At 41.2% G+C, this 105,447-nt stretch overlaps 4 protein-coding genes across 7 annotated transcripts; 2 read left to right on the top strand and 2 right to left on the bottom strand.

Moving 5' to 3' along the window:
* Nucleotides 1-777: 777 nt before the first annotated feature.
* On the top strand, nucleotides 778-24,576 carry HAL (histidine ammonia-lyase). Of its 2 annotated transcripts, XM_061416966.1 has the most exons (20): nucleotides 779-1,478; nucleotides 2,326-2,386; nucleotides 2,494-2,521; nucleotides 3,138-3,212; nucleotides 3,303-3,375; nucleotides 3,468-3,534; nucleotides 3,837-3,874; nucleotides 4,703-4,828; nucleotides 7,482-7,621; nucleotides 9,884-9,931; nucleotides 10,820-10,967; nucleotides 11,729-11,824; nucleotides 11,919-11,977; nucleotides 12,870-12,950; nucleotides 14,254-14,319; nucleotides 14,637-14,802; nucleotides 17,457-17,591; nucleotides 19,287-19,395; nucleotides 19,495-19,564; nucleotides 22,906-24,576. In XM_061416966.1, exons 1-20 carry the CDS (start codon nucleotides 1,232-1,234, stop codon nucleotides 23,044-23,046), a joined length of 1,974 nt encoding a protein of 657 aa, XP_061272950.1. In that variant the 5' UTR covers nucleotides 779-1,231; the 3' UTR covers nucleotides 23,047-24,576. The 2 variants fall into 2 exon arrangements, with proteins under 2 accessions (XP_061272949.1, XP_061272950.1); XM_061416965.1 differs by having other exon boundaries at nucleotides 778-1,478; nucleotides 19,495-24,576.
* Nucleotides 24,577-30,134: 5,558 nt separating this feature from the next.
* AMDHD1 (amidohydrolase domain containing 1) lies at nucleotides 30,135-69,136 on the bottom strand. Of its 2 annotated transcripts, none has more exons than XM_061416963.1 (9): nucleotides 68,448-69,136; nucleotides 42,829-42,935; nucleotides 41,186-41,250; nucleotides 38,970-39,247; nucleotides 36,448-36,673; nucleotides 34,502-34,626; nucleotides 32,798-32,891; nucleotides 31,847-32,007; nucleotides 30,135-30,727 (listed from the first exon to the last, which is right to left on the bottom strand). In XM_061416963.1, exons 1-9 carry the CDS (start codon nucleotides 68,477-68,479, stop codon nucleotides 30,640-30,642), a joined length of 1,176 nt encoding a protein of 391 aa, XP_061272947.1. In that variant the 5' UTR covers nucleotides 68,480-69,136; the 3' UTR covers nucleotides 30,135-30,639. The 2 variants fall into 2 exon arrangements, with proteins under 2 accessions (XP_061272947.1, XP_061272946.1); XM_061416962.1 differs by lacking the exon at nucleotides 68,448-69,136 and adding an exon at nucleotides 44,695-45,431.
* CCDC38 (coiled-coil domain containing 38) lies at nucleotides 45,540-88,463 on the top strand. Of its 2 annotated transcripts, none has more exons than XM_061416961.1 (16): nucleotides 45,540-45,627; nucleotides 50,083-50,139; nucleotides 52,558-52,658; nucleotides 53,765-53,930; nucleotides 54,408-54,472; nucleotides 56,910-57,073; nucleotides 57,204-57,284; nucleotides 59,689-59,846; nucleotides 61,760-61,846; nucleotides 63,607-63,664; nucleotides 67,371-67,440; nucleotides 69,130-69,281; nucleotides 70,484-70,619; nucleotides 73,602-73,807; nucleotides 84,428-84,524; nucleotides 86,529-88,463. In XM_061416961.1, exons 2-16 carry the CDS (start codon nucleotides 50,097-50,099, stop codon nucleotides 86,637-86,639), a joined length of 1,695 nt encoding a protein of 564 aa, XP_061272945.1. In that variant the 5' UTR covers nucleotides 45,540-45,627; nucleotides 50,083-50,096; the 3' UTR covers nucleotides 86,640-88,463. The 2 variants fall into 2 exon arrangements, with proteins under 2 accessions (XP_061272945.1, XP_061272944.1); XM_061416960.1 differs by having other exon boundaries at nucleotides 86,526-87,562.
* Nucleotides 87,661-95,087, bottom strand: SNRPF (small nuclear ribonucleoprotein polypeptide F). The gene is made up of 4 exons (XM_061416964.1): nucleotides 94,945-95,087; nucleotides 92,940-93,065; nucleotides 88,358-88,422; nucleotides 87,661-87,794 (listed from the first exon to the last, which is right to left on the bottom strand). The coding sequence occupies exons 1-4, from the start codon at nucleotides 94,945-94,947 to the stop codon at nucleotides 87,728-87,730; spliced, it is 261 nt and encodes an 86-aa protein (XP_061272948.1). The 5' UTR covers nucleotides 94,948-95,087; the 3' UTR covers nucleotides 87,661-87,727.
* Nucleotides 95,088-105,447: the final 10,360 nt, after the last annotated feature.

Here is a 105,447-nt window from a genome sequence, read left to right as displayed (position 1 = left end):
TCTATATATTCATTAATGTGTGTAAGGGCAGGGGATGTGGAGTCTTAGCAGCAAACATTGGCTCAACAAATGAAAAACCCTTCACCAATACAATTTCTAATCAGCCCACTATACTTATACTGATGGTTTTCTAACTTTTCTAAGGAACCTGTTTTTAGAAGGTTTAAAGCATCTCGTGCCTCTCACAGTTGGGAGGCTGTGAGCAATCACATGTGGCCGGACAAGCCTGTCAGGCAGGCCAGAGAACCTTCAGAGGAGTTTGTAGGTTAAAACACTCTTGTCACGCCCAGGAGTTTTTATTAACTGGAGCTCTAAATTAACTCCTTCTCCGAAAGAGGTGGTGGGGGACAGCCCCCCGTAAAGTCAGAGGTGTAGATGAGCACAAAGTAGTAAAGTAGGCAGGGTCTGGTTATGGGGGTAGATGCTCGAGGATTTCCAGGGGGACTCCTGAGGCTCGATCCCGCCTTTGTGTATGTCGAGTCTCCTTCCTCATGACCTTTGTCACGGGTGGAGTACCTCACTCTGGCCCCCAACAAGTCCCTTTGCTTTTGGATGAGGAAACACAGGCTGGTCAATAACTTACTGCTCCAGGATGATAAGTGGTGGAGCCGCACCCCACCTATGGCTGTCTGAGCTGTTCACCTCCAGTCCACAGCGGCTTGTCACCCAGATGGTGACCTTGAGTTGTGAAGATGATCTCTAGAGGGACAGCTTCAGAAAACCTTAGTTGTGGTAAGGGCAAAGTTGCTCAACAGGTATTTGGGGAATAAACAAATGGATGAGGATTGCCACACTTCCTGGTGTGGAGAGCATTTTACAGTTGAGTAATTCCAGATAAACACAGGAACATGGTGTTTATAAGCGGCCGGCAATGAAGGGACACAGACAGAAACCAGGGGAGGGAGGAATCAGAGCCCCTGCAGAGAGAGGTCAGCAGCAGGGCCCACAGGTGCCAGGACCCCCAGGCTGGAGACCGCAGGCCTGTCTGGTAGCAGACGTGGAGGGCAGGTAGCCGGCAGCGGCAACCCTCACTCTTGCTCCTCGCTCAGTGGCAAAAACTCAAATGGACACCGTGGGGCCCTCAATAAATATTTATCCCCTGTGGGAATGAGTCAGAGAAAGGAGGGGGGCGTGTTTGAAAGTCCATCCTAGGTCTGTGGACCACACCTCGGCAGTGACTCCCAATAAAGCTCTCCCCGCCCGCACGGTGACTGTCACAGGCAGAGGAGCCATGCCCAGGTACACGGTGCACGTTCGCGGAGAGTGGCTGGCCGTGCCCTGCCAGGACGCGCAGCTCACGGTGGGCTGGCTGGGCCGGGAGGCTGTGCGGCGGTACATCAAGAACAAGCCCGACAATGGTGGCTTCGCCTCGGTGGACGACGCCCGCTTCCTCGTGCGCCGCTGCAAAGGCCTGGGCCTGCTGGACAATGAGGACCCACTGGACGTGGCCCTGGAGGACAATGAGTTCGTGGAAGTGGGTGAGTGGCTGGAGGGGAGGGGACGCAAAGCATGCAGCCGGGCATCGTCGGGAGAGACGGTCCCTGTCCTTCCTGTGTATAGGCGGTGTGTGCTCAGTCACTCAGTCGTGTCTGACTCTTTGCAACCCCATGGACTGTAGCCCGCCAGTTTCCTCTGTCCATAGGATTCTCCAGACACGAATACTGGAGTGGGTTGCCATGCCCTCTTCCAGAGGATCTACTCTGGTGAAAATGCATGCTGCCTGAGCATCTTGAATTCTCAAACACCCTTGTGAGGAAGGCAGTATTCTTATCTACCTTTTACAATGAGGTAGCAGACTCAGAAAGGAGGAGAGTTACTTACTAATAGCAAAAACTAGATCTGAACTCGACTGCAGGGCTAAAGACCTTTGCTTACTGGATCATTTTCAAAGTCCCTTTGCTCTTCAAAAGAACCTACCAGACAGGAGGCCAGTAGCATCATTTTAAAACCAAGTTAAATCAATTTTGTTTAACAAAACTGTCAAACACTAAGATAAATAGGTTTAAATATTAAATCTATTAAATGCATTGCAAATACTAAATATTAAAAGTATTATATATTGAAACAATAGATTTAAAACAAAATAAACAAAAGATTTAAAACAAAATGGAAGTGGAGACTGAATCTTGAACTTTCACTTAAACCTTTTCATGCATGTTTACATCTCTGACTTTTTGCTGTCTGAAAGCATCTGAAGTTGTTTTAAAGCGGTCATTTCTATAGAACTTGAAGGTAATTGAAGAGCTCTTTTCTTAGTTTACCGGTAATGCCAAATGTGATTCTGGGTTGTGATTCATAAGAGTATCTCTTGCACTCTTGTTTCAGTTATAGAAGGAGATGCTATGTCTCCCGACTTCATTCCCTCGCAGCCAGAAGGAGTTTACTTGTATCCTTTCCTGCAGGCTCCTTGGTCTGCTCTGGGGGCCCCTCCCACCAGTGATGGGGCTGGGGGCTTTTCCATATTCCCCAGTATTATCCTTTACCTGACTTCAGATACAGCAAATACCGGGAGCCTGAGAAGGTAAGTTTCAAACCACTTCCTTTCTGTTAAGAAAATTAAGTCCCTCCCTCTCCTCATTTAAGTGGGGGAGGGCTAGCAAAATTCATGAGCAAAACATAACCCATGAGGACAGGGCATTATCCAGCTTTGTGTAACAGGGAAAGACATTTTGCTTTTCCATTTATTATTTTTAACCTATTTATTTTTGGCTGTGCTGGATCTTCATTGCTGCACAGGGCTTTGTCTAGTTGCAGTGAGCAGGGTCTTCTCATTGTGGTGGCTTCTCTTGCTGCAGAGCATGGCTCTAGGCACGCGGGCTTTAGTAGTTGTGGCAGGTGGATTTAGTCGACCTATGGGAGTGGAATCTTCCCAGACCAGGGATTGAACCTTTGTCCCCTGCATTAGCAGGTGGATTCCTAACCTCTGGAAAACCATGGAAGTCCTGCTTTTCCATTTCTAATTTTTCTTCCTTAACCTCCTCTTCAGCAAGCTGTCTTTTCAACTACCATATTCATGTTTCATAGTAGTGATAAAACCTCTGAAGTGCCACAGCTTGATTCTCCTCGATGCTTCCCTGCTCTTTTGTTTGAGCAATTAAGCTGTTCATGCTCACAGAGATCCCCTTCTTTTTGTGCAGTACATCGCCTTAGATGGGGACAGTCTGACCACAGAGGACCTGGTCAGCTTGGGCAAGGGACACTACAAAATCAAGGTATACTGAATAGAGGGGGATGATGTCCTAACCTTTCTTGCTGCCCATGTAAGTCTTCAACATGTTCAGCTCTGCCCAATGTCTTCCTAGCTTACCCCCACTGCTGAAAAGAGGGTGCAAAAATCCAGGGAAGTCATAGACAGAATCGTGGAAGAAAAAACTGGTATCTTTTTCTCTTTGTGTTACATATTTCTTTTTACAGACTTAAAAAATGCAGCCTGCGTCCAATTGTATGATGTCTGTTTTTTATTCTAGTTGTTTACGGCATTACTACGGGTTTTGGGAAATTTGCCAGAACTGTAATTCCCGTCAGTAAACTCGAGTAAGTTTGATTCACTCCCCACCAAAGACACACACATTCACATAAATTCGATTCACTCCCCACCAAACACACACAAACTCTCATCTTAGAGACTCCTTTCAACAATGGAAATAATTAATACTTGCTCCAATTTACAGACAAGGAGGGTGAGGCTCAGGTTAACACACACGAGTTGATGTAGAGAATACAGACTTGCTGGTTTCTTCCATTGCTCTATCATGCCTTAATCTGTCCCTCCAAAGATTTGACTATTTTCCCTTCATTTTCCCAGCTGAGAGGGGTTTCTTCACTTTCTCTTCTAGGGAGCTCCAGTTCAACCTAGTACGTTCACATTCTTCAGGTAACTCATTCCAAACGTCCAGTGCCGCCCAGGTTTTGTTTGATTTGATGAATGAAATGCAGTCAGCCCTCAGTATCTCTAGGTTCCTACATTTGCAAGTTGGATGATTCAACTAGTCTCAGTTGTCGGTTGAATTCACAGATAAGGAATCTACAGGTGCTAAGGGCAGACTGTACTATGTCGCTTTACATAAGGGGGCAGGGGGTGGGAGGAGCTGAGGGGAGGGGCGGGGCTGGAACCCTGCAGGGATACCTGGGGGTGACCATGCAGCACAGTATCAGACATCCTGTATCAGCCACCAGCAGCTAGCACCTTCCAAAGAGTAGGTGCTATTTCTGCTGCCAAGGAGGGAAGAAGAGCATCAGACATGATATCCTTTCAACTGAATCCCAGAAAAAGGAATGGGCTAGACGGAAGGATAGAATTGGGATGAGGAGCATGAATACAGTCATGCCAAAGAGTGGTGCAGTCAGGGGACAAAATTACAGCTGGAACTCAGGGATGAGTGGATCTGGATGTGGTGAGAAGGGAAACTGTCAAGAATTGCCTCCCATCAGACTGCAAGAGACGTTGTATGAGAAGACTGGACACCATTCCAAAGGTGTTGGGGAGGGCTCAGGCTCACTGAAGCTTCCAAGGAAGAGAACTGGGGAGGCAAAACTGGAGTCTCACATTTGACTGGAAGATGAGACTTGAAGAAGTGGGACAATCAGAAGGGAAGGCAGGGCAACTACCTGAACCAAGACCTGGAGAGCAATTTGAGGTGGAGGTGGCTGGGAGGAGGAGGATTTTGTTTATCTTAGAGATAACATCAGTTCTGTTTTGTAGGCGTTGGAAAACCACTAAGCCCTGAGAGATGCCGGATGCTCTTGGCTTTAAGGATCAATGTCTTAGCCAAAGGATACAGTGGCATTTCCCTGGAGACCCTCAAACAAGTTATCGAAGTATTTAATGGTAATGCAATGGATCCCCAAATGACCCTCCATGCAGGCTGGGTGGGTACCACAGGCAGACTTGATTGACAGGGTGGTGAGATATTGGTGAGATAAGACATAAACTAATGAAGATGAGTGGGAAGTGGGCTTGGCAAGAAGGAAGATAGCTATATGGGGCAGAAGGTGGGGGGCGGGCAGGGGCAGAGACTTTTACTCCTGTCAACTTTCATCCTTCTCTATCAGAACAAACCGCTTAAGTCTGGCCTTAAATTCAGAGCTGGAGAGAACCCTTGATTCAGTGATGCTCAAATGTGGTTAGAGAAGTTATTCAGATCATCTGGGAAACACGATGATTCCTGGATGTCCATCCCAAAGACCAATTCAGTACTTCTGGTTGGTGCCTGGGAATCTGAACTCTTCATGCTCCCCAAGTGGTGGGATCACCAGACTTAAAAATAACTGAAATTCAGCCTCTTCCAAAGGTATAACAGAAATATAGAGATGAAAGGCTCGCTTGTGATCATGTAGTGGTCTAGTGATAAGAGAAAAATCAATTCGACTTTTCGGGGCTTGTTCTTGGGAAAATTCCAATGTGGAGACAAGATGTGACATGCTTGGGAGGCCAAGCCTGTTCCTTCCCACAGATAAGGATAAGCATTCTAGGTCAGTGGAGGCTCAGGGACCTGTAGGGTGAAGGAGTGGGCGCAGAAGCAGGGCAGGGCAGTCACATAGCACAAAGGGCGTGAGAGATTTCCCATGCTATAGGCACAAGTGACCTATAAATGCCAACAGTGAACAGTAATTTGAATGAACAATCTATAGCATATAAGGCTGTGCTGAAGAGACCAGCAGTGATTTCAACACCTATTTCTACTCCCGACTCTAAGCCTAAAATCCCAGATAGTCCAGCTTCAGCCGTGAACCCACCTATGCTTTATGGGTGAGTCTAAGGCACCTCTGGGTCCTAGAATTCTGAGAATTCCCCAGGGTGAACTATGGCCTGGAAGCTGACCTACGGATGGCACGGCTTCATCCCACTGACATCACTTAGCAGTTGTAAAAACAATTGCTATCAGTAGTCTGAACTTACCTTGGAAATATAGCCTTTTTGTTTGTTTGTCTTAGTAAATTAATGGGAATTTCCCTTTTAATGGGGGTTCCCTCATAGCTCAGTCGGTAAAGAATCTGCCTGCAATGCAGGAGACCAGGGTTCGATCCTGGGTCGGGAAGATCCCCTGGAGAAGGAAATGGCAATCCACTCCAATATTCTTGCCTGGAAAATCCCATGGACAGAGGAGCCTGGTGGGCTACAGTCCATGGGGTGACAAGAGACAGACACGACTTAGCGACTAAACCACCACCAATGGGAATTTCATCTAAAACAATACATGTGCATTTAGAAGTGGTGGTAAGCTGGTTGACTAGGTGACCAGGAATCAGGCAGAAAAGCAGAGATTAAGTTGCCCATGACTTTACCTTCCCCAAAGAACCCCTGTTAATACCCTGGTACACTTTATCAACAATTTGTAAAACAATTTTAAAATTTTATTTATTTTTGGTGGCATTGGGACTTGGTTGCTTTCAGTGGGCTTTTTCTAGTTGCAGGGAGTGGGGGCTACTCTCCAGTTACAGTGCACGGGCTTTCCCCTGTTGAAGACGTGGTGGCTTCTCTTGTTGCAGAGCACAGGCTCTAGGCACACTGGCTTCAGTAGTTGCAGCACGTGGGCTCAGAAGTTGGGGCTCATGGGCTTAATTGCTCTGTTGCATGTGGAATCTTCCTGGACCAGAGACCAATCCTATGTCCCCTGCATTGGCAGGCAAATTCTTAACCACTGGACCACCAGGGAAATTCTGTATTACTTTTTTAATGTAATAAACATTTCAGTTCAGCTCAGTTGCTCAGTCATGTCTGACTCTTTGCGACCCCATGGACTGCAGCACACCAGGCTTTCCTGTCCATCACCAATTCAAGAAGCTTGCTCAAACTCATGTCCATAAACATTTACTTGATTTCAAATAGTCTCCAATAGGTTTTAATGGCTACACACACCATTTGGTTCAATGGAATTCTCTTAGCTTCCTCTATAGCACATTTTTTACTTTTTGCTCCTAGAAATAAGGTGGCAATGAACAACAGCTAGTTCCTGATCACATCTTTAAGATACATTGTTAAATATTCCAGAAATTTCTAGGTCAGATTAGAAGATGTACAGTAACAGTAAACAAAGGGGCAGAGGACCCAGGGGCAGAGAAGGAAGAAGGGAAGAGATGGTCATTGTGGGATACATATTTCAAATCACCTTTCTTCTAGGCATTCTGATCTTAATTCCTTATGTATAGCGTTCTCCTGACCTCTTCATACAGCACATCTGAGCATGTCCTGGCCAAAACCTGTCATCCTTCCCATTGTCCTTAGAATAGAGTCTAAACTTAAAGTGGCTTATGGAGAAGGCTTTGCTCCCAGGAGGGTCTGCTTTCCCATCTTCTTTCTCTCTCTCACCTCTTTCTTTCTACAGCAGCTCAGCCAGGTCCCTTAAGTATTACCTGTCTTTCCCTGGGTGTCTATGCCATTTGTGATACTAGATCTTTTGGGATAGGTTGGTCTCAGTGTCAAAGCGAGGCTGGCTAGAATGAAGTACTCTTGAAGTAACCAGTGTCTCCTTTTCTCCCAGCCTCCTGCCTGCCATATGTTCCAGAGAAAGGAACTGTTGGTGCCAGTGGAGACCTTGCCCCACTCTCTCATCTTGCTCTTGGGCTGATTGGAGAAGGGAAGATGTGGTCTCCAAAGAGCGGCTGGGCCGATGCTAAATACGTAAGACTAATAATAGCTTCCGTGGCAGTCATTTCCCCAGGATGGACATCAGGTAGACTTCCGTGTTTTCTAGCACTTCATCTTTTCAGCAGCCTGATGACAAAGCATTCCCACTCTATGGTTGTGATAACTGAAGCTTAGAAGTATAGACTGAGTCAGGAGCCCAGCCTTAGTGCAGTGCGTGTGTGCGTGCTTAGTCATTCAGTTGTGTCTGACTCTTTGTGACTCCATGGCCTGTAACCCGCCAGGCTCCTCTGTCCATGGGGGTTCTCCAGACAAGAATACTGGAGTGGGTGCCATGCCCTCCTCTAGGGGATCTTCCCAACCCAAGGATTGAACCCCGGTCTCCCGCACCGCAGGTAGATTCTTTACCACCTGAGCCATGAGGGAAGCCCCTTAGTGCACTACAGGCGTCCAACTAAGCTATACTCTTAGCTTCTCTACACAACCGTCAGCCTCCTGGCCTTGGTGATCACCTTGGTAAAAAGGCAAAGCTGCTAGTGTTCACTGCAGGAACTTCTTCTGCACCTAATGCACTCCCAGTGCCTATCCAGGAGGTCACACATTGTTGGAGGTTTAGCTAGTTGCTGGTCTAATGTGTACAGAGCTGTGGATCATGGCCCTGATATAAGGCCCCTGGAAAGGAGACTCCATATCCCCCCACACCCAAGCTGTCATCCTGGTGGTCAGTCAGAAGGGCCTGGGTTTGACAAAGCTTTAAAATTTTCTTTATTCATCTACACATTCATTGAGGCTTTCCTGCTAGCTCAGATGGTAAAGAAATTGCCAGCAATGTGGGAGATGTGGGTTTGGTCCCTAGGTTGTCAGAGCAGCCCAAATAATTGTTTGACGTGTCATCTCTGACCTTTTGCTGGGAGGTCCTCTAACACTGAGTCCAGGGACAGAAGCCCAAGGAGGAAGAAGTCAAGAGAACAGGTGGTCCTTCTAAGAGTTTGAGTTCCAGATCACCTTCCTTCTTTACAGACTAATCTTGATTATTTCTCTATGTCCAGTATCCCCCTCAACCACCTTCACATAGCAATTCTGACCATGTCCTGGCCCAAACTTGTCATTTTTCTCATTGTCCTTAGGATAACGCTTAAAATGAAAGTGGCCTACAAGAGTCTTGACATATTATTGCCATATTGCCACACCCCCAGCCACCCGAATCCTTCCCCACCAACACTGCACATCACAGAAGCTAGAGGTGCCCTGCAGCTGGAGCGTGCTGTGTCTGAGGTGGAGGGGCCAGTCATGTCCACCCTTCTTTTCCTGTTTCTGCTAAGCCCTCTGAGAAACTTCCTTCTCTGCTGTTCTGCTTCTTTTCCCTACACCCCACCACTGCCAAGTTCCTTTTGCCCCTCCTTTGTGCTCCCCCAGCATCTTATGTGACTATTTTCCACTGGACCTTACCCACTTCCTACCTCCTGGAGCACTTAACCTATGTGCTATGACTGTATTTGCCTAAGACTGTATTTAACCTATGACTGTGTTTGCCCTTGAACTTGTCTGTCTCCATTTTTCCTACCCTCAGACCCACATCCAGGACAGAATTAGACATGTGACTGGTATTTTAATAAGCTGTGAAAATGATTGTGCTACCTCTGTCTTCCTTCTTTCCTGCTGCTCCTTCCCCAGAAGAATCTTAACCTAGTGACTGCTTTCACTTCTTTTATTTCAGAGGAAGATAATTCTGCCCATTTCCTCTGAGGATTTTGTGTCTATCTCTTAGGCCATACACTCCGCTCTTCACTGGTGGTCACACATATGCCATACAAGTGAGAAGCCCTGCTCTGATAGCGTGAGGTTCTGCTGGTGTTAAGATAAGTAGGATGAGGGTGGAGGACTTTAGGCCAAGCTCTAGAGGCCAGGGAATGTGGGCAGAGTTAGCAGCCCAGCCTTGGAGCATCTGCATCTGGATGTGCACATGTGCTCAGAAGCAGCAGTTAAAAAAAAAAAAAAGTGAATCACTAAAGTGCAAACTGAATGCAAAGGGCCTAGAACCCAATATTCAGGATTGATTTTGTATACACTAGCCTCTGACAATTTTAGGTACAAAAGTTATTCGAAAGCTAAGTCTGCTTGCAGACTAAAGAAAAGAACTAGAGAATAGATCAGCGAAGATGAACAGAGCGAATTTACGTAGGTCTAATCTTTTAGAAGACAGACCTTTGAGCTTACTTTTATTAGATTCTACATGAAATTAGAAATATGCTGGTATTTCATTTGATACCCATTTTCACTGTTTAAATCATTCTACAGGTCCTCGCAGCTCATGGATTGAAGCCAATTGTTTTGAAACCAAAAGAGGTAAGAGACTCAAGGAAAAGTTGTTCCTTTTAACAAATCATTATGCACTACTTTTAGTCTCAATATCAGCCTCCCTGGTTTCTTAAACATAGCATCCATGTTTGCTTAAGTTCGGAGAAGGCAATGGCATCCCACTCCAGTACTCTTGCCTGGAAAATCCCATGGATGGAGGAGCCTGGTAGGCTGCACTCCATGGAGTCGCTAAGAGTCAGACATGACTGAGCGACTTCAGTTTCACTTATCACTTTCATGCATTGGAGAAGGAAATGGCAACCCACTCCAGTGTTCTTGCCTGGAGAATCCCAGGGACAGGGGAGCCTGGTGGGCTGCCGTCTATGGGGTGGCACAGATTCGGACACAACTGAAGTGACTTAGCAGCAGCAGCAGTTGCTTAAGTTGGTCACTGAAGAAAGGGCTCTCCCTTATTTACTGAAAAGCCTCTCCAGTGCAGAGATGCTCAGGGATTCTTTTACAGGAGAACTTAAACTTCTAATCAGGATCTCTAAGGATCCCTGAATGATACTGTAAACCAACATCACTTAGGATGCTCTAAGTTAAGAGCCTCAGATCAGAAATTTTTCAAGGTGTCTTATCTGTAATGATGAGAACTTGAAATATAGCATAATGAAGAGCTAAAGGTTTTATATGCCGTCTACATTGGAACTTCTCTGCTGCTTCATGACAGGGAAACTATTCAAAGCTATTCCATTTGCCAAATTTTATATGATGACACTCATCCTTGAGTAGTTAAACAAGCATCACTGCCCTGCACTTTAGAAACCATGAATCAACATCATTCAGCTGAAGGCAAATTTTCATCATAGGAAAGCGAAAGCAGTGCTTATTACAACAAAAAGCATTAGGAAATGTCTCTTGCATCACCTGAAGGGTCTGGCACTCATCAATGGGACACAGATGATCACCTCCCTCGGCTGTGAGGCTGTGGAGAGAGCCAGTGCCATCGCTCGGCAAGCTGACATAGTGGCGGCCTTGACCCTCGAGGTTCTCAAGGGCACCACCAAAGCCTTCGATACTGGTCAGCATGGTTCTGCTGTTTGTTTGCTATTCATTCAGCCAGAGCTGGGTGGGGGGTGGGATGGGATGGTCAAGGTCTTTGGACATGGGGGTGGCGGGGGTAGATGGTGGGGAAGAAGAAAATCCAAGTGCCTGTGGATTTGCAGGACTGCTGCAGTTTCATCTCAGTTATGCCACACTTGATCCTTGAAACAACCACGTTTCACAGACAAATGTTGACCCAGAGAGTTACGTGACCTGCCCCAGACCACCAGCTCTGATTCCCATCAAACTACTTGTTGTCTTAAGGATCTGTTGGCAGGATTTGAGAATTGGCGTGGAATTACAGCTAGTGCCCATTAGAAAATTGGGAGAGAAAAATTGTACAAGTGATAGCTTTTCTAGACTTTGAAGGACTCTCCACTCTTATATGTAGAAGGACCAAAAAAAAAAAAAAAAAACCTGCCTAAAAATGACTTAATTAAACTAGGCCACTGAGCTCCCTTCTGTTATGAGCCTAAATCTTTTCAGGGTAGGGCCAGTGTCTTGAGTTGAGTTCCCTATGGGCTCAACTCATAGTTTGCATTCAGATTTTTAAAGTAGAAAGAATAAAGTCAATATAGAAAATCTTGCTTTTGGAGTTAAGTTTCTAATTCTGAGCAATGGTTAAGGAGCCCTGGGGCTTTTCAGGACCAGGTCAGCACAGTGGACGGTCCTGTGCCAGTGATGGTAGTTCACTCAATGTAAGAACTGCTCAGACTTTTCCTCCTTCATCAATTCTAGACATTCACGCTGTTCGCCCTCATCGTGGGCAAGTTGAAGTTGCTTTTCGGTTTCGGTCCCTCTTGGACTCGGATCACCACCCATCTGAAATAGCAGGTCTGGGCATGCCTACTTGAACTTATTTGCTTTTGAAAATAATTGCAAAGAATTGCTAACATGCCCCTTGCCATCCCCTCTACCTTTTCCATAGAAAGTCACAGGTTCTGCGATCGTGTTCAAGATGCATACACCTTGCGCTGCTGTCCACAGGTAGACAAAAACCCGACAAGTCTCTCTTCTTTCTCCCAATTTGAGATAGCGATAGAAAGAGAGGAAGGTGTCAGGAAGTTGTGTAATGTTAATGGTAATCCAGATTTCTTTACGGCCTCTATTAAAAATGATGTATATCATATATACCCCCATTTGTCCAATTATTATGAAGTTTCTGTTCTCTATGGTAAGTTGCTTGTTTCCCTTTGAATTGCTTTGCTCAACCCCCCTGTAGAGAAGTTCAACAGACAGCTTGTTGTTTAGGTTTAGTGCCCTAAGTTTAAAAAATTCTAAAAAATTCTTATTAATAATATCATCCTAACCAGTCAATGGAGTTTTACTGGTTCTCCCTATTAGAACTGCCAGGGATATATCGGAAAATCCAACCACAATTCGAGGGCATATCCATGATTAGATCTATCTGCACTTAACAGGCAGACATAAACCATTGTAAATGAACCTGTGAGTCTTAACTTTAAACTGTAGTGAGGCAATGTGTATTGCAGATGTTATAATTCATTTGCAAATAGAAATTACTAGGATAAGGAGCTAACCTCATCTCAAGAGTGAGACAGTATTTCAGGCTGTACCAAGTTCCAAGCCATAGTGTACTAAAGAATCCTCCATAGAATAAATTAAATGAACATGATTTAATGAAACTTAATTTTTTATTTTCATTTCATTTTATGCTCTTTTCCTTCTTCTCAGCAAGTTCGGTTCTAGCTCAGCTAGACTGAAAAATGTCTGTGGGGAATGATTGACATATGAGCTCTACAGTAAGAATAAATTCCAGTTTAAATGTTCTTACTGTTCTAATAAGAATATCAGACTATGTGACAGGCACCAGACTCAGTGTCTTCCATGAATTAACTCATCTGATATTGTCTTTTAGGTCCATGGTGTGGTGAATGACACAATAGCATTTGTGAAGAACATCATAACCACGGAAATTAACAGTGCAACAGATAACCCTGTATCTTTTAACTGCTTACTAAGCTGTAATTACAGAATTTCAGATGGTAATTTTAAAATCTGACGAAGATCTTAAAATTGTATAACCACTCTGGTTCTCCATTTCATAGACTAAATGCCTGGGCCCTGAGGTTAAATGCCTCTATCAGCTGTAGATCTGAGCTGATAAGTGGCAGAAACAGGTCTGTGAATCTTGCCTCAGGTTTGGAGTCTAACAGGCTGTGCTTCCAAAACTGATGGATGAAAGATTAAAGGGGATATTTCCAGCATCAGCTGAAGGGTTTCACGAAGGCATTTGCCCTAAAATCCATTGCTGAGGTTGTTGGTAGAAGGATGAAGACCTATATCACAAGTGTGATTGTGGCAACCCTGAGTACCATGGCATTTATAGAAGCCTTTCTGGGGTTCAGTGATACTTTGGTGTACTACACAGAAGCCTTTTAACATTTACCTAAGTATTGATCAGAGTTATGACTTTCCCCATCCTGAGTTTATTTCTGATGTGGTGAGTGAGTGCTAAGTCACTTCAGTTGTGTCTGACTCTTTGCGACCCAATGGATTATAGCCCACGAGGCTGTCCATGGGATTCTCCAGGCAAGAATACCGGAGAGGGTTGCCATGCCCTCCTCCAGGGGATCTTCCTGACCCACGAAGAAGCCACATGTCTTATGTCTCCTGCATTGGAAGGCCGGTTCTTTACCACTAGTGCTACTTTACTCAAATCAGTGTTCCCATGTTTGTACAGAGAAGAGGAAGGATGCCTCCATCTCTTAAGGATGGAGCGCTCCTTTCCTTCACAGTATGGGTTTCTCACCGCCACCTTGTTTTTGCTACAAAATGTTCTGTGTTGACTTAGTTCCTTATAATTTGATGTGAGCAGTCAGGAGTCATACTGGCAAAGTCATCACAGAATCAGTACTGCCTTTAAAGACCATCCAACCCCTTAGGAATCTATTTCGTCTCCCTCACGTCTGCCTCAGTTCTTAACATTGGAGAAAGTACTGATGAGCAGCCCTGAGAGCCGTGCACAGCCCGGGCTAGCAGACAGCAGTTGTGTGAGGCTTCTCACTAGACCTGTTCAGTGTGGCTTCTCCGACATGCTTACTTCAGGCTGGGTTCTGTTTTGTTTCGTGTACCTTTGTATCCCTGTATGTCAACACCTACTTGTGCAAAGACTCTCCTTCTCTCCACCCTGCCTTTTTACAAGGGCTGCCACCTCAATGTTAAAAATGAGCGATTAGGGAGAGACTTATGCTCCAAGTTTTCAGCAAGTGTTATGCAGAAGCCTTAACCGATTTTGAAAGATGGTCTTTGCCAGCAGGGGAGAGACTATTTCTGGAGGAAACTTCCATGGTGAATATCCAGCCAAAGTAAGCTTTTTAGAATTGCTCCTGACCTGACCCTGAAAGCATATCCCATCATGCGTGAAAGCATTAGTCACTCCCTCAGTCACGTCCAACTCTTTGCGACCCCATGGACTGTACCCTGCCAGGCTCCTCTGTCCATGGAATTCTCCAGCCAAGAATACTGGGTGGGTTGCCATTTCCTTCATCTGGGGATCTTCCCGACCAGGAATCAAACCTGCATCTCTTATGTCTCCTGTATTGGCAGCAGCTTCTTTACCACTAGCGCCACCTGGGAAGCCCCTATCCCAGTATAGGCCAACCTAATTGAGACACTCTTTCAGGCCCTGGACTATTTGGCCATTGGTGTCCATGAACTTGCCTCAATTAGTGAAAGAAGAATTGAAAGGCTCTGCAACCCCTCCCTCAGCGAGCTGCCTGCCTTCCTGGTGGCTGAAGGTGGTCTGAATTCTGGATTCATGATAGCCCACTGCACTGCTGCAGCCCTGGGTAAGGACCCTGCCTTTTGACCAGAATTCAAGTCCATCCATTTATGGGTCTTTCCATTTTACCTAAAAGTATCACATTCTGTCTTTGAATGAGATCTAACTTTTCCACCACCTCTATGTGCATCCTACCTCTCTCAATACAAAAGCATGTTTCAAGAAAAAATATAAAATAAAACCTAAGCAACATTATACTGAAGTGTAATAATACACTAATGAGGTTGTAAATAGGGAGGTTTTCATGATTTCTCTGTAGGAAGCAATGTGACATCACATGTGAACTTCCTTTTTGTGGCTTTTCCCCTAATCTCAAGTTGAAGAATATCAGAAGGAAAAAGACAAAGATGATTATAGCTACTGGTGAATCTTTCACTAAAAACATAAGGATGTGATTAAACACACAAAAATGCTTATAAGAAACAAGATGCCCTCTATGAAAACTGAGCTGGAAAATAGCAGACTTCTGATTCAAGACTGTAAGGGACAGAGAAATAACATCAGAACAGGACCTGGCACAAAGGGCTTTACTTATATTTACTCCCTTAATTGTCAAACAATACCAAGAGGCAGGTACTATTATTTCCTCTTTCACAGATGGATATTTGAAGATCCAAGAAGGTAAAGAACGTACCCAATATTGCACAGCTACTAAGAAATAAGGCAGAGTTCAAACCCACGAATTTTGGCTCCCAAATCTATGCTCAGACTTCAATTAATGAGGATTTCATTTTGATCAATACTTAATCCTATAATATCGTTGCCAAATTTAACAAACAGAAATGCAGGATGCACTAATATAAATTTATTGAAGTTAAATTTGAATTATTCAGCACATTATTTGTTAATAAAAATTATTTTTTTATCTGAAATTCAAATTTAACTAAGCATCTGCAATTTTTTTGGCAAGCCTACCCAACGGGGCTACCCAGCATGGCAGTTCAGTAAGAGCATAGCCTCTGGGTCTGAATCCTGTCTCCACCCATTTATCAGCAATTTGATATGGAGCAAGTCTCTTAATCCTGTTGACCCTTAGTTTACTCCTGTGTAAAATGGGGGTGAAAAACCTACCTAATAGGGCTGTTCTGAGGAGTAAATGAATTAATGCATAGAAAGCCTTGGAACTATATCTGGCATACCGTAAGCACTAAATATTAGTAGTTACTATTATTCCTCACCACTTTTTCAGTTAAGTCTCACACTTAGACTCAACACAGCTAACAAAGAGCCACTGAATTCATCTTCTGTCCAGTATCTTCTATCCGCTCACTTACTTCCTTACTAAAAAAATCCCTTTAAAAGGCAGTGACCTTTCATATTAACACGCATGCATGCTAAGTCGCTTCGGCCATGGCCAACTCTTTGAGACCCTATGGACTGCAGCCTGCCAGGCTTTTCTGTCCATGGGATTCTCCAGGCAAGTACACTGGGGTGGGTTGCTATGCCATTCTCTAGGGAATCTTCCTGATCTGGGGATTGAACCTTCATCTCTTATGTATCCTGCATTGGCAGGCAGGTTCTTTACCACTAGTGCCACCTGGGAAGCCCCACATTAGCATGGTGGGGTGGTCATTGATTTTTAGAGAATGTTGTGAAGTTGGGGCGTCTCCTTTGAATGTGTTTCGCTGCCTTAGCTGTTTGAAGTTGCTTGGCTTGCTCTCATTATAATTAAACTAGTGGTTTTCTTTTTTTTTTTTTTTTCTGGCCACTTGTAAGTTACCTTTCTAAACAAGCGCCACCAAACCAGGTGATTCATATTGCAGTGCTGAAACCTGAAAGTTCTGGGCAAAATAGGATGAGTGAATCACCGTAGTTTGTACTGGATTATCCCTGGATACCCCATAGCATAGAAAAGAACACAAAGCTGCTCTCATAGGTCAAAAAGAAAAGTGGGGGAAAAACTCTTGACTTGGACATTTCCTGGCTTCTGAAGTTGGGGAGAAGGAACTCTGTATTCTAGGTCCTTGGTGCTTAAGTTATAGTCCCCTGGCCAAAAATACAGCCATCACCTGGGAATTTGTTAGAACAGCAGATTCAGGCCCCACCTGAAACGCAACATTCGCACTTTAACAAGGCTGAGTGACTCACACGCAATAAAGTTTGAAAGACAGCAACCTAGGCCCAACTCTAGACGTCCCCCCACATCTCCAAGACATCCCCAGCTGTCATCGAGCCCTTGCTTAAACTGAGTACATCCACTATGTCATCATTGGACAGTTTCAATTTTAAATCTTCTTGCTCAAGGTCTGTGGGTCCAGCCTCAACCTGCAAATGCCATCCCACCTCATCTGCTGTCATAACCAGATTCTCCTCCAAGTCCTGGAAATGACCATCACTTCCTTTTCCCCTTAGTCTCCCTGGCATGCCAAATGCTTGCAGTGTTTTCAGCTTTGCTTTGTAATATGAGGGTTCCCTTCCCAGTCCCATCTCAGAACTCCCTACAATTTTAAGAGTCCTTCTTACTTTGGGGCGGGGGTGGGAAACCCACATGACTTCCTTTTCCCAAAGTAACTTTGGAACATCTAGTTCTTTGATAATGACCATGAACTCCTGGAGAGGGTATCCCGCACTGAGGAGCACTTTGGGGAGCCATGTGTCATTGGCACATTTTTCTATTAGGAACAAAAATACGTTCCTAACTTAGTTTCTGGCCTCTTGCAGTTTCTGAGAACAAGGCTCTGTGCCACCCCTCGTCTGTGGATTCTCTCTCCACCAGCGCTGCCACGGAGGATCACGTCTCCATGGGAGGATGGGCAGCAAGGAAGGCCCTCAGGGTCATTGAGCATGTGGAGCAAGGTAACCCCAGCCAGCTGGAATGCAGGCCTCACCGATGACCTCTATGCCACTGGTCCTCAGAATGGAATCCCCATCAGGACATCAGTATCACCTGGGAACCCAGGGCCTGCCCCAGACTTGCTGCATCAGAAACTCTGAGAACAGAACAATCTGGACTTAACAAGCCCTATAGGTGATTTTGATGCTGGCTGAAGATTAAGAATCCATACTTTCTGGCTAAGCCAGTTCATCAGTTGGCTTTTTAAAAAAAATGAAATAATTTTAAAACATTCAGAAGTGGAGAGATAGTACCATAAACCTTCATATACACCTCACTCTAATTCAACAGTTAATACATTATACTTCATTTCTTAAAAAAATTTCTCAATCATTTTCAAGCAGATCCCTGTCATCACGTTTTCTTCCTGCACACTTTCTCTCTCAAGTACAAACGTTTGCTTTCTTACCCACTGCCATTATCACATCCAACAAAAATCAACAATAAGTCTTGGTATCATCGAGTACGTATTCAAATTTTCCCAATTATTTCAGTGTCTTTCCAGTGTTTGTTCAAACCAAGATTCAAGACCCACTCTTTAAATTTAGTGGTCAAGGTTTTAAGCTTCTTTTCATTTACTCCCCCTTTTTAAAAAAAAATTCATGTCATTGACTAGTTTGAAAACCAGCTTAGTTTTCTGAGAGACTGACATTCTTGATTTACCTGTGAGCGTGCTTGTGGTGGTATGTTTGGTCTGTCCTGTTTCTTGTGGGTTGCAGTTGGTCCTAAAGACTTGACAAGATTTAGCTCCAGCATTTTTTGGCAAAGATAGTTCACAGGTGGGGCAATGTTGGGTCAAAGTATTCCAGCCTTCTTAATCACTGCTTGTTTGTTTCTTAAAGAGAAACTGCCTTCCTTTAGGCATTGTTCTCTAAATTCCTCAATCTTTGCAACTGTACTGGAAGCAATTGGCTGACAAAATAGCATTATCTTAAGATAAATGTAAGAGAGTTGAGTATCCTTTTTGGGGGGGCAGGCAACAGTTCTATTGAGGTATAATTCATATACTATACAATTCACACATCTAACTTGTACAATTCAGTGGGTTTTATTTATTTATTTTTTTTCCAGTGGGTTTTAGTAGAGTTGTGAATATACTCAGAGTTGTGAGTCGACACCACAGTCAACATTATAACATTTTCATCATTCCAGAAAGAAACCTTGCACCCTTTATCCATCACTCTCTCATCCTCTCTATGTGGTCTTGTTGGGAGCCTTTGAAATTGAAGGTTTAAAATAGACATTAGAGAAACAGTTCCGTGGCAACCAAAGACTTATCTGCTCATTCACTGACTCCTTCAGTCTTTTGATGATGGTGTATGTGCCAGGTATTTCAGGCCATAGGGAACAGCAAGACTGAAGACAAATGGAAATTTACACAAGGGTGGAAATAGGAAACAGAGGTTATCCATCTTGATCAGCTGAAGGGAGAAGGAGAAAGCTGATTTACCTGGGTAGTCCTCCGCTTCTCAGCATTAAAGATGCAGCCGAGGGGTTAGAAAAGTAGATTTAAAATGGTATACAAATACCAAGGCAGCGTCATTCTACCGATAGACTGAAAACCAACTATCCTTTAGTTGGCTGGCAGCTTGCGTGGGGTTTATACCCCTCAAGCTTGGAGTCACAGTCTAACCAGCCATCCCCTGTCCTTGTTTCAGTGTTGGCCATCGAGCTTCTTGCAGCCTGCCAGGGCATAGAGTTCCTCCGCCCCTTGAAAACCACCACTCCACTGGAGAAGGTCTATGACCTGGTGCGCTCTGTTGTGAGGTAAAACCAAACAGATCCCTGGAAAGTGACACCACTTCAGAACTGTGGACCCTGGCAGTGGTTAACGTTGGCTGACGGTGTGACGTGCTTTCTCTGCAGGCCCTGGATAAAAGATCGCTTCATGGCCCCAGACATCGAGGCAGCGCACAGGCTGCTCGTAGAGCAGAAGGTAAGTGGGCTGCCTGCCTTGTTTTTTAGTTTGGGGTCTTTAAGAGGGAGCAGGGCTTCCCTGGTGGCTCAGTTGGTAAAGAATCCACCTGCAATACAGGAGACCCATGTTCAGTCCCTGGGTTGGGAAGATTCTCCTGGAGAAGGAAATGGCCACCCATGCCAGTATTCTTGCCTGGAAATCCCGTGGACAGAGGAGCCTGGTGGGCTACAGTCCATGGGGTTACAAGAGTCAGAGATGACTTTGTGACTAAATCACCCCACCACAAGGGGAAGCAGGGTGGGGGTGGGGAGTAGAGAAACATTCTCTTATTCTTCTGTTTCCTGGCTGTTTCTTGGAAGTGAACCAAAAGGTACTCGTGCAACTTTTAAGGCCACTAAGAAGCTATTTGACAAACTCACAAGTGCCCCATGTTGCATCCAAACATTGACTGTCTAAGGATTAGGAGCTGAAATGAATTTTAAATAGAATTTTGGGACAAGTATTCATGGGGAGAAAATAAGATAAAAGTTCATAGATTCCTCCTCACCAAGAAGGTTCTCTTTTATTCAAAAGCACACTCTTTTTCTGTAATGCTGCCCCCACCTGGTCCAGCAACTGCACAGACCTGAAGGGAAAACAAACTTCCCGAGTTTTTATTCAAAGGGCTCTGGGTCTACCTCCTGCGCTGGTGTGTCCTCCCCATCAGGCTGGGTGAGATACGGGTTCTCTTTACTGCTTCTTCCCTCTGGTTCCATTGACTACAGACTTGTCTAATTGAGACAGATGCCTAGAATGCAGACTTATTTTTAAAATATATTTTTAAAAGTTCTTTAAACCTTCTGCAGTAATTTGTAGCTATCATGTCCCTTAGAGTTGCTTGACTTCCTTTGGAACTATTGCCCTGCTCTTGAGAACAATTTTTTCATTTGACCTTCACTCCTGTCATTTGTAAGTGTTCCCCATACCCTTTGAGGGGGAATTCCCTTGCTTGGCTGCCAGCTTTGGTGCTAGAAGAGAGGTAGGCGAGAGCTCAGCCTTTTTTCAATTGAAATATGCTTGACATATGTCATTATATTAGTGTACAACATGTTTTGATCTCTCTATACATTGCAAAATGGTTATTACAGTTAGTTAACCTCCATTCAGTTCAGTTCAGTTCAGTCCCTCAGTCGTGTCTGACTCTTTGCGACCCCATGAATTGCAGCATGCCAGGCCTCCCTGTCTCGGAAAGGCGATGGCACCGCACTCTAGTACTCTTGCCTGGAAAATCCCATGGACAGAGGAGCCTGGTGGGCTGCAGTTCATGGGGTCGCTAAGAGTCGGAAACGACTGAGCGACTTCACTTTCACTTTTCACTTTCATGCATTGGAGAAGGAACTGGCAACTCACTCCAGTGTTCTTGCCTGGAGAATCCCAGGGACGGGGGAGCCTGATGGGCTGCCATCTATGGTGTCGCACAGGGTCGGACACGACTGAAGCAACTTAGCAGCAGCAGTAGCAGCAGGCCTCCCTGTCTATCACCAACTCCTAGAGTTCACTCAGACTCATGTCCATCAAGTCGGTGATGCCATCCAGCCATCTCATCTTCTGTCATCCCCTTCTCCTCCTGCCCCCAATCCCTCCCAACATCAGAGTCTTTTCCAATGAGTCAACTCTTCACATGAGGTGGCCAAAGTACTGGAGTTTCAGCTTTAGCATCATTCCTTCCAAAGAAATCCCAGGACTGATCTCCTTTAGGATGGACTGGTTGGATCTCCTTGCAGTCCAAGGGACTCCTAAGAGTCTTCTCCAACACCACAGTTCAAAAGCATCAATTCTTCTGCACTCAGCTTTCTTCACGGTCCAACTCTCACATCCATACATGACCACTGGAAAAACCATAGCCTTGACTAGATGGACCTTTGTTGGTAAAGTAATGTCTCTGCTTTTCAATATGCTATCTAGGTTGGTCATAACTTTTCTTCCAAGTAGTAAGCGTCTTTTAATATTACCACACAGTTATTTTTTTCTTGTGATAGGAACTTTTTAAGATCTGTTCTTTTAGCAAATTCCAAATATACAATACAGTATTATTAACTATAGTCACCAAGCTGTACATTGCATCTCCAGGATTTATTGATTTTATAAGCAGAAGTTTGTACCTTCTGACTACTGTCAAATCATTTCCTTACCCACTCCTCCACCCTCTGCTTCTGGCAATCACCAACCTCTTCTCTGTATCTATGAGCTATTTTATTTTATTTTAGATTCCAAATACAAGTGAGATCATATATTTGTCTGACATTTCACTTATGATGACCTCAAGGTCCATCTGTGTTGTTGCAAATGGCAACAGCTCCTTACTTCTTATGGCTGAATAATATTCCCCTGTGTGTGTGTGTGTGTGTGTGTGTGTATCACAGTTTTTTATCCATTCATTTGATGGTGAACACTTAGGTTGCTTCCTTGCCTTGGCTATTGTAAATAACACGTGAGTGAACTTGGAAGTGCAGATATCTTTTCAAGGAGGTTAGCTTTTGAAACTGGAGAAGGAAATGGCATCTCATTCCAGTATTCTTGCCTGGAAATTCCATGGACAGAGGAGCCTGGAGGGCTACAGTCCCTAGGGTTGCTTTCGAAGGAATACATTTTCTAAGGTAATACAGACAAATAGGAAATGCTCCTTTCCTATCAGGGGCAACCGAATAAAAAGCAGCTATAATATAAACTAAAAACTGGATCTTCATTTGAGAAGGTGTTATGCTTGAAAGGGAATAGGTTGGCCGGTGGGGGTAAACCCTGAACAAGGCTATGAAGCTGTGCTTCTTGAACTGTAAAGAGCACGTGGTTTTCCCAGGGACCTTGTTAAGATGCAGATTCAGATTCAGCAGGTCTGCAGTAGGGCTGACATTCTGACTCGTCCCAGGTGATGCTGCTGGTGCAGGGGCCATGCTCTGAGGAACAAGGGTCCAAAGAACAGAGTGCACTGGTGCAGAACTGGGGCAAAGAGGAGATCCACTGCCTTTTATCATTGAAGGCTTGCCTCAGAAAACACAGTTCCACCCTTGGGTAACTTTCCTTAATTCCACCCATACTGAATCCTCTAGGTTTTGTTTGTTCACTGGCTTGTTTTGCTTTAGAAGAGCAAACAGCTGAAAACCTTAATGTCACTTTAGAAACATTCTGAACTTTGTATTTTAAAAGCTGTTAAAGCAACCAAAAACGAATTGACAGGTCAAGTGTCAAATGGCTTATGATAAAAGCGAGCAAACAGTTGCTATGTATCTAGTCAGGTAGAGATAATGCTTTGACTTCAGATGAAGTTGTTTATGCATGTGAAAACAATGTTGTCAATACTTTGCTCTGTCCTTGCATCTCAGGTTTGGGAAGTAGCTGCACCATACATTGAAAAATACAGAATGGAGCATATTCCGGAATCAAGACCTGTTTCTCCAACAGCATTTTCACTGGAATTTCTGCACAAGAAATCTACCAAGATCCCAGAGTCTGAGGATCTTTAATGCTTTTTGTCATGAATTAGAAGATTAGATAGTACTTAATTTTATAGCAAATAGTACTATGCTGAAGGAGAGACCTGAGAACTTTCTCAGGCGGATCAATCTATTATATAGTTTGGGTCTTATAATACCTGTTCTGGTTAGGCTGGTGATAATATTACATTTACTAAATTTAGTGTGTTCTTGTTGACCTGAGTTAGAGATGTAAACAGTGTTTCCAGGTTATAGCACTTTAATTATTTCTTACAATATCTACAGGTCACTCATTCCTAAGGGTGAGAAGAGTAACCACAATTGTGTGGATGTTTGACTCTGGACATTAGATGAACTCAAATCTTGAAACAGATTGATGGCATTCTTTTCCAAAAACATTAGACTTCTGTGAATCTTTCTTTTGTTTTGGTTTTTGGTTTTTGGTTGTTTTGTTTTTGCTTTGACAAGTTCTAGTTAACTCTGGTGGATTATACTAAGCCATGATATGATAAATGTTCCTTAATATGTCTTTGTAAACAATACTTTTTAAGTCATAATTTGTTCTCAAGCTGCTTTTTGTTTTATTAGTTGAATTGTAGTAAAGAATAGTCAATTGGTCAACAAGAGATTCTGCATCAAGGAGTTAAGGAATGAATAGAAAGATTGCTATTAGAGTGGTTCTCAATTAACTGTTTCATATTTATCAGATGTCACTATGCATATCAAAGAAAGGATTCAGATGCTTAAACTGTAGTAGGAGGTTAGTGTTATTGCTGCCTTATTACGTGTTAGTACTTTGTTCATGTTCTTGTAATAACCTAGCTTAAGAAGCCTCCTCATTTCACAGGTAAGGAATCTGATGTTTAGAAGTTAATGAACCCCCTCTCTGTGATGGTAATCATTAAAACAAGGCCCTGTTGACAGAGATCAGATGGGCCTCAGGATGTTACTCAGTCTGTTCCCTCCCCACTGAAGAAGATAAAGGACCTCTTGGGAAGGCTTAAGTCTAATTGTCCAAATGAAGGATGAATCCAAAGACTTCTTGACTCCCTGAGGCTATGACTCTGCACCCTTCCGTGCAAACAGGAGCAAAGCACTTTCCAAGTGCAGTGAAACCATGGCTCTAACCACTGCAGTTGGTCAAGGAAAGGGCAGACATGCTTGCCCGCTTTCCTACCTGATGACAGCCTAAAATGTGTCCAACATGTATTTCACAGCAGTTTTTCCTAATTGCAACCTGTCCACAGGAAAGGTGGAGAGAGAGGTACAAACCAAAATGTGCTGAGGAACCTGTAGACCTGTAGAAAGGTGGTTCTTGATGCTGTTCTTTGCTGAAATGTGGACACAGGAATGAAGTTTATTCATTCTTATCCACAAGTTGCAGTGGAGCAAGTGAACCCAGTGTTTTGATGGCTGTTTGTCACTTTGCTGTGGGGTGTGCTGGTTGCCAGGGCTGGTCCTCTGGGACCCTTCGTTATTGAGTTTTCTATACAGATCTGTAACTGTGCCCTCAAGGGAATTTCAAGGTAAATGTGGAATAAACTAAGTCTTACTGTCTTATGTCATTGCTGTATTCTTAGATTTTTATAACAATGTATGTCACCTCACCAGGGAAAGGTTATTCAAATTGCAGTTAATTACATTTGTGTAAGATTTTTGTCACTGAATGTTCACACAGTACAGAGTGTCTTTAGACAATGTGATTGATTTGGTAGACATTCTTTCTCTCTCTTTCCCACTGAGGAGCCCGGAAGAGCTGGAGGCATCATGATTTTCATGCAGGTGAGCTCACCTGGGCTTCTTTACCTGATCTCTTAGGGCAGCCAGAGAAAAAAACCGAAAGCACAAGGGCTTTTCAAGCTCCTTTTGTGCCACATTTGCTAATGTCCAGTTGGCCAAAGCAAGTCATGTGTCAAGCCCACATCGGTTTGGGAGAGTAACACATGAGGGCATGTGATTTGGGGCTGTTGCTATAACAACCTACCACATACATGAAACTCCATGCATAACCTGAAAAATTCCAAAGAAGCTACTTTTCATTATTACTTAAAGCTGTGTCTCATTTCTGAACCTGGTCATTGAGTTATTTTTTATTAAAGCTTCTAATTATCTCATGAATAGCATGATCATTTTACACTTGGGAGTTTACTTTGGTTGAAGGTACTCATTTATTAAATGTAAACATTTAATGTTAACATTAACATTATACCAAAAAAAAAAAGTTGGAGGAAACTCATTTCAGCTCAGGGCACAGGCCTGGTTTGTCTCAAGATGGTCCCGTTCCCTCTACTGGGTGATTAGTTCAAGAGATATTAGGGGGGTACAGCTTGGACCAATGAAACAGAAGAATTTTACTGGAGGTGAGACAGGCCTGGGTCCTGGGACCCTTTGTGGCAGTGCTGCAATGCTTATACCTGGACACACCTTTTCTTGAACAACAAAATACAAAGAAACTATATGGGACTAAAATGAACCATGTGCATAGTCAGTTGGGACAAATTCTGGACAAAAGCTGCAAAAAGATTTAAAAAAACCCAACTGCAACTTTTAAAGAGCCTGGAGCAAAAGAAGGAGGTTGCGAGCCAAAGCAGGGTACTGGGCATGTCCCCTGCACCCACCACCACCTAAGCCACTCCTCTGGCCAACCTCTGGACACACCCCTACCCTCACTCCATATAAGGAACAAATTCCCCCCACCCCTCAGGGAGCCAGTGAACAAGGGACCCTGCTGATTGTTCTCGCCCTCCCCCTCCCCGCAGCCCCTGCTGCAACAGGAGCCCTAGTAAAACCCTGCCTGAATTTCTTGTCTGGCCTCTGGTCAATTTCCATCGGCTAAGGAGGCCAAGAACTCTGGTCAGTAACAGAGGCTTCTAGAAAACTCTTTCTCTCCTGAGAGCAGGCTTTCTCCCTGTCCTGCTTGACCTGAATGAGGAGGTACAGCCCCTCTGACTGTTGCTAGACTGCCACCCCGGGGGGACCTAGACTTGGGGTGTCCCCAACACTGTAGGACAGAGCAGGAGCGGGGGAAGGACTCTGGGTCTTCAGGGGTCCTGAACTGCTGGATAAGCAGTCCTGAAGCCTGTCCTTCTTATGAGTTTCCAAGGGGAGCTAATAAGCTTCCTTGTTTTTCAAGCCATGGTCAGGTAGGGGGTGTTCATATTTCACTGTGCCATTTCGAGAGCTTTCATCCAGACTTCTAGCACCTGATACCTCCTACTCTTTCCACCAAAGGACTTGGTTAAGGTGTCTTTCCAGAGTCCACTCACACAGCACATATCTGACTGTGTTGACTAAAACCAGATTCTTCTTTCTACAACAAAAACTTGTCCTGGTCCTAACCTGTTCAAAAACTTGCAGTGGCCTCCCATGACTTTAAGAATGAAGTTCCAATGAGTGAGCCTGACATGCCAAGTCTCGTGAAACCTGAGTCAACATTAGAGTCCCAGTATCCCCACTCTAGGAGGACTCAGACCTGCCCCCCTCCTGAACACCCTCATGATCCCCCAACTTGGAGCCTTTCCTTCATATCAAAATCCTTCCAAGCTCCCAAGGATGGCAACGCCCCTTTCCACCCAATCATGACACTGTTTCTTGTTACGTTTTATCTTTACTTCCCCATAAGCATCATCTTTTAACATCACATCCAGTCAGTTCAGTTGCTCAGTCGTGTCCAACTCTTTGCGACCCCATGAACCACAGCACGCCAGGCCTCCCTGTCCATCACCAACTCCCAGAGTCAACCCAAACCCATGTCCATTGTGTTGGTGATGCCATCCAACCATCACATCCTCTGTCGTCCCCTTCTCCTCCCGCCCTCAATCTTTCCCAGCAACTGGGTCTTTTCAAATGAGTCAGCTCTCTGCATCAGGTGGACAAAGTACTGGAGTTTCAGCTTCAACATCAGTCCTTCCAATGAACCCCCAGGACTGATCTCCTTTAGGATGGACTGGTTGGATCTCCTTGCAGTCCAAGGGACTCTCGAGTCTTCTCCAACACCGCAGTTCAAAAGCATCAATTCTTCTGCACTCAGCTTTCTTTATAGTTCAACTCTCACATCCATACATGACCACTGAAAAAACCATAGCCTTGACTAGACGGACCCTTGTTGGCAAAGTAATGTCTCTGCTTTTTAATATGCTGTCTAGTTTGGTCATAACTTTGCTTCCAAGGAATAAGCATCTTTTAATTTCATGGCTGTAATGACCATCTGCAGTGATGACATTACATTACAGAAATGACATTACATTAAGGAATTCATATGCTCTTTCCAATATGTGGAACAAGTACTTTCTTTAATACTTCATTCCTGGGTTGGCCTGCTGAGTGTATTTTAATAAGTACTTTCCACTATGACCATCTGTATGCTTGTGCAGCCATTCATTACTTCATTCATTGATCACCTCCTATAAACCAGTCACTGTACTAGATCAGGGGAACATGACCAGGCCCTTTCCTCTCCTAACACACAGTTTAAAGAGAAAGACAATTCAGCTGCAATGCTCTAGAGGCACTCACAGAGGAATGGGAGCACGGTGGGCATGGGGAGGGACTAGCTCCGATTTCCCACATTAAGAAGGGAAAGCACTCTAGGTACAGGAAAAGGTGCTGCGAGGTCTGCAACAGCAAAAGCAAATGGAGGTTTTGAGGCACCATGTGTGGTTAGGGTCTAGACCGCAGCCCTTCTCAGACTCAAGGGGGCAGACAAATCACCTGTGGATTTGTTAAGACCAGATTCTGATTCAGCAGATGTGGAGTGGGGCTGAGGTTCTGCGTTCCTAGCCAGTTTCCATGAGTTGCAAGGGGCTTGTAGGACACTGGTCTGGGAGGAATGTGGCAGTTTCAGGTGGACATCCTCTTCTGGTTTCTTTCAAAAAAGGCAAGAATACTACTTATTTAGAGTTAATGTTTCCTAGAAGGAAAATGGGCTTCCCTAGTGGCTCAGATGGTAAAGAATTTGCCTGCAATATGGGAGACCTGGGCTCGATCCCTGGGTTGGGAAGATCCCCTGGAGAAGGGCATGGCAACCCACTCCAGTATTCTTGCCTGGAGAATCCCCATGGACAGAGGAGTCTGGCGGGCTGCAGTCCATGGGGTCACAAAGAGTTGGACATGACTGAGCAACTAAGCACACACAGAAGGAAAATAAGAAGAGCTTAACTTGCTTATTCCTAAGTGTAAGGATATACTTCTGCATGGCTTGGATTCTGCTGCTGCTGCTGCTGCTAAGTCACATCAGTCGTGTCCGACTCTGCGCGACCCCAAAGACGGCAGCCCACCAGGTTCCCCTGTCCCTGGAATTATCCAGGCAAGAATACTGGAGTGGGTTGCCATTTCCTTCTCCAGGCTTGGATTCTAGGACAGACCTAATCTTTAGTGTTGGCCTTTCTAGCTATCTCCTGCACCCCAGACTCCCACTGTTAACTAGGAGACCAGTCACAGGCGAGGTATCACCCACAGCAACCATGCGCTTCCCACACCCCCTTTCAGCTTCTTCACCAAGCAGGTGAGGAGCTGAGCTGCAGAGACTCTGCGCTACTAGCCAGTGATAGCGACGGGCACTGTTACCTTTAGCCTTCTGACAAGGGATCTCTTGATTTGATCTATACTGAATACAGTAAAGACTCATTGATTCAGGCTCTATGCACTTGAAATGGGTGATAACAGCCTTCAACAATACGTGAACTGTGAACTTCCAGATGTTCAAGCTGGTTTTAGAAAAGGCAGAGGAACCAGAGATCAAATTGCCAACATCCGCTGGATCATTGAAAAAGCAAGAGAGTTCCAGAAAAACATCTATTTCTGCTTTATTGACCATGTCAAAGCCTTTGACCGTGTGGATCACAATAAACTGGAAAATTCTGACCTGACACCTGACCTGCCTCCTGAGAAATCTGTATGCAGGTCAGGAAGCAACAGTTAGAACTGGACATGGAACAACAGACTGGTTCCAAATAGGAAAAGGAATATGTCAAGGCTGTATATTGTCACCCTGCTTATTTAACGTATATGCAGAGTACTTTATGAGAAACGCTGGGCTGGAGGAAGCACAGCTGGAATCAAGAGTGCTGGGAGAAATAGCAATAACCTCAGATATGCAGATGACACCAACCTTATGGCAGAAAGTGAAGAGGAACTAAACAGCCTCTTGATGAGAGTGAAAGAGGAGAGTGAAAAAGTTGGCTTAAAGCTCAACATTCAGAAAACGAAGATCTTGGCATCCGGTCCCATCACTTCATGGGAAATAGATGGGGAAACAGTGGAAACAGTAGCTGACTTTGTTTTTCTGGACTCCAAAATCACTGCAGATGGTGACTGCAGCCATGAAATTAAAAGATGCTTATTCCTTGGAAGCAAAGTTATGACCAACCTAGACAGCATATTAAAAAGCAGAGACATTACTTTGCCAACAAGGGTCCGTCTAGTCAAGGCTATGGTTTTTTCAGTGGTCATGTATGGATGTGAGAGTTGAACTATAAAGAAAGCTGAGTGCAGAAGAATTGATGCTTTTGAACTGCGGTGTTGGAGAAGACTCGAGAGTCCCTTGGACTGCAAGGAGATCCAACCAGTCCATCCTAAAGGAGATCAGTCCTGGGGGTTCATTGGAAGGACTGATGTTGAAGCTGAAACTCCAATACTTTGTCCACCTGATGTGAAGAGCTGACTCATTGGAAAACACCCAGATGCTGGGAAAGATTGAGGGCAGGAGAAGAAGGGGACGACAGAGGATGAGATGGTTGGATGGCATCACCGACTCAATGAACATGGGTTTGGGTTGACTCTGGGAGTTGGTGATGGACAGGGAGGCCTGGCGTGCTGTGGTTCATGGGGTCACAAAGAGTCGGACATGATTGAGCGACTGAACTGACTGAACTTATTTGTCTAGTCATTTCTTCCTAAACAGAACATAGTTTGATCATGAAGCTGTGATAATTAAGATGATGAAAGCATTTTAAAGGATTTCAAATAAACTCATAAGGCTTTAGAGACACCCATTTATATAATCATCCACTTTTTCTGTATGTAATCCACTTTCTTCTGTAATTTGTTCACTTCCTTAAAAGCTCTAATAGACAACAGAACTGACTGGTTTCTCGTGTTGCTGTAAAGAACGACAATAATAGGGACAGCAAATATTTATTAAGAGCTATAAAATTTTCAGACATTTGTAATTAATGTGAAGAATCAAAAACTTAAAAACAATTTAAAAAATTGTATTATTGGATTTGATCAAAATACATCCATTACAAGAAGGTCCCTGTACTTGTGTATAAAATGACAAGTCTTGAACTCTGCCATGAAGCTCTACTGTAAGGGTTGAGAAGAAATTAGAAATAGAAGAACACCCTCCCCTCAGAGGACACTAATGAATTAATCTGCAGAATATTTATAACAAACCTTTGTGAAGTTAATGTTTGAGACTATCACCACAAATTGTTTACCTGATTATATGTGTATATGCACATGTTAAAATAAGTGAATCCCTTTGGTTTTTCAACTGGATTAACAAAATATTGAATTACATTTAAGTGACATCATTCTGCTAAACCACTAAGGTATTTTAACTCTTAATATAACTGTATTGACTTATGCAGTCGAAGAGTCTCCTCTTTCCTTATAGATCTATCATTTTTTATAGATGACTTTTCCTTTAGCTATAACATAATCAATTAATTCATGATGGCCTCCAAACTGGTAAATCAAATGCTCCCATCTAGAAAGAAATCAAACATTAATGCATACAAGTCAAAATGATTACTTTTTCAATAAATGTTAATTTCAAAATACATTCTCTAAAAATTTATGTATACTTAGTAGTTAATATTTGGGCTTTTAAAAAAATGACAGAGTACCATGATAATCAGTCTATGATATATCAAATATTGTTTAATGATATTAAATATCTGATCTTAAAATATTTGGTTCAGTTAAATGATGCATAAATGGTAACATTAGCATTATTTTCCATGAGACAATGGCTTATGATCCTCAAGAGTAGAATTATGGAGCCACCCTCTTTGGTTGAACATGAGGTCCAAGAGCTGGGAGAGACTTGCTAGTGTCCAGACACCATAGAATTCACAACTTTAAGATTTATAACAATAAGACTCAAATTGTTACATTGGAGGTCCACGAGGCAGCAGACTGTGGGTGAATAGTACAAAACCAGAGGCAGAATAACTGAAGCAAAGCTTTTGGGATGCAGTAGGAATGAGAAGTCAGAGAGGTAATGAATTAGAAGCAGGGTGACAAGCTAGAGTTGTGACCTGCATGGCTCAGCGCAAGCAGAAAAGGTCAGAACACAAGAAGAAAAACAAAAACACATGTCAAAGAGCAGCACAAGTCCAAGGTCCAGGTAAACAGAGCAGAAACCCAGAGATCTAGGAAAGATGTAAGACAGGTGAAGAGACCAGAAAAGTCGGTCTACCCTGAAGTTTAGGACCTTGAGGGAGACTTTTTGCTTAGAAAAGGGTGACAATAAGACTGGGTAGCTTCTCTGAGCTTACACAGAGCCTGACACGAATCATCAGTGGAAAAAGGTTTTAACCAAGTCTCCATATGACAGTGGGCATACAATAAAATGGGGCTTCCCCAGTGGCTCAGACAGTAAAGAATCTGCCTGCGATGCAGGAGACCTGGGTTCAATCCCTGGTCAGGAAGATCCCCTGGAGAAGGGAATGGTGACCCACTCCAGTATTCTTGCCTGGAGAATCCCACGGACAGAGGAGTCTGGTGGGCTACAGTCCACGGGGTCGCAAAGAGTTGGATACGACTAAGCTACTAACACTTTTATTTTCATACAATAAAATGGTTTACTTGGGAGAACACTCACCTGGGTGAATTGATGATAATGAGATCTCCCTGCTTGCCAACTTCCAAAGATCCCTGTGTGTGAGATTTTCCCAGGGCATAAGCGGCATTGATGGTGGCAGCGGCCAAGGCCTCGGGCATGGACATTCTCATGTTCACACACGCCAGATGCATGACCATTGGCTAAGATGGGAAGAGAAAAGCATCGGAGAAAAGGAACGAGACAACTGCCACCTAGAACATTTCTCAACAAAGCACAACAAATAATGACAGATAAATGCCCAAGTGGAGCAGGCTGAATTAACATGGGAAAAATTTTAAATTTAAATGTAAAGATTCTTATGCTTTGGGAAAGATTTATTACAGAGATTACTTACCACCCACCCCATATGTATTTAATATTTATTTATTGCTTTTCAAGGGTCTTCCCTGGTGCCTCAGTGGTGAAGAATCCGCCTATCAATGCAGGAGATTTGGGTTTGATCCCTGGGTCAGGAAGACCCCCTGGAGAAGGAAATGGCAATGCCCTCCAGTATTCCTCCCTGGAAAATTTCATGGACAGAGGAGCCTGGTAGGCTACAGTCCATGGGGTCACAGAAAGAGTCGAACGCGAGCACAAACACTACTTTTCAAGGTCACTTCCTGTCATAGGAAGCTCACCTCCATGTTTACTTACTAAAACTTCTTTGAGATTATTCAGTTCTGAGGGGGAGAATAGGTTATTGTAAAACCACAATGCCTAAGGCTGCATCAAAGCATAATAGACCCTTCTCTCCTCTCCCTAAACCTGGAGGCATTCAAGAGGCACAGAAATACGCAATTATACTGCTGTCTACACATTCTTTTTCCGGTTTCACTGGAAGACATTTTTAGATCTTTGATACATTTTACCAGTTAGTGAAATAGTTTTAAATTATTTATATGCTTGGGAGAAGTTTCAGTCTGCTCAGAAAGGCATGTTAAAAATAATTACCATTGAAAAACAATACGCATTAGGGTTAAAATCGCTGCCCAGGGCGACTATTACTCCTTCATCTAACATTTTCCTGGCTCGAGGTTGCTTCAGTCTAAAGAGAAGGGGGAAGAAAGATATCAGTCTTGAGAAGTGGAAATTTTGAAGAATAGGTGTTCAGAATTAAAGCAGACTTAAGATATACTGGCATGCTGCGGTTCATGGGGTCACAAAGAGTCGGACACTACTTAGCAACTGAATAACAACAATAAGGTATCCAACTCCTCTGTGTTCCGGAAGAAGAAACAGAAATTCAAGATTAAGTGATTAGTGGTGGGATCTAGCATAACCCCAGGACTCCTGATTTTTATCATCCTGCTTTTGAAATCACTTGGGTATGACTAACTTCTTTAATTGGGGATTATCATGACAATCACTACATTGAGAGATTCTTGTGAAGAAGGAAAAGTATAACTGAAAATTGTTTTCAAACATAATACATTTTTTGGAATTCCCAAATATAAACAACAAGGTTTAAATAATGCTTTTAAAGTTAACTTTCATTTTGCAATTTTAAAATTCATATCTCTCCCTCTCCTTTTTGGAAGGTGGGGGTCTCAAACATTTTTGTAGGTTCTTTAAAATTCATCTGAAGGTCCAATAATCTAAGATGTACAGTGTTTGTGCTTATTCCTGGACTGGGTATTTCCCTGATCTCCTTGACCAAATACAATTTAGTCTTTAGGACATGGCTCAAAAGTTATGTCAAAGATAAACAAAGCTGGACACTAGTTAATATGGTGAGGAGAGATTTAATTCAGTAATAACTATTGCAAAAGAGAAGAGTCCAGTGTGAACTGAACTTTGTTTTTTGCAGGGTAACTGGATGTTTTAAAAGGATGAATGAAGGACTTCTCTGGTGGCTCAGTGGATGGGAGCCTACCTGCCAATGCAGGGGACACCAGTCCAAGCCCTGGTCTGGCACGATTTCACATGCTGCGGGGCAACTAAGCCTGTGTGTCACAACTTCTGAGCCTGTGTCTAGAGCCCTCAAGCCACAATTACTGAGCCCATGTGCTCCAAATACTAAAGCCCATGCACCTAGAGCCTGTGCTCTGCAACAAGGGGCCTCTCACTGCAACGAGAGGCCTGTGCACTGCAACGAAGAATAGTCCCTGCTTACCACTAGAAAAAGATTCAATCCACGGAAGGCATATGGCTAAATCCCTGGGGAGATGCCACAAAATATACTTAGACATCACATCTCCTTTTTCCTCTTACTTGTAGGAATTATGAGGATAATGGTCCTCACTTGCATCATCTTGGAAAGCAACTCATTCGGATTCAGAATATTCCTACCATCTTATGTGTGTTTTTTAAAGTATAAAGCCTCTTTTCTAATTATAAAAGTAATGTATATTGATTTTTTAATTGGAAAATTCCAGAAATGAGGAAGAAAGTAAAATAAAGCTCCATGCTCCCCAGTAATCCCATTACTCAAATGAAATTCGGGTCTAAGCTCCTTCCTTGGGGTCATTCATTACGAACATCACATCATACATCACACCATACAGTTGGCATCTTCCATGAGCTAAGTTTTCCTGATCTGCATTTTAAAGGGGATCTGTAAGGGTGATGAAGTAATATTTGGGCATCTGGGAAGTCTGTGCCTTTACAGCTTGTACTTGCAGCTAGCTCCTGCGTGGAGGTGGAAAACAACCTCACCTCAGCATGTAGGCCGTGGTGGGCAGGAGAACAGCAGAGCACCTGGCTGACGCCATGGCAGCGATGCCTTCATCACTCACTTCTTCCAGATGACTGATGGCCTGGGCTCCCAGTTCTGCCCCAAGCTAAGCAGAATGGACAGAGAAAGAGAGGTTTCACGCATAGCAACAACAAATCAATAAAGTGCCTGTATACAGTTTTTCCTACAAAAATAAATAATACTCTATTATTGTCAACTACCTCTTGTAAGCACAAGCCTCCAAGTGGGTAAAGGGTTTATGGTGGACATTCATTTGAAAATTTAGCTAGCATGCTACTTCAAAAACTATTCTTACACACAAATGCTTACCAAGATCTTCAAACATTTGTTAAAATTTTTACGAATCTTATGAATCAGAATAAAACATTGACTAATTCTGGTAGTAAAATCTGATTGTTAAATATCATAAAAATACAAGAAAGGTACCTGGAATGCCATTGCACTCAGAGAAAACAGATCAGGTGAGAAAACAGACTTCAGGAATGTGGAATCATTTGTGTAATTTGAAAATATCTTCTTTTTTTTAGCCACACTTCACAGCTTTAGGGGTCTTAATTCCTGGGCCTAACTTGGGCCCCTGGGAGTGGACACGTAGAGACTTATCCACTGGACCACCAGGGAAGTCCCTAGATTATCTTCTTGAACTTGGTTTTCCTCCAGATGAAAAGTTTATGCTAGGTTGTTAGGAAGACAACTAAGAAGAGGTAATGCTCAGATAAGAATGTATTAAAGTGGATTATTTCTCAAGAAGAGATAATGCTTGGATAAGAATGTATTAAAGTAGATTATTTCTCAACTTGACAAATTTTGACACATGTGCGCACATGCAAAGTGCCCCAGGCTGAAAGGTGACATGATGAGCATCTCAAGGAAAGAAGACTGATAGCTGCTGGCATTCCACTGTGAGCCAGGGAGGCTGCGATGCCCACACCAGGGCAGGGAAGAAGAGCCCCCCACCAGCATCTGGCTCAGGTAGACGAGCACTGGGATCGGGGCTCTGGGGGCTTGTGGACAGCGCAGACGATGCTCCCCAAGGCAGGTTCCCTTTTGATCTTAGCATCTTCCTCAACTTTTCGAAACTTGATTTGCTCATTCAGGGAATTATCAACTTCTATTGATTTAATTCACATTTAATTCACAGTCACTCTCTACAGCCCAAAGTGTCTTGTTGACCACCCAGTTCTCATTCATTTAACAAATATTTACTTTCTAAAGACCATTTGCACTCTAGGCACTGTGTTAACCTCCAGGAAATAAGGCTGGGTAAGGTTGGACATGACTGAGCAACTAAGCGTGGGCACACACACAGACACACACACACAAGAAGACATGGGTGTGGTCCTCAATGTGTTCATGTCCAGTAGGGATCACAGAGGAGATTTTAAACAGTGGAACAAGGACAGGGAGAGGCTATAACCCACTGTTGGAGAGGTTTGGGAAGGATCCCAGAGAAGTAGTCACTCAGATGAAACCTGGAGGGGATTTTGAATCTCTTCCATGTATGAATAAATGAATCTGGGAAAGACTTAACAATTTGAAAATCATCCTGTCACTATTAAGGCATGCTCCACTAAAATTTGTCTGAATGCTGCCACAGAAAAACTCTTCATGTGAAATTAAGAGACTGTGCTAGGGTGACTTTGAGTGACAATCAAAACAGGTTGTGAATTTAGTAAATGAGATCACAAAGGTATTTTTTTTCCTACTAGTATCACCAGGAGGAAATAATAAAAGTAAATGATCAGCAAAAAAGGATTTCAAAGCTCAACCAGACCAACCTGCACATATTTCTAACAAATTTCCCCATTCTCTATCTTTTCAGAAAGTCATTCCTTCCTTTGAACAAACTCACTGAATTTTCCATAGCACGAGTGCTGACAAAAGAAGAGCAAAAGAACAGCCATACCTCAGCAGCCTTCATGGGGTGGAGTTCATCCCCATGGAAGTTAATCTGTAACCCTATATCTTTCCCACTTTGAAGAATTCTTCTGGTGGAATCAAGATCAAAGACACCCTTTTCACAGAACACATCTATATTGTCAACGTGTATTTCCCCATTTCTGCCAAGTTCCTTCAGCCTTGGGAGGTGGTTTTTGATGATGTCATCAGCAGCCTCAGAAGCAGTTTTTCCTCTGAGAGAAGAAAAGGAGATCACCAAAGGCAAGTTAAAAAAAAAAAAAATTATTGGAGAAAGGAGTCTTTGGTACTTGGAGAACCTGAGAAACTATAGATATGTGACCCTGAACCTCAAAAAGGTAAAGAAAGAATCAAAGCTATAACTCAGGACTCTTAACAATTGGGACAAACCTGCCTAACAGAGGTATTGACAAGACTTCTGTATACACTGGCCGTAGAGGCAGCGAGACAGATGGCTCACCCATTCTGGCATACTGGGGTTGCCTTTGGGGAAGTCAGCAAGGCCACCTGGCTGAAAACCTGAATCTTCTTGTCAAGGACACTTAGAGGACATCCTGGATGCTTCCCTGACACCCAACTGTGGGCCCCTTACCTGGGTCCAGCTATCATCCTGACTTTTTCTTCCTCCACAGTTTCTAGAGGCATCTGCCTAAGGAGTTCTGTCTCATCAGACATAGGGGAAGAAGGAGACCTTGAAATTCTAAAATTCCTGGGTAGTTATATCTGAGAATGGGCTGGGCTTTTGGAGTCAGAGAGCCCCAGAGCTCCACCACTTTGCTGGCTGTATAACTTTGGACACATGATGCAGACGTCATGTGGTATCCTCTGGGCCTTTATCTTTGGGGATGAAGAGGAGACCTCACAGGCTCAGTGGCAGATGGAGAATTTTTCTGTAAAACATCAGCCTTGTATTTGGCACACAGAAAACTCTCACTCAGCAAAAACTGCCTGGGTGGGTAGACAGATGTGGACTATGAGGAGACAGGTACTTATATATGTTGTTTCTATTTTTCAGACAACCATATAGGAAAGGTGTTATTTTGCTGATTTACAAATGAACAATTCATGTTCAGAAAAATTAATGATCAAAACTTAAAATCAACCAGTTGGACAGAGCTAAGCTTGATTCAAACCCAGGTCTGAGGTCTCTCCAAAGTCTGAGACTTTTCTACCATGTCACATTGTCTTTTCAATTGAAAAAAATAACAAAAAACAGACTATCATAGACAGGATACCCCAGAAGTCTTAGTGCAGTTTCAAGTCTTAATAATTTCAGAAGTATAAATGGCAAATACATACAAAAAACATCATTGTAAATATTCAATATTTATGTTTCTTTCTACTTAATTCATTTTGTAAATTTTTCACAATAATTTTCAATGTTAATTTTTTTGGTTCCTCTGATTGAGGATGGTAAACAAATATTAACATTAAAATTTCTATTTTTCAAAGTTCACAAAACTAAATAAGTGTAAAAAATTTAATTAAACCTGAAATGATTTAATTATTAATTTTGAATATTATTTAATTAAATGGGCTATTTAAATAATTAAACCATTTTGGTAAGCCTGAGGCATTTATTATCTAAGTTACCTCACGCCAAGAGTTGACTCATTGGAAAAGACTCTGATGCTGGGAGGGATTGGGGGCAGGAGGAGAAGGGGACGACAGAGGATGAGATGGCTGGATGGCAATCACTGACTCAGACTTGAGTTTGAGTGAACTTTGGGAATTGGTGATGGACAGGGAGGCCTGGCGTGCTGCAGTTCATGGGGTTGCAAAGAGTTGGACACAACTGAGCGACTGAACTAAACTGAACCACAACTTAAAACTTTACAGGCAACGCCCTGTGAATTCTGCAGTCCTGGATTTCTTTTGGATCTTTTGGTTCTGGAACTGTGGGCCTTCTGAAGTAGTAATTCCAGGACAGACAAGATGCAGGAACAGAAGGGGAGAGAATTCTCTATGGCAAATCCCACACGGGAGAAACTTTTTAGATAAAGAGAAAAGCTGAAAAACACATTTACAACAATAAAACAAAAATGCTTGCTGCTAAACAAGCAAACAGATGAACAACAACAACAAAAAAACCAGCATGAGTTATCTTGACGTCAGATACCTCTACAGGCTGTTAATCTCTAAGGTGCCTTTGTGATCACTGTCATGGGAAACTACTTAAATGAGTATCTGTCATTTTAAAGGACCTATCAGGGCAATTTCTTTTTGTTGACCAAAAAAAAAGTTGTGAACGTCTGTTTTTCCTTCACCATGAAGAGACTTGCAAATGGGTGGGTCTGATGGAGACCACCTTCCTAAAACCATGTGTGTGAGATGACTGACCTTTAAAATCAGAACACCTTTCCAAAGGCTCTACTGGTTCCTCTGCAAGAGCTCAACTGCTGGTGCACCTTCACCCCCTGGAGAACATAGCCCCCACTTAGACATCCCCACATGACCCCTTCTGGTTTTCAACTGCCCGAATTAAACTCCAGTCCCTTCTGTTGAGGTTACTTTGGCACGGAGTGGGCTCCGCAGTAGGTGGCCGAGATGCCGATGTCCAACTCCCGCTGGGCGCGCTCAATCACCCGCAGCATCTTGAGCTCCGTCTCCAGGCTGAGGCCATATCCACTCTTGCACTCCACCAGCGTGGTCCCTGCCCGCATCATGCACCCAAGCCGCTGCTGGAAGGAGCTATACAGCTCCTCCTCAGAGGCCTGGCGGGTGCGCTCCACTGTGAAGTTGATCCCTCCTCCAGCCTGATGAATGTCCATGTATGTGGCTCCTGCCAACTGAACACACAGGCTCACCCTTAGGTCTGGAAAATAAAGGGAGGCTGCAGGCAGGTCTGCAGAACCTATGTCCAGGGATGATATTCAACATGATTGACAACTGATATGGCATAGGCACCATAGCCAATCAGAAAGGATGCTGGGACACACAGTTCTAGAAGTCCCTACTCTGCCAGGGTGGTGAGGAGTTGTGGGGGTCAGAGGTGTGCCAGGAAGGGACCAGGGTAGCAGAGATGGGAGACGTGGTAGGGACGTGGGGTCTTAGGGTAGTGACAGTTTACCAACAGGTACAAAAGTATTTCAACAATCCAGTTAGTCCCAGTGCATACCAGCTAATCTCAGTCTACTGCTCAGCACCTATGAGAAAGTGAAGCTTAGGCGATCAGGGGATCCCACTGTCGTTACCTGAGTCTCCACCAAGAGGCCCAGAGCATTCCCACCCCTCAGTATTGGGCCACCTAGAGTTTCAGGCCTGATCTCTGTCACTCAAGAAAATAAAAAGGCTCTTTCTGAGATCCTGCTGAGCTCCTGTTATTCAGAGCTGCAAGGAGGGTGGTGCAGACGAAATGTGCCATCCTGGGGGGCTCTCTTTGCTACACCCTTTCCTTTGTTCTTAATTCTGTCACATTCAAGTTATTGCAAACTAGAGCTTTTAAGAAAAATTCAATGGTTTTATAATAAATTATCTTCAAGGATTTCATGTTCACAAAAACCTGGTGGGTTCGGCCCTTTCTGTATCAGATAATTAGAGAATTGGACTGCAAACCTCTAAATTTTTGGCTCTGAAATTCAGTGGTTTAATAAAGTCTTAAAAAACAGCTCTAGATTGTTGAGAAAGGTAGACAATACTTGAATAAAAAAATTTTTTTTCTGAAATCATGCAATTTGGCTGTTAGGATGTACAGTTTTTTAAAAAACAGTGTGAAGAAAAAATATGAAGGAAACTCAATCTGAAAAGGCTACATACTGTAGGATTCCAACCATTCTGGAAAAAGCAAAACTATGGCAACAGTAAAAAGATCCGCAGTTGCCAGTTTTTAGGAGGAGAGAATAGGCATAGCACAGAGGATTTCGGGGGGGCAGTAAGATTACCCTGTATGATATTACAATAGTGGATGCATGTCAGTAGACATTTCCTCAAACCCAGAGAATGCACAACAGCAAGAGTCAACAGTAACAAGAACTACGGACTCTGGGTGATAATAATGTGCCAGTGTAGGTTCATCCATGCTGACAAATGTACATCTCTGGTCAGGGATGTTGAAACGGAAAAGGCTGTGCTTTGGACAGAAGTTGGGGGCCAGTGGCATATGGGAAATCTCAGAACCTTTAATATAATTGTGCTGTGAACCTAAAACCGCTCTAAAAAAGTCTACTAAAAACAAGCAAATAAAAAGTGTGAAAATGGCTCAAACCAGGGATATGAGGGTTAACTGTGGCTAATTAATGACTTATTAAAAGGACTATAATTTATGTTTCTTAATGTCTAATTTTTATGTAGGAACAATATAAAGCTTATTTTGTGATTAATAATACATTTTTCCAACTTTGACCCCAATTAGTGGCGATTTTCAAACTGCTTCCTGGAGTCCCTTCAAAGGCTACCAGGGAATGGAATGGGGGAAAAAGGGGGAAATTAGTGAGCAAACCAGGTAAAGCTCTATTTTAAAAGGAGCACTTGGCAGCTAAAATATCTTGAAAACTATTATACTTCAAACTATTGATAGCCCTGTGCACAACATAAAGATTTGGCACCAAGTCATAAATTAGTTAACTTTGTAGTAACTTATCTCCATAGTCGAAGCTAGTAAAAAAAAAAAAAATCCATTAAATAGACACATAGACATTTGTTGTAAAGTCTAACAGCCTACAAACTCTAGAAAAAGTTTTGTATATATTTGTGCTTTATTTTGATTTGCCATTGTTTACTACAGTTACCTTCATTGCAAACTCGTGAACTCTTTCGCCAGCCCATACTGGATGTGTGTGTGCATCCACCAAACCTGTAATCAACAAATCACATCATGTTTAAAGTTATGAAATCAAAAGCACTTGGACAGTAGGCAGACTCTAACATGGTTCTTGGGAAAGCATGATGGTGATAGCCATCTTGGAGGGTGAAGGAGGAAGAATGTGTCTGTGTGGTTCCAAGAAGACTCTCCATGGTTGGTCTAGAAGGCTCTAATGGAATACTGACTCAACATGATGAAAACACAGCTCCTTTTGCCCAATAAATCCATGCTCTCCAAACAAGCTTTTAGAACAGAATGTCAAACCTACTAGTTGAGCAAAACCAAGGACTTTATCACCAAAGAATAATCTAGGTGTGAAAAAGAATAATACAATCCCTACCCTCCACTCTGAGAAGGCAAAATATGAAATCATCAAGATGAATCTTTCTTCAAGAAAGAAATGTGTTTTAATTAAAGAGAAACTATAAAGCAACCACTTGGAACTTTTGTTTATGCAGGTACAATTTGGTAAACTATGTCTTTCCAGAGCATTTAAGTTCCTTATGGATTAAATGATTCATTAGTGGCTTTGATTAGAGTAAAACCAAAAGTCCCTATTTGGATTGCTTTCTCTACCACATTCTGTTCTTTCTCCTGAGATTTCACCCTGAGTTTCTCTCCTGACCCCCAAGAGCCAGATAGTAGAAGTTCTGTCAGATATACAGACTACACATTTTTAAGGTATAAACCCTAGCCTCAATGTCTGCACAAAACTCAAAATTTGTGTGAACTTTGTTTCAGATGATTACATAAAAGCCATGATGGAGTGAAGTGTTAGTGCTCAGTCATGTCTGACTCTTTGTGACCCCATGCACTGTAGCCCACCAGGCTCCTCTGTCCATGGGATTTTCCAGGCAAGAATCCTGGAGTGGGTTGCCATTTCCTTTTCCAGGGGATCTTCCCAACCCAGGGATCCAACTCGGGTTTCCTGCATTGGAGGCAGATTCTTTACCATCTGAGCCACCAGGGAAGCCATAAAACATGGATAATTTAGGACATGGTGGCTAATAAACTGATTCTGTTGTCAATCACTAAAGATAAAAATGAACTTTGGTGAAATCTCTAGGGATCTTTGGCTTATGTTTCTTCTGCCTGGAGATGGGTCCTTTGTTTCATACTCTATACAAATTTAGAGTCTATTCTAGAATTAGAGAGAGCAGCTTCCCTATTTGCCTCCCCTATGCAATGGATTAATAAAGTTCTTTGGACAGTTTTTGAATCCAAACCCAACACAGCTGGTTTCTTTTCAGCAGGGGAGTGGAAAGAAGTGGATTGAATGAGTTTGATTCCAGTTGGTCCTTTACCTGTTTAGAGATCTTGGGTAAGATATTTCACATGTAAATATCAGTGTTCTAATCTATGATGTGTAGACAATGATACTTACAAGGCAGTTCAGTGTCATTCAACAAGAAAATGTGTCGGTAAAGCAGCTAGACATTTACTAGTAGAAATTCAATAAATGGCAGATATTATATTTTCATATATTGTGAGACCTTATTTAAAACAAGGTACTACTATTCCTCTTTATTAAAACTGCTTTCAGGCCTTTATTGCAAAAGGGGTTAATACCTGGCAAGATGCATTTCCCAGAACAGTCAATTCTTTCTTCAAATGTTTCTTCTGAAAACTGTTTTTGGATAGCATCAGCAGGACCGATGGCTTTTATGAAACCATCTCTGAAGAAAAATCAAGAAATTATCACAAAATTTGGAAGAAGTATTGTGAAAAATTTGACCAATGATTTAAACTATGAAATGATTACCAGTAAGTATAATGAAGTTACTTTCAGTCAATCAATATTTACTGTATTTCCTTCTTGAGCTTTTGTCTTTGGAAACTGACTCCAGACACACCAAGGCAAAAAGTCATGTGTAGCAGAGATTGCTAGTTGTTCCCCAAGATCAATGTTTCCTTTTCCCACAGTGCTAGATTGCTAAATTTTAGCTGAAATCTTGACCATCCAGAATAAAGACTTCATTTCTAAGTCTCCCATCAGCCAGGTGAGGCCATGTGACTAAGTTCTAGCCAATAGGATTCTCTTCTCTTCCTACTTCCTACCCGCTGGAATGTAGACACCATAATGAGAGAAGGCACAACCATCTTGGATGATGGAGTGAGTGTGAGGAAGACTGGGGTGCTCAGCTGAGCAAGAAGGTAGGGGTCTAGATCCTTGGAACTCCATGGAGTATGGCTATCAACTGACCCTAGGTTCCTACATCCATGCAATTCTTATTAACTGATTTTAACAAATTTTTGACCATAACACTGGGAATATTTTTATTCCTTTGTTAATTAAACACACAGAGAGTCCCTAAAAACTGGGCTCTTACACAACCCTAAGCAGCCTCAGATAAGGGATGAAACTTGTGTAATTTCAGTGTCACCGGTTCTTCGATTCAGATGGGAATCCAACCCCTAGGCCCACTCCAAGTCTGCCTTCCAAGCTTCGGCTGTTCTTTTACTCTCAGAAGGTTAAATGAAAATAATTGAAAAATGTCCTGTTTCTGGTGGCTGAATTTTAATATCACCCCAAACTATCACCACATAAAGGGCTTCTGTGGGTTTCAAGTTTTGGGGGTACAGCAGAAGCAGGTGGGAGATACGCTTTGTAAAAATTCAGATCTCAGAACTCCACCCATAGAGATCTTGATTCAAAAGACCTGAGGATAGGTACGGAGTGGGTGGCAGGGACTGGATGAAAGTAATCAAAATGTACAAACTTCCAGTTATAAGATACATAAGTACTAGGGATCTAATGCACAGCACGATAAATATAATGAACACTGCTACATGTTATACATTAAAGTTGTTAAGAGAGTAAGTCCTAAGAGTCCTGGTCACAAAGAAAAAAATTTTTTTTCTATTTCTTTGACTTTGTATGAAAGGATGGATGCTCACTATACTTACTGGTAATCATTTCACGATGTATGTCAGTCAATTCATTATGCTGTTCACCTTAAATCTACACAGTGCTGTATGCCTATTATATCTCAATAAAACTTGGTGGGGGGGGGTAGATCTGAGGATAAGGGGGTGGGGAGGGATCAGAAATCTGTCTTTAAAAAAAAAAAACAAACTCAGGCCATCTGAGGCAGGTGGCTCCTGTCCACACTTCAGGAAGCATTGGAGAGAACCCCTACCCCTTCTGATTGCTGCAATCATATTTTATCAGCAGAGGCGCAATCCTGATGCGGCTCAGTGGGTTGTGCAGCTTGAGAGTGCTTTTCTTTTCCAAGTGAATGACAACCCGAAGCAGCCAAACACGTTAGCAATAGGCGCCTGAAAAGGAGGCGTGCAACCATCTCCCTGGGTGCAGGAAAGCTGTTACCGCCTTTTCCTCCACAGCGCACAAGTTACAGAACGAGTACTTGGCTGACTAGTCCCCCTCAGCAAGCGACCCGCGGCGCCCGCAGCCCAGACGGCGCGGCCACTTACGTGCCCACCACCAGGCTGGCGCCCTCCAGCACCTCCAGGCTGCGCAGCGCGTCCCGGGTTAGGAAGCGCTCGCCGCGGGCGCACACCAGCACCACTTGCCGCGCGTTCTCCAGCAGGAGGCGGTGGCCGCCGGCCATGTCGCCAGGCACCCTGAGTCTAAGGGAGGCTGCTGGGCTTGCGCTGAGCTCAGCCAGCACTGGAGGGGGCAGGTCCGCAGGGGTGTAGCCACCAGTCCCGAGGGCGGGGCGGGGCAGGGGCTCCTCGCCTTGGAGTTTCCTGACTGCCAGGGATGCGGGCCTCCCCTCCACGATCGATCGCGAGGGCAGTGAGAGTACAAAGACAAAAATGCTGATTAGTAATACATGTTATAATGGACTCTCCTCTTTCCTGGTCACTTTGTCACGTTCTGGGTAAATGCGGTAGGAATTACTGTCCCTACTTCACAGATGAGAAAACTGCAGCTCAGTGGTGGGAAGGGAGAGAAAGGTGGGCTACGAAGATCACGCGACCTGGCGGAAGGGCGTCACCGAGGACTAGGGTACCCCCAGAGGAGTTAAAATGGGGAGGTGGGGGAAAGAACCTGGGAGGGAGCCCCGGGAAGGGACAGAGTTTGGAGAAACCTCTGCCCAGGGGGGCTGGAGCGGCAGCCTGGGACGCAGGGGCCACCTGCAAAGGGAACCTGGGGATGGGTGGGGGTGGGAGGCGTCGGTGGTGGGGCGTTGCGGGTGGAGTTGCTCCAGGGTCCGCGCGGCCGAGCACGGTGACGGGTGCCTCACACTTTTCGGTTGGCCAGCTGCACTCCCGGATCCCCTACTACCGGAGTGGGAGAGGATAGAGCCGAGACTGCAGAATCGATTGGCGCCTTCACCCAGCTTCCCCTAACCCCTTACTGAAGGATAGGTTGGAAACGCTCCTGGATCCCAACTTGTTGAGGTAAAACTGGTTTCAGCTTGATGTCCCCCATCCCAACTGTACACAACGGGGCCTGCCCTCAATTAGCCACCAAGATTGGAGACCACCTCAAGAATAAGGAGACTTACCTGGTAGCTCAGAGGATAAAGCGTCTGCCTACAATGTGGGAGACCCGGGTTCAATCCCTGGGAGGAAGATCTCCTGGATAAGGAAATGGCAACCCACTCCAATATTCTTACCTGGAAAACCCCATGGACAGAGGATCCTGGGAGGCCACAGTCCATGGGGTCCCAAAGAGTCAGACATCAATGAGCGATTTCATTTTCTTTCACTTTCAAGTAAAAGGAAGATGGTCTGTAATTCTTAGCCACATCTCTTCCTGCCTGTCAGTTGCTGTGAATACACTGGCAGGCACAGGATTTTGAGCTTTCTAAATATTTCGTTTTGTTTATACACTTATTAGAAGCTCTCTGTTAGGCCTTGTAGGACATTCAAAGATAGGAAGGCCCCTTTTCTTCCCAGCAAAGACTTTACAGTCAAAAGGAAGACACTTAATGGATGCAAATAACATATGATCAAAGAAAGCTGAGGCTGGCAAAACCACAAAGTCTAAAAGTCAATTTTGTGTCATTATAAACCATTTATAACAAAGAACAGAAAGCAAGAACTCCTTTAAATGAACACAATAGGTAAGAATATACTTAAGTTTCATATTACGGCCATAAAAAAGAGATCAGTCAGGTAAGAAAGAGAAGGGAAAAATGGGAAAGAATTAAGTAGATAATGTAAATAAGAGACACTAAAGGAGAAGAAAAGAAATCTATAGATTACCCACAGCTCAGACACACAATCACAAACAGAGGTGTCTTTCACAGTTTTAAAAAGAAAAGTATAATATATGCAGAGAAATAATAGAAGTAGAAACAGTGGAAAATAGAGACACATAAAGTCACTAATTTATAGAGAAATGTTAACATTTTGTTTAGAAAATTTCTGCTAAATCAGTTACATTTTGCATTTATAGGCATATTTGCAGATACATGCAATTCTAGGTATAAAGGATGGGATGAAATTATAGGAATATAAAAGCCTTTGGGGTTTGATAAACTTATCTTAATCCCACTTCTGTTACTTTTGAACTGTTTGACCTTGGGAGTTTGCTTAATTTCCCTAAGCCTCCCATTTTCTCATCTATATCATGGGGATGATTGTTTCTACTTTATGGACTTACCTGAGCTTTAAATAAGATGGTGTGTAAATCACTTAGCCCAGTGCTTAGCTCTAAAGAAGTAATACTATTATTACTGATTATTACTGTTAGTTTATTTTAATCCTGTTATTTGTCTTGCTGGTCAATTAAAGATTTGATTTCAACCGATAGTCCTTCAAAGCACATACCATGTATTTAAAGCTTACAAGTTCTTTGTAAGTCTAAAAGAAGTTGTCCTTTTTCTTCACGAGGATTTATATCTGTGGGTGAACTGAGTGTATTCGATTACAGTCCACATAGACAACATTGCTAAAAAAGCCCCTGCAAACAAGTTTGCAGAAGTTAAGAAGGTTAAGAGCAGACTTCTCTCCTCCAGTCATTGTTAAATAATTATAGAGGGGTGATGATAACACATTTAGCCTCAAGAAATAACCAGCATCTCTGCAGATCTTTAGTTTACAAAGTACTTTCCACATCATGGGACTCACATTGGCCAGTTTCTTTCCCCTACTCTTCCTTCTTCTGGACCTGCAGTTATTTTTCAGTTTGCAAAAGGTACAGTCAGAAATGTCAACAGAAAAGTCCGTACAAAAGAGCTAGTTTGACGCCAGCAGGGACTCTAAGGTCAAGCTGAAGGTAATTTCCTCATCACCATGCTCTGCTTCTGACCTAATCGAGAGAGGCAGGTCACGGAGCAGGCCAAGGACCTAGTGGCTCCCAGCTTTCTGGTAAATAAAAAAAAGATTGCTTGCGCTGGTGTCTCTACACCATCCAAGGACACAGTTCACAGCCCTTTCTCCGAGTATTTGTCCAAGTGGGAGGGAAGAAGGTGGGAAAAAGTCGAAAGGCATTGGGTCTGAGAGAACCTGTCCAAATCTTTGTTTGCATTTCAGAGACAAAGCTTTCTATCTCCTGATGAAAGAATCTGCAAATCCACTTCCATTGAATTATAGAGAGAATTGTTGAGAAAACCAAACACAAACTGCTTCAAATAACATCTGCTAGATACTGTTATTGGGAATTCATTTAAAGTTGCTCTAGGACTGTAGGTTTAGATATTGTTATGTAAAACCCCACCTCTTTCACAAAGCTTGGAATATTAAGACTCTGTGCTAAGGTGGGTCTCTCTGGGACTCTGTGGACTATAACCCACCAGGCTTCTCTGTCCACATGTTTCTCCAGGCAAGAATACTGGAGTAGATTGCCATGCTCTCCTTCAGGGGATCTTCCCAACCCAGGGATCAAACCTGCATCATCTCTTATGTCTCCTGCATTGGCAGGTGGGTTCTTTACCAGTAGCGCCACTTGGGAAACCCAATAAGGTAGGTCAGATTCCCTAAATTTGTATCAATATTTGTGGTCTACTCCTCTCAAACAACCTGGTTTCAAGAACTTTAATTCAGGGTTTCTTATGAAAGTGGTTGTCAGTTACCCCTCCTATTCTTTACGAGTACTGTGGTTGTTCATAAGACAGAGTGGACTAGAAAGAAGACAGATCTGGATATCTATTTTGAAGAAAGTATAAGCAATTATTTCCCTATCCGTCTATCATGAGTAAGCACTTTGCATACATTATCTGTGTTTGGAAATTACAACAAGGCTGTAAGAAAGGCTGAAAGAAAATTAGTATCCATACTTGGAAGAAGCAGTTTAGATGCACTGAATTTAATCGGGTAGGCCTAAGAGAGCGAGCCGAGAAGAGTCAGAAACCAGATTCAAACATGCCTGTCCCCAAAGGCTAGGGTCTTTCCACAGTGGCATTCATGCTACCCTACGACGATACGCATCAAAGGACCTGACTTTTATATAATGCAGTGACCACATGTGATTGCATAATGTTAGAAGAATGTGAGAATTAATTAAACCAAACAGCATGGTGTTCACCTGGAATAGTATTTATATTAGTGTATTTATATTAGTCCCCTTGGAGGTCTAATAGATATCTCAAATTTATCATATTCCAAACTGAACCTTTGTTCTTCCCAACCTCCCCTTTCCCCACAGTCTTCTCTGTCCCCATTGATGGCAATTTCATCCTTTATTTCCTGGGCTCTTCATCTCATACCCCATATTCAAACCATCGCCCAGTCCTATAGTCTCTACTTTCCAAATATATCACCACTTCTGCTACTATCCTAAGAGAACCCGTAAGCTCTTGCCTCTCCATAGCTGTAGCATCCCATCAGATCTCCCTACCTGACCTTCAACCTCTTCTGTAGTCTCTTCTCAGCTCAGCACTCAGAGTGATTCATTTAATGATCTTTATTCCAATTAGTAAATGACCTATAAGGTCTTGTTGTCTCTTTGACCTTGGCTGTCACTCTCCCCTTTATTCACTGGTTAAGCTCCACTAGTCTCTTGCTGTTCTCAAACACACCAAGTATCTTCCATTCTTAGAGTATTTTCTCCATGAGCTTACACTTATATGACACTTACTATGCTTCTGATGCTGTCCAAAGGGCAAGACATATGCTAACTCCTGTAACAATTTCAGGAGGTAGGTACTATTCTTACCCTTCCTTTTGAAAGATGGGAAAATTGAGGGGTAAGGATGAAGAAGCATAATGAGAGTCCAGGCTCTTAATCACAAGCTTGCGTTTCCTCTAAAAATGATGGCTTGCAATCAAACACCACCATTTTCAATCCCTGGTTTTCCAACTTTCTTTTTCTTCCATTGGAAGTTGGGTTTGTACATGTATTTCAGATGTGAATTTGCGGGCATCTGCTATGCAACCTGACAACATTTTCCCTCTCATTTGGGAGTGCTGTGTTTAGTTGCTCAGTCGTGTCTGACTCTTTGCAACCCCATGGACTATAGCCTGCCAGGCTCTTCTGTCCATGGGATTCTCTAGGCAAGAATACTGGAGTGAGTTGCCATGCCCTCCTCCAGGGGATCTTCCCAACCCAGGGATTGAACCTAGGTGTCCCACACTGCAGGCTTTACCATCTAAACCACTAGGGAAACCCATTAGTCATCCTGCTATTTCTATTTTGTACAACAAAAACATCCACTGACTTTGACTTATTTTCCCTGGTTGGTATATCATATTGGTTTAGTTTGGGAACTTTATAATTTCTAAGAATAGCTGGCTGTCTTCTTCTCCCTTATGTTCATCACCAGCCCTTAACTGATCAACAAAGGGATTAATACATATGAAAATACAGATGTAGAATAACTTCTAGAGACTATTGATTCCCTTTACATGTGCTATGTATTATGTAATGTTTATAGAGTTTTTAAAATATATTTCCTTTTCTTTGGACAGGGCCAAGACACAAAATGTCATCCCAGTTTTTGTCACTATCACCAGTGACTCCTGCAGGTAAAGAAGAAATCAATTACTGGGTTCTTACTTTGTAGCCAGTTACAGTTAGTCTCCATGATGGATTGGGCAATAAGAAAAGGAGAATACTGCATGACTGCATGATAAGATCAGGCTTAGTGTCTCTATGTAAAGAGTTTATGAACTGCCTGCTGAGAAAGTTCCCTTCTATTTATTAATACTGAAAAGAAAAATCTTCAAATCAGAGGGGCATTAAATGATCACAGTTAGCTACATTCTTAGAGTCCTTCATGATATAAAATAATTAGCTCAATTATTCATCATAATAAAGGACATAAAAACTACCCTTTAACAAAATCTGTCTTCTTTCTTTTATCATCCTTTATCTCATTTTTCCGCTTTACAAATGGACAAGGAATTTGTATTGGTCTACATACAAAAATAACTTTTTATCACTTATAAATTTGACAAAGATTTAAAAATTGGACAACACCAAGAATGTGCTGTGGATAACAGGTGCTCCAGAGGCATTCTCTTTGAAAAAAAAAAAACACATAGCCCTATCTGTGTTTAGAATTAAAAGGTTTAGCTGCACTTGACAGAAAATATAAAACAACAGTGACTTAAACATGACACAAGTTTATTTCTCTCTTAAGTAACAAACTCCGGATAGAAGCTTTCCACGGCTCCTATGAGAGCTCACATCAGGGGCCCAGGCTTCTTTTAGTTTATTGCCGGTCTGTACTCTATCCAAGATGGCTACTTCCGCACCAGCGATAACACCTATATTCCTCCCAGCAAGGGGGAGAAGAAGGAAGGGAGGTGCACACTCCTTCTTTTTAGGACACTTCCTAGAAGCTGCACTCACCACTTCTCCTGACATCCCCTTGGCCAGAACTTACTTACATGGCTATGTCTAGCTCCATGGGAGGTTGAGACACGTAGTCTTAACTCTGGGTGCCCGTGTGCCAAGTTAGAGTTGAAGGCTCTCTTTCTTAGAATAATGGAGAATGGGTATCGGAGAACCATTAGTAGCCTCTGCTCCACTATTAAACTTTAAAAAGCATTTAAATAGGACCATATTGGAAATTTCTTCTACAGATACATTTGAACAAGTGATTAAAGATATGCGTATAAGAATATTCAGTGCAGCATTATTTATAATAGCAAAAGACGGGGATCAACCATCATGTCCATTGATATGGGATTTGTTGTATTAAGTATAATACATCCAAAGAATTGGCTACTAGATAGCTTTTTTTAAAAATGAGCTAAATATATATGTGCTGATATAGAAAGAACTCTAAGTATATTGCCAACTGATAAAAACCAAGATGCAGAATAATAGAATAGTATGTATTAGATGATCCCTCCTTTCCTAAAAGTTTTGTATTACTTTGTCAAGAACTATGAGGTATCTAGGATGTTCCTCTATTTACAAACTAATAAGTTTGCTTGCCACAGTTGCTTGGATACAAAACTCCTGGGTCATAGTGAAAGCATTTTATCACTCACAGAGCAATGAACAACATTTTTGGGACCAGTTACCTGAGCCCATGACCTTCTTATAAATTAATAAAACTACATATTAATAACATTATATGACCCTCTGAACCCACAAGAACCCACAAAAGTTAGGATCTTGACAATACTTTGCACCCCATACCTTACCTTCCCTTACCTGGGGCAGCCATCAAGCCTGTTGCCTACTCTCATCCACACTCCCATCTCCAAGCCCAGCTGCCTGGACCCACTCTCAACTGTCTCTGCTAATTTATTACAAGACCTAAAATTTCATGTTCTGCTTTGACATCTTTGAGCCTCAGAGAGCTCTAAAGGCTTAACTGTAAGTCCTCCTGTTATTGGCAGATATGACATCCACCAAGTGGGAAATGTTCCCCATGAAGCTAATTCCTCTATCAGCAGGACCAGCTACGCTCCATTGCTCTTCAACATAACGGGTTTTATTTTCCTGCCAGCCTGTGAAACTATTCAAACAAGTCAGTCACATCCTCCTGTAGAAGCCAGAGGTCATTCAACCCTCTTGTTATGACAAAGCTTGCCTCCTGCAGCTCCTGGTTCACTCTGCTCCTGAGTGCACGTGTGATGTGGTATGGCCCTGCATGGCCCATGGCATCCTCCTACACTGGGGCCTATGTGACTAATTAAATTGCTGCCAGTCTCATCAGTCCAGTGTTGTGTGTTCAGCTACCTTGTACTGCTTAGGGCAGTGGCTCCTTCCTTCTCCCCTGGGAAACAGAGGAACTGTGGCTCCTGCCCCTATGATCCAGGCCCTACATCCCCGCCTTGTTGGGGGCAAGGCTGCATGGATCCTCCTCCTCAGAGATGCAGGTGCCCTCACTTACTCTCCCCTGTATGGTGGGAGCCTTGCTGTTCTGGTCAACAGGAGGATTGACAGAAGTTTTTTGTTTCCTTTTTTTTTTTTTTTTTTAACAGAGAAAGAAAAAGATGAGACAATCAAAAAGGACAGGCCATATAAGATCTTTTTTAAAGATCTCTTTCTTTACAAAGAAAATGAAATGGCAGCAAAGAAAAGGGTAAGATAAACCACAACTGCAATTAATGTTAGAATCATACTCTCTTAGCCATCACTTTTATGAACTTTGCTGGGTTGAGACATAGAGTCAGATGTCAGGTTGCGTGTCTCCCATTATGCCAGGAGCTGGTGTAATCGCTGTTTTAGGACAGCGTCCAGCCGTGGTAGGGAGCTAGCGATCACTGCCTACCGGAGAATACAGGCACAGCACTACAATCTGGTATGACAGGTACAGTATACCCTATCCGTCGATTCTGATGCCCACGTTTTCTCGCATTTTCACATTTCTGAAATTGGGGCTCAGCTACATAGATGGGATGCCATACAGCACTGGCACCGCATAAAATAATAGTGCATCTTACAGATGGCACCTTAGAGTTGAAATACAGTAACAGAAGCATGCAGAGAGAAAGGGACACTTGTATTTGTCAGTGAAAAGAGGGAAGAGAGGGTGGTGGGAGCCATGATGGGGTATGTGTGCAGAGACTACTGAGGAGATAATAAGAACTGAATCATTAAAAACAAGTCAGAATTTGCTAGGCAGATGCAAATAAGAGAATGCATATGTATGTACTGGGGAGGAAGATGGAATAAAAGTGGAGGAAGAGGTGTCATTTTAGAATGAGCTGGTATGAAACTATGGCCAACTTCCTAACTATACCTTGCAGTTAATTTTCCTGCTTGTATGATGAGACCCCACATCACTGTGTGATTTTTTTTTTTTTTTGAATGTCTACTTGGGAGGTCTATTTGTTCTAAGTTTTCAATTCGACAGAACCAATCCTTTTCAATCAGTGGAATCTCCAAGTGACCTGCATTCTGAGCTGGATGAAACTGTGAAATTAAAACCAGATCACTTTCTAATCTTCTGTTTGTGAAGTTCATGTTTAATCAAGTTTGAATGTTCTTTCTTTGTGCTCAGCTTCCTACGAGAAGGGATTGAAAACCAAGCAAAACCTTTCAGACATGAGAACTTGAAGTTGCTTGTTTAACGAATTAGTACTGAGAAAAGGACTTGTTGCAAATGATATTTATATATGATCACTATTTTAAGACAACATTATTTTGGTACATTAGAAATTCTGTTAAACTTTTTCACTTGGGCAGGAAAAGTTTCTGAACCGTAATATGAAAGTCTACCAAAAGTCTACTTTTTCATCACGAATGAAGAATCGTTCACACCTGGGCCAAATAGCAATCTTTGCCGACGCAGGTGGTGCCTCAGTTGAACGACTGGGGCTAGATCCCACTCTTATTCTCAGATTAACAGAAGGTAAGTCTAAATTACTGTTTGTTTAAGAATATCATTTTGAATATTTACTATTAATGTCAGGTAACTGTATGAAAAAGAGGCAAATGCTGGTAATATAGTGATATACCAGTGATTATAGCTTCTGCCACTTGTGAGCTGTGTGATCTTGGACAAGCTTTGTGACATCTCTGAGCTTCAGGATCTCACACACAGGATGGGGATAGTAACAAGAACCTTATTGGAGGTATTAATGGAATTAAGTTAAATTATGGATGTAAAGAATCTAGTGAAGTTCCTGGAATATGGACATAAAATAAATGACAGTTATAATATTGTTAAAGTCACTTTTCAGTGGCTAGGAAAAAAGTTTTTCTAAAAGTATAGTATTTTTAAAACTCAGATATTGTATGCAATAATTTAATTACATAGCTTTTATTTTATATAACATCTCTGAGGGATAATGAACCAAACTTAAGTCTATTTCAATTTTCTTTAAAGGTGCAGACACAAAAAGGACCATCCATGAATTTATTAGTGACCAGAGAGACAGGTTTATGCTCGAGGTAGTTAAAATAATTTCTTTCTCCTGTTAGCTGAATTGAAGACTTCCTGAATGGCACTGCCACATTTTCACCTGGACGTTTTCCTTTCCCATGACAGGCCCCAGCTCCATTGCCCCTCCTACCCTAAAGACCCAGCCTCTTCCAGACCCACTTCAATCAGGCTTTTGTTCTCATCATTCCACCAACACCACTTCCATTGCCCAATTCAGTCATTTCAATCTTCCTTCTACTTACTTCTAGCATCTGTTGGCCCAGGTGATCATCCTTACCTGAAACACTTCTTCAGCTAGTTTCCAGGACCCTCTATGTCCTGGTTCTTCCACAGCACTGACAGCTCCCTCCTTCACAGTTTTCTTGTTCCTCTGTGCCCTGATCTTAAAATGCTAGTATACCCCAGGGCTCACACTTCACCCTACACTCTATCCACTCTCCTCCAGGCTGGAGGCTTTAAATCCTACCATCCTATTAAGAGCTTCCAAATTTACTTCTGATTTTCCTTCCTGAACTCTAGACTCACCAGTACACTCAGACCCAACAACTATACCCGTAGTTCTTAACATCTCTACTTAAGATGCTCCACAGGGATGTCAGACTTCACATTTCCAAAACTTCCCTTGTTATCCTTTCTCCTGTGTCTGCAAATCTGAATCTCAGGCAGTGTTTCCTATCTCTGTCAACAGCAATTCCATTTTTCCAGTTACTTTGACCCAAAATATTGGGGTTATCCTCAACTCCTTTACAACCCACATCCAAATACCCTTTGGGATATATTTTTTCCCAAATATATCTGTAATCACCCTACTTTTCACGACCTCCTCTGCTGCCACTGTAGTTTATGTCACCAGTAGGTCTTGCATGATTATTATTATAACTTCTGAGCACTAGTTTCCTGCTTCCACTTTTGCTCCCTGTAGTCAGTCTGTCCCCTGCCCCTGCTCTGCTGAAGAGCTGACTTTTCTGGTCCCCAGCTCTGCTCACTCTCTGACCTCCTTCCTTCCACCCTGTGCGTTGCGCACTCTGCTTCAGCCACGCTGGCCTCCTTGCTGTTCCCAGGACACACCAGTCATACTCTCTCTCCCTCAGGACCTTTGCACAGGAGGCTTTTCCTTCTGGGAAGAAGATTCCTCTTTGAGATAGCTACATGATTTGCTCCCTACTTCCTTTCAGTCTCTGTTAAGTTTTCACTGTATCAGGGAGTCTTTCCTGGGCTAAACATGGTGTTAATCTCCTGCCCTTGCCCACTGGACCACTTATTCCCCTTTAATCGACATCTCCCTCTGCTAGAATTAACATCTCACAAAAGCAATCCATTTTATTCTGTTCACTGCTCCAAAAGGATGATTAAAACAGAACTGGTGCACAGTAAGCACACAGTAACTGCTTGGCAAATGAAGTAATAAATATTTGGGGGTTATACACGTGGAGTATCTAACTTTTGGTTTTTTTCTTTTCCTTTAATCTTTTATTTTACATCCATTCATATTTAGAAATACTGTATTTAAAAAAAAAATCAATTCATTGATTACTTATTTTTGGCTGCCCTGGGTCATTGTTGTAGTGCCCGGGCTTCTCACCATGGTGGCTTATCTTGTTGTGGAGCACAGGCTTTGTTGTCTGAGGCATGTGGGATCTTCCCGGACCCAGGAGCTAACCTGTGTCTCCTGCACTCGCAGGTGGATTCTTATCCACTGCACCACCAGTGAAGTCCTGGCTGTTGTTTATTTAAAGTTATCTCATTTCCACATTTGAATCCATTCATATTATAATGTTTGTGGCTTTGTTTATACTTTATTGTTCATGCATGGCATTAAAAATACAAGTAGATTCTTCCATTATGTAGTTAAAACAAAACAAAACAAAACAGAATCTAGCTATCAAAGTTGCGTTGGAGGATCTAAACAGGGTGCTTTGAGGCTGGCTAAACACTCCCCCACCCCGCGCTCCCCTTGACCCTGGGGCTGGCTTGGAGGAACTGTTGGACCCTGACTCTCCCATGGTACTTCCTATAGGAAGAGCCTTTGTGATTGCAGACAATCCAATTTCCCAAGGCCCAGAAAGTACCAGAGTGTGGGTAACACTAAGTGGACCTGCTTTTTGGAGAAATATGGAACATGCCCCTCCCCCCCTTTTTAGGATACAGCCTGAGGAGACACATAGCTATTTTTATTTGTGGGGCTATTTTGGAGCAATATCAAGCCTCTTCATAAAAGTCAGAGAGAGGCATTAGTCTCCCTTCTACCTATCCTGAAAATAGAATTCCTTCATGAAATGAAGGCCACAGCCCCAAGGTTCACATGCTATTATTTCTAATACAAATGATCACAGATATACAAAAATAACCAGGCAGGTTATTTTCCCCCTTTGTTATGAAACCTTTGAAATGTGCTAGAAATGTGGAGTCATGTTCTTGATGCACTTGTGTTTTCAACATTCTCAGTATACTCTGTCAACCAAAAGAAACACCATTCAAAGGTTTGAAAAACAGACAGCAATGAAGGAAAGGCAACTCATGAAAGCAGAAAAAAAGCTCGAAGATGATGCAATAGCCTTTGAGGAGTTCCTCCGAGAAAATGACCAGAGATCTGTAGATGCTCTCAAAATGTTCGTTTCCCCCTACTGCCCACCGCCCCCCCGCTTTGGCCAAATCGCTTTTTACCCTCTTCTTTCTTCTTTTTAGTTTTTCAGAACACAGCCCAATACAAAACAGACTAACAAATCTGTTCCTTTTCAGTGCAGCTCAGGAAACTATAAACAAACTGCAAATGACGGCGGAACTCAAGAAGGCGAGTTTGGAGATCCAGTCTGTGAAAAGGTAAGGCTGGGCCTGTCTTCTACCCATCATTTGTCCCTGCCCCCACTGAAACCTACTGGTGCCTGGCAAGACCTCAGGGGGACTAATCCTGATCAGTTGGTGATTTCATAAGTATGAACACATTTTAAAAATAAGTAATTTGTTGATCAACGATTGTGTCTACCTGGAGACCAGGAGACAGTGACCTCTGGCTGAAAAGTTTCTCTAACTTGTCATTACAAGATACTAGTTGAAAAGAAGGAAACCAATGTTAGAGGTAAGCAAATTATTTCCTAAATGTTCTTTTTTCTTCATTCTAAGGCACTGTTCTTCCCGTCCCCCATTTTAACATCTCTGAATTTAGGATGCTTTTAATATTTTTATAATTATCTTACAATTATAATTGGCAGTATTTTTTATATTTGTACTTACACTTGGTTGAAATTAACATTGATATTAAAACAAGGATTTTATGTACCAATATTTTCTTAGGTCAGTTTCCCAAGGCAATAGAACTAAAAGCAAAAATAAACAAATGGAACCAAATGATGCAATCAACAAGGGCCTAATTTCTAAAATATACAAATAGCTCATACAACTCAATAACAAAAAACAATCCAGTCAAACATGGGCAGAAGACCTAAATAGACATTTAGAAGAAGACATGCAGAATGGCCAACAGGCACATGAAAAGATGGCCAACATCATTAATTATTAGAGAAATGCAAATCAAAAGTACGAAGTATTACCTCACACTGGTCAGAATGGCTGTCATTAAAAAGTCTACAAATAATATATGCCGGAAAGGGTGTGGAGTCTGCACAGTTAGTGGGAATGTAAATTGGTGCAGCCATTGTAGGAAACAGTATGGAGTTTCCTCATAAAACTAAAACAGAACTGCCCAGTGATCCTGAAATCCTACTCCTGGGCATAAATCTAGAGAAAACTGCCATTTGAAGAGACAAATGCACCCCAGTGTTCACTGCAGCACTATTTACAGTAGCCAAGACATGGGAACAACCTCAGTGTCCATTGACAGATGAATGGACAAAGAAGATGTGGTATATATACACAATGGAATACTACTCAGCCATAAAAATGCATGAAATAATGCCATTTACAGCAACATGGATGGCCCTAGAGATTATCAAGTCGGTCAGAATAAGACAAATATCATATATCACCTATATGTGGAATCTAAAACATGACACAAATGACCTTATCTCTGAAATAGAAATAGACTCATAGAGAACAAAGTAGTGATTGCCAAGGGGCAGGGTATGGGAGAAGGACTGGAGTTTGGAATTAGCAGATACAAACTCATATACAGAATGAATAATTTCCTACTATACAGCACAGGGAACTATATTCAATGTCCTGTGATAATGAAAATGAATATGAAAAAGAATGTATATATAACTGAATCACTTTGCTGTACAGTAGCAATTAACAACATGTAAATCAATTATACTTCAATAAATTTTTTTTTTTTAAGAGGAAAACACTGGGTACCCAAGGAGGAGCCAAATGTAGTAAGTCAAGATCATCATTAGGCTCTGACTTCAGGCAAGACAGGCTTCTTCTGAATCTTACCTTGAACTGTAATTTTACATCTGTTCTAAAAATTCTTATTCTGACATAAAGACCCAATATGGTTTTGCTGCTGAAAAAAATGCAAAGTAAGTTAGAAAAGCCAGTCAAATGTCTTCTACCTGCTTTCTCTTGATCTGAGGAAAGTTGATATTCACAGTGCGAGGCAGAGCTGATGGTGGGACAGCCAGGACTACTCCATGTGGGAGCCTGTTCTCTGGGGGAAAACAAGCCCCCAGTGAAGTTGGAGCTCTGCCGCTGGCTGACTGCATTGTCTCCCATCATTGTGCTCGAAGCACTTTGCTTCTTGGCCAGAAAAAACATGGAAGAGCCTGGAACAGCTGCTGTGAGCAAATGCCTGCTGCCTTTTCCCGGCCTCCATGGATTGGCCCAGATGTCAGTCTTACAAGAGGCTTGGGGTCCATGGGATGCTGCAATGCTGGCTGCACCTGGAAAACCCTCGCGTTCATGGGAGATGATGGAAAGCACCAGGGTTTGCCAATCTGGGGCCCAGAGCACATGCTGCTCCTTTATAGGGAACACCTGGGCACACTCGATCCTGGCCCCCTCAATGTACTTTCTGCCTCAGTGCTGGTTCTGAGGGTCAGCTGCCTAGCCTTGGGCATTTTGGTTCAAATAACATTCCTACAGGTTTCTTGCCTCTTGTGTCATATCTTATTGAAGTCCTTATTTTTATGGCCATATTTACAATATTTGTTAAGCAAATTATTATTCAAATACATGATCAAGAGAATGACTTTTTTAAAACCTATTTAAAAAATGAACATGCTTTCACATGGGTATATCTAACCATATCTATTTTTCTTTTGAGTAGTGAAATAGCAAAAACAGAATTCCTCCTTAGAGAGTACGTGAAATATGGGTTTTTTCTGCTGAAACTGTCTCCAAAACAATGGCAGATCCAGCAAGCAATGAAAAGGGTGTCAAGGAGTAAAGAAAATGTGAATGTCATGCTTCCAAGTATAATAACAAGTAAGTCCCATATTCAATTAAGTACATATCCTAATTCTAAAATATTCTGCTTCAGTGTTTGTTATTAGTTAGAATTTTTATTGTAGGCAGACCCTGAACAATCCCACTAACTCTGATATTATAAATTATTAATTTGGAAATTCAGGTTAATTTCAAATATGAAGCAATAAAAATATATACATGGAAAAATAGAAAATATTTTATTTGTAGATAGTGAGAATAGCATAGCTACAAACCTCTCCCCAATAAAAACCCTGAAATACAATTTGACTTGTTAAAACATTCTGTAGAGTAATTGGACACAAAGTCAATTATACTTTATTAACCTACTGCTGCTGCTGCTGCTAAGTCGTTTCAGTCGTGTCCGACTCTGTGTGACCCCATAGATGGCAGCCTACCAGGCTCCTCTGCCCCTGGGATTTTCCAGGCAAGAGTACTGGAGTGGGTTGCCAGTGCCTTCTCCTTATTAACCTATTATATTAAGCTAAATAGGTTAACTTTATTAATTAGAAAATATACAAGGAAGTTAAATTCAAGAAAGCAATAATAACCTTCAATGTGTGACCAGGAGATTTGACAAATGAGAAATATGTTATCAGACAGGAAGATTGATTTTGTAAAGTTGCCAATTTTTCTGAAATTCATGTATAAGCTTTATGGAAGTATAATAATAATGTTACCAAAAATTCCTCAGAGAGTTGGGTTAGGTAGATTTTTGCACGATGATTCTGAGGTTCATCTAGAAAGATACACAAATACTTCCGAACTAAGAAGGTGAGGGTGGGTGTGTTACTTATCCTTTAAGATGTTATATTATCACAGTCTCAAAAATGAAAACTGTATGGTACTGGCATTAAGAAGCTCAGTGGAACAGGAATAGATCCTATTATAGGTAAGAATTTCATATGTAAGTGATGAATGTAGGGTCACAAATCAAAGATGAAGACAGACTTCCAGCAACATTGGGGTAACAAGAACCAGACACATCCTCCTGCCTGAAAAACATAGGAAACAACAGTTTTAAGACATCAGACATCAAGAAGCAAAACAAAGTAATCCCCGAGAGAAGGGAAACACATGAGTTGAGCCCTGTGCTGGCCTCAGGGTGCTGCCTGGAGAACACTTCCAGGACTCAGTGAGGCAGAGGGAGGCCTCAGCAGGCTCTGTGGATGGAGAAGACAGAGCTGGGGGTAGGGAGGCCATGGTGGCTGGAGTCCCCGGAGCAGAGTACTGGAGGGGAGAAAGCCACACAGAAAGAGGGTTCTCGACTCGTCAGCTGAGAGCTCATCCTGAGCCTTAGGGGTGAGAGCACTTATACCACTGAAATCAGCACATTACAAATCAGGGAGAATCTTTCCCCTGAGAGCTGGTTATTAAGCCTTAATTAGCACACCAGGGGTGACTCCTCTGCTTAGCTCCCTTGTGTCTCTCATGGTTGCTGCGTGTGCTTAGATGAGATCATGTGTATAAAGTGTCAAGCACAGTAATGACGTTGGGTTAAACTCATTATGTGATGTTTGACAAGAGAGAAAACACATGGGAAGGAAAACTGAGAAGTATTTACATTTAACAGCTTAGGATTCAGTGCTCCTAGACTTGTCCTGTAACTCAAGGATGCTTAGAAAGCGCTGAGTCTCAGTCCAGAGGGTTGAATGGTTAACACCAGGAATTTAGAAGTTCTGATAGACTGACATGGGAAAGAGACTTCTTCAGGCCCTCTAGGTTAGTTCTCATCCATCCTGCCTTCTCCAGAGACCAGCCCTGGCCATCTGCATAATACATATGCTGGTTACCATGTCCCCATCTTACATTTCTGTCCCTGGAAATTTTCACAATAACTTGGCCTTCACCCTGAAACAAAGCTCTCATTCTCAAAAGTTTCCCCACCCCAACTTGTTTATTTTCCATTCTAGAATTAAGTGCAAGGAGAAGAGAGACCACTGACGAGTCCAGAAGGACATCATTTTCGGAAGATTCTTCTCTGGGAAGAAGTAGCCAAGGTAACACTGGATCTTTGGCACTTCACCCACAAAAGTAAAGTCAGAGAAGGTGCCCATCTCAAAGTGGAGATGCAGGACCTATAAACTGAAAAACAGAGCCTAGTGTCCACATCACCCTTAATCCTGGGGAGCTAGGTGTTCTGTTTCTGTCTCTCCAGACATTATTACGAAACTCAGAGAGGTGGGGGAATGAATAGAACCGGCAGAGAAGTCAGGGGCAGAGGATCTTGTACAAGTTGTCCCTGGCTGACTAGCACATCCTCTGAGGTCCTTCTCAGCTGGGCCTCCTCATTCCTCTGGTTCAAGCCTGCCCTCTGGTGTTGGTGGACCAATTCCCAGGGCCCAACAATCCAGGCCAACAGCAACCAGGTGACTGTCATTGGCAGGTGACTCAGGGAAGTAACTGGGAAGACTGAGGAAGCTCTACCATGCTCATAATCAACTCTAAGGATACCTTCAGCCTCAACCCCTGCCCAACCCCTGCCCTGTAGTCATTCAACACACACAGGCAAGCTGACTTCCAGGGACTCTCTTTCTCCTTTATCCTGCTGCCAACCATCAGAGGTATTTAGTGGTAGGGGTAAAGCTCAACCATACAATTCGCCTGCCCAGAAACAACCCTGGCATAAGTGCACTTGGCCAGCTGATTGAAAAGGTGGATTCTTTCAGAGTGTGAGGCCAATTTGGACCCAAATTATTTAAGACATACTACTTTGTCTGTTAGAGGATCTGGAGTAGGGTGCAGGGGAGGGGGTGTAGAGGAAGTAGGTGGTGGGGTCCATATTTTCTTCTCTTTAAAATCTTGAATATAGGAGTCACTCAGTTTGAATAGCATCCCTTCCCAAGACATTTTTAGTAATATGTGTTCCAGTATCAGCTTAAAAATTTAAGATGCTCATTTACGGTGGTGCTACAATCCACTGGTTCTTTGTCCATTTTCTTTCCTTCCCCCACTCACCTTGGATATACTGGAGGAATACTATGTATCAGCAACTTTTCGAGACTCCAAGTACACAAAGATGAGTAAGATACAGTTCTGCATACTGCACTATACAAATACAATGTAATGGGACAAATGATACAGCAGTGATGGTGAGGGGTCTGGGGGCAAAAATCAAAAATGTGATCTCTCCCTAAAGCATTCAGAAAAGTCTTTAAGAGGAAGTGACATCTGAGCTGGATTTTGAAGAATAAGTGGGACTTTCCAGGTAGAGGGATCGGGGAGTGAGACCTGCTGTAGTTTCAAGACGGAATAGCAGGAAGGGTGGTTGGAAGCCACAAAAGCTCGGGCATGACGAAGCATGACCTGGGGGCCAGTGGATGCAGAGATCCAAGACCAGTTGCCCACCTCTGAGTTTCAGACCATGGTCAGACCCAGACATTGGTAATAAATAAAGTCCACCATTTTTATATCTTGATCTTTTAAAATCTGTGATTAAAAATGTATATGATTAGGTAACAAGAGAACTGTGATTTATATTCACCATTTATGTCCCTGATTTGTGCCATGTTTTAGACAATAAAAACACCACCCCAAACAGCGATTTCTGATTTTATGCTTGGAACCAAAAGTCAGTAGAATAAAACAGCACCATTTTCTATATGACTGTTTCTAATAATTTTTTTTTTTAAGTAATGGGCATATCAGTACAGAAAAATGAATCCCGCTCACCAAATAGCAAGCACTCATTCCTAATTACATGTTCTTTTTACCTCCACCATCACCAATGATGTGGACTTCACCTGGACATTCTGAATAGCAAGATCACGCAGGAGGACCACTCCCAACCTAGAGGATAAGAAATCATCCTTATCAAAGTACAGTACATATTGATTACCTCTCTTGGAAATGGTGTATTTTTTTATAAGCAAATATCTCTTTTAGCCTTTCTTCAACATATGTGCCACGTATCCATACCCACCATAGGAGATGCTGGAGGTAGTGGTTGCCATTTCTATGTGCTCGGCAGGTGACCAAGTTCTCACAGGTCTTCCTGTATCCTTTGATGAGGGCCTACATCTGCTATTTGCAGAAACCACCCACACCCTGCCTCTTGGCTCTTTGCCTCTCAGAATCCACTGCCCAGTTGTTTTTGATCTACTCTGCTGACTCATGTGTTTACAAATTTACCATGGCATTCAAAATTGCTGCTATAGGACTGCTGCTGTGCTAAGCAGCTTCAGTCGTGTCCGACTCTGTGCGACCCCATAGACAGCAGCCCACCAGGCTACCACGTCCCTGGGATTCTCCAGGCAAAAATACTGGAGTGGGTTGCCATTTCCTTCTCCAGTGCATGAAAGTGAAAAGTGAAAGTGAAGTCGCTCAATTGTGTCTGACTCTTAGCGACCCCATGGACTGCAGCCCGCCAGGCTCCTCCATCCATGGTGTTTTCCAGGCAAGAGTACTGGAGTGGGGTGCCATTGCCTTCTCCACTATAGGACTAGAAAGCACTTTTTGTTTGTTTCTTCCCTTACTTGATTATTGACTCATTTATATTCATTATTTCAGAAAGTGGTAGTTCTCCATCCTAGCTACCCTGAAGTGAAGTGAAAGTTGCTCAGTCATGTCCGACTCTTTGCGACTCCATGGACTGTATAGTCCATGGAATTCTCCAGGCCAAAGTAATGGAGTGGGTAACCTTTCCCTTCTCCAGGGGATCTTCCCAACCCAGGGATCAAACCCAGGTCTCCCACATTGCGGGAAGATTCTCTACCAGTTGAGCCACAAGGGAAGCCCAACCATACTGGAGTGGGTAGCCTATCCCTTTTCCAGTGGATCTTCCTGACCCAGGAGTTGAACTGGGGTCTCCTGCATTGCAGGCAGATTCTTTACCAAATGAGCTATCAGGGAAGCCCCCAGCTACCCTAGAGGAGCTGTAAGAAAATATATTGATGTCCAGGATGGATACTTTGACCCCAAAGGAAGTATCTGGGCCAGCAGTGTATTATCCATGATAAAAGTCAACACTGTGCTCTGAATTTCAGGGGCCTCACAGTCATTCTACTTCTGTGGCATTTTAGAGTCACTGTTTTGTTGTGTTTTAATTACATTTTCACTTGGAGAGAATTATAGATTCACATGCGGTTACAAGAAAAAATACAGAGAAGTCTCACTATACTTTACCCAGTTTCCCCCAATAGTAACAACTATTGCAAAATTGTAGTATAATAGCACGAACAGGATATTGACATCAGTACAGTCAAGATACAATCAAAAACAGAACATCATAAGGATTTTCCATGTTGAAGCACAAAGTAATACGCAGATGTCACATTCACTTTCTCAGAAAGTTCACTGCTTCTTAGTTTCTTTCATTTACTCAGCACGTATTTACTGAGTGCCCTATAGGGCCAGAATGAAAAAAAAGACAGTCTTTGCTCTCAACAAGCCTACTGTCTAGTGAGGAAGACAGACAAGGAGTTCATCAGTTACATTATACCATGATGAGGCCATTGGAAGGACAATCAGGGTGCCTCAGGCCTGCAAAGGAAGGACTCTCAGCCCAGAGGAGAGGTGAGGGACTGGAGAAGCAAGGGCGGGATCAGTGGACACCCTCCAGATCAGATGGCATCTAAGCTGTGTCTGGTGAGAGGACGAGGGGTCAGTGAAGAGGGAGGGGCCTGCTGGCACAAGGGTGGCAGTGTTTGGGTCTGTTCAGAATGGCTGGGCTGCAGGGTGTAAATGGACAAGACTGGAGGGGTAACTAGGTATTGTCTCATGAGTAAGGAGGCAGTGGGGTCATCCCAAAGGTGTCTGTGTTTTGTTCCAAGTGCCCTGGGAGTCACTGAAGGTTTTAGCAAGAATGTGACAGAGGCTCAAATCAGACTTACATTTTAGAAAATTGGAGATGGTAGTATTTTAGAGAACAGAATGGACAGGGAAAAAACTGGATGTAGAGGAGCCAGTTAGGAACCTGTGGTCACAATTCATTAGATGAGAGATAATGAACTCCCCCAGCCAGCCAGTGGCAGCTGGAACAAGAAGGAGAGGCTGTGGGACACATCAGGGAAATGCTACCTAGGGAATTCCCCCAATAAAAAGAGTGGCCACAGATAACTCCCAAATTTCTCATGTGGCAACTGGATGTGTGGTGTTGTCATTCAAAGGTATTAGGAACACAGCAAGGGGAGCAGGCCTGAGAGGAAAATAAGGAGTGTGATTTTGGATGCATTCATCTGAGCTCTCTATGGGACACCCAAGTGGATACTGATGTTCAGCTGGAAGCTGGACACTGAAGTCCAGAGCTCAAGACAGACAGAGATGTGGGAGTCAGTATGTTAGTAGTGGTTGAATCTATAAGAGAGGATCAGCCCCAGAGGATGGGTAGAAAGAAAGGGAAGAAGGCTGAGGAAACAGACTCAAAGAAAAGGAACCAAAAAGTAACATAGTATCAGAGAGGTGGGAGAAGACTGATTTGAAAATGATATTACTGAATCCACTAACAGTGGACTGAACTGTGGATGTTTCCCAAGTATCCCTTGACTTCTATGGCCCTCTCAATTTCCCTACAACATATTTCCCATTGCTAAAGGGCAGCTCCAAGCAGGTTATTTTGTCCCTTCAAACTCAGCATGAACAAAGCAAATGTTAATCTTGTCCTTGTGCTATGCTTAGTCGTTCAGTCGTGTCCGACTCTTTGTGATCCAAGGACTGTTAGCCTACCAGGTTCCTCTGTCCATGGGGATTCTCCAGGCAAGAATACTGGAGTGGGTTGCCATGCCCTTCTCCAGGGGAACTTTCTGACTCAGGAATCGAACCTGGGTCTCCTGCATCGCGGTGGGGGTGGGGCGGGGGGCAGATTCTTTACTAGCTGAGCTACCAGGGAAGCCCAATCTTGTCCTTATCCTATCCTTAAAGCTGTTCTCCTTCCTGTTAGCATGACCTCCACTACTCCAGGCTTACTGACTACAAACGCTGAAGTCATCTGGTCTCTTCTCTTTGTGCCCCAGGAGCTCTTTCTATTCTTGGTTCCCATGAATTCTTTCTTTCCTGTGTCTCTAGATTCTCCTCCCAACCCCAACCACTGACTTGTTTTCCACCATCACTACAAACATTACTTACCTAGGTCACACCAACAGCTGCTTTACTCCTTCCTTAGCCCCTGCCCTTTTAACATTCCAATCATTTTCAATTTATCGTTCTTAAAGGATTCTTTCAGAGCCACCTTGCAAGCCACATAACTATTCTTTAAGTATGTATCTCATCACCCACCCCACTCCCCAACCAACATTTCCCCAGCCTGATCAGAAGATATTTTACAGATGCACCTCAAATAATTGGTACCACATGGTACAACTCTTCCTTATGGTCTCTTTGTTTGCATATGTCACCCTTGTCTGGGAATGAATGATTTTCTTTTGCATACTTGTGGAATCCATTGATTCCTGCAATTCCCTAAAAGGCTAAACAGGCTATTGAAAAGAACTAGAACTACATTTAGGTTCCAAAAATAACTTAGTCATGAAAGCAAATCTGTTGATAGAAAATGGCTCAGAAATCAGGCATTTTCTTTTCCTTTTACAGCCAAACTGAGAGTATCAGTTCAGAAGACAGTTTGGAATTCTTTTTAGATGATGATATGGACTACGATCTGGTAACCGGACTATTTGTCTTGACTTAAATATTGTTTGATGAAAAGTATAGATGCTCATTTCTTCTTCTGAAATTAAAATGTCCTGTTCCAAATATTCCACAACCTTTCAGAAGAAAATATGATTTTTTAAAATTTGTTTGCACCAGGTCTTAGTTGCAGCATGTGGGATCTTTAGTTGTGGCATGTGGGATCTAGTTCCCTGATCAGGGAACGAACCTGGGCCCTCTGCACTGGCAGCATGGAGCCTTAGCCACTGGACCACCAGGGAAATCCCCCCAAATATGATTTTGCTACTGTTCTCTAGTTGTATATATAGTTCATGTTTGTCATCAGACATTTAATGAAAAATAAATGTCAAGACTTCCCTGGCGGTTTAGTGGTTAAGACTCTACACTTCCACTGCAAGGGATGTGGGCTCCATCCTGGTTGGGGGAACTAAGATCCTGGATGCTGTGAGGCACAGCCAAAAGATTTTTTAAAAATTATAAGTAAATAAATGTGTCCTTTAGAAGGTAACAATTTAGGAGATATATATTATCTACAATCTTCCTGTGAACATAACCACCTTCTGATTATTTATCATTTTATTGGGGCTTGAGATATATTGGGTAGCTGGACTGTGAGATAAATTGAGCTTCAACAAAACAGTTCTTTGTGGCTACAGGTCTGATTGTGAACTAATCTCACCCTAAATACAACCACAGAAACTCACAGAAAAGGAACAAAACACTTAAAAGCATTAACTGTATACTACATATAACATACCTTATCCAAATCATTTTTGTGTGTGTGTGTGTGGAAAAAGCACAACTTATCATCTTAACTAGTAAGTATATGATCCTGCAGCATTAACTATTAACATGCTGATGTAACAGACCATTGGAACTTTTTCATCTTGCACAATGGAAACTATACATCAACTGAACAACTCCCCTATGCCTACTCCCTCTAGCCCCTAGCAACCACATTCTACTTTATATTTCTAAGAGTTAGATTACTTTACATACCTCGTAAAAGTGGAAGCAGTATGTCTTTTCATGAGTGGCTTATTTCATTTAGTCTCATGTCCTTATGTTCTTCGGGTTCATCCATATTGTAGCAAATGACAGGGTTTCCTTATTTTTTAAGGATGGATAGACCACATTTTCTTTATCCATCCATCAGTCCATTGATGAACATTTAGGTTGCTTCCACTTCTTGCTACAGTAAATTTGATGAACGTGGGGATGCAAATATCCAAGTCATCTTGCTATAAATTAATTCAAAGTGATATAAACTTATACTTAAAATTTTAGAAAATAGAAAATTATTAAAATGTAGGGAGAAAATGACCTTCACTTAGTCCTCTGTCTTTTCTCATTCTACTTCTTCTCTCGTCTTTCCCTAGAAACTTGCCTTTCCTTTTTTCCTGCTTTTGCCTCCTCCTCTGCCCCATCCCTCTCCTTTTTCTTTTCCTCACTCTCTTCTTCCTTTTCACCTTCTCTAATAAACTTCATCTCCTCCCCAACACCAAAAGTGTTCTCTTCCCTAAGGCCAGCTCTCACATGGAAATAGGCTGTCGTCACTCTGCCCATTATCTCCCTTATAATCGAAACAGTATTCCTTTACCCCACTGTTTTTTCCTAGATAAGTCACATATGCACAGGTAGCATGTTAAGTGAGTTAATTATATTCTTCATTATTGATTAGGAGCCTGAACTTTATTTCAAAGAACCTGAAGAGTTACTTCAAGTCCTCACAGAGCTGGAAGAGCAGAATCTTACTTTGGTACAATATTCCCAAGATGTAGATGAAAATCTTGAAGATGTAAATAAAAGAGAAAAAGTTATACAGGATAAAATGTAAGTCATAAAAAACAAGCAGACATTCTATTAACCAGTTTCTAATCAGAGACGAAGTCCACCTTCATTTATGCGTGGCCCTTCCTTGTGGTTTCCCTGGATTTAGGGAAGAATTTTTATTAATAATAGTTTACACTGCAGAATGGAAAAGTAGGAATTATATTTATACAGAATAGACTGGTTTTAGTTTTAGTCCCTAATTCCTTTCACTTGTCAAAATATTTTCCTAGCTAGCAAGAATAAAAGACAATATAGAAGGTTATAAAGAATCAAAATGTCACCTACTGCCTTACTCTTTGTTCAATGCAGTTTTACACTGTCATCTGGCTGACCAAATCATGCTTTGGATGATGATGCTAATAAACTCATTTTCCTTGGCTGTGACTCTCAGCAAAAGTTTTTTCATGGCTTAAATATTGTATCATTTTATAATGTACATTATCAATATCAGGGCTATTATAAAAGGGACTTCTGTTGGGAAGGGGGCTGGATTTGATGACTCAAAAAATTCCTTTCTACTCTTAATACTTCTTGTAAAAATGTGCAGAACCTTTTTTGGAAGACTCATTTGCACCAGATGTCAATCTTTTAAAATAGTTGTCAAATTGCACTGAACTTTGGGACATATTAGAAGAATTTAAAACCATAATCTTATAGCCACCCAGTTAACTACTGTCTCCTTTTAATCCTTGTCTCCTCACTTCCAGTCCTCAGTATATGGTGCCCCCACCATGACACTATGATATGAGGGGATGGGGTGTGTATGGTTGGGCAGGAAAAGGGTATTTATATCTGAAGCTCTATGTAAGGAGTCAGGAGTCTCTACTTTTCCCAGTGGCTCCCCAGGTATTCTGATTATCAGTCAGGTTTGAGAACAGTGACATCCTAGGTCACCCAGCTTGGGTTTCCAATACCTCAATTCTACTGCTTTTTCTATTTGGGGGACTCAGGGGAGCCACAGAAGTAGAGGGGTGAGAAAATACTTCCCAATAGACATTGAAAAGCATCTGTGCATTTATTTTTCTTATTTTAACCTGAAAAGTTGCAGGTACTTTGTCAATATCTTAAAATATAAACTTCTATTTGGCTTACTAGACATAGGATGTTGACACATGATCTAGAGAGTGTTGAAGCTCCTGACTGATGATTTATTTCACTGAATCATAAATTACAGATAAGGGTCTCTTTCTTCTTTGCAATAGAAATACCAACATAGAGTTTCTTTTGGAACACAAGGCATTGCTCAAGGCCAACTGTGTAAGAGAAGAAGAAAAAGCAGCAGAGTTGGAATTAAGGTCCAGGCTATTTAGTTTTGGACAATATAACTCAGATGCTCAGGTAATCATTCTTTGCCTGCAGTAATTTTATTTTGGCTCATGGTAATAAGAATCTGCATTCCCTGTGTCTTAAGCATTGGAATAAGAGGATTAAAGCAAACCACAAGTCCCAGGTTGATGACAGAGGCTGAAAACCTGCTTGGAAATTACCTTGTCAATATGTATAGCCAACTTACACAGTAGATAGAAAACATTCAATTATCATCGGTACTCTCTTAAAAGGTTACCAAGTATGATGCTGAGATTTCCCCACCTATAAATACATTTGTTTTAGTCAGTATACACACGACTATACATATGAAGTAGTTCATTGCTGTGATCATTTTGGTATTAATTTCAAGGGCAAATAATGAAGACAGGAAGCACTGAATCAGCACTGAATGGAGTATCTTCCCAACACTGAGCTTGTAATAGGTTGTGGCCCCTTTGGGGTCTGCAGAGTTCTATCACCAGAGCACCTGTGACATAGACTAGTGTGCTTATCTGTTTGCATGCAGGTCTCTCCCAGCTGGATGCAAACCCTAGGGCAAGGCTTGTCTTACCCTTCTATTCAGCTCAGTTTAGCAACGTCATAAAGCAGGTGCTCCATAAATGTTTGTTGAATGAATAATCAGGCTAGTTTTAAGATCCACAATAAACTCCAGCTAGCATTGGTTTCTTTGTAAAATCTTGAAGGAAATAAAAATTCAAAACTCGTATGTGAAACTAATATCACAATTATAGTTATGAACTTGACTTTCAAACAGTAGATTTAAAGGGACTCTTATCAGAAGATCACTGTGCTCCCTTACCCATATAAGCAGGCAGGGTTACAAAAACAAACCTGTTTATGGCTCCAGTCACAATCCACATTTCTTATGTGGTGTAACACCAAGGAAGGGAGGGATGGGGTTGTGCACTGCTAGAGCTGAAAGCTACCTTTCAGCTCTTCAATGCTGTCTTTTTTACACCTTAAAAAAAAATTGTGGTAAAAAATATACATATCATAAAATTGACCATTTAACCATTTCAAATGTACAATTCAGTGGCATTAATTATATTTGCAATGCTGCATAATCATCACCACTATTTATAGGACTTTTCCATCATCCCAAACAGAAACTCTGTACCCATTAAACAATAATTCCCTATTCTCCGACCAGCGTCTGTCTTGTTTAGTCACTACTCTTTTTGCGATCCCATGGACTGTAGCCTGCCAGGATCCTTTCTTTGTCCATACTTTCTTTCCCATGTAAGAATACTGGAGTGGGTTGCCATTTCCTTCTCCAGGAGATCTTCCTGACCCAGGGGTAGCAAAAAGGAGCTTTACGTCAAACAGGACTTTTTTTTTTTTCTTTTTTCCTTTTATTTTATAGGTATTTCTCCAAACTTCCTAAAATCATTTTAAATATAAATAGGTACTACAGTAAGTGTTACTGTAGGAGGAAAGAGAGGGGGCTTTATAGTAAATAGGACCATCAGAAAGCTTGTTAAACTAGGTGGGAGAGACAAGCTGTTTGAAGTAAGCTACTGGTAACAGATCTTGATTTGTAATTAAGTGTTGGTAGCTCTGTAATGAGTCTGTGGTTTCAGGAGGGGTTTCCCATGGCTCCTGGAGCCACATCTATCTTGAGTATTATTTGTCTGTGGTTTTATGGTGATTCTCATCTTCTTGAGCAGAAGCAGGAATGGGGGCAGGATTCTACCAGGAGAACGATTTACTTTGCCCAGAAGTTTATTGAGATCCTTTTATCTGCGAATGCCGGGTATACAGTGGAAACACAGAAACAGAGCTTTCTTACAGTCTCGAAAAATGTTACCTACAAGTTTGAACATCTCTACCAACAGTTAAAACGGCACAGTGGCCAGGTACAGGGATCAGCAAGGTGTGGCCTAAGCCTCCGCTTAGAGTAGAATACTGGAATGACTTCCAGATGGAGAGAATGAAAACTCAAAATGTTTTGTAGGCCAGCCTGGGAAGCTGTTTGCTTGTAACTTTTTTTCCCTATGAAAAAATGCATTCATTTATTCAGCAAACATTTATTAAGTGCACAGTTACATGCAAGGGGCTACTTTAGATATAAGTATAAACATAAGAAATAGCTCCTGCCTTCCAGGTGCTTACAGTCTATAAGGGACAATAAGACATGTATGCAAATAACTGTCAGACAGGATTATAGTGTTAGTAGTTACTTTTTGCGACCCCTTGGACTGTAGCCCACCAGGCTCCTCTGTCCATGGGATTCTCCAGGCAAGAATATTGGAGTGGGTTGCCATTTCCTTCTCCAGGGGATCTTCCCAACCCAGGGATTGAACCCACATCTCCCACATTGCAGGCAGACGCTTTAACCTCTGAGCCACCAGGGAAGCCAGTAATTAGAGTAGCAAGCACAAAAAAGGAGTTCACATACTGCTGCTAGGAAATGCACTGGAGTGGGGAGAAAAAAGGATTTAAATGTTTATGTAGTGTCTACTTGAATGGGAATGATACACAAAAACATTCAAGCGTCCTACTAAATTATTTTATACCTAGACTGAAATATTTTTAAAGAAATAATCCAGGATGTTATTATAGTAATGCTCTATGTGCTGTGCTTAGTCGGTCAGTTGTGACTGACTCTTTGCGACCCCATGGATTGCAGCCCACCAGGCTCCTCTGTTCACTGGGATTCTCCATGCAAGAATACTAGAGAGGGCTGCCATGCCCTCCTCCAGGGGATCTTCCAGACCCAGGGATTGAACCCAGGTCTCCCACACTGTGGCGAGTTCTTTCCCTGAACCACCATGGAAGCCTGCTCTGACTATAAATTATGACATAAATTGACTGCTGCATTTTTTTTCACTGTTCTAATGTTGTATTAAAGTTTTTCTTTTAAAAAAGTATTTAGTAGAACATATTAATAAAAGCCTATTACAATATAGTAAAAGGGAATTTTACATTTATTGAATGAACAAGCAAACAGTAATGAGATGTTTTCTGCTCTCCTTTTCTTTTTAATCTCAGGAAAAACTGATAGACTCTCTTAGTAAAAAAATTAACCAAGTATACAAAGTCTGCATTGGAGATGCTGAGGTTGGAAGCCTCAACCCAGTTCAAAAGCTGGTAAAAGTAGAGTCTCGCCTGGTAGAATTGAGTGATCTCATTGACTCCATTCCTAAAGAAAATGTGGAGGCAATTGAGAGGATGAAACAGAAAGAACGACGGCAAAGGTACAGTCACTGTCTTATGATATACATATAATAAAACACTTAAACATTAGGCAAGTCTGTTATATGGCAAGTCTCATTATATGCCATATTGACACTAGAATCAAACTCAGATCTGCTGTCCTCATAGAGCTATTATTTAGTATGGAGATATATTCAATATTCTTAGGAAATAAATGTCATTACCAAGGATAAAATGAGCACTGTGAAGCAAAGAGTTCACCAGGGACAAATGACATAGTTTCAGATGGGCAAGGGGTCCCTCCAGTCTGAAAAAAAGTGAATTTTCAGAGTGAATATTCCCTACTTATAATATGCAAAGGATTATCATGTGGAAGGAGAATACTTGTGGTGAAAGGGTTTAAGACTAGAATTTCCTTAATTGGAAAACTACAGGGAGATTTAATCTGTGAAGGAACTGTTTGAAAGAGCTAGATAATGAGGGTTTTTCCTTGGTTCCTAACTGCCAACAGCTAAGTTTCCTTACCTGTAAAATGGCAATAATGACACTTATCTCATATGGTTGTTGTGAGGACTGAATTAAATAATCTATGTAGTAAAATATCATGTATGAAACGAGATGCCAGTCCAGGTTTGATGCACGATACTGGATGCTTGGGGCTGGTGCACTGGGACAACCCAGAGGGATGGTATGGGGAGGGAGGAGGGAGGAGGGTTCAGGGTGGGGAGCACATGTATACCTGTGGCGGATTCATTTTGATATTTGGCAAAACTAATACAATTATGTAAAGTTTAAAAATAAAATAAAATTAAAAAGAAAAATCTATGTAAAAGCACTAAAGCATGCTTGGCGTACAGTAAGTACTCTAATAGCAGACGTTGTTATTGCTTACCACTTTACTGGGGTGTTGGGGATATTGTTCCACCCATATAAAAACAAAGACTAGAATATACTAAGGTGATCCTGATGGGATTTTGTTGAATATGAAGCACATTTTAAAGAAATTATGAGAAATCACTCCTTCCACAAGATGACCTTTCACTTACACTAAGAACATCTGCATTTTTTACAGTAGAAAATATATTCTGACTAAAGTGTAATTACTATTTCTAACTATTTCTAACAGTGAGATTAATATATGAATCTAATCCCAATTATCATTTTGATCAAAAAAATTTTAGTGGATGTTTTCCCATGGTTCGGAGGCACCTAACATAATACCTAATTTTGCATAAAAAATGTTCAGTGAATGTTACATTGATAATTATATACATCCATAAAATAGTCACTTGGCAAGTGGTTATTCTGCAATAGGCAGTGGACTAGACAGTGTGCATATCTCATTTAATTTTATCCTCACAACAACTCTAAAGAGAACAAAGACAAATAGTATTTCTTGGCCTTAATTTGAGGATAACATTCAAAGAGATTTATTGGAAAATATACTTTTGTGGTTATCAATTGAACTATACACTTGTGACTTGTGTAGTTTTCTGCATGTTGTACTTCAATAAAAAGGTTTAAAAAGAGGGGAAAATAACTGGAAACTATCAATAATTCAAGTGGCCATCATATAGACTAATATAAAGTACTGAACTGTAAATGAAACGACGAGAGGGCTCTGTTGAGGTGCTTGTTTTGGACCGAGATCTGGGTAGATTTTGCTTCTTCCACAACAGTGACATGCACTTTCTTCCCATTTCAACATAAACAGGGTTTGTTGTTGAAATTTCACCTGAATATTCAAAACCCACAATTATGGGGGAAGATGAAGTATTATTTTCATTTAGCCTTAAAGGAGACTTAACAATATTTAGGTAATTCTTTATCAAATAGTATTGATGTAGATCTTTTTGACTGGGATTTATAGCTAGAACAATGTCTTCCTCTTTTTTTTTTTTTTTTTTGTTTTTTCTAATCAGAATTTTTTTTTTTTTTTATTCTTCCAATTTTATTTTATTTTTAAACTTTACATAATTGTATTAGTTTTGCCAAATATCAAAATGAATCCGCCACAGGTATACATGTGTTCCCCATCCCGAACCCTCCTCCCTCCTCCCTCCCCATACCATCCCTCTGGGCCGTCCCAGTGGACCAGCCCCAAGCATCCAGCATCATGCATCGAACCTGGACTGGCAACTCGTTTCCTACATGATATTTTACATGTTTCATTGCCATTCTCCCACATCTTCCCACCCTCTCCCTCTCCCACAGAGTCCATAACACTGTTCTATACATCAGTGTCTCTTTTGCTGTCTCGTACACCGGGTTATTGTTACCATCTTTCTAAATTCCATATATATGCGTTAGTATACTGTATTTATGTTTTTCCTTCTGGCTTACTTCACTCTGTATAATAGGCTCCAGTTTCATCCACCTCATTAGAACTGATTCAAATGTATTCTTTTTAATGGCAGAGTAATACTCCATTGTGTATATGTACCACAGCTTTCTTATCCATTCATCTGCTGATGGACATCTAGGTTGCTTCCACGTCTTGGCTATTATAAACAGTGCTGCGATGAACATTGGGGTACACGTGTCTCTTTCCCTTCTGGTTTCCTCAGTGTGTATGCCCAGCAGTGGGGTTGCTGGATCATAAGGCAGTTCTATTTCCAGTTTTTTAAGGAATCTCCACACTGTTCTCCATAGTGGCTGGACTAGTTTGCATTCCCACCAACAGTGTAAGAGGGTTCCCTTTTCTCCACACCCTCTCCAGCATTTATTATTTGTAGACTTTTGGATCGCAGCCATTCTGACTGGTGTGAAATGGTACCTCATAGTGGTTTTGATTTGCATTTCTCTGATAATGAGTGATGTTGAGCATCTTTTCATGTGTTTGTTAGCCATCTGTATGTCTTTTTTGGAGAAATGTCTATTTAGTTCTTTGGCCCATTTTTTGATTGGGTCGTTTATTTTTCTGGAGTTGAGCTGTAGGAGTTGCTTGTATATTTTTGAGATTAGTTGTTTGTCGGTTGCTTCATTTGCTATTATTTTCTCCCATTCTGAAGGCTGTCTTTTCACCTTGCTAATAGTTTCCTTTGATGTGCAGAAGCTTTTAAGGTTAATTAGGTCCCATTTGTTTATTTTTGCTTTTATTTCCAATATTCTGGGAGGTGGGTCATAGAGGATCCTGCTGTGATGTATGTCGGAGAGTGTTTTGCCTATGTTCTCCTCTAGGAGTTTTATAGTTTCTGGTCTTACGTTTAGATCTTTAATCCATTTTGAGTTTATTTTTGTGTATGGTGTTAGAAAGTGGTCCAGTTTCATTCTTTTACAAGTGGCTGACCAGATTTCCCAGCACCACTTGTTAAAGAGATTGTCTTTAATCCATTGTATATTCTTGCCTCCTTTGTCGAAGATAAGGTGTCCATATGTGCGTGGATTTATCTCTGGGCTTTCTATTTTATTCCATTGATCAATATTTCTGTCTTTGTGCCAGTACCATACTGTCTTGATAACTGTGGCTTTGTAGTAGAGCCTGAAGTCAGGTAAGTTGATTCCTCCAGTTCCATTCTTCTTTCTCAAGATCGCTTTGGCTATTCGAGGTTTTTTGTATTTCCATACAAATTGTGAAATTATTTGTTCTAGCTCTGTGAAGAATACTGTTGGTAGCTTGATAGGGATTGCGTTGAATCTATAAATTGCTTTGGGTAGTATACTCATTTTCACTATATTGATTCTTCCAATCCATGAACATGGTATATTTCTCCATCTATTAGTGTCCTCTTTGATTTCTTTCACCAGTGTTTTATAGTTTTCTGTATATAGGTCTTTAGTTTCTTTAGGTAGATATATTCCTAAGTATTTTATTCTTTCCGTTGCAATGGTGAATGGAATTGTTTCCTTAATTTCTCTTTCTGTTTTCTCATTATTAGTGTATAGGAATGCAAGGGATTTCTGTGTGTTGATTTTATATCCTGCAACTTTACTGTAGTCATTGATTATTTCTAGTAATTTTCTGGTGGACTCTTTAGGGTTTTCTATGTAGAGGATCATGTCATCTGCAAATAGTGAGAGTTTTACTTCTTCTTTTCCAATTTGGATTCCTTTTATTTCTTTTTCTGCTCTGATTGCTGTGGCCAAAACTTCCAAAACTATGTTGAATAGTAATGGTGAAAGTGGGCACCCTTGTCTTGTTCCTGACTTTAGAGGAAATGCTTTCAATTTTTCACCATTGAGGATAATGTTTGCAGTGGGTTTGTCATATATAGCTTTTATTATGTTGAGGTATGTTCCTTCTATTCCTGCTTTCTGGAGAGTTTTTATCATAAATGGATGTTGAATTTTGTCAAAGGCTTTCTCTGCATCTATTGAGATAATCATATGGTTTTTATTTTTCAATTTGTTAATGTGGTGTATTACATTGATTGATTTGCGGATATTGAAGAATCCTTGCATCCCTGGGATAAAGCCCACTTGGTCATGGTGTATGATCTTTTTAATGTGTTGTTGGATTCTGATTGCTAGAATTTTGTTAAGGATTTTTGCATCTATGTTCATCAGTGATATTGGCCTGTAGTTTTCTTTTTTTGTGGGATCTTTGTCAGGTTTTGGTATTAGGGTGATGGTGGCCTCATAGAATGAGTTTGGAAGTTTACCTTCCTCTGCAATTTTCTGGAAGAGTTTGAGCAGGATAGGTGTTAGCTCTTCTCTAAATTTTTGGTAGAATTCAGCTGTGAAGCCGTCTGGACCGGGGCTTTTGTTTGCTGGAAGATTTTTGATTACAGTTTCAATTTCCATGCTTGTGATGGGTCTGTTAAGATTTTCTATTTCTTCCTGGTCCAGTTTTGGAAAGTTGTACTTTTCTAAGAATTTGTCCATTTCTTCCACGTTGTCCATTTTATTGGCATATAATTGTTGATAGTAGTCTCTTATGATCCTTTGTATTTCTGTGTTGTCTGTTGTGATCTCTCCATTTTCGTTTCTAATTTTGTTGATTTGATTTTTCTCCCTTTGTTTCTTGATGAGTCTGGCTAATGGTTTGTCAATTTTATTTATCCTTTCAAAGAACCAGCTTTTGGTTTTGTTGATTTTTGCTATGGTCTCTTTTGTTTCTTTTGCATTTATTTCTGCTCTAATTTTTAAGATTTCTTTCCTTCTACTAACCCTGGGGTTCTTCATTTCTTCCTTTTCTAGTTGCTTTAGGTGTAGAGTTAGGTTATTTATTTGACTTTTTTCTTGTTTCTTGAGGTGTGCCTGTATTGCTATGAACTTTCCCCTTAGGACTGCTTTTACCGTGTCCCACAGGTTTTGGGTTGTTGTGTTTTCATTTTCATTCGTTTCTATGCAAATTTTGATTTCTTTTTTGATTTCTTCTGTGATTTGTTGGTTATTCAGCAGCGTGTTGTTCAGCCTCCATATGTTGGAATTTTTAATAGTTTTTCTCATGTAATTGAGATCTAATCTTACTGCGTTGTGGTCAGAAAAAATGCTTGGAATGATTTCTATTTTTTTGAATTTACCAAGGCTAGCTTTATGGCCCAGGATGTGATCTATCCTGGAGAAGGTTCCATGTGCGCTTGAGAAAAAGGTGAAATTCATTGTTTTGGGATGAAATGACCTATAGATATCAATTAGGTCTAACTGGTCTATTGTATCGTTTAAAGTTTGTGTTTCCTTGTTAATTTTCTGTTTAGTTGATCTATCCATAGGTGTAAGTGGGGTATTAAAGTCTCCCACTATTATTGTGTTATTGTTAATTTCTCCTTTCATACTTGTTAGCATTTGTCTTACGTACTGTGGTGCTCCCGTGTTGGGTGCATATATGTTTATAATTGTTATATCTTCTTCTTGGATTGATCCTTTGATCATTATGTAGTGACCATCTTTGTCTCTTTTCACCGCCTTTGTTTTAAAGTCTATTTTATCTGATATGAGTATTGCTACTCCTGCTTTCTTTTGGTCCCTATTTGCATGGAAAATCTTTTTCCAGCCCTTCACTTTCAGTCTGTATGTGTCCCCTGTTTTGAGGTGGGTCTCTTGTAGACAACATATGTAGGGGTCTTGTTTTTGTATCCATTCAGCCAGTCTTTGTCTTTTGGTTGGGGCATTCAACCCATTTACATTTAAGGTAATTACTGATAAGTATGTTCCCGTTGCCATTTACTTTATTGTTTTGGGTTCGAGTTTATACACAGTTTTTGTGTTTCCTGTCTAGAGAATATCCTTTAGTATTTGTTGGAGAGCTGGTTTGGTGGTGCAGAATTCTCTCAGCTTTTGCTTGTCTGAAAAGCTTTCGATTTCTCCTTCATACTTGAATGAGATCCTTGCTGGGTACAATAATCTGGGCTGTAGGTTATTTTCTTTCATCATTTTAAGTATGTCTTGCCATTCCCTCCTGGCTTGAAGAGTTTCTATTGAAAGATCAGCTGTTATCCTTATGGGAATTCCCTTGTGTGTTATTTGTTGTTTTTCCCTTGCTGCTTTTAATATTTGTTCTTTGTGTTTGATCTTTGTTAATTTGATTAATATGTGTCTTGGGGTGTTTCTCCTTGGGTTTATCCTGTTTGGTACTCTCTGGGTTTCTTGGACTTGGGTGATTATTTCCTTCCCCATTTTAGGGAAGTTTTCCACTATTATCTCCTCAAGTATTTTCTCATGGTCTTTCTTTTTGTCTTCTTCTTCTGGAACCCCTATGATTCGAATGTTGTAGCGTTTAATATTGTCCTGGAGGTCTCTGAGATTGTCCTCATTTCTTTTAATTCGTTTTTCTTTTATCCTCTCTGATTCATTTATTTCTACCATTCTATCTTCTAATTCACTAATCCTGTCTTCTGCCTCTGTTATTCTACTATTTGTTGCCTCCAGAGTGTTTTTAATTTCACTTATTGCATTATTCATTATATATTGACTCTTTTTTATTTCTTCTAGGTCCTTGTTAAACCTTTCTTGCATCTTCTCAATCCTTGTCTCCAGGCTATTTATCTGTGATTCCATTTTAGTTTCAAGATTTTGGATCAATTTCACTATCATTATTCGGAATTCTTTATCAGGTAGATTCCCTATCTCTTCCTCTTTTGTTTGGTTTGGTGGGCATTTATCCTGTTCCTTTATCTGCTGAGTATTCCTCTGTCTCTTCATCTTGTTAAAATTGCTGAGTTTGGGGTATCCTTTCTGTATTCTGGCAGTTTGTGGAGTTCTCTTTATTATGGCGTTTCCTCACTGTGTGTGGGTTTGTACAGGTGGCTTGTCGAGGTTTCCTGGTTAGGGAAGCTTGTGTCGGTGTTCTGGTGGGTGGAGCTGTATTTCTTCTCTCTGGAGTGCAATGAAATGTCCAGTAATGAGTTATGAGATGTCTATAGTTTTGGGGTGACTTTGGGCAGCCTGTATCTTGAAGCTCAGGACTGTATTCCTTTGTTGCTGGAGAATTTGCTTGGTATGTCTTGCCCTGGAACTTATTGGCCCTTGTGTGGTGCTTGGTTTCAGTGTCGGTATGGAGGCATTTGATGAGCTCCTGTCAATGAATGTTCCTTGGAGTCAGGAGTTCCCTGGAGTCAGGGTTTGGACTTAAGTCTCCTGCTTCCAATTATCGGTCTTATTTTTTACAGTAGTTTCAAAACTTCTCCTTCTATACAGCACCATTGATAAAACATCTACATTAAAGATGATAAGTTTCTCTACAGTGAGGGTCACTCAGAGAGGTTCACAGGGTTACATGGAGAAGAGAAGAGGGAGGAGGGAGTTAGAGGTGACCCAAATGAGATGAGGTGAATCAATAGTGGAGAGAGTGGGCTAGCCAGTAGTCACTTCCTTATGTGCACTCCACAACTGGACCACTCAGAGATGTTCACGGGGTTATACAGAGAAGAGAAGAAGGAGGAAGGTAACAGAGGTGGCCAGAAGGATAAAAGGGGGGAATGAAAAGGAGGGAGACAGATCCAGCCAGTAATCAGTTCCCTAAGTGTTCTCCACCGTCTGGAACACACAGAAATTCACAGAGTTGGGTAGAGTAGAGAGGGGTTAGGGAGGAGACACAGGCGACCTGGTGGAGAAAAAGGAGGGTCCAAAGGGAGAGAGAGCAGTTAAGCCAGTAATCTCACTCCCTAGTGAAAAATGGGTCCTGAAGATTGGGTCCTTAAAGGTACAAAATTGGTAACAAATACATAAAAGCAAAAATTAAAAATCTAGAGTAGAGTTTGGAATTTCAAAAATACGATGTTAAAGAAAAGAAGAAGGAAAAGAAAGAGAGAAAGAACGAACAATCAAAAACAAACAAGGTCGCGAAAATTATAAAGAAAGTATAGGTACAAAATTGATAACTAATACCAGAAAGCGAAAATTAAAAATCTAGAGTAGAGTTTGGAATTTCAAAAATATGATGTTAAAGAAAAGAAAAAGGAAAAGAAAGAGAGAAAGAACGAACAAACAAAAACAAACAAGGTCGCGAAAATTATAAAGAAAGTACAGGTACAAAATTGATAACTAATACCAGAGAGCGAAAATTAAAAATCTAGAGTAGAGTTTGGAATTTCAAAAATACGATGTTAAAGAAAAGAAGAAGGAAAAGAAAGAGAGAAAAAATGAACAAACAAAAACAAACAAGGTCGTGAAAATTATAAAGAAAGTACAGGTACAAAATTGATAACTAATACCAGAAAGCAAAAATTAAAAATCTAGAGTAGAGTTTGGAATTTCAAAAATACAATGTTAAAAAAAAAAAAAAAAAAAAGAAGAAGAAAAATAAAGAGAGAAAACAAACAAACAAATACGAACAATGTCACAAAAATTATAAAGAAAATACAGGTACAAAATTGATATCAAATACCAAAAAGCATAAATTGAAAATCTAGAGTAAAGTTTGGAATTTCAGCTATACAATGTTATATAAAAGAAGAAGAGAAAGAAACAGAGAAGAAGAAGAAAAAAAAAATCACAGAAATTATATAAAAAAAAAACTATAGGTACAAAATTGATAACATATACCAAAAAGCAAAAATTAAAAATCTAGAGTAGAGTTTGGAATTTCAAAAATACAATGTTAAAGAAAAGAAGAAAAAAACAAAAACCAACAACAACAAAAAAAAAACAACAAGGTCAAAAAATTATAAAATATACATATATGAAGTTTGCTGAAGAAGAAAAAAATAGGGTCTTTTTTTTTTTTTGCAAAGTAATAGGTTATAAAAGTGAAAATTAAAGGAACAATAGAGGACTTAAAATTTTTTTTTTAATTAAAAAAAAAAAGAAAGAATGATCGTAAAAATAATAAAAATATATCTAGGACTTTTTTTGTTTCTTTTTTTTGTGGGTGTTGTGGGTTCAGTTCATTTTTGGCTAGTTCCTTGGTCAGATTTATATTTCTCAAGATCTATAGGCCCCTTCCTATGTAGTCCGTAGTAACCACAGGGTTTTGATCTATTGCCTGTAGCTTCCAAGGCGTTTCTCTCTGTTATATCTTCTTCTGTTTGCTAGTCTCTTCAGTATCTGGTTTCCGCCCTGACTCAAAGGGCACGGTGGAGGACACTTTTTTTTTTTTTTTTTTAGGCTTACTTGTTCAGTCGCGCTGTGGGGAGGGAGGGAGGGAGGGTGCAAACAAATAACACTGGCGTGGGCTCGCAGTGCCTCAGCCACCCTGGGTCTGCCCCCGCTCACGGCGCGTGTAGCCTCCCTGTCCACACTGCTCGGACTCTAGGTTGTTCCGCCGGGAACAATCCGAGGCTGGCCCTGGGCTGCATGCACCTCCCAGGTCCAAGCCGCTCAGGTTCAGGCACTCGGGTAGTCCTCAGAGGTGCAGACTCAATTGGGCCTGCGTTTTGTACTCTTCCCAGGTCCGAGCGCCAATTTGCTCTTCCCAGGCGAGCGCCAATGCTGCGACTTATCGCCTCCCCGCCACTCGGTTATCTGGATGTAAAACCGGCGCACCTTCTCAGGCAGATGTTGACCGTCCAGACCCCCAAGAAGTTTTAGTTAGCAAAGAAGCCTGCTTACAATTTTATAGATAATGTCTCTCTGGGGCTGCGATTGCCCCCTTCCGGCTCTGGCTGCCTGTCACCGGAGGGGGAAGGTCTGCAGCCGGCTATCTCTGTTCAGTCCTTTGTTCCGTGCGCGGGCCTGGCGGTCTTAGGTTAGGGCTGGCTTTTCGCATGGTAGATATCCCACAGTCTGGTTTGCTAGCCCAAATTATTTCGCTCAGATAGCGCTCAGAGTATTCAGGCCAGATTCTTACTCTCAGCAATGCAGCCCACGCCGCGCCTCCCTGCCCAGCCCCGATTCGCTAATGGCGGATGCAGGCGTCTGCGCTGCTTCTCTGCTGGGGGAGTTACCGTAGGGCTCGCAATCTGCGAGTTTTAAATTGTTTATTTATTTTTTCTCCCTGTTATGTTGCCCTCTGTGCTTCCAAAGCTCGGCACAGATTCGGCAGTGAGAAGGTTTCCTGATGTTTGGAAACTTCTCTCTTTTTAAGATTCCCTTCCCGGGACGGAACTCCGTCCCTCCCTCTTTTGTCTCTTTTTTTTTGTTTTTAATATTTTTTCCTACCTCCTTTCGAAGAGTTGGGTTGCTTTTCTGGGTGCCTGATGTCCTCTGCCGGCATTCAGAAGTTGTTTTGTGGAATTTACTCGACGTTTAAATGCTCTTTTGATGAATTTGTGGGGGAGAAAGTGTTCTCCCCGTCCTACTCCTCCGCCATCTTGGCTCCTCCTGTCTTCCTCTTTTGACAGGTTGCGTGAAGAGAAAATGAGAGAGAAACAGAAACACCAGGAGGAAAGGCTAAAAGCTGCCCTGGAAAGAGCAGTAGCACAACCAAAGAAAAAGAAGGTCTGTGTTTTATTGTTAATATTAATAGGTCCAGCTACATCAATGTGTGAGGGCTTCTGTAATGTAAAAACAAAATACCTAACTCATCTCATTTATTCAGGTTAAACTTCAGTAAGTCCGCTGACAGTTCAACTGATCTCTCTGGTTCCTTGTTATTTTTAGAATAATTTAAACTATTGGGTCTACAGTTTTCCATTAAACTCACTTTTTAGTAAAAGAAAGTTCTCCCTTGCCTCTTTAGCTCTGGGTACATGAAACTACAGAAATACAAAAATAATAGTGTATTATATATAATTGGAAGGGTCTTTTAATCCTCACATTGTGAAAATAATGAGATTTACAGCTGAAGTTAAAATAATTTACCCAGAGTCACTTCAGATTTAGCAGCAGAATCTAAGCAGAAGCCAAGGTTCTTCATATTCCAAGATTACCTGTTCAATAAGAAGTTCAGGATGGGGCAGTCTCCAAGTACATGTGGTCTATTACTCCCCCTGGGTATGAAGGGCCTTTTGTTTCTATATGCCTCTCTTCCTGCTCTGAGTTTGAGTCTGAAATCATATTGCAGGGAGGCAATTTCATAGTTATCTGCAGAATTAATGTGGACACTGATTCTAACCATAGTCATAGCTAACGCATATTATGCACCTCACAACCAGCCACTGAAGTACTTAAAAGTTGTGAAGTATGGTAACTGGTAACTGTTAATATGTACTATGTTAAAAAAGTAATGATTTTTATATAAATTAGTGTTTATTTTTTAAAAGGATCTGTACTTACCTAGTTCAACTCTGCCTATGAAGATCTGACTTGTCCTCTTCTTCCAAGAGATAATTAGCCAGTTAACACCCTGCTACATGTATAAATTATTATTTACTCAGCCCACCAAGTGACCAATAATGAGTTTTATGACCTTTGTATCCCCAATGCCTGGCACACAATGGACAGTCAATAAATGCTTACTGAGTTAACAGACTAAAAATGAGAATGCAAACTGACTCTGGAAGAAAACTGAAAAAAAAAAAAAAATGCTGCTAAGTCAACAATATATGAAGACCTCTGAAAGAGGTTTTTACTCAGAACACTTCATTGCTGGCAATTTTCTCAGGCAGAAATTAATAACAAAGGTTATCAAAGGAGATTGGTGCAGGGTGGGGAGGTGGGGGAAATCTGACGTTAGAAAAGGAATTCAAGGATTCTGGTCCTCTAAGGACATTTTTGTTGTTATAATGAAGGGGAGGACTGCCAGTGCTATTTAGTTCCCTGGAGCCAGGAACGTCGAATATACTGCAATGCAGGTATGGTCACACACAGGGTTGCTGCCTCTTTTGAGACACAATGGAGATGTCCCATCACATTTCATGTCCAACAAAATAGTTTTTTATCCTTTTAATTTACACACATTCAGATATAAAGGCAAAACAAAAATAAACAAAAGGGAGAGAAAAGATTCAAAGAGAAAAATTAGTATGACATAAGTTGAGTGTATGCCCCAGAGAGAATAAACAGGTATGATTCAGGGTGTCCCTAAGCCTCTCCTGGTTGGAACACCTCCAAAAGCCAACAGGATTGTGAGTGCTCAAGAAGATAATAGGTGGTTTTCTCAAGTTATTGTTTAACAGGGTTTTAAATGCTAGGAACTGTTGCTCAGCAGAGCAAAGTATCACTTCTAACCAGAGAAACTAGCTACTCCTCCTACTGGTGGTTACTGAGAAATGAAGTGTTGGCCTCAAACATGGCTTACCATTTCTGAAACACATGACTTTATCTATACCCTCCCATTTCCCCATAACACCTAACTGCTCTGTCTTCTGCATACCATGGTACTCCATTTGCTACTTAACTCTGCCTGCGTTTGGACATCCATTAGTCATCAATCTCTTTGTAACTGGATTATTTTAAACTATATTATTCTTTGGGAAAATCAAGTTAATAATTAGTATTCTGGGTTATACTTCAATAGATAATGGTTATGAAAAATATTATTTTTCTCTTTTGTTTCAGCAGGGAAGACAACTTATCTACCGTTCAAAACCTCCATCTGGTAACAAACATGAACTACTTTTAGTCAAGGATACAAGAACGAAATCCCTGGAGGAAGAGTATTTTTTCACTTGAACAGGAGCAGTAAGACATTTATTACCAGAATGCCTTAGGCATATTCTGTAGATTTTGCTTTTCAGTCATGGCAATATTCTGCCACACATACAGGCCTAACCAATTTCAGAAGACAGGCCCTTATTCTAAAAGACTCTTATGATTGGAAATGAGAGTTACATTATTTTGTTGAAGACTTTTATTATCCATATCCTAACCATTACTGTATACAGCTAAACATTTATTCCTTCTGTTGTCCCAGTTGGGGATACACATCCACAGCTACTTTGTTAGTATAACTTTATGGCGAATGACCTTTTAAGAGCAATAATGGCATTCTGACAACCTGAGACTTTAAATAATTTTTTTCAACTGATCCACAGGAAAGTTCATAATATACGTTTTATCACCATGAGGTATACATTTTAACAATGTACAGCTCTAAAACACTGATTTTGAGGAGTTTAAAACTTAAAACCACTAGATTATGTGGTCTGAACATAACCAACCTTGAGACTGATTTCTAATTCACGTTAAGGTGTTCTGTTCAGAAAATTTAATTCTCTTAAGTGAACAAACCATATGCCTTTAGCCTACATTTGATTTCACAATTTCTGTTGTGTTCTATACTCAAAACTATTTTAATTTTCAGGTGGTGTTTCAATTTTAGCTGTAATGTATGTATCATTTAGCGTACGCTGATATAGTGTTAACATGTAATTTATTGACTGAGTAAAATAACACAATCTATATGAATTCTAAGAAAATATTTAACTTTATATATGTCAAAAGTGGCTCAAAAATAACTTTAAAAGGTCTCGGTTAATATACAATTTCAAGGGCTGAAATTCACTTTCACAAACATTTATAAAGCATATAAATACATTTCTCTCATAGGAAAAAAAAATACAGCACTGGGTTTACATGAAAACAAACTTGAATAAAGTTGGGTGGCTTTTAAAGTATTAGTTCTGTGAATAATCTTTGAACTGTTTCATCTGAATATGCAAGTAAGTATCTGAATATGAATAGCCGCTCACAGTCAAACTGAAAACCAAACAGATTTTTATTGTATACAAATATATATAAAAAATTCCCCCCCAAAGATGCTATTCTCTCATTTCCCCATCTTCTTCTTCTTCTTCAACACCCCTGATATAAAGGACATTATTACACCTGTAAACAGAAAGACACCATTTTGTTGTTTCAACAAGAACCCATGTAAGATCTGAATTATTACTATTACTAGATTTTTTTCATTACAAAAATATTAATGCTAAAGTTACAACACATCATTTCTCTTTTAAAAAAATTTACCTTTGGTTGTTATAGAGCACACGGTATTACTTTTATACAATGTGGTTGTAAAAATGACTAGAATTTAGAGGTGTGAAGCTAGTTCTAGAAAGTAAGTATAATACAAATACCTAACAGCAGACAGACCCACCCAAAAATCAAGTTCTTGCAACTAAAACCACTGAAAAAGGCACAGTTAAGAGCTACAAAGTTTAATAGCCACACTAGGAAAACCTTAAGAATGAACAGCTCCGAAGTATTTAAATCTGCTTTGACAAGTTTAACAATTTCAAGACTCTCGAAGTCTAGCTGTAGCATATTATTCTAAATTAATAGTAGTTAGAAAAAAACATAAGTCTGAGATTGAGGCACCAATAGTTCATTTAAACATGTATTTCTAATGCTCATCACCAACTCCTTATATATACTACTGACATTGTTACCTTATTAAAACTTCACCCAGATGTCCAGACAATGCTCCATCTATGTATTCTTCTGTGTTTGCAAGCTTTAAATAAGAAAAAAATGTATTATCATACCAGAGGAAAACAGTATTATATACCTAATACTGGTGAGAGAACTTATTAACCGAGACCTTTCTGTACCAATGATGTACATTTATCTACAATAATTAGATTAGCTTTCCAATACTACTGTAGTCCTTTTTGGTTTCATGTAAAACATTAAGTAAAGTTAACATTGATGGATGTGGAACTAATATATAATAAAGCTTGTTTCAACACAATTTTTAAAATCTCTCAGTAATGTATATTTCTTTCTATTAAACATTAACATGTTAGGAAGTCTCCAATTTATGAATAAGCTTGAATAATTCTGAAGAACTAGACAGTAACTTTTCTTGGACTAACAACATTGTATCAATCATACTGAGGATCCCAATGGGTATAAAAGCTATGATTAAAATGCCAAATACTCTTATTCAACAACCAAACTAAAGAAATGAATAAGGATTTTTAAAAAATAATGTGCTAACAAACAGGAAAAAAAAAGTTCTTAAGAGGTTAAGTAATTAAGAGTGACCCTTATGGTTACTTTAGAGAACTCTATTATTTCTAACTTTACATCAAAATGTTTAGCTTTCCTTCTACATACAGTTAATAAACTTTACTTGTGAATTAAAATCACAATCAGTGCTACTGGGACTCAGAAAAGAAATGAACAGGAAAGGAAACAGGCAAATTTCCATCACTAACTAGGTAAGTGGGCAAAGGGAAAGAAAAACAGGGCTTAGAACGGATGTTAGATAAAGTAATTAAAACATGTTAATGAATTAATAATGCTACTGGATACTATTCCTTCTCCTAGACAACAAAAATAATCTCGTAGAGGATATGGTTTTGCCTGAAATTACTGCCGACAATTAGTTTTGTATGCAAAAGATCAACCAGCTTTTTTTTTTTTGAAGTGATTATTTGCAGCAGTTGTTCACCAACATTTAACTGGTTTCTAAATTATACAATGATGCTTCAAAGGCCTTCTACGACATTTTTTTTTTTTAGTTGAATTACAGCTGATTTACATTACTGGGCTAGTTTTGAGTGTACAGCAAGATGATTCAGTTACGTTTTTCAGATTCTTTTCCGTTATAGGTTACAAGATACAGGGTAGTTTTAGTTCCCTGTGCTATACATGAAATCCTTGTTTATCTATTTTACATATAGTAGTGTGTATCTGTTAATCCCAAATTCCCAATTTATCCCTCTCCATCCTTCCCTTTAGTAACCAAAGATGTTTTCCATGTCTCTGAGTCTGTTATGTAAACATGTTCATTTGTATCATTTTTTTAGATTCTACATTTTCCTCTTTAAGACTTAACCCTGGGGTGCATGTATCTTTTTGAATTAGTTTTCTCTGGATATATGCCCAGGAGTGGGAATACTGGATCATATGTTAACTCTATATTTTAGCTTTTTAAGGACCCTCCATACTATTCTCTATAGAAGATGTACCAATTTACATACTGACCAACAGTGTAGGAAGCTTCCCTTTTCTCTACACCCTCTCCAGCACTTATCATTTGTAGACTTTTAAATGATGGCCTTTCTGACCAGTGTGAGGTGATACCTCATTGTAGTTCTGATTTGCATTTCTCTAATAATTAGTGATGCTGAGTATCTTTTCATGTGCCTGTTAGCCATCTGTATGTTTTCTCTGGAGAAATGTCTAGGTCTTCTGCCCATTTTTTTTTTTTTTTAATTGAGCTGTATGAGCTGTTTGTATATTATCATATTTTAATTAAATCCAAAAGTCTTACTATCACTTAAAAGGCGTTCCATGACTACCACTCCAACTTCTCTATCATACTTCCCTTATTAACTCTGCCTTGGCCTTCTTGCCAAGCCTTGAACAGAAAAAGCATGTTTCTGTTACATAGCCTTTGCAATTTGCTGTTCCCTCAAATTGGGATGCTCTTTCCCAAGAAAGGGCTTCCCTGACAGCTCAGTTGGGAAAGAATCCACCTGCAATGTAGGAGATCTCAGTTCGATTCCTGGATCGGGAAGATCTGCTGGAAAAAGAATAGGCTACCCACTACAGTATCTTGAGCTTCCCTTGTGGCTCAGCTGGTAAAGAATCCATCTGCAATGTGGGTAAACCTGGGTTCGATCCCTGGGTTGGGAAGATCCCTTGGAGAAGGGAAAGGCCACCCATTCCAGTATCTTGGCTAAGAGAATTCCATGGCCTATAGTCCATGGGGTCACAAAGAGTTGGACACGACCGAGTGATTTTCACTTTCACCAGATATTCTTCACTCACTCAGTCAATTCTGGTCTCTGCTTAAATTTACTTTCTCAGAGAGGCTTTCCCTGGCTATCCCTTCTAATACTGTACACTCTTTCACTCCATTCCATTTCTGCTTTCCTTTTCTTCAAAGCATCTACCATTACCTGATATCACACTATAAAACCATCTTCCATCACTAAAGCATAAACTTCTTGAGCACAGCAACTTTTGTTCACCGGTATATTCCGTGCCAGTGAACAAACTCAAAAAAGCATCACCAATGTGGTTAGTTACTCAGAGATACTAACTCTTGCTGGCTCATTAGAAAGCTACATTACTTCTAAAACCAAATATTTGGTGGGTTATTTTTTTTATTCCCTTCTTTTAATGAGATATCATTCTTATACCATAAAATTCGCTTCAAGTGTACAAGTTGGTGATGTTTAGTATATTCACAAACTTGTGTAATTAATCACCACTATGTCTAGAACATTTTTAGCACAATGGGTATAGTCTTCAAATTTTTCTATAGCCCTGGCAAACGATTACTGCTTAGATAATTTTCCAGGAACTCTGGGCACCTGAGCATGGTCTGTTCAGGTGGTAAACTCTAAAGTAAGGAAAATCTCAGCTTTGAGCCTATAAGTGCACCTATTAGTATTCACCTAAAAACATAACCAGTATAGAATACATGGAGTCATGATTGACCACCTATCTAGGTTCCCTTTAAAATTCATTCATCAGTCATTAATCAGTCACGTAAATACCTGTGCTTCAGGAAAATATAACCTCAAATATTTTCTTCAAAAAAGTGGCTGAAAACTACTAGAATTAAGCAACAAAAATTTAAAAATGGCCAAAGGACATGAATAGGCATTTTCCGCAAGATATGTAAATAACCAGTAAGCACATAAATAGGTCTCAACATCACTAATCATTAAGGAGATGCAAATCAAAACAATGAGATACTACTTCACATTATTAGATGACTATTATTATAAAAACAGAAAACAAGTGTTGGTGATATTAAGAAATTGGATCCCTCATACATTGCTGGTGGAATGTAAAATGGTGCAGCTGCTATGGAAAACAGTCTGGCAGTTCCTCAAAAAAATTAAAGAATCACTGTACCATCCAGCAATTCCACTTCTGGATATAAGACACAAAAAGACTGAAAGTAGAGACCCTTAACTGATTCATGTGCACCTATGTTCACTGCATTATTCACAAATAGTCAAAAGGTGGAAACAATTCAAATATTCAACAACAGAAGAATGAGTAAAATGAGGTATATACAGTCAACCCTTGAACAATACAGGTTTGAACTGCATGGACAAGTTGATGCAGAACCACGATATGGAGAACCAACTATGGACTCCAAGCATCTGTGGAGTTCAGCACAGCAGGCAGGTCCTGGAACCAACGCCCCAAGGATACTAAGGGACTGCTACACACAACGGAACATTACTTCAACCATAAAAAGGGCTGAAATTCTGATACATGCTACAACATGGATGGACCCTGGAAACACCATGCTGAATGAAATAAGCCTGACACGAAAGGACAAATATTTTAAGATTCCACTCATATGAGGTACCTCGAATAAAGACAAAAAGAATAGTGTTTACCAGGAGGCAGAGGGAATGGCGAGTTCTTGTTTGATGGGCATAGAGTTTCACTTTGGGATGATGAAAAAGCTCTTGAAATGGATAATGGTGATGGATGCACAAAAGTGTGAATGTAGTTAATGCCACTGAGTTGCACACTTCAAAATGATTAAAATGGTAAATTTTACATTATACATTTTAAAATCACAATTAAACACAAAGTATAAAGCCTGGCCGAAACATTTACAGTAGCCAATTTAACAGACACATAGTCAGTTCATCACGGTCTGTTTTCTCCCTCAAGAATTGCTTTTATCAAATTACTTCGATGTTATACATTTAGCATTTATCAAAAGACTTCACTTGAAAAGTTTCTCTCAGAGCTAAGTGCTGCAAAAATTTGTGCTTTTTCTGTACACTCTAGTGTATTTGTCTTATGGCACTGTGAACCAAATGTCTGAGCTCTTCTTACTTGTAAACACTAGGAGTGAAATCTGTGCCCAATCTCACATGTAGTGATCACAGTTACAGCATCCTTCCTGGCCTTGACTTTATTCCTGAATTTTATGTTTGTCAGTTATACGAATTATATCTTTGTAAGTCACACTAAACCTCTGAGGAGTCAGGGGAAGAAAAATAAATACAACTTAATGATCTTTATAACTCTTCAGCTCACCTGCATGTTCATATAGCCATCTACAGACACCAGGTAGCCCTTGTACTCCATTCCCCATTTAAGCTTCACCATTACTGGCTTTCCTGTTAACCCGTTGAGGAAAGGTTTGGGGTTGAGGGGCAAACTCTGCATAAAGAACAACAAAAAAAAGAACCCAATTTGATTAATTCTCTTCTTTATTAAACCATCAATACTATATGGTGTCCAAATGAAGCAAACTCTTGATTTCCTTTCATTTTATTACATAATTTTCACTTCTGTTGAAGAGCTTCAGAGAAATTAAAATACCTAGTCAGCCAATTTCATCTTCAACCCATTAAAACTTACAGAAGTATTCACTGTCGACTTAAGAAACACTGAATACCTAATATACATCACTCACTGTCCCAAGGCCACAAAAAAACAAAGGTAAAGGCAAAAAAGGAAAAGGAAAAAGAGCAGCTGATAGTCCCTGTTCTCATGAAGCCCACAGTGGGAGGGTCAAAACATACAAACAGACAATTATTTTGCAATGTAGTAAGAGGATATATGCTGCGTACAAGGATACCAAACAATCTCAGGTTAAAAGCAAAGGGAGGATTGCCTGAAATAAGTAGTGCCTTTGTTTTAAAGGATGAGAGGTATTTCCAGAGGGAAAAGGGCAGATCTAGGCAGGCTGGGCTACCTATGTAAAAGGAGGGAATAGTGAATCAATAAGGTGATCTCTGGGACATAGGAGTTAGTTCTGTGTGAGGCCACAGGAGGAGGCAGGGGGCAGATCACGCTCCACAGCTTTTCACTTAGAATTCCAGGAGATAGGATTGGCTCTTCTTTGACTTGCAGGGTCTCCTACCTATAGGCAATCCCTAAACTTGTTTATTCAGCAAACCAATAGTATTCCCAGTCAATTCAGACTTTATTTCCTTTCCTCATCTGCTCACTCATCAGCTCAAAGAAGGAAAAGAACCAAGAAACCTGGCTACTGAACTCCTCTAGAATAAACATATCCGGAGTGATCTCAGGTGGGTCTCCAATTTTCACTCTTGTCTTTCTCCAACTTACCAGCCACAAGGCAAGTATTACTTTTATCTTATCTCTGCTTCAAATGCTTCAATGGCTTCCCAATGCACTTGGGAGTTGAATCCAGAATCCCTCATAAGGCCTAAGAAGTCTTGCCCGACCCTATTATCTCAGAACCTCTATCCTTGCAAGCGGCTGCAGTCTGCTCTCAGTTCTTTCAACTGGTCAGGTTTTCCTCTCGGCCTTAGGGCCTGTGCTCCTGATCCCTGAGCTGGGCCTTCATACACTTCTTCCTGCTCTTTAAGGAGCTGTTTTCTCATAACGCTTAGGTTTCAGGTTAAATCCCTCCTCCAAGAGATGCACACCGTAACCACTCTTCTAACGTACCATGGCAGGCCTTCACAGCACCCTGTTTGCGCCCTTCTCAGCACTTAACATTACTTGAAAGTACACATTTATCGTTATTTGATTAATGTCTTTCTCCCATACCGACTGAGTTAACCTAGAGCATGGTCCGCATTAATACTTTTCACCCTATATTCCGAGCACCTAGAACTTTACCTGGCCCAGGCCCTGGCAGGTAGCAGGCGCTCAGTAAACATTTGCTAAATGAACAAATTTACTTGAGAATACTCAAAGGCTGGGCTCAGTATTCCAAAGGGCTGTCGGGCCTCTCAATATCACTGGACGAAACAGGATTTTGGAGTGTGTAAAGTGGAACGTGAAAAGTCGCTTTATCTTTACCCCAACCCCGGGCCCCACGCAGCAAGAACACCTCAGGCTCGGATTCAAACGAAGAGGAAGGAGGCAGGAGCACTCCTAGGGAGGGAAAGACAGGGCTTCGGAAGGAGGGCGCGCCTCAGACAACCAGGGCGGGGAGAAAGGGGCCGGCCACCGGGCCCGCGGCGCCTCACGCGGATGAATGGGAAACGCGCGAAACAACCACCAGGCCCGGCAAGTCTCCCTCTCTCTCACGCGCAACTCTGGTCGTTCTCTTTCTCCTTACCATCGCGACTGCTGCTGCGGTAGTGGGGAAATGCTGCAGGATACTCGCCGCCGACGCAACTCTCGTGCGACCCTCGGGACTGAAGTAACCACACAGGCCTTTAAGAGAAATGGCCGCCAAATAGCAGCATGACCTTTCACCTCAGACTGCCGCTCTTCTGGCTTCTGTGATTGGGCTCAAAGAGATGCATGCTGATTGGAGGAAGTGGGTGGCCTGTCTCCGGGCAACCACAGGAGCCAACGGGTGCGTACCTTCTTGGTAGCGCGCGGCCATTGGAAAACGAGCTACTTCGCTCTGCCGGAAGAATGAGTACCTGCGACGCAGCATAGGCAGTGAGATGCTCGTCTTCCTCAAGGGTTTGTTGCGTACCCTGTAGAGGGATCGTGATTTCTCGCCAGCTTGGCTAGTGGGGGTTTCCTTAGTGGCTCAGACGGTAAAGAGCCTGCCTGCAGTGCGGGAGATCCTGGTTCCATCCCCGGTTTGGGAAGATCCTCTGCAGAAGGAAATGGCAACCCACTCCAGTATTCTTGCCTGGAAAATCCCATGGACGGAGCAGCCTGGCGGGCTACAGTCCATGGGGTCGCAAAGAGTCTGACACGACTGAGGGACTTCACGTTCTACTTTCTACTTCTAGCTATTGGGGGTTTCCTTAGTCCTTGTACACTTGGGAGAACGAGTTTGGGTCTCTGGAGTTAGAAGCAAGACTGGATAGACTTAAGGGAGCTGAAACTCACAGAAGATCAAGTACAGAATATATTTCAGATGAAGTCTAGAATATGGCGTGGTGGTCTTCCTGCCCATCTCTTTCTTCTGCCTTGTGGACAGAGGTCCGCAACGGTCTTTATACTGCATTTGTATTTGAGGTGGAGGATATTCATGCTATCGCGGATTAATCCTTTTAATGTACAATGGAATTGTTGTGTCATATGGTAATTCTGTACTTGAATTTTTGTACCGGACTGCTTTCCACAATGCCTGCACCATTTTATGTTCCCACTAGCAATGTATGAGATTTCTAACTTCTCCACTATCTCACCAACACTTACCGTTAAAAAAAAAAAAATCATGGTTATCCCATGTGCTAAGTCACTTCGGTTGTGTCCAACTCTTGCGACCCCAAGGACAGTAGCCCTAGATTCTTTTGTACATGGGATTTTCCAGGCAAGAATACTGGAGTGGGTTGCTGTTTTCCTTCTCCAATAGTTATCATAGTAATCCTAATCCTAATAAACCATCTCATTGTGGCTTTGATTTGCATTTCCCTAAAACAGTGGAAACAGTGTCAGACTTTATCTTTTTGGGCTCCAAAATCACTGCAGATGGTAACTGCAGCCATGAAATTAAAAGACACTTACTCCTTGGAAGAAAAGTTATGACCAACCTAGATAGCACATTGAAAAGCAGATACATTACTTTGCCAACAAAGGTCCGTTTAGTCAAGGCTGTGGTTTTTCCAGTGGTCATATATGGATGTGAGAGTTGGACTGTGAAGAAAGCTGAGCGCTGAATAATTGATGCTTTTGAACTGTGGTGTTGGAGAAGACTCTTGACTTGCAGACCCTTGGACTGCAAGGAGATCCAACCAGTCCATTCTGAAGGAGATCAGCCCTGGTTGTTCCTTGGAAGGAATGATGCTAAAGCTGAAACTCCAGTACTTTGGCTGCCTCATGCGAAGAGTTGACTCATTGGAAAAGACTCTGATGCTGGGAGGTATTGGGGGCAGGAGGAAAAGGGGATGACAGAGGATAAGATGGCTGGATGGCATCACCGACTCGATGGACGTGAGTTTGAGTGAACTCCGGGAGTTGGTGATGGACAGGGAGGCCTGGCATGCTGCGACTCATGGGGTCACGAAGAGTCGGACACAACTGAGCGACTGAACTGAACTGAACTGAATGACTAATGATGTTGAGCATCTTTTCATGTGCTTATTGGCTACTTGTATATTTTTGGATAAATGTCTGTTCAAGTTATAGGTTCTATTTCTGGAATCCTTGAATGAATTGTCTAATTTAAAATCAGACTAAGTTTTTTAAAATACAAGGAAAAGTCACTTAATTATTCTGGGTCTTGTTTTCTTCATTTATACAGTTTGGGACTAGATCACAGTTTTCAACCTCACTACTAGTGACATTTTTGGCCAAACAATTCTTGCTGTGGGGTTTGCCCTTTTATTGTAGAATGAATATATTGCAGCAGCATCCTCAGCCTCTACCAACTAGATGCCAGTTGCAACCCGTTCCCTCCAGGTTGTCACAACCAAAAATGTCTCCAGATATTACCCAGCATCCTCTGGATGGCACAGTTGTTCCGCATTGAAAACTTCTGGATTAGATCAATGGTTTACGAACACAGGCCACAGACTTGGCTCACTTTGCAGGTAGTATTAAGGCTTTGCAAACTTTTTTATTATTCAAAAATAAAACAATAACAAATAGTACATTTAAAAATTCAGTCAGTTCAGTTGCTTAATTGTGTCTGACTCTTTGTGACCCCATGGTCTGCAGCGCACAAGGCTTCCCTATCCATCACCAACTCCTGGAGCTTACTCAAACTCTTGTCTGTTGAGATAGTGATGCCATCCAACCATCTCGTCCTCTGTCATCTCCTTCTCCTCCCTCTTTCAATCTTGCCCAGCATCAGGGTCTTTTCAAATGAGTCAGCTCTTCGCATCAGGTGACCAAAGTATTGAAGTTTCAGCTTCAACATCAGTCCTTCCAATGAACATTCAGGACTGATTTCCTTTAGGATGGACTGGTTGGATCTCCTTGCAGTCCAAGGGACTCTCAAGAGTCTTCTCCAACACCATAGTTCAAAAGCATCAATTCTTCTGCGCTCAGCTTTCTTTATAGTCTAACTCTCACATCCATACATGACTACTGGAAAAACCATAGCCATAACTAGACGGACCTTTGTTGACAAAGTAATGTCTCTGCTTTTTAATATGCTGTCTAGGTTGGTCATAACTTTCCTTCCAAGGAGTAAGTGTCTTTTAATTTCATGGCTGCAGTCACCATCTGCAGTGAGTTTGGAACCCCCCAAAATAAAGTCTGCCACTGTTTCCACTGTTTCTCCATCTATTTGCCATGAAGTGATGGGACCGGATGCCAAGATCTTAGTTTTCTGAATGTTGAGCTTTAAGCCAACTTTTTCACTCTCCTCTTTCACTTTCATCAAGAGGCTCTTTAGTTCTTCTTCATTTTCTGCTATAAGGGTGGTTTTATCTGTATATTAGAGGTTATTGATATTTCTCCCGGCAATCTTGATTCCAGCTTGTGCTTCCTCCAGCCCAGCATTTCTCATGATGTACTTTGCATATAAGTTAAATAAGCAGGGTGACAACATACAGCCTTGACATACTCCTTTTCCTATTTGGAACCAGTCTGTTGTTCCATGTCCAGCTCTAACTGTTGCTTCCTGACCTGCATACAGATTTCTCAAGAGGCAGATCAAGTGGTTTGGTATTCCCATCTAATTCAGAATTTTCCATAGTTTGTTGTGAAAAAATTTCCCTAGATATTACCAAATGTCCCTGGGAGACAAAGTTGCCCCTGGCTGAGAACCACTGATTAAAATAGGAAGGATTTTCATTGTAAATAGAGTTATTTTAACTGTGAAGAAATAACTTTGGAAAAATGCATTATGGGCATTCATTAATATCAGACACAGAACTATTTATGATTTGACTATGTATCAGATCAGTCATGCTTTCAGTAGTAAAAAAAAATAGAGCATTTAATTGCCACAACAGTGATAACATAATCACTCTGATTGGCATTGCTTCAGAACAGCAGAGACTAACCAGAAATAGTCTAGATTGGAAATGACAGCTTTGCATGCATGACTGAATGTGAATGAGTGAAAAATTGTTGACGTATAAGGTTAAGAAGTCTATTTAGTTTTTTTTAATCATAATTACTGTATATTTTATAGAGTAACATCAACTAGCTTGTAAAAAAATAGCCATTCTCTGTTATTCTCAAACACAGAGAGTATCTTTTGTTAAAAAATTATTTGATCTTGTTGGCCAATATATACAGTAATTACAGTGAATAATACAATATAGACAAATATTTGAGGAATGTATTAGTTATACACCAAGAAAGTGAAATTTCCCAAAGCCAAACATGATGCTACATCCATTGCTAGCCAATGTCTAAAATGATGGAATTTGAGTAGCATTTTGACTTTTAAAGCACTGAAGAACCTGTCCATGTGTTGTAGAAATATAGTGGGCTATTGTGTAAAGAACTGTAGAAATGAGGCACTTAATGTTATTTACATTGTTCCAAATAGTTGATATTTATCCTTAGGTGTGAGAACCAGTTAAGATTTTAAAAGTCAGGTTTATTCCATACCAAACTAGTTCTATTTATTTCTAGCAGTTATCAACTTATTTTATTTATGGTTGCTGCGATTCTGAAAACAAAGAAGTTTTTTAGTTCTACACTTGATCCCATAGATATTTGGTGAAGTCCGTTGACCTCTCTAGGCCTTAGTTTTGCATTAGTCAAATTAAGGGATTGAAATAAATCATTTTCTCTGATAGTTTAAATTAATAACTGGAATAAATTGAAGATTAAAATAGGAAATACCTATTTTGATATAGTTGTAACTATTGTTGTAACTTGAATTGTAACCATGGTCTCAATTATATGAGACTAATCCTTCATACTCCCAAATAAAAGACAGAATAGATTTTCAGTTTGAGTAACAGTGTTTCTTACAGATTAAGCCTTTCAGTTTTCCATGTATGTTCAGAGTGTTAGGCAAGAAAATATGATTCTTTTAAAACCATACACTGTAAAATGAGATTTTGCAATGATGCTGTTAAACATCTGTATCTTGATTCCCATAGTCTAATAGAGCAATTAGAAATGTAATAATTTAGAAGGGAAACTAAAGCTGATTCTGCTTCTATCCAATTATAGATGACAAATTAGATTTTTATAACTGACACAAGATTAAATTTATTCAGCAGACTATTTTTATTCATAATGTAATTTATTTATCCATAATTATTTAGACAATAAAAGTTTTCTTCTCCTTATAGGAACTTGCTATGCTTGGGGGAAAGTCTAGACTGTTTTCAGATCTGTATAATAATAATAATATTTAAGTCAACAGCAGCATCATTATGACTGCCATTTATTGAGCACTTATGTGTCAACACTTTACATATATCATCTCATTTAATCCTTACAGCAACTCTGTGAGGCAGCTATTATTAGCTAGAGTTGTTAAGTAACTTGCAGAAAATCCCACAAGGATTAAACCTCAGAGCCAGGATCTTTCTCCAACTTTGCTCCTTAGCACTTCTAATGCAAACTGTATGAAGCCCAGGGAAAACAAACAAACACAATCTATCTTAATTCTACATATAGTTAATAGCCTAAGTTAGTGAAATTTCTGTACTGCAGACTGAATGTGATTTATTTTGACATATGTGATTGTCCACTTAATTACCCATACACATAACCTTCCGTATAGTATCAGACTCGTCCGTCAGTCTCCAAATTAGGTTTTGATGTGTGGTCAAAATTAAGATCACTCTTATATCAGAAAGTCTGCTATTCTTTATTCTATTCTCTGTCTGTAAGCAGATATAGGAACCAAAGAAAGCTCCTGGGAGTTTAAATTAGAGAAAGACATTCTTAGCTTCTTACAAATCTGCCCTCTCTTTTGAATGGTTGTCCTTCATAGGCTTGCTTAAAGGATAGACATTTTCCCACAGCCCCCTGCTGCTTCTGAATGAACAGATTCTCAGCCCCCTGCTGACTGGTGAATATATTGCTTATCCTCATTTTTACTCTTTACTGACAGCCTTCATAATAACTTGCCTAGAAGACAAATGGCATGGCAGAATCTCTGACAACTCATTAAGGAAGAAATACAGTAGATTTCTGCCAAATATCACTACCCCCTTAAAGTGAACTGAGAGCAGTTTTTGTCATGATGGAAGAAGAAGCTGCTGAGAACTGCTGCCTTCTGTCAAAAGCAGCGTAATGTCTCTTTGCACTGTTTTAAAGAGAGATTTAATGACACATCAACTTGTAGATTATCTATAGTGTTCTGCCTTGGCCCGTGCTGTTCCCTCTGCATGGAATGCCTGCCTCTCCCTTCTCTGCCAAACTTTCCAGAGACAGCCCAGATGGTATTTTCAATATGATCCCTTCCCTATCTCCCATGGCATCACTCCTTCCTCTAGGCTCTGGCAATACAATTGATATGTTGCAATATAGTCTGTATAATTATTTGTTGGTCTTGACTCAACTTGAAGCTTCTTGAACACAGAGACCATGGTGTACTTATTCATCTTTGTGTCCCCAGCATCCATAGCAATGCTTAGCACAGAAAAGGTGCTGGGTTACTGATTGTTAAATAGCTTGTCTACCATAGGAAGAATCTTTCCTCATTGGGGTCCAGACCTACATAGAGTATGGTGATTACAATCATGGAAACCACTGACAAGTCCCAGTTCTGCTAGTTCTTTGACGTGTAACTTCTTCATTTTGTAAAATGGGGGTTATAATGGTATCTACCTCATGGAGGTATATTTCTGCAAATTTTTTCTGTTTCATTCATAGTTGAAGATCTGTTTAGGTTTTCTACTGTTTATTCTTGGGGACTTTCCTGGTGGCTCAGTGATAAATAATCCTCCTGCCAATGAAGGATACGTAGATTTGATCACTGGTCTAGGAATATCCCCTGGAGAAAGAAATGACAACTCACGCCACTATTCTGGTCTGGGAAATCCTATGGACAGAGAAGCCTGGCAGGCTGTAGTTGGCGGGATTACAAAAGAGTCAGACATACCTTAGTGACTAAACAACAAAAACTTCTTATTCTTGAGTCAATTAATGTAATTTATAGTTTTCTAAGAATCACTCACATCTTTTTATTTATTTTCATAAAGTACTCTACTTGTTGATTTCACCTATACATTTGTTTATATCCTGAGGAGAAGGGGACGACAGAGGATGAGATGACTGGATGGCATCACTGACTCGATGGACGTGAGTCTGAGTGAACTCTGGGAGTTGGTGATGGACAGGGAGGCCTGGTGTGCTGCGATTCATGGGGTCGCAAAGAGTCGGACACGACTGAGCGACTGAACTGAACTGAACTGAATCTGTATATATATGTATTCACCTCTTTTACTGTTTTCCTTTTTCTAGAGAGAAATATGTAAAAATGTTAATATTTGGCTCTCTCTGGGTGATAAGATTGTGTTATATTTATATACGTCTCTTTTTACCAAATATTCAGAAACCAGTATGTATGTTACTTTCATATTCACAAAAAAATACTTAAGAAAATCTCTTTCAGTTCCTAAATTGAGACCAGGAATATTATATGGAACATTCTTAGACTGGAACCGGGAAACTGTACTGGCTCAGATGCTTTTTCCTGAGCCTTGAGGTAAGAGTCATGAAACCAGTGTGATTTCTCTAGTTCTCATCTGATACAAAGAAAATTAGCCACTAAACCATCTCACCTGCTCTAGTTCGCATCTTATATAAAGGTAAAGATGGTTGGAGTCATGTAAAAGATCATGAAGAATTAGTCATTGGGGCCGAACTCATCTTATGTGGTGGATTGAATTTTTGGTGACTCAGCATATCGTTGATGATAAAAAATAATCACCCTAGTGATGAAGGACAACTTAGTTAATATGTCAGAATGACACATAGCAATGCGTGAAACATCTGAATGTATAATTGGAAGTATTTGAATGTGTAACTGGAAGTAACTGTAATTAATTACCTGTGTAATTGTAATTAAAATGTGTAATTGAAAATATTCAACATTTTAAAATTTCCTGTGATTCTATAGTAGCATTTTTAGAGGGAAACTGGTTTTTAAAAAAACTGTCTGGAAGAAGGCCCCTTGTAGTTTCCTGGCTCACAGCAAACTAGAATGAAGAGATAGGCAGCCTAATTTGATTCAACAAATATTTTTGGATTAACTAGTTTGAATCTCTTACTAGGCCATAAGTAGAAAGGTCTTGATTGTCCTTGTTAAGGACATAACTACTTTCAAAGGGACTTTCTACAATTAGGTGTTAATGATTAGTTTGTTGTTGTTTAGTCACTAAGTCATGTCTGACTCTTTTGTGACCGCATGGACTGAGCCTGCCAGGCTCCTCTGTCAATGGGATTTCCTAGGTGAGAATACTGGAGTGGGTTCCATCTCATTTTCTAGGGGATCTTCCTTGACCAGGGATCGAATACGTGTCTACTGCATTGACAGGCAGGTTCTTTACCACTGAGCCACCAGGGAAGCCCAACAATTAGCTTACTAGGTTACTATATGTTCAGTTCAGTTTAGTCGCTCAGTCATGTCCGACTCTGCGACCCCATGGACTGCAGCACGCCAGGCCTCCCTGTCCATCACCAACTCCTGGAGTTTACCCATACTCACATCCACTAAGTTGGTGATGCCATCCAACCATCTCATCCTCTGTCATCCCCTTCTCCTACCCTCAATCTTGCCCAGCATCAGGATCTTCAAATGAGTCAGCTTTTCGCATCAGGTGGCCAAAGTATTGGAGTTTCAGCTTCAACATCAGTCCTTCCAATGAACATTCAGGACTGATGTCCTTTAGGATGGACTGGTTGAATCTCCTTGCAGTCTAAGTGACTCTCTAAGAGTCTTCTCCAACACCACAGTTCAAAAGCATCAATTCTTCTGTGCTCAGCTTTCTTTATAGTCCAACTCTCACATCCATACATGACCACTGGAAAAACCATAGCCATGACTAGATGGATCTTTGTTTACAAAGTAATGTCTTTGCTTTTTAATATGCTAGGTTGGTCTAGGTTGGTCATGGCTTTTCTTCCAAGGAGTAAGCGTCTTTTTATTTCATGGCTGCAGTCACCATCTGCAGTGAGTGTGGAACCCCAAAAATAAAGTCTGACACTGTTTCCATTGTTTCCCCATCTATTTGCCATGAAGTGATGGGACCAGGTGCCATAATCTTTGTTTTCTGAATGTTGAGCTTTAAGCCAGCTTTTTCACTCTCTTCTTTTGCTTACATCAAGAAGCTCTTTAGTTCTTCTTCACTTTCTGCCATAAGGGTGGTGTCATCTGCTTATCTGAGGTTCTTGATATTTCTCCCAGCAATCTTCATTCCAGCTTGTGCTTCTTCCAGCCCAGCGTTTCTCATGATGTACTCTGCATATAAGTTAAAAAAGCAGTGTGACAGTATACAGCCTTGACATACTCCTTTTCCTATTTGGAACCAGTCTGTTGTTCCATGTCTAGTTCTAACTGTTGCTTCCTGACCTGCATACAGATTTCTCAAGAGGCAGGTCAGGTGGTCTGGTATTCCCATCTCTTTCAGAATTTTCCACAGTTTGTTGTGATCCACACAGTCAAAGACTTTGGCATAGTCAATAAAGCAGAAATAGATGTTTTTCTGAAACTCTCTAGCTTTTTCGATGATCCAGCGGATGTTGGCAATTTGATCTTTGGTTCCTCTGCCTTTTCTAAAACCAGCTTGAACATCTGGAAGTTCATGGTTCACATATTGTTGAAGTCTGGCTTGGAGGATTTTGAGCATTACTTTGTTATTACTATATGTAACTCACATCTTAAACCCTAAGTGATTTGCCTGGTGCTGACCACAAAGTATATATATTAATAATTTTGTCCCTTTCTACTAGGATATATATAAGCTTTATGACAACTAAATCTTTTCGTTATTTCATTGTTTTAAAGTCATTCGGTTCAGTTCAGTTCAGTTGCTCAGTCGTGTCCGAATTTTTGTGACCTCATGAATTGCAGCACGCCAGGCCTCCCTGTCCATCACCAACTCCCAGAGTTCACTCAAACTCATGTCCATCGAGCCAGTGATGCCATCCAGCAATCTCATCCTCTGTTGTCCCCTTCTCCTTCTGCCCCCAATCCCTCCCAGCATCAGAGTCTTTTCTAATGTCAACTCTTCGCATGAGGTGGCCAAAGTACTGGAGTTTCAGCTTTAGCATCAGTCCTTCCAAAGAACACCCAGGACTGATCTCCTTTAGAATGGACAGGTTGGATTTCCTTGCAGTCCAAGGGACTCTCAAGAGTCTTCTCCAACACCACAGTTCAAAAAGCATCAATTCTTCGGTGCTCAGCTTTCTTCATAGTCCAACTCACATCCATACGTGACCACTGGAAAAACCATAGCCTTGACTAGACGGACCTTTGTTGGCAAAGTAATGTCTCTGCTTTTTAATATGCTATCTAACCTTATTTTTAAATTTTTATTTAATTTTAAATTATTATTTTAATTAATTAATTTTACTTTACAATATTGTATTGGTTTTGCCATACATTGACTTGAATCTGCCATGGGTGTACATGTGTTCCCCATCCTGAACCCCCCTCCCACCTCCTTCCCCATCCCATCCCTCTGAGTCATCCCAGTGTACCAGCCCCGAGCACCCTGTATCATGCATCAAACCTGGACTGGTGATTCATTTCACATATGATATTTTACATGTTTCAATGTCATTC

Source organism: Bos javanicus, chromosome 5 (genome assembly GCF_032452875.1).
Source record: "Bos javanicus breed banteng chromosome 5, ARS-OSU_banteng_1.0, whole genome shotgun sequence".
NCBI lineage: Eukaryota > Metazoa > Chordata > Mammalia > Artiodactyla > Bovidae > Bos > Bos javanicus.
This window is presented reverse-complemented; position numbering and strand designations above follow the sequence as displayed.

Bases quoted from the DNA above. Each gene is read 5' to 3' on its own strand.
- CCDC38 (XM_061416960.1), top strand. From the start codon at position 50,097: ATGTCATCCCAGTTTTTGTCACTATCACCAGTGACTCCTGCAG. The intron at 59,847-61,759 runs GTAAGTCCCATA...TTTCCATTCTAG, and splicing joins GCTTCCAAGTATAATAACAA to AATTAAGTGCAAGGAGAAGA. The intron at 84,525-86,525 runs GTCTGTGTTTTA...CTTTTGTTTCAG, and splicing joins CACAACCAAAGAAAAAGAAG to CAGGGAAGACAACTTATCTA.
- HAL (XM_061416965.1), top strand. From the start codon at position 1,232: ATGCCCAGGTACACGGTGCACGTTCGCGGAGAGTGGCTGGCCGTGCCC. The intron at 3,535-3,836 runs GTAAGTTTGATT...TTTCTCTTCTAG, and splicing joins ATTCCCGTCAGTAAACTCGA to GGAGCTCCAGTTCAACCTAG. The intron at 11,978-12,869 runs GTAGACAAAAAC...ATTGTCTTTTAG, and splicing joins CCTTGCGCTGCTGTCCACAG to GTCCATGGTGTGGTGAATGA.
- SNRPF (XM_061416964.1), bottom strand. The intron at 88,423-92,939 runs GTGAGCTGAAGA...TCTTATTTAAAG, and splicing joins ATGGCTATATGAACATGCAG to CTTGCAAACACAGAAGAATA. The intron at 87,795-88,357 runs GTAACAATGTCA...TTCTGTTTACAG, and splicing joins CTGGGTGAAGTTTTAATAAG to GTGTAATAATGTCCTTTATA.
- AMDHD1 (XM_061416962.1), bottom strand. From the start codon at position 44,831: ATGGCCGGCGGCCACCGCCTCCTGCTGGAGAACGCGCGGCAAGTGGTG. The intron at 39,248-41,185 runs GTAACTGTAGTA...CTGTGTGTTCAG, and splicing joins TTCACGAGTTTGCAATGAAG to TTGGCAGGAGCCACATACAT. The intron at 30,728-31,846 runs GTGAGTGTTCTC...ATTTCTTTCTAG, and splicing joins ATTATCATCAATTCACCCAG to ATGGGAGCATTTGATTTACC.